The 144179-nt window shown below is 44.2% G+C and overlaps 2 protein-coding genes and 1 pseudogene across 2 annotated transcripts; 1 reads left to right on the forward strand and 2 right to left on the reverse strand.

The window, feature by feature from the left end:
* Positions 1-738: 738 nt before the first annotated feature.
* Positions 739-102162, forward strand: LOC147898619 (uncharacterized). Its single transcript, XM_087378749.1, has 6 exons — positions 739-1188; positions 1380-1490; positions 85917-86051; positions 86242-86314; positions 86578-86675; positions 101887-102162. Exons 1-6 carry the CDS (start codon positions 1082-1084, stop codon positions 101933-101935), a joined length of 573 nt encoding a protein of 190 aa, XP_087234875.1. The 5' UTR covers positions 739-1081; the 3' UTR covers positions 101936-102162.
* On the reverse strand, positions 87013-98775 carry LOC147898620 (uncharacterized). The gene is made up of 3 exons (XM_087378824.1): positions 98643-98775; positions 91882-92471; positions 87013-87141 (listed from the first exon to the last, which is right to left on the reverse strand). Exons 1-3 carry the CDS (start codon positions 98773-98775, stop codon positions 87013-87015), a joined length of 852 nt encoding a protein of 283 aa, XP_087234950.1.
* Positions 102163-131014: 28852 nt separating the features above from the next.
* On the reverse strand, positions 131015-133336 carry LOC147898621 (aldehyde oxidase GLOX pseudogene; annotated as a pseudogene).
* Positions 133337-144179: the final 10843 nt, after the last annotated feature.

Raw genomic sequence — 144179 nt, forward strand, 5'->3', positions numbered from 1 at the left:
AATTTTTATTATCCTTGTGGCAATATTGGGCCTCAGAGCTTTCTGTACTTCTTTGAAAAGCTTGGCCCTATATGCCTCTGTAACACTAAAATGTGGGTGAGGCCAATCCACTGAATTCCATGCCGGAAGGTCTTGTTTCCTTAACACACCATGTGTGTTAGCATTGTCCAGCAACTGATAAAAATGATTAGTAAAAAATATACCCAATTGAGCTAGCTCTGTTGCACATCGACCTTGGTATTGTTGTTCTCCTATCGATCCATGCAAAACATCTATAAATCCTAGAATACAATCGATGTTTTGCCATGTCTCATACGATGAAGGGTATAAATCTGAAATAAAACAACACAAGAATGTCAATAAGCAAAGAAAGAAAGCTTCATCTTAAAAATCCATACACCTCGTAAAGAAAAAAACCACAATAGAAAAATATACAATTAGGCCTGTGTTGCAGAAGATCATTTGGATAGTCTTGCAAGACAAGTTCTTTATGCATGTACACATGCTGAATCAAAACTTCTTTCACCGATATCTTCCCTCTGGTGATTTTAAAATCTCGTACTCTTCTCTTCCATGACGCCAAGAAAATGTTTTTTGTCTGGGGTCTTTTTCTTTTGCTAGGTTGCATGAGCACCCATGCTCCTTTCGAAACACTAAACCTTTCCCAAGTTCCTTCCGTTTTGACTGTACTTGAATTCTCTAGTTCCTCTCTCTGCGTACCCTGAGGAACATCACCCAAGATTGTAAAATCATAAACGCAGAGGGAATCCCGTGCGCGCATGTAGGAAATGCTGTACATGACTATCCCGTTGTCGTAGATGAAGAAACGCAACCATCTCCCAAGGCTGCCTACCGTAATTACACAATATCATAATTTTCCCCTCTGCAAAACCAAACCACGTTACTATAGCCTAGCTCCCGCATTTCAGATTCCAGAAACTGATTATAAGGCGATTCAGAAACTGATTAGAATGCATGTCTCTTCACATTTTTGAAATTTGAGGGATCCTGTGCAGCACGATAGCGATCAGGCATTAAGTGAGCTTCATCGCCTCTGCAAACGCCTCACAATACGCTTGGGATGTTCGCCTCCCTTCCTTCTACCGTGGAGGTCCTCTCCTGCTGGCTGCCAGCAGCTAGCGAGGATGTGAATAGGGCCTTTCACCCTTATTGCTCTGACTCTCTCAGGTATGGTGAAGTCGAATCGTGACAAACAACACATCACCTCATCTGCTTGGATCGATTTGTGTTCACAAATTTCATAAAGCTTCTCACTCTCCGGGATATTCATGCACCTGTTTTTTTCAAAGATTATTGGCCCCTTGAGGCTTGGCATGACTCTTTAAGACTAGAACGATCTACTCTTTTTATGTGCTCAGGTGGACGGACAACATTTTGCGCTTCCAAAAAAGCCCGAGAGAAAGGAGAGGGTACGGAAGACGGTGTGGTCTTCCGGATCATACAAACGGGTTCAATTCTATCAGAATGGAGTAATGCCCTTTATTAATATCTCAATCATTCAGATGAAGATCGAGTGCTTTTTTTCCTCGTCATGTTTAAAAAAGCAAGTAGGTGACGTGCTATTAAGGTATCGAATCTCCGCCGTCAAGTTTGGAATTGCCCCAAGTGAGCGACTGCTTTCGGAAAGCAAAGACGTTAAGTGCTGACTGGATGGAGTAATGTCCTTTTTGCTGAGGTTTTATTTCCTCTTGCCATTTTCAAGAAAGCAAGCAGGCATTAATAGGTCTGTATTAGTACAGTTTTTTAATATAGAAATAATAATTAAATTCATATATTTATTACGGGGTGGTCATTCCTCAATACGATCAGTAATTATAAAAGGGGCCCAATCTAAATTTGTCCAGCAACCAGACTCTTGACCCCTTCCTAAGGTTCCTTCCTTTAGCCATTGATTCATCCTCCAGCTTGCTCAAGGAACAGTATTTGTAGGCCACTTTGGTACCATTAGCTTCCGAATCAATTCGTCATCTTCCTCATGCGACCTATGCTTCTGCTTGAGCTCTGCTGACACCATCCAATCAGCAAGGTAAGCCACTGGACAACCGTTACACCGATTTAGCTCTGCCCCAACAAAGGTTCTTTAAGGCCTCTCAGCCCTCTCCAAACTAGAACATCACCCATGGCACTCACCAAGCTGGAGGTTAGATGGGAATTGTTAATCTTGAGAGGGAATTCTTAATCTTAGTGACATAATTTTGTTGTAGCATGTCAGTCCTCTTCATTACTCTATTGCTTTACCCCTTCACAATTAACCAATTTAAGCATTCTCACCTTGCACTCAAAGTACCTCGATGCAGCCATTTACCAGTGAGTGCAAAAGATGTTAACCTTAGGTCCAGAAGCCCCAACCCTCCATCCTTTTTTTGGAGCCAGCAGCACTTTACAGAAGCTCTGCATCTCTTTCAAAAGCCCTTCTTCTTGGTTCTCCTGCTGAGAGATAGTACTTATGTCATCTGCAAATAGCTGCAGATTGAAATGCATACCAGATGGAAAAACAAGACTTGACATTTCACCTCGATGAGTGGCAGCTTTCACTATAGACATTAGTGGCACAGGGGCTATTGTGAACAGTAGGGGGGACTACTGGACAGCCTTGCCTTACAGACCTTTTCAGGCTCTTTTCAGGTCAAACCTTCCCACTACTCCATTCAATTAAAGTATGGCTAATGGATTCGCCACTATCATGTTTAGAAAAGCATTTCCAAGGTCCATATGCTTCAGAGTTTTCAGCATATGAGCATAGTTGCCAGGAGTTTCTGAAACGGGAGGTTTCAAACGGGTTTCATATGTTTGAAACGGGTTTCGAAAAATGAATGAAACGGGTTTCATTCAGAATGTGAAAATATGTGCATTTATACCTAGGGTATGCATCATGCCATATACAAAAATGTGCAAATAAAGATTGTAAGTGACTCCATAGTGCAGATATGATACAAAAAACATACATATCAAGTATAAGCACCATACACACTGATCAGGGTATAAGCACCATACACACTGAATCCTGATCATACAAAAAGCTAGTCATCAATGATCATACATTATACATACTAGAGTACTCAATGATCATCTTCACACATACATACTGAATGATCAACCATGCTGAATCCTGATCATACTGATCATACATACTGAATACTGATAATATTCATCAATGAACCTCCCAAGACCTCCATGGTGATGGACCATGAAGGTAAAAAGGTCAAACTACAAATGGAATCCAAAGTACTGTCTACCAATAATAAGTGAAAGTCACAAATCAAAAGTCAAGCCTCATCATCAATGTCGGCATCTTCCTCCTCAACCGAATCCATGTCCTCATCATTCTCCTCCTCGCTGCTACTGGAACTCCCAGTAAAAAGCATCCTCATGAGATGCAGGTGCAATCGAAGTACTGGCACCAGCTTCCTGGGAGGATCGGGTGCGGTGACATGAAGCCGTGATCTCCTCGTACAACATGGCATAGATATCCCTTTCCTCAGGTGGAATCATCTGCATCTCCTTGCACTTTGTGATGTCAATTTTGTAGGGATTCACCTGCCGAGGCTCAATGGGGCAGTCTGTTTGCTCGAACAATTGTAGATTGCAGTGGCAAAAGACCAACCTCTCCAATTGCACAGTGGACAATCTGTTCCTCTTCTTCGTATGGAGTAAGGCCCATGTACTCCAGTTTCTCTCACAAGGTCCAGAGCTACAGTCTTGTGAGAGAACTCGCATCGCTATGCGTCTCTGAAACAAAACAAGAGACATCTCAAACTTTATAGTTTAGTGGCAGCTTCCAATTGCTGAGCTATACCCACATGTTTTCAAGTAATAAGAAAGTATTGCCTCTAGGGTTAAGTATTACCAAGTGGGGTGCCTCAATGCCATATTTTTCCCACCAAGAAACTGCTGCTAGCTGAGTCTCCTCTCTCTGTGCATTGCGTGATCCAAAAACACCGCTTAGGTTGCGGAAAAGAAGACGCTCATCCTCCAGCTTCAAAAGCAGATCATCATCATCTCCCACGATTAGCCTTCTCCTTTAGTGCTAGCCTTCGTCATGGTTGAGTTTGCCCTTCACCTCTGGAGTGCCGACAGAAACTCAGTACGAAGACTTTGTATAAATGGATGCTCAAGTATGTGTGGGTGTGTGGATTTGTATGTGTGAGAGCATACTTTTATACTATGGTCTACACCCACTGTTGGGCGCTGATGACGTCAGTGGGGATGTAATAGTAGCTAGTCCTTGCTATGCGTGATGGAGTTTATGGTTTTCAATCTGATGAGTGACTCTCGTGAGATTGAAACTGCACTATGTTGTGTTTTAGAGGATGAGTTCGGGAATGTTCATGGATTCATCTAGGTATATGCTTCTGCCGTATTAGCGGACATGCGAATTTCACCTTGTGAAGTTTTCGTCCAAGTTGCGGCTTGCTGGTATTGCGATAATTCTTTCTATCTTAAATGGTGCGTTGCCCTATCAGCTAGATTTAGATTTAGATGCTCATTTGGAAGAGACTAAAATGAAATCGTTTAGACTTCACAAGCAGTTGTAGCTTGAATGAAGAGACTTGGACTACTTTTTGATCAGCCTTCTCCTTTAGTGCTAGCCTTCGTCATGGCTGAGTTTGCCCTTCACCTCCGCAGTGCCGACAGAAACTTAGTACGAAGACTTTGTATTGTAGAGTATTCTCAAAATTTGGGGCTTTTGAGGGCTTTTGCTCTCCTTATCTTCCTTCTACTGTTTGAAATCTTCTCAAGCCATTTCAACAGCTTGGAAAACCTACATTTTGAGGTCCATACTTTGGGACAGTGCACTTTTGCAAACAATTTGTGGACAGCAAGTCCTAATTTTGCAGTTGCAAGCCTTGAGGCTATTTTTGGGATTTCATCTGCAATTTCGCTTTTGATTGCAATATATTGGGACATATTCGAGAACATTGACTCACATTTGCAGGACATTTGAGTTAGATTTTCAGACATTGAGTATTTTCTGCAGGACATTGGTCAGATTTGCATACATTGGGTCACATTTGCAAAAATTTCAGCAAAATTTGCGCTTTTCTGCATTTGCCCTCTTTTTGGCGTATTTGCCCTCAATAAATTTGGGACTTTTGCCAGATTTGCTGTTTTTGCCATAAACATTGCCTGCCACAGTCACATTTGGATCAGATCTGCATTTGCCCTTTGATTTGGGTCGGAAATTTGCAGATATTTGCTGTCATTTTTTGGACAGCCAGCTTTTTTGCAGTGATAGCCTTGAGGCTTTTGGGTTTTCAGGTCTCTTTCAGGTTATCACATTTGCTATGGCTGGGAACACAATCAAGGCCTATTTGGCATTCTTCGTGAAGATGATAAGTTGGATGGCACCAACTATCCGATGTGGTCTTATCTCATGAAACATATTCTTGTTGCAGCATTTGTGGAATATTTTTTCTAGGGGTTGATCTGAGGCTAGCCAATGCTACAGTGGTTGCCTCTACTGCTGGTCCCTCTGCAGGGGGTACTACTCCTGATGCCTCATCTTCTAGCACTCCTGCTACTACTCTTCCAACTCAGGAACAGACAAGATGGGATGCAAGAGATGCAAATGCACATTCATGTATTGCTTTATCATGCAAGAGAATCATTATTTCACACATCCGGTCTTGCAGAACAGCAAAGGATACTTGGGATAAATTGGCTTCTCTCTATCAGATTCGCAATGAGGCACGTGTTGCATATTTGAGAAGGCAATTACAGGAAGTCAGCATGAATGAAGGTGACTCTATGGATGCATACCTGACAAAGGTCAAGGACCTCATGGAACAACTTGCCAACATTGATGAGGTGGTGCCAAATTCACAGCTTGTTAGTACCACATTGAATGGACTGCCAGATACATATCAAGGGTTTGCTACAACCCTTCGATTAGTGGCCATGGGTAATCCAGACCACTATTCTTTTGATCAGCTAGTTGCAGGAAGAGCAAAGTAGAGCTAATAGACAAGCCATTATTCCTGATCATGCATTTGCTTCACAGTAGACAGGAAGCTACCACTGTTCATAGGCACACACTAGGCACACTGACACGTCCCAGCACTCCTGAAACCCCTGATCTGCAAAACAACCACACACCACGAGAGATCTGAGCAGGCTGCTCACCACCCAACCATGACATCTACGGGATGTGATCCCAAATCAGGAGATGTCCCCTCCGAGCCACGAGCTGAGCTACTGGCACGAACTCCCAATCAGATCCAAACCAGCCTGGTGTCCCATACCACCAGGTGGCGCTGTGAAGCCCTGGATCTGCCACTGGGCCTTGGGCTACGCTAAGATGCAAGCGCGCGTCCGCGATTCAATCCAGGAACAGACGTGGCACCCGGGAACGAAACTTGCTCCCAACTGCATACTGAGAACTGAACCCCCTGGGCCCCTTTTATAGACTCGGGCCCCGAGCGCCAAAAATAGCGAAGACCTATAAATAGTTCGTACCCTTGCCATTCAACCCGAGAATCAAGCCTGCCTAGCTCTAAGCCTCCCCAGGCTAACCTGAGCTAGTCCTGTGTACCTAGTACACGTGAGATACCAATCCGTGCACATGACATACTCCCCCTCCTCTAAGAACTCACTCCTGAGTTCGCTAAAAAACCCGGAAATGTTCTTTGGAGGTTTTGTAATGTCTCCCATGTTGCATCCTCCTCAACACGATCCTTCCACTTGATCTTGTATTCCGTGATAGATCGATTGCGAATCTGTCTATCACGAAATTCAAGAATACACTCAGGTTCGTGTGGAATAAAAGTCAAATCTGTAACTTCTATTATCTCGTGAGGAGAAACAAGTTGATCATCTGCACCCAAGACTTCTTTCAGTCTACTGACATGAAAGACTGGATGTACTTTAACATCAGGAGGCAATTCTAGTCGATATGCAACTGGTCCGATTCTTTTAATGACCTTGAATGGGCCACAGTATCTGGGGGATAATTTCGGAACCAAACCAGTACTTAGGCTCTTGGATTCCTTCGGAATTCGCAAATATACCATCGTTCCTTCAGAGAACTCTCTAGGTGAACGATGTCTATTAGCATAAAATTTGTCCCGATCTTGGGCACTTCTAATAGACTCCTTGGCAAACTGCAACATTTCCTGCATGTCTTGCAAGAAGTTCTTAGCAGCATCATTTTGAATTCCTTTTAATCCAACCATAACTGGTGACTTAGGTTGAAACCCGTACATAAGCATAAAAGGACTGTAACCAGTACTAGAATGCTTTGCACTGTTGTAAGCAAATTCTATCATAGGTAGATAATCTTCCCATGAAGACTGTCTCTTAGATACATATGCCCGAAGCATGTCTTCAACCAACTGGTTGACCTTCTTTGTACTGCCATCGGATTGTGCATGATCCGAGGAACTCATACTTAGAGTAGTTTCTAACTTCTCAAAAACAAGTGTCCAAAAGTTACTTGTAAACTTTGAGTCCCTGTCACTAACTATTTTAGATGGCAAACCATACAGCTTAAACAAGTGGTCCACAAACTCGTGAGCCAGCTGAACAGCTGAAATAGTTGTTCTAGTAGGTAAGAACCTAGCCATTTTTGTCAAACGGTCGACTATGACCCAAATGGAGTCATGACCCTTGCGCGTTCGAGGCAAACCAGTAATAAAATCCATGGAAATACTTTCCCATTTATTACCTGGAATCTGTAATGGCTGTAATAAACCCACGCTTCTAAGGCGTTCTGCCTTAGTAACCTGACAAACTCGGCAACCTACTACATAGTTCTCAATAAATGCACGCATCTTAGGCCAATAAAAGGTATGCTTCACAAGAGATAGAGTCCTATGTATACCCGGATGTCCAGCACTAGGAGCATCATGACACTCCCAGAGAATCTTGGATTTAAGGTCCGAAACATCTGGCACACAAATCTTTTCATTCCGGAACAGCAAGCCGTTCCTAATCATCCACTGACCTACCGCCGCCTGTACCATAGGTGGCACAATCCCTGAGTCCTGGTCAACCATGGAGCTCCCATCCTGGATTCTCTGCCAATAAGAACTGAAATGACTATCAGTTGCGTATAGCCCTCTCAAGGATTGAAATAGGTCTGAGGATATTTCCGTAAATGAGAAAGCATTTACAAACTTAACTCGACTTAAGGCATCCGCCACACTATTCAACGAACCCTTACGATAACGTATTTCAAAATCAAAATCTTGCATTAATTCTGCCCATCTAGCTTTCCTTCCCCTCAATTCTGATCCATCACACACATACTTAATTGACTGATGATCAGTCAATACAAGGAACTTTGAACCATACAAGTAGTGTCTCCAAACCTTAAGAGCATACACCACAGCATAAAGTTCCTTCTCGAGTGTGGGCCAACGATATTGAGTGTCATCTAGCTTCTTACTCTCGAAAGCTACAGGTCTGCCCTCTTGGAATAGAGCTGCCCCAATCGCATAATCACTCGCATCGGCCTCTAAAACATAAGGCCGGGTAGGATCGGGTAATGCAAGAACGGGTGCTTCCTTGATAGAAAACTTCAAGGTTTCAAAAGCCTTGTTCATTGCATCATTCCAAGAGATCGGCTGGGTAGACCTGCGTCCACGACCTTTCAATATGTTTGTCAGGGGTGCCGTGATATGTGAATAATCACGCAGAGACTTCCGAAGAAATACCGTAAATCCTAGGAAAGAACGAAGTTGTTTCACAGTCTGAGGGATAGGCCATTCTAAAACCTTCTGGATACGATCCAGATCAATGCTAATACCTTCAGAAGAAATCTTGTGTCCTAAGTAAATGATCTCCTTCATAAAGAAGTCACATTTACTCATCTTGGCATAGAGCTTATGCTGTCTTAGAATAACTAAGACAATCCGGAGGTGTCCTATGTGATCCTCAAGCGTTCTGCTATATACCAAGATGTCATCTAAGAACACTACAACAAATTTGCCCAGAAAATATCTGAACAAATCGTTCATCATCTGCTGAAAAGTAGCAAGAGCATTGGTCAAACCAAAAGGTAATACGAGGAACTCGTAATGACCATACCTAGTTCGGAATGCGGTCCTATCTATGTGTTTAGCATAGATACGGATTTGGTGATAACCCGTACGCAAATCAATCTTAGTGAAATACTTCGCTTCGGCCAAACGGTCTATCAAATCATTGGAACGAGGGAGAGGGTATCGATTCTTAATTGTCACTTTATTTAATCATTTATAATCTATACACATTCTCCATGTAGAATCTTTCTTCTTTCTTAGGAGGACAGGTGCACCCCAAGGTGATTTACTTGGGCGTATATAGCCCATATTCAGGTAATCCTGAAGCTGTAAAGCTAACTCATCCTCCTCTACCCGGCTCATCCTATAAGGTGGTACACTGATAGGTTGAGCCCCTGGGACTAAGTCTATGCGATGATCTACTGCCCGTTCTGGAGGTAAACCTTCCGGCAGTTGAGCTGGGAATACATCCTTAAAACTATCTAACAATATTCTCAATTCACGGTGTTCAAACACACTTAATTCATTCTTGTTAATTACAAAGACAACAAATGAAGAAAGCGGAATCAAAACACACTGATAAACATCATAATGAGAATTGTTTAATATATTCTGAAGTTGCATCGCAGATACAATAGGCCCCTGAGAAGAGGGAATTTTATCACACTGAATACAAAATTGGGTGTCCTTATCTACAAAAGAAAGCGTATGCTCCGTCCATCCAATCTGAATATTGTGGGTTTTAAACCACTCTATTCCGATCAACAAGTCTACATGCTCCAGATGCATAACATAACATGTAAGAGCCCCTGTGTAGGCTTGAATCCGGATAGGAAGCGCTTCAACCTTGCGATCCCAAAACTGCTTCCCAGCTGGAAGCTGCACCTCATAGGTGTGGTTGCTAGGTACTGTGGACAGCCCCATCTTCTGCACAAATTTGTAATTAACAAAATTGTGAGAGCTGCCCGGATCAAAGAGAATGTGAACCTGTTGGTCCATAACTTCTCCATAAACTCGGAAAAGATCATGGGAACCAAACAACGAAGTATTGAAAGTACAATTACAAGAGAGTGGGCAGGTAATGACATTTACAGAAATACCTGTCATCAAGACTTGGTTCGCTCCCTTGGCTGCGGTACGTGGACCCGCCTGGAGCTTCGGTCCAAGCACCAACTTTTGGTTCTTGCGCTTTGGACACTCATTCTTGGTGTGGCCCCGCTCCTCGCAATAGAAGCATCGTCCTTCTTTCTTGAGCCTCAAAGTACGAAGGAAACGGGTTTTACCATTCTTAGCTGGAGTCAAGTTTTTCTTGGAGGCGTTGTCCGTAGACTTCGTCTCCCCAGTACCAGTCATATGCTGAAAGAACTTGCGTTTGTTCTTTCCACTCGTGTCGGAAACTGTAGTTGCTTTGGCACCGGCCATGGTATCATCATATATGCGCGCATAATTCATGGCCTCCTGCAACGATGTGCATTTGTTGTTCTTTATCTGCAACTTGTATGAATCTGGCAAACCATCCACGAAGAAACCTAACAAGGTCACTGGATCCATCTTAGTGGCCCTGGTTTGCAGATCCCGAAATCTTTGAAGATAAACTTCAAAGGTCAAGTTTAACTTTGACATATCGAGGGCTTTAAGCTTGCCAATGATATCGTAATCATCCTCCTTCTTCAGGAACTCCTTCTTGAAGACCCCTTCAAAATCTGTCCATGTATCGGGCTTAGGTTGGAGTTCCTTCCACCATAGCAACGCTTTACCTGACATGAAACCCGCTGCAAGCTGGATCTTCTTCTCATCTGGGTATGGGTGGAACTGAAAGTGTACCTGCCACTTGTGTAACCAAGTGTCAACTACCTCCTTCGTTCTAGACTTTTGATCTCCTGGGAAAGGGTCTGGAGTTATATTCGGGCCTAGCACTGAAGCCATGGCATCCACATGCGTGAGTGCCTGCACAGTGCTAGCCAGAAGAGTGAGAGTTGCCTGAATCCCTTGGAGTTGCTGTGTCAACCCCGTTTGATTCGCATTACCCTGCTCGAATTTTCCATCCAGAGCAGTGGTAAATTCACTGAAGGCCTTTTTCGTAATCAAGTCATCATAAAGACCCTGATCCTCCTCTCCCACAGGAGTGTAATCCAAATCCTGCTCTCCCATGGTGAACTCGGGATTTGCAGAATCAGACATAACTGAAATCTGATTTGAACAGAAACTGAGAGAAATAACTGACTGAACCGAAGCGAAAAGGAGAATGGAGCAGAGGAAAACCGTCCCAAGAGATGCTGTCGGACGGAGATGCTGGAAACTGGCGAACCGGAAGCCCACGAATCCCGAAATCCCGCTACCGGATGCAACGTACGGAATCCCGCAGCGTACGGACTGTTGACGTGGCTGTACGGTTGCTGATGCAGGCCGTACGGTCTGCTGACGTGGCTGTACGGTTGCTGACGCAGGCCGTACAGTAGCTGGCGGAGACCGTACAACAGTTGACGTGGTTGTACGGCGTCTGTACGGATGGCTGGCGATGCAGGTACAACTGATGCAGGCACCGTACGGAAGGCTGGCGCAGCTGTATGGATGTACGAACAAATGGCGATGTAGGTACGGCTGACGCAGGCATAGTACGGTGGCTGGCGCAGGTGCGAAATAGGCTGATGCAGGGCTGGCACGCGACTCGATGGCACATCTAAGCTCTTTGCGAAGCTATGGGTGGGCTGGTACCCTGCCCCATCTATATAGGGAGCAGGGCAGCCTAATTAGGAAGCCCTGCTTCCAAAAAAGGCCCACCCTCCCAGCTTTGGAGGGTGGTGCTTTTTTCGAAAAAAGCACACACCTCCCAGGGTGGCCGCACCCTGCTCGCTGCACCATGCGCCTCTCCCTGCCTTAACCGAATTCCGTACCAACCCTGACGTACAATCACCGCCTTCCCCGCAGCCCTTGTCGGTCACATCGCCTCTCTGCTTTCCCCGTTCTACGTTTCCCTTTCTTTCCTTCTTCTCTGCTCTCTCTCCTGCTTCCTACAGCCTTCTCTCTCAGGCCCCTTCAGGAATTTCGAAAACTCTCCCTCCTTACTTCTACCTTTTTCCTACATCTGTCCACCCCTGTTAACCCAGGAACCCAGCATAAATCGCAGCAACAAATTTCGAATTTTAGGGCATACCTGGAGGAAAAATTCGTCAAAAGTTCTCGCATCAGAAGTTCCTACCTCAGGAGTTGGCTCTGATACCAATTGACACGTCCCAACACTCCTGAAACCCCTGATCTGCAAAACAACCACACACCACGAGAGATCTGAGCAGGCTGCTCACCACCTAACCATGACATCTACGGGATGTGATCCCGAATCAGGAGATGTCGCCTCCGAGCCACGAGCTGAGCTACCGGCACGAACTCCCAATCAGATCCAAACCAGCGTGGTGTCCCATACCACCAGGTGGCGCTGTGAAGCCCTGGATCTGCCATTGGGCCTTGGGCTACGCTAAGATGCAGGCGCGCGTCCGCAACTCAATCCAGGAACAGACCTGGCACCTGGGAACGAAACTTGCTCCCAACTGCACACTGAGAACTGAACCCCCTGGGCCCCTTTTATAGACTCGGGCCCCGAGCGCCAAAAATAGCGAAGACCTATAAATAGTTCGTACCCTTGCCACTCAACCCGAGAATCAAGCCTGCCTAGCTCTAAGCCTCCCCAGGCTAACCTGAGCTAGTCCTGTGTACCTAGTACACGTCAGATACCAATCCGTGCACATGACACACACATTGTATCAAATTGGCAAACTGTGAATCCCAACTGCTAGAGCAAGGCATAGGCATCATCTAACCTCAACAACCTGGTCTCAACTTGGGTTCAACATTTGTAACTGGGTGATTGCAACAAACCTAGGGAATCCCGTAGAGAATCTCAAAACATAGAACTAGAAATCAATCCCACAGTGACAACAAAGAGAAACTAGGCTGAAAATCCAGGATTGCGTGCCCACAGCACTGGTTGCAACCAAAAACGCCTGCTCCTCACATGAACAGGTCCCCATGGTATCCAGAACCCCGTCAAAGACTTCAAAACAGAGTTTCATAGCCAAAAACCCTAATTCGCAGCAAGAAAAACCAGCCTCGGGCTGCGTGCAAGCACATGACGCCTGAAACAGGGTCTGTACAATCTGTACGGCCTGCACGTACAGCCCGTACACAATCCCACAGCTTGAAAAGGGGTCCGTACAGCAGCAGATAGCGCCAGGAGGAGCTCCAGCAGATCACAGTAGAGGCTCCTTGACTCGGGCTGCGTTCAACAGGGCTGGGTGCAAGGGAACAGAGAAAAACAGCAGCAAAACAGCGACCAGCAACCTTTGGAAGGTCTGGCGCAGAAAGAAGGAGCAGGAGAAGATGCAGAAGTGGGCGAAGCAGGCCCTTGATTTGGACGCCATCTTCCCTAAAGGAGGGGAAAAGATGCTAAAAGTGGGGAAAATATGCTAAAAGTGGGGGAAAGATGCTAAAAGTGGAGCTGGTAGGTTGCATGCTTGACACGTGGAACATTAATGCCCCTAACCCCCTGTACCAAGGAAACGTTGGTTTCCTAGGGGCAACTTTTGACATGTGGCACATTAATGCCCCTAACCCCCTGTACCAAGGAAACGTTGGTCTCCTAGGGGTAAGTTTTAAAGGCTCTAACCCCAGTAACCAATGACAAACATTGGTGCTGTCTAGGGGCAACCTTTTAATCCTTTTTAACCCCTCTTCCCATGTGAAACTTGGGAATCTATCTGGGGCAAACTTCGTAGCTCTGTCACACCCCTCCGTGAGGTCAAAGTGATGCCATGTCTTGATTCTAACAGTTAGGTCTAGCCAGTGTGTCTAGTTAGATGTTAACACTAGGGGCTTTCAAGAACTCACCGCTCCTCTAGGCCAGTCCCGCATGGCCAAACTGGTTACAAACTTAGCCATAGATTATCTGCTTACAAAATTCACGTCCCTGTGACGAGCATCAGGCACATGAGGAAAATGGCAAAGAGTCATGTTCCTTTTCTTTCCTTGGTTCCACTTTCAAATTCATAATCCATTTGGCACGTACCTGAGACTGAGAAGTCGTCCAGTTCTAGCATACTTTGCTGCCACCCTAGCTCAGCGTTATGGAGCAGATCTAGTGTCCAACTTTACTACTATTCTCACATAGTTTTGGCACTGTTCAGTTCAGGTTTTGGGGCAGATCTGAGGTACCTCTCTCTTTGCTGTATTTCAGAGAGTAAAACAGTAATTATTTCCAGCTTCATATTCAGTCTTTTTCTGCTGCTTTTCATCCAGAATTGTTTGCCTTCAAGTTGTGCTCGAGATCCTGGGGGTTGTAGCCTGTTTGCTTCTGCCTTTGTGCAGTCCATAGTTTGTTTTCTTTCACATTGCTTCTCTTGTTGTCAGGTGGAGTGAGGATATTGAATCTCGGTCAATTTTAGATTTGCTCAAAGAGAGGGACTGCTTTAAAAGGGCAATGACATTGAGTACTATGGAGTTTGAGGCCTTGCGAAGAAAGTGTGGTTTGCCTGACTGGACTGAGTAATACTTTTTTTCTTTATCCCGAGTGTTCGGTTTCTACTTCACCTTGTCTGTTTCAAAAAGTGGGCAAGCATTTTGCAACTTGTTGCTTTTCCTGAGAAAAGTGCTACACTAGACCTTAGCATGTCTTGTTCATTTTTGGCTGTTAGGTTAAGTGATCATGTCCAAGAAGCCAGCTGTTTGGAGTTCCCGGATCATTCGAAGCTCATCGATGCTGCTTTTGTATGTATAAATGCATTGTCTGCAAGTTCTCTTTTATTCTTATGATTGTATTTTCTGCAATCTGATGTGGGAAACTCGGTTTTTATTGAGTTTGATAGTGCTGAGCAAGTTTCCATCAGCTAATCTGGTTTTGGTTGGACATCTTTTGCTCCGATGCTCTTCTACTATGAATCATATTCTTAACTAGTATATGTTCAATAGCTGAAATGGTGTGTAATAATGATTATGGGCTGTTGTAACTTTGTGTGAACATGTAGGACAAAGAAATGTTAACCTCCACAAATCGCGTAAATGTTGAGGCGAGCAAGTCTTTTGAAGAGAAGATTGGAGTTGTGGGAGAAGGCTCAGTGTTACAAACAAATCTGTTAGTTTTGTTCTTAACTTTAATCTCATAAAGTTTTGATTGAATTTGTAACTGATTTCTGTTGTCACACACCCATGTGCACATGCACATGCACATCCCAGAAGATTGGTACAAAGAGGAGGACACATATAGTGAAATATTGACAAAGATCAAATCAAGCTTGCCCAACATTGAATGGGTGAATGATGATGAGCAGGATGATGGAGACTCCAGGCCAGCTTCTATTTTGCACTATAGAGGTCATGCAATCCTTACATTGAAGTCAAAAGATATGCGGATCAAGCTTCTTTGACAATCTTACATGCTGAAGGGCACCAAAGTATGGATAGCAGAGGAGCTTACACAAACTCAACTCAAGTTTAAGGCAACTGAATTAGCTAAGGTCAGGGCTGCCAGAAAGGATGGAAAATGGGCAGTTTACCGTGAAGGCGTAGCACTAATCAGAGAGTTTAAATCAAAACCAAAAGACTCTCATTCTTAAACTGATGTATGGCTGTTTACTCTTCCAGAATATCATGTAGGTACTCTAAATAATTGGGGTTGCTTTTTGCACTCCTTGGGAGCTGGCATGTGCCCTCCCTAAAGCAGATGTACTAGAGGGTTTCTTGTTGTCCCATAGACCTTTTGGTCTCCAATGGACCTTAATAGACTTTCTTTCTTTCTTTCTTTCTCTTTCCTTCCATGCCTTGCACTGTTTGTCCTTGCCGCCACATCCTACCTGAGCTTCAGCACTTTGAGACCCACCTCCGAGCTGCCCTTCAGATGCTTCACAGGAAGGACGAGACCATTGCTCTACTTACAGCTCAGGTTGCATCTCTTGCTGATCGAGTGACACAGCAGGATCGGGAGATCTTGTCTATTGAGACAGATCTTCAGGTCTTACAGGCGACTCATAGGACTCTTGCTGGAGAGATTCATGGACACACAGAGCGAGTGCAGCAGATCGAGACTCGCGTTCAGCACATAGACACATCTCCCACTACAGCAGTAGCAGCGGTTGAGGAGCATTTGACCTCCCTTCAGACAGAGGTCCAGAGAGCCACAGAGTGGGTGGATGTCGTCCGCCGTCAGCCATCACAGCCTCAGAGATCGACTGTATCAGCTACATTGGCCGAGTCACAGTAGAGGGCCACAAAGGCCCTCAACATTTGCATTCGTGGTATCTTGCCCTCAGCGACAGAGTCCACGATGACACAGGCTGTGACCTTTGTCTCTCAGACACTGGGAGTACAGGATCATGGCATAGTAGGATCATATAGAGTCGGGAGGGATCGTACTAGAGAGCAGCTCCTCATTATCAGATTCAGAGATGCCCAAGCACGTCTAGCTTCCCTCAGGAGGAGAGGGACACTCAGAGACCACCCACAGATTTCCATGGACGAGGATCTGACTCAGATACAGGTTGAGGAGCGCAAGGCGCTCATGCCTCAGAGAGATGCAGCCCGAGCTCAGGGCAAGTGGGCAGTGATCAGGGATGGCAGACTCATCACAAGCACCTTGAGGCGTGCTCCCACAGTGCTTAGAGATGACAGACCAGCAGATATAGCCCCACCTCCACCTCCTGCTGCGACCGCTTGACGGGACAGGGCCCATGGGACACACCACCCGTCAGATAGTCTACGCATCGCTGTATGGAACTGCAATGGTTCTTTTACAGCACAGCCAGGCAATCTACGGGGGGCATTCTTTGGGAGAGATATCATCTTTTTCACGGAGACACACGAGAGTCCAGAGAGACCTTTGCCACGAGTGACAGGGTATACATGGAGATCTGCCTTCAGGCAGCACACTCGAACATTTGGAGTGAGAGGATCTGGAGGAGTGGCCATTTTGTACAGAGAGCATCTCGATCGGATCATCACAGTGGAGAGAGCGGATTCACATGCCCGATTCTTGTGGGTACGCATCCGCCGCAGAGCCCCTCAGCGAGATCTTTTTATTGCAGTTTGCTACTTCCCCCCGGCGCAGTCGATCTATTCTTCCACTGGACCAGGCCAGTCCATATTTGAGGATCTCTCAGCGGACATTGCAGATTTTTCACATCGCGGAGAAGTCATCCTTTTAGGAGACTTCAACGCGAGGACCTCAGACAGACAGGCCCTCACTTATGACTTCATGGAGGATCCGGTCATACTCCCAGCATTTCACGATGATAGCCTCTGTCGGACTTCATCAGACTGCACAATACAGCCCACAGATCAGGGACGTCAGTTACTGGAGCTCCTCACCTCACACAGTATGGTCATTTATAACGGCTTGTCCAGGTGGCCACAATCTTCCATGCCTACATTCTCTTCTGCTTCTGGGCGTGGTACTAGCGTGATCGACTACATCATAGGTCCCCCAACTCTAGTCCCTTCCATCCATAGCCTTACTGTTAGCCCCTTCATGCCCTCTGCCGACCATGCACTCATCCACTTTACTTTGACTCATGTCTCCTATGACCCACCCCCCCCTCGTTATCATGACCGCCAACCCTATTACGAGGTTCATTTCGACCACCAGTTCGATGATGTATATAGCCAGAACCTCAGCCGCCTACTCCGTCCTCATCTATTAGATGCTCTACCATCCATGCAGGACCGGTGGGAACTTGTACATACTTCACTCGTTTCTGCCGCTCACATGTCGTTCCCTGCCACATGTCATTCGTCTAGTCCCCCACCGGTTGGTCTTGTTCCTTGCAACGGTTGGTATGACGAGGAGTGTAAGGAACTCCGCAGGAAACTTCACCTTGAGACCAAGGAGAAGTCTCCCCTCCTTGCCGAAACCAAGAGAGACTACAAGTGGTTGGTTAGGCGCAAGAAACACCAATTTCTAGCCTGGAATGAGGAGGAGTTGAGAAGCTTGCTTTTCAGTTGTGACTCCAAGGAATTCTGGAGAAAATTCCTCCGCTCGAAGTCTCAGAGCCCCCTCACAGATCCACGTGTCTGGTCTGCATACACTTCAGCTCTATACGATGTTCCAGATCAGCCAGCCATCGATTTATCCCATTCCCCTAGGCCAGCTTCATCTAGTCTCTTCACACCAGAGAGTGTCCGTGCAGCAGTCCACCGATTGAAGAACGGGAGAGCTAAGGATCATGATGGATTGCAAGCGGAGTATGTAATCCATGGGATTGATGCCTTAGATTTTGTTCTTTCCCGTCTCTTCAATGAGTCTGTTTGTACAGGCCTACCACAGTCCTGGTTAGGCAATACCATAGTACCTATCCACAAGTCGGGGGACCCTATGGAGCCGTCGAATTACAGGACCATCATGATCGGCCACGTTATGGCCAAGATCTATGCATCAGTTTTGGAAAGCCGTATAAATGACCATGCCGAGACGACAGGACTCAGAGCCAGAGGGCAGGCTGGATTTCGCAGGGATCATTCGACACTTGACCACATCCTCACACTCAGGGCACTGGTAGAGGAGGCAAAGTCACGAAGGCAACGGCTTTATTGTTGCTTCGTGGACTTCAGGAAGACATTTGACACAGTTCCGCGATTCAGATTGTTTCAGAGGATTCGCCAGATGGGCTTCAGTGGAGAGATACAGTGGGCTATCATGGCTTTGTATGAGAGGGTCACTGGTCGGGTTCGGACACGTGAGGGGCTCTCAGAGGAGGTATGCAGCACGATTGGGGTGAAGCAGGGTTGCCCGCTTTCTCCTACTCTCTTTGGATTATATATTGATGAGCTAGAGATGTTTGTACAGATGACAGGCGGTGTGGGCTCTACTCTCTCAGGATCCTCCATTCCTATCCTCCTGTATGCGGACGATGTGGTTCTCATTTCCTCTACTGCTCAGGGCCTCCAGGCACATATTGAGACACTCCACAGGTTTTGCCAGGACAGGGGTTTGACTGTAAACCTTGGCAAGACCAAGGTTATGGTTTTCAACACCTCTGATCGTATTTACAGCACGGATGAGTTTTGCTTCACTTATGACGGACAGCCCATTGAGCTTGTTAGAGAGTACACTTATTTGGGGGCAGTTTTCAGGGGACCGGTTTTCACCATGACATATGCAGCACGAGATAGGATTAGTAAAGGGTATGCTTCGTTGGCTCATCTTGAGCGTCAGTGTTTTCAGTCCCACTTTCAGCATCCCGATACGAAATCCTTGCTTTTTGATACATTGGTGAGACCAGCTGCGATGTATGCAGCTCCTTTCTGGGCAGGAGACCTCGGCGCTGCAGATTGGAGACGAGTAGAGAGGTTACAGGTCATCATGTTCTCTCGGCTCATTCGGGCCAAGGCTACAGTTCCGCACGAGATCATGCTAGCAGAGTTTGGAGCTACTCCCCTTGCATTGGATGCAGCGTTTCAGTCGGTCATGTATTTGCACAGGGTTAGGGAGTTTGGAGACTCAGCAGCAGGCAGAGCTCGGTTGCCATGGTTAGCACTTGCATCTTCTATGGAGTTGGCACGATCTGGGGCCCGATACTGCTGGTACTTCAGACTCACTAGGTGGCTCACATCTCTTGGACTAGACATGGATAGACTGCCTCCCTTCCGATACAGCATAGATACCCCTCATCTCGAGTTGACTCGCGACTATAATTAAGGTGCCTCGATCCTTGGTCAAAGCCCCTTAATTATGATCAAGAGCGTTGACTTTAGTCAACTAGAGAATAACTATATATTTTTATATTTGTTATGTGTGCACATGTGTTCAATGGGGACGCCCACCGTGACTAGAATTAGTACACAGTGTGTTATTTGCATGCAAAGTGCTAACAATTAATGGGTGCCATGGTGGTGCGCTTTAATTAATTGTTGCAGGTACTAGGAAGAGTTATTTTTCCTTAGCGCTACGGGAGCCTAACAAGAGTCTAGGAGGCGGTTCGCGTGACTAAGTGCTTCGAAGACTCCAGAGTTGCCCTTAGTGGCATGTAATTAGGAAAGTAATGTAGAAATTGACAAGTGGCTTGTTGCCAAGAAGGGGAGCCTTAGAGCTCATGTAATGATTCATTCACGTTTGGATTTTGTATGAACAGCTCTACGCTGAACTGTGTACTGGATTTCTCTGTAATGAATAAAAACCTTCGGGGGGGTCCAGCCTGACGATTGTCCTGGGCCCTAGCTCTCTGTTGAGAGAGGGGGGGAGGGAGAGAAAATGAGAGTAACTTTGCTGTCTTTTACGAAGAGGAATTACATTGGTATCAGAGCTCAGGATCATGCCCTTTCTTAAGAGGCTGACGATCCAAGACAAAGTCTACTAATTGGAAGGCTTGAGTTGTCTTCAATTGTCTGTGAAGCGGGCTGACAGGCAAGACGGAGAACCAACGGGGGTATGCTCGTATTGTAGCCTAGCATAGGACTTGTAAGATTGGGAAGGCTTTCTCGTGCAATGGGCGTGAGCAGGCGTGATGGCGATCTGTTGGCCCGGTGACGTGGATGGAGCATTGGAGGATAGCTCGACTGAACCATGCGTCAAATAAGGGGTTCTCAAGCGGCGTAAGAGCAAACGGGGCACCCTTTTTCTGGATCGTGTCGGTGGTCCCGTCATACATTTGTGCAACGATTGGCGAGGCTTTCATGCGGGCATACATGATGCAGGTCCGTGGCTCGACGGAAGGTTCATCACAGAGATTAGTTGGGCCGATTACGTTGAGCGTTGACGGGGGGTTTCTTTTTTTTTCCTCGTCGGACGTGAAGGCGCGATGTGCAAAGCTCTAGAGAATTCCATCGCCTACGCATATTTTCCCAGCCAAGGTTTGAACCTTAGGCTGATGTGGCAGATCTGACACGTGGCAGGGGTAGTCTTCACAGGTCAGCAGACACGTGGCACACAGGTGACGTGGCGGTCACACGTGCGAGCTGACGTGGCAGCCAGGTGGCATGCATGTGCAGGTGCTGACGTGGCACATGTGTGGATGACATGGCAATACGTGTGGCAAACAGCTCATCAGATGATGTGGCTAACCCGTGGTTAGTGTAACTCTGGTTAGCTAGACTCTGGTCAGAGGTTCAGTTAGTTGACCCAACCAGACTAGTCTGGTCACTGTAACCAGACTGTGACCAGTCCAGTTAGTCCAGTTGCAGGCTAACCAAACCAGAACCAGTCAGTCTGGTTAGAGTAACCAGTAGTTACCCATCTGGTTACTGTCTCAAAAAAAAAAAAAGGACTGTTGCAGAGACTGTTTCTGCTAGCAGTTTTCACCTATCTGAGAGAGTATTTACTCTTAGAAAAAGCAGAAATCAGAGATTTGCACAAGCAAAGGGATGCACGCCTTGTGCTCAGAAAAAGGGCATTAGATGCATACTCAGTGCTTTTTGCAGCAGCCAGAATAGGGGCAATATAGTTGTTGATGCCTTGACAACTTTGTGGGTATATGCCTTGAGTTGACAGCCCGGTACTGGCATAGATTGTGAATGCAAGACACCTCTTGTTGAGGTAATTTTTCTCTTTGAAAAGCAAAGGTTGCGTGCATCAGTTGCATACACCGTGTGTGTGAAAAACTTGCAGATCCCAGACGAGTTGTAAGAAAATGGCTCAATCACCTATCCAGTGGGATTCACAAGATAGGGATGCACATCCAAGACAGAGAAGTGTGCAGCAAAATCAGCAAGAATTTGAGCAGATGGTACGTACTCGTATGCAAGAGATGGAAAATCTCAGAAGGGATCCAAGAGCTCAGCATTTGTTTCAAGTAGAAAATATGCCTAATGCAGCTTATGATGTGCCAATGCCAGAGGCACACTCTCGTGTACAGTGAGAGAGAGAGAGATCTCATAGGGGACGGTCTCATAGCAGGAAGAGATCGAGGCATCATCACTGATCTCCCTGTCCTTCACCGTCTACCTCGAACTTGACTTCTGTATCTTCTTCTTTATCAGATAAACCATCCAGGAAAAGAAGGAAACACAAGAAGTCTAGGAAGAGTAAGTCTTCCAGAGTGACCAAGGAATTCAAAAAGGGAGGTAAATCTGTCAAGTTATGACCGATAATGGACAATATGGTCATACAGACAAAGCATTGCAGTTCATCAAGCAGTTTGATGTTGCATTCGGTACAGAAAAGTTTTCAGAATTCTCCAAGTTAAGAATGGTAAGTTTGCACTTGACAGCGACAGCGACAGCTAGTGCATGGTGGAGTGCACAGACCACAGATGGGTCAGCCCCAAAGAGGTGGAAGGACTTCAAGAAAGCCTTCTACCAGCAGTTCATGCCTAAACAGTTTAGAGATCATGTTCTTCAAGATTGGGACAATTTGCATATGGATGCAGGAGATACAGTGGATGTGTACAACCAAAAGTTTTGGGATGCTTATTTGCAGGTTGCACCCTCTCCAAAGGAACCCAAATGAGAAAGTATAGAGCAGGTCTCAGTCCAAGAATTCAGGCAGTAGTGAATGCTTTGGGGGCAAAGAACATTTAAGACCTTATGCATTCAGCTTCAGTAGCTAGTCTTGTGCTCTTACAAGATCCATCCACGGTACTATCCTTGCATGTAGGACGTGTTGAAAGAAAGAAGAGTGATTTTTCAAAATCAGAAAAGAAAGAGTATCCCAAAGTTGAAAAGAAAGGGTTTCAACCTCAGAAGCCGAGGGGTACTCAGTTTTCAAAGTTATATAAAGGCAAATCCCCATTCACTCCTGAACAGGTAGCTGAATTCCGCAGAGATGGGAAATGCTTTAAGTGTGGGAAAGAGATGCAGACTCATCAATAGACAATGAACCAGCCAGATAGAGAAACCACCAAAATAAAAAGAGATAGATCCAGAGTCCCACCAATGGTGTGGTCCTCAGATCTTACCACAAGGTCCTTCTCCAATCAGCCAGTTATCTCTAGACTCGAGCCCGCGTGCTCCACCTCGAGCGTAAGTAGACTTTCCGTCCAAAGATCTCAGCACCTTGCTGTCCAAGATGACGTGCAATATAATTAAGGGAGTCATAGGGTTGAGACACGTAAGACACCCTATGCCTATATAAGTGAGAGCCATTACTCACTTAGGGCTCCTCTCGAGAGTTGGGGCTTCTCGAGTAGCCCAGCTTGATTGTTGGCCTGTCCAGGCCTGTGTCTCTCTAAGGACATCTATGGGCTGCGTGGTATGGGACGCGTAGTCTTACTTGGAATGGACTATGGTTGGAGGTTGCATGATCTCTTGCTCGGTGGTCTTGAAAGACCTCTGGTTGGGTGGTGACGTACTAGCCTAGTTCTATCTAGTCTCAGAGTCTTGGTTGTGATTGCAGGTTATGCTGAAGATAGAGGCAATGTAACCTGAGTCGTAAAATACAGCAAAGAAACTCTCATTTACTCTCCCTCTCTCCCTCTCTCAAAACAGACTCTAGGGCCCAGGACAACAGTCGGGCTGGGACCCCCCTGAAGGATTTTATTACTTGAGAGAAGATGAAGTACATAGTTCAGCGTAGAGCTGTTTATACATTAAAAAAAAAAAAAAAAACAAAACGTGAATGAATGAATCATTACATGAGCTCTCAGGCTTCCTTTCTTGGCAACAAGCCACTTGTCAATTTCTACATTACTTTCCTAATTACATGCCACTAAGGGAAACTCTGGAGTCTTCGAAGCACTTGGTCTCGCGAACCGCCTCCCAGACTCTGATTAGGCTCCCGTAGCGCTTAGGAAAAATAACTCTTCCTAGTACCTGCAACAATTAATTAAAGCGCACCACCATGGCACCCATTAATTGTTAGCGCTTTGCATGCAAACAACACATTGTGGACTAGTTCTAGTCACGGTGGGCGTCCCCACTGAATACATGTGCACACATAACCAAAAAAAAAAAAAAAACTCTCGTTGACCGAAGTCAACACTCTTGATCATAATTAAGGGGCTTTGACCAAGGGTCGAGGCGCCTTAATTATAGCCAAGTCTCTCCAAGTGAAGTTGGCACAACACCGTGGTTAACCCTCTTGGCGCATGCCAAGTCTCGTTGACCGAAGTCAACACTCTCTGACCGTAGTCAGCTCTGTAGTTCTCTGGTTAACTGTAGCTAACCCTCTTGGTAATAAACCAAGTCTCTCTGACCGAAGTCAGGTTTACTTGACCAGAGTTAAGTATCTTTGACTGTAGTCAATTCTTTGACCATTAAAAGAACTCTTTGACCATAATTAACACATATAAAACTCTTTAATTATGATCAAATAAATGGTCAACTATACTTTGACTTAGGATATTTACATTGTGGTGACATCCCCTCGGCTTCTATTCAGTTGACCTCAACTGAAAACACTATAGCAAGATGTTCCTTGTGCTCTTCTTCGGACTTAGAAAAGACAATTATGTCATCGAAGAAGGTACCAGTGAACTGTCTGTAGGGTCGGAAGATACGATCCATCATCCTATTGAAGGTAGCTGGGGTATTGGTCAATCCAAAAGGCATCACCAGATATTCATACAACCCAAAAGTAGTGCGGAACGTTGTCTTGTGCACATCCTGAGGCTGTATCCTCACTTGGTGATAGCCACTCTTTAAGTCTATCCTGCTGAAATTTGAAGCTCCATTTAACTGATCCAGCACATCATCAATGCGCGGAATAGGGAATCTATTCTTGATGGTCATTTTGTTCAGTGCGCGGTAATCGACGCACATACGGAATGAGCCATCTTTCTTCTGTACTAGCAGTATAGGGGAACAAAAAGAAGAAGAACTGGGCTGAATCAACCCCTTGGACAACAAGTCTTGCACCTGAGTCATAATCTCTTCTCGCTGAGTTGCACTAACTCTGTATGGGGGCCTATTGGGTGGCTCGCTTCTAGGAATGAGTTCTATGCCATGATCCTCAGGTCTCTCAAGGGGTAGCTCCCTTGGCAAAGCGTCAGAAAAACAATCTTTAAAATTTTCAATAAACTCAAATTTATTCTGATCTGCCTCACTTGTTTCAGCATACATTTCCACATCTCTCTCTTTTACAAAAATCATGTAAGCTGAAACTGCAGACTTTATTTCTTTTCCAACAGAACTATTTGATACAATGGGAATAGTTTCCCCTCTATTCCTAGCAACCACACGATATTCTTTGCCCCTATGTACAAACTCCAGCACTCTTTCAGGAAGAGTCAACTTCATTGCCTTGCGATGAAACCAAGGCATACCCAAGACTACATCATGATGTTTCAGTGGAGAAATGAAGAAGTCTTCTTGATCCACATAACTTTGTATATGAAGACGGAGCTTTCCTATCAAGGGAGTGACTGGCACAGGGTTTCCATAGAACATCTGATCGGCATCCAAAGCCCTGCCCAACTCCTCCGACTTTATTCCCAGGCTCAGGGCTAAGTCCTCTGATATGAAATTATCAGTAGCCCCTGGATCAAATAAAATTAGCGCTTGTTGGTCTCTGACTTTGCCCCATGATAGCAGCGATTCTTGTTCTTTTGGGTTTGAAACATGACCCAGTATGTCAGGAATTCCTCCTGCCATTGGCTTTTGCGGTCCCCGTGGCTTCTCTGCCTCTTTTCCCTTCAAAGTTGAAGGCTTTTCTGGGCACTGGGCAGCCACATGCCCCTCTTTTCCACACTTAAAGCATTTCCCATCTCTGCGGAATTCAGCTATTTGTTCAGGAGTGAATGGGGATTTGCCTTTATATGACTTTGAAAACTGAGTACCCCTCGGCTTCTGAGGCTGAAACCCTTTCTTTTCAACCTTGGGATACTCTTTCTTTTCTGATTTTGAAAAATCAGCTTTCTTTCTTTCAGCACGTCCTGCATGCAAGGATAGTACTGTGGATGGATCTTGTAACGGCACCAGACTAGCTACTGAAGCTGAATGCATAAGGTCTTGAATGTTATTTGCCCCCAACGCCAATGTCAGCAAATGTTGCAACTTCCACACACTACTGCTTGAATTCTTGGACTGAGACCTGCTCTGTACTTTCTCATTTGGGTTCTTTTGGAGATCTTTTTGAAAGGTGCAACTTGCAAATAAGCATCCCAAAACTTTTGGTTGTACACATCCACTGTATCTCCTGCATCCATATGCTAACTGTCCCAATCTTGAAGAACATGATCTCTAAATTGTTTAGGCATAAACTGTTGGTAGAAGGCTTTCTTGAAGTCCTTCCACTTCTTTGGGGCTGACCCATCTGTGGTTTGTGCGCTCCACCATGCACTAGCTGTCGTTGTCAAGTGCAAACTGACCATTCTTAACTTGGAGGATTCTGAAAACTTTTCTGTACTGAATGCAGCATCAAACTGCTTGATGAACTGCAATGCTTTGTTTGTATGACCATACTGTCCATTGTAGGTCATAAACTTGACAGATTTACCTCCCTCTTTGAATTCCTTGGTCTCTCTGGAAGACTTACTCTTCCTAGACTTCTTGTGTTTCCTTCTTTTCCTGGATGGTTTATCTGATAAAGAAGAAATCGAGGTAGACGGTGATGGACTAGGAGATCGGTGATGATGCCTCGATCTCTTCCTGCTATGAAACCGTCCCCTATGAGATCTCTCTCTCTGGTTGTACACGAGAGTGTGCCTCTGGCATTGGCACATCATAAGCTGCGTTAGGCATAGTTTCTGCTTGAAACAAATGTTGAGCTCTTGGATCCCTTTTGAGATTTTCCATCTCCTGTATACGAGTGCGTACCATCTGCTCAAATTCTTGCTGAGTTTGTTGCACACTTCTCTGTCTTGGATGTGTATCCCTATCTTGTGAATCCCATTGGATAGGTGATTGAGCCATTTTCTTACAACTCGTCTGAGATCTGCAAGTTTCTCACACACACTGTGTATGCAACTGATGCACACTGCCTTTGCTTTTCAAAGAGAGAAATTACCTCAACAAGAGGTGTCTTGCATTCACAATCTATGCCAGTACCGGGCTGTCAACTTAAGGCATATACCCACAAGCTTGCCAAGGCATCAACAACTATATTGCCCTTTTTCTGGCTGCTGCAAAAAGCACTCAGAATGCATCTGACTCCCTTTTCCTGAGCACAAAGGCATGCATTCCTTTACTTGTGCAAATCTCTGATTTTCTCTGATTTCTGCTTTTCTTCTGACAGTAAATACTCTCTCAGATAGGTGAAAACTGCTAGCAGATTTATTTATTTTTTTGGGTGACAGTAACCAGATGGGTAACTGGCTGGTTACTCTAACCAGACTAACTGGCTCTGGTCTGGTTGGTCTGTCACTAGACCTCTAACCAGATTAACTAGATTCTGAAGTAGCTGAACCAGACTGGAATCGGGCTAACTGAACCAGACTGAGATTCTGGTTAGCTGAACCAGTCTAGTCAACTGGACTAGACTCTAACCAGAGTTTAAGTCAGTGAGATTGAGTTCCCTTAACCAGATTGGTCTGGTTAGATCAAATTGACTGGACCTTTAACTAAGGTCAACAAAACCATGGTTGACTAACTGTAGTTAATCTTGACAGGGGTTGCTCTGATCCAGGTCTGCCACCTGGCTCCCACGTGTCCTGCCAAATCAGTCCCGAGGAAAGGCTCTCTGGCATCTGACCGCTGCTGAAAATCCCCTGCAGAGCTGCAAGGAGGGGCTGATGGATCTGGTCCCAGAAGGAGGTGAAGAATGCCCGGGATAGCCCATCCTCACCTGGGCATTTCTGCCCATCAATAGCCATCAAGGCCTCCAACATCTCATCCGAGGTGAACGGCGCCAACAACGTCGCCTGCATGCTAGGCTGGACCAGGGATGGAATGTGCCTCCACACCTCCTCGCGGGCACGACTAGCACGAGGGGCAAGTGGCTCCTGTTGGAAGAGGGTCCTGTAGAAGTCAGTGGCCAACCCCAGGACCTCCCCCGGGTCCGTAACAATGTGACCATCCGCTGTCCTGAGACTCCGAAGCTGATCACCTGCAGCACTCTGGCCGTGTGTCTTGAAGAACTCCCTGCACATCCGGTCACCCTTCCGGGCCCAGAAGGAGAGAGAGGCGTGATAGGAGAACTCGGAGCGACGCTGGAGGGTCTCCTCCAAGAGGGCTCTGGCTCGAAGGGCCTGGATCCGAAGCTCCTCCGAGCCCGGGGAAGACTGCTGAAGTCGCTGAATGGAGGCGAGGTCCCTCCGAAGAGCTCTCTCTCTGCCCCACCAATCCTGTCGAACCTGTAGGGCTGCGAGCTGGCAGATCTGGCTGGACTCCTGCAGAGCCTGCGCGACCGAGTCTACCAGATCCACGCCCTCCCCCCAGTCTCTGTCCCAAAGGCTGCAAATGCTGCTACGGACGTCCACCCTCGAGAAGATGGAATCGGGAATCCTGCATGATCGGGGGGGGAGAGTTTGGGCTGCCGAATCTAATGATAGGAGCACAGGCGCATGGTCGGAGAGTGTCGTCCCTGGAACAATGCCCGCCTGGCCACCTCTGCTGATGGCCCAATCACTGACATAAAACCTATCAAGCCGCTCCAGGAGTCTGCCTCCTTCCCTGCGGAAGCCCCAAGAGAAGTCCAGGCTCCCGTGCCAACGCCGGAAGGACGGGTCTCTCCAACTGTCCCTCCCTCCTGTCGCGAAGATGAAAGAGTCCCAAGCTGACTGCTCTGCCTGAGCCATACCTATGAACTCCGGATCTCTACCCTGCTGGTCCTCCAAGGTCTCCAGGTTGTTGAAGTCTCCTCCAACAATCCAGGAATCCATGTCTGGAAGAATCCCTGTAAGTGTCCTCCAGAAGGTGGCTCTGCATCGGAGGTCTGTGGGAGCATAAATGTTGAGGATTCCTACTTTGGATCCCTCCAAATTCAGGCCTACCCAAAGGGCTCGGCCTGGGATCAACGTGCCGTGACCGAAAACTAACTGAGCTAACTGCTCGCACACGGAGGTACAGACCCCCCCGCTCCTCCCCTGTGCACCGATCGAAGGCTCCCAATAAGTGTAGGAGCGTCCAGGGAGAACCTTCCCGCAGCTACGGGAATGAGCCGCAGAAAGCTTGTGCTCCTGGAGCAGCAGTACATCCAATCGACCAATCACTGCAGGCTGCAGTTCCTGACGCAAAATGAGCTTCCTGGGACCACGGGTGCCCGAAGAGTGAAACCCGTTCACATTCCAGGATACGAGGTGTAGGCTCATGGATAGGGATGGGGGGCTGCGAACAGCTGTCTGCTCGCAGTCGAAGTCGAAGAAGAATCAGACATATCGGAGTGGAGGCGCTGCCGCTTATGAGAAGGTTTGGAGGGGGAGACGGGGTCGTCCTGCCCGTTCTTCAACACCTTCAGCAATGGCGAGAGGCCTCTAGTGCCATGAGCAAATGCTTTCTCGAGCCAGCTCGAGATCTCTGAAGTGGTCATCCCGTAGAAGGTTCGGAGTTTCTGTTGGGACCAAGCTCTGACATCCTGGGGAAGAGGCCATGACAGGGGGGGTCTGAGGATCACGATCAATCGGAAACGTTTGGCAGCGCAACGCCACCGCAAGCGCACATCGCCCTCGGACCACTGAGTCTCGAGGAGCTGCCCACCGGACGGGCCTATCCAGGAGCAAATCTGGGCGTGTGTCTGCTCTCTGAGAGCCTCCCACACCGAGTCGTCTGTCCAGGTCTCGGTGCCATCGCTGAGGAACGTGAAGGCGAAGCTAGGACCATCCCTGGGAGCCAAGGCAGCAATCTTCCCATCCGCCCCTTTGCGGAGCATGAAGATACTAATGTCGAGACAGGCCGGGAAGGTCCCAAGGTCGGCCACATCCAGGTAGTCCCAGGGGCCAGATCTGTAAAAGTCTCGAGGAAGCTCTCTCTCCTGGAGCTGAGACCCAGCTGAGTCTGCCACTGAGGGGCTAGCGGGAAGGGAAACCTGCTCCACTGGTGGTACAGACTCCGGATGTCCTGCAATCGGGGGGGGAGGGGGAGGAGGCTGCTGGATAGGCGACTCGGCCTCCACGAAGGCGACTGGCGGAGAAGGTGGAGGAGGTGGAGCGGAGGCTGCACTCGGCTGGAAAGGCGACGGTGCAGCTAACTCTGTAGGAGAGGCGAGGGGAGCAGGGGGGGGAGGGGGATGGGGATGCATCTGGAACTGGGGCTGAGGGGGAGGGGGAGGGGGAGGAGACTAAGGAAAAGGAGGCGGGGGCTGAAACTGCGGGGCGGGCGAAGGGGGGGGAAACTGGGAAGAAGGCGGGGGGGTGGGAGAGAGGAGGATCTGAGGCGGTGGAGGGCGGGCTGCCGTCGAAGAAGAAGCTCTCCCAGGTCCCTGGGGCATCTGCCTGTCAGGTCTCTGGAGTGCTGCTGCAGGAAGGGTGACCTCTGCCTCCTTGCCTTTATCCGAAATCTTCTTATTCTTTCCTCTTTTCCTTCGAACCTCGGTCCAACCGCCCACTACCTCTGGCCCAGGCTCCGACTGCCTCGGCTCCTCCTGACGTGGCTGTCCGGGGTGGGGGCGGAGGGGGCGGGGGCGGGGAGGGTCGAGACGAGCTGGCGAAGCGTGGACAAGCAGCCGCCAAGTGCCCAAAGCCGTGGCACCGCAGGCACTGACCTGGCTGTCCGGTGACTATCATGCTCTGGGTGATACTGCCGGCACCTGTCACAATCTCGATCACTGCAGGGAGAGTCGCAGGATCCGCCACAGCCACACGGACTCGGGGAGCTCCTGCCGTGGTCACCGCGTCGGCAAAGGTGTCGTGCATAACCTAGCCAAAATGGGAGCCCAAGTCCCTGACAATCGGCCGCAGCTCAGTAGCAAGCCCTGGAAAAACTAGTGTCACTGGGTGGCGAGGTATACGGAACCGAGTATCGAAATCCGCTGCGCTGAAACCACGGTACCACGGGACTATCATGATGATCTTCCCATCCACCGATGTGGGGGAACCGGCAATCAGATTGCTCGCAGCTTTCTCACTGGAGAGTTTGAGCCAGAAGATGCCCCTTCCCATAAGGGCCACCTCCTCAATATGGCCATCCTCTAGCAGGAGAGTGGACTGGAGCCAGTCCCTGATGGTAGACCTGGAGGGGGAGTGTCCAATGACTCTACCGTAAACAGAGGTACGAGCAAAGTCACTGGCTACCTCCTGAACACGGGATGATTGTTGCTCTGTCAGGATAACGCGGTAGGCATCTGGAGAGGGAGGGTCCGACTGGGCCTCCGGATCCGGGCTGGGGGCCGCCATACCGCCAAGACTAACTGCAAGCTTCCGATGAAGAAAAACAGGCTGCCACCCAAGAAGGGGATGAAGCGGCGGTGGAGCCTGAGGGTGAGGCGGGCGAGGCGAAATGAAGGGACGGAGGGGTCGAAGCGGAGGGCGGGGCGAAGGCTGCGGGGTGCGGGGAGTACGGAAGGGCGCGGGAGGGTGGGGGGGGGCGAGGTTGGAATGGCGGGGGTGGAGGGGTGAAGCGGGGGGCGGGGGGAGCGGAATGAGGCGGAGGCGGGTGAAGCGAGGGGGCGGGTTGGAGCGGGGTGGAAGGCGAGGGAGCAGCGAGGGGCGGAGTGGAGCGGAGGCGGAGCGAGGGCGAGGCGGGCTGGAGAGAAGGGGGGGGGGCGAGGCGAGGCGAGGCGGGTTGGAGCGGAGGGGGCGGTTGGAGCGGCGGCGAGGGGCGGGTTGGAGCGGGGGGCGAGGGGCGGGTTGGAGCGAGGGGCGGGATGGAGCGGAGGCAAGGGGGCGGGATGGAGCGAGGGGGCGGGATGGAGCGAGGGGCGGCTGGAGCGGAGGTGAGGCGAGGGGTAGCGGGGTGCCGGCGGGGGGGGGAGGAGATGGGGCGGGGGTCGAGGGCGGAAGGGAGGGGTGGAGGTGGTCGCGGCGAGGGAGGGGAGCGAGGGGGGAGGTAGGGGCTAACGGCGAGGGGGGGAGGGGAAGCTCGCAGGAGCACTTACACAAAGCCTTTTAAAGACTTCTTGTGTTTCCTTCTTTTCCTGGATGGTTTATCTGATAAAGAAGAAATCGAGGTAGACGGTGATGGACTAGGAGATCGGTGATGATGCCTCGATCTCTTCCTGCTATGAAACCGTCCCCTATGAGATCTCTCTCTCTGGTTGTACACGAGAGTGTGCCTCTGGCATTGGCACATCATAAGCTGCGTTAGGCATAGTTTCTGCTTGAAACAAATGTTGAGCTCTTGGATCCCTTTTGAGATTTTCCATCTCCTGTATACGAGTGCGTACCATCTGCTCAAATTCTTGCTGAGTTTGTTGCACACTTCTCTGTCTTGGATGTGTATCCCTATCTTGTGAATCCCATTGGATAGGTGATTGAGCCATTTTCTTACAACTCGTCTGAGATCTGCAAGTTTCTCACACACACTGTGTATGCAACTGATGCACACTGCCTTTGCTTTTCAAAGAGAGAAATTACCTCAACAAGAGGTGTCTTGCATTCACAATCTATGCCAGTACCGGGCTGTCAACTTAAGGCATATACCCACAAGCTTGCCAAGGCATCAACAACTATATTGCCCTTTTTCTGGCTGCTGCAAAAAGCACTCAGAATGCATCTGACTCCCTTTTCCTGAGCACAAAGGCATGCATTCCTTTACTTGTGCAAATCTCTGATTTTCTCTGATTTCTGCTTTTCTTCTGACAGTAAATACTCTCTCAGATAGGTGAAAACTGCTAGCAGATTTATTTATTTTTTTGGGTGACAGTAACCAGATGGGTAACTGGCTGGTTACTCTAACCAGACTAACTGGCTCTGGTCTGGTTGGTCTGTCACTAGACCTCTAACCAGATTAACTAGATTCTGAAGTAGCTGAACCAGACTGGAATCGGGCTAACTGAACCAGACTGAGATTCTGGTTAGCTGAACCAGTCTAGTCAACTGGACTAGACTCTAACCAGAGTTTAAGTCAGTGAGATTGAGTTCCCTTAACCAGATTGGTCTGGTTAGATCAAATTGACTGGACCTTTAACTAAGGTCAACAAAACCATGGTTGACTAACTGTAGTTAATCTTGACAGGGGTTGCTCTGATCCAGGTCTGCCACCTGGCTCCCACGTGTCCTGCCAATTTTTATTTTTTTTTTGGGGAGGTGTTCGAGGCATGGTAGCACTGGAACATCGAATTTTGCTGTTCTTGCTTCTAACTCTGTGTCCTGCATTCTACAGCTAGGGAACCTTCCGGGAAAATACTATATCACGTTCCCGTTCCAAGAGGATCGCTGTTCTCGAAGCGTTTCCATTCCTTGGCAACTATGGTTTAATTTTGTGGACCATACAAAGAAGAGTTGTACGAAGTGGCTGGCAACCAAATCTTCAAAGGGTCCTGTGGCTACAGCCCTGCATGTGCTGCCAAGTCAGCATTAGCTCCCACTGCCACGTCAGCATCCACACTTGTCTGTCACGTCAGTTGGACCTACGTGGTTGTGTGCCACGTCACAAAAGCCACATCAGCTTTCTGCATGCCACGTGTACGCCTGTGCCACGTCATCATCTACATGTCATTGCCACATCATCTGCTGCCTGGCTAGGCGCCACGTCAGCGCAGTACAAGTGCCTGCCATGTCACGAAAGCCACGTCACCAAGCCTAAGGTTGAGAAAAATTCTGGCAAAGTTTCAAGATCGTCACGGACTTCCATCAGGGTTGCAAAACAGCCATGGAACAACTTTGCTCGCATCTATTTCATGACGGACACCTCAGAAGCTCTTCTCTTGTGGTTCACTAGTCGACACCCCGTGCTTGGCAACCGTCAATGCTCACGTGAGGATATTCCTTTGGAGTCGTCAGCGCAGAATTTACATTCGCAAAACCTCCACGCTACTAGAAACTCCAAACAACGTTGAAAGGTCTCTGCAGGTTCTTTTGGTCATTCAGTGTCGTGAGACTACTTGGAGATGCACGCCAAGGTAAGTGTCACGTGAAGAATTTACTTCACGGAGAGTCGTGTTGCTGCATGGAGATCTCCGTTGTCCAGCTCTTCATCAGATGCACAAGTCTCTAGTGAAGGCGTGTCTACACCTTCACGACGCTTGACCAGATATTCGCACCCCCAAATCTCTACTTGCGTCACAATTTCGTGTGGAAGTAGCCAACGAGAAGTAGAAGTTCAGCATCTCTGCCTCCTTTGCTTCAGCTATCATTAGTCTTCAGTGTTGTTTTATTTGTCTCCAAGAACTTTCTTTATATGGTATCAGAGCAAGGTGTGCCTATCGACACCTGAGCCTTGACCTGGAAAGCTTGGAAGATAGATCATCAACTGAAGATGTCAGCTCCTTCTTCCCCGAAGCGATCTCAGCCTGAATCGACCTCTATTCAACCACCACCCTCGTCATATGTCGAGAGAGAGTCTGCAAGGATCGAAGGTGATGAATATCTTTCTCAGATATTTCTTATCTTGTATTGAGTTCCTTCGGTGATATATATTTCTTCTTCAGCTATCATTAGTCTTCAGTGTTGTTTTATTTGTCTCCAAGAACTTTCTTTATATGGTATTAGAGCAAGGTGTGCCTATCGACATCTGAGCCTTGACCTGGAAAGCTTGGAAGATAGATCATCAACTGAAGATGTTTTCTCCTTCTTCCCGGAAGAGTATGAAATGCTGATACAGATATGGATGGGGAGGAGTCAAGCTCTGTGATATGGAATCAAGGCTTGATAAGTGAAGTCTAGAGAATCTCTAGTGGACCAGTCTGACAGGCCTTCGGGAGTGATGAAAGGAGGGGATGGGGTGAAATTATTAGTGACATGGCCCTGTGGTCTCCAAAGACCAGCGTTAGATGGAGGAGGACCACTCCTAGGGCGCCAACGAGGTGGCAGAGGAGTCGTGGGGGGCTATGGGAGAATGCCTTTGGCTTTGGAGCGACATTCGTCATCAACATGCCCAACTTTCTGGCAATGCTGACAAAACCGGTTCTTTTGGGGAAGGTTGTGCCAGGCGGGTTTAATACCAGAGGAGTTATTGGAGTTAAGAGTGGGAGAGGGCTTCCCGGAGCTGAGTTGATCTTTTTGAATCCCGGAGAGAAGAGCCCCCTCTGAAGCAGGAACACTATGTTTTTGGTGGATCTGAGAGTAGAGACGAGCATAACGCAAGAGTTGACATTCGAACTCATAAAAAGTAGGAAGGGAGGGTTGAGAAATGATTTGCTGCATAAAACTAAAATACTTGGGTGGGAGTTTGTTCAAAAAGAAAGTAACTTGGTCATCCTCTGATTTGGGAGGACCAGTTGTGGCAAATTCAGCAATTAACTGCCGGTAATCTGCCAGTTTGACCTTGAGATCATTGTCAGCAGTGATCTGGAATTGCTAGAGATCGTGGTCAAGATTGATGCGACGAGTACGATCTCGGGCTGCATAGCGGTCGGTGAGATGTGCCCATCGCTCAGAGGCAAGGTCAAAATGCTGTAATTGAGAGTGAAATTCAGGCAAAAGACCTTGCACGATTTCGACAAAGGCCCCAATCTTGCTCAGTTGGATCAAGTGTTTTATGTCCCCCAATTAGGGGTCAATCTTCTTTCTGTCCATCAACTTTGCCTTCTTGGCCGCACATTGCTATTTACAAAGATGCATGTCGAAATCATAGATGAGACATCGGGACTCCTTTTAGCTTGGGGCGAAGCCCAACCACATGGTCTTGCTACCCTGAAAGATCCAACTGACACAGAACGATTGTGGCATTATCGTCTGGGACATTTGTCCTATGACTCTTTATATGAAATGTCTCGGGATCATCTGGTTGATGGCCTACCTAAATTATCGCGAGCCAAAGATATTTGCCATCCTTGCCAATTAGGCAAACAAAGCCGAACTCCTTTTCCTTCTCATTCCACTTCTCGAGCCAGTGAGATATTGCGTCTAATCCACCTTGATATTAGTGACAAATCTCCCGTTCCTTCATTGAATGGCTCACAATATTTCTTCTTAATTGTGGATGATTACTCTCGATATCAATGGGTGTTCTTCATGAAAGACAAATCTGACACTTTTTTCCTTCTTTGCTACTTGGGCTCGATTGGTCATGAATCAAACGGGGAAGCCTATTGGGATTGCTCGTAGTGATAATGGTGGTGAATTCATTTCCCATGAATTCACTCACTTCCTTCACGAGCATGGTATCCAACGCCATCTTACATCTCCCAATTCGCCCTCCCAAAATGCTCGTGTCAAACGGAGACAGCGCGCAGTCATGAACATGGCACGTTCCATGCTTTTTGCAGCCGAGTTGCTTGGATGGTTTATCTGATAAAGAAGAAGATACAGAAGTCAAGTTCGAGGTAGACGGTGAAGGACTGGGAGATCAGTGATGATGCCTCGATCTCTTCCTGCTATGAGACCGTCCCCTATGAGATCTCTCTCTCTCTCACTGTACACGAGAGTGTGCCTCTGGCATTGGCACATCATAAGCTGCATTAGGCATATTTTCTACTTGAAATAAATGCTGAGCTCTTGGATTCCTTCTGAGATTTTCCATCTCTTGCATACGAGTACGTACCATCTGCTCAAATTCTTGCTGATTTTGCTGCACACTTCTCTGTCTTGGATGTGCATCCCTATCTTGTGAATCCCACTGGATAGGTGATTGAGCCATTTTCTTACAACTCGTCTGGGATCTGCAAGTTTCTCACACACACGGTGTATGCAACTGATGCACGCAACCTTTGCTTTTCAAAGAGGAAAATTACCTCAACAAGAGGTGTCTTGCATTCACAATCTATGCCAGTACCGGGCTGTCAACTCAAGGCATATACCCACAAAGTTGTCAAGGCATCAACAACTATATTGCCCCTTTTCTGGCTGCTGCAAAAAGCACTGAGTATGCATCTAATTCCCTTTTTCTGAGCACAAGGCGTGCATCCCTTTGCTTGTGCAAATCTCTGATTTCTGCTTTTTCTAATAGTAAATACTCTCTCAGATAGGTCAAAACTGCTAGCAGAAACAGTCTCTGCAACTGTCCTTTTTTTTTTTTGAGACAGTAACCAGATGGGTAACTACTGGTTACTCTAACCAGACTGACTGGTTCTGGTTTGGTTAGTCTGCAACTGGACTAATTGGACTGGTCACAGTTTGGTTACAGTGACCAGACTAGTCTGGTTGGGTCAACTAACTGAACCTCTGACCGGAGTCTAGCTAACCAGAGTTACACTAACCACGGGTTAGCCACATCATCTGATGAGCTGTTTGCCACATGTATTGCCATGTCATCCACACATGTGCCACGTCAGCACCTGCACATGCATGCCACCTGGCTGCCACGTCAGCTCGCACGTGTGACCGCCACGTCACCTGTGTGCCACGTGTCTGCTGACCTGTGAAGACTACCCTTGCCACGTGTCAGATCTGCCACATCAGCCTAAGGTTCAAACCTTGGCTGGGAAAATATGCGTAGGCGATGGAATTCTCTAGAGCTTTGCGCATCGCGCCTTCACGTCCGACGAGAAAAAAAAAAGAAACCCCCCGTCAACGCTCAACGTAATCGGCCCAACTAATCTCTGTGATGAACCTTCCGTCGAGCCACGGACCTGCATCATGTATGCCCGCATGAAAGCCTCGCTAATCGTTGCACAAATGTATGACGGGACCACCGACACGATCCAGAAAAAGGGTGCCCCGTTTGCTCTTACGCCGCTTGAGAACCCCCTATTTGACGCATGGTTCAGTCGAGCTATCCTCCAACACTCCGTCCACGTCACCGGGCCAACAGATCGCCATTACGCCTGCTCACGCCCATTGCACGAGAAAGCCTTCCCAATCTTACAAGTCCTATGCTACCCTAAAATACGAGCATACCCCCGTTGGTTCTCCGTCTTGCTTGTCAGCCCGCTTCACAGACAATTGAAGACAACTCAAGCCTTCCAATTAGTAGACTTTGTCTTGGATCGTCAGCCTCTTAAGAAAGGGCATGATCCTGAGCTTTGATACCAATGTAATTCCTCTTCGTAAAAGACAACAAAGTTATTCTCATCTCTCCCTCCCCCCCTCTCTCAACAGAGAGCTAGGGCCCAGGACAATCGTCAGGCTGGACCCCCCGAAGGTTTTTATTCATTACAGAGAAATCCAATACACAGTTCAGCATAGAGTTGTTCATACAAAATCCAAACGTGAATGAATCATTACATGAGCTCTAAGGCTCCCCTTCTTGGCAACAAGCCACTTGTCAATTTCTACATTACTTTCCTAATTACATGCCACTAAGGGCAACTCTGGAGTCTTCGAAGCACTTGGTCATGCGAACCGCCTCCTAGACTCTTGTTAGGCTCCCGTAGCGCTTAGGAAAAATAACTCTTCCTAGTACTTGCAACAATTAATTAAAGCGCACTACCATGGCACCCATTAATTGTTAGCACTTTGCATGCAAATAACACACTGTGTACTAATTCTAGTCACGGTGGGCGTCCCCATTGAACATATGTGCACACATAACAAATATAAAAATATATATTTATTCTCTGGTTGACTGAAGTCAACACTCTTGATCATAATTAAGGGGCTTTGACCAAGGGTCGAGGCATCTTAATTATAGTCAAGTCTCTCCAACTGAAGTGGCACAACTCTCTAACCGAAGTTGGCACATTTTGGTTAACCGTAGTTAACCTTCTTGGCAATAAACCAAGTCTCGTTGACCGAAGTCAACACTCTCTGACCGTAGTCAGCTCTGTGGTTCTCTGGTTAACCACAGTTAACCCTCTTGGTAATAAACCAAGTCTCCTCAACCGAAGTCAGGTTTACTTGACCAGAGTCAAGTATCTTTGACCGTAGTCAAATCTTTGACCATTTAAAAAAAAAAACTCTTTTGACCATAATTAACCCAGATGGAAAATAAATGATCAACTGTACTTTGACTTAGGATATTTACATTATGGTGACACATGCATAGGATCTGGATTATTCTGCCTTCTTGTCATATAATGAGATCTTTTGATGTTGTAATTTTCATGTCCCTTTTTTTTACGAGGGTTTCGTGTAATATAAATCAAGTGTGTGTGTGTGTGTGTGAGAGAGAGAGAGAGAGAGAGAGAGAGAGAGAGAGAAAGAAAGAAAGAAAGAAAGAAAGTCTATTAAGGTCCACTGGAGACCAAAAGGTCTATGGGACAACAAGAAACCCTCTAGTACATCTGCTTTAGGGAGGGCACATGCCAGCTCCCAAGGAGTGCAAAAAGCAACCCCAATTATTTAGAGTACGTACATGATATTCTGGAAGAGTAAACAGCCATACATCAGTTTAAGAATGAGAGTCTTTTGGTTTTGATTTAAACTCTCTGATTAGTGCTACGCCTTCACGGTAAACGGCCTATTTTCCATCCTTTCTGGCAGCCCTGACCTTAGCTAATTCAGTTGCCTTAAACTTGAGTTGAGTTTGTGTAAGCTCCTCTGCTATCCATACTTTGGTGCCCTTCAGCTTGTAAGATTGTCAAAGAAGCTTGATCCGCATATCTATTGACTTCAATGTAAGGATTGCATGACCTCTATAGTGCAAAATAGAAGCTGGCCTGGAGTCGTCATCATCCTGCTCATCATCATTCACCCATTCAATGTTGGGCAAGCTTGATTTGATCTTTGTCAATATTTCACTATATGTGTCCTCCTCTTTGTACCAATCTTCTGGGATGTGCATGTGCATGTGCACATGGGTGTGTGACAACAGAAATCAGTTACAAATTCAATCAAAACTTTATGAGAGAAAAGTTAAGAACAAAACTAACAGATTTGTTTGTAACACTAAGCCTTCTCCCACAACTCCAATCTTCTCTTCAAAAGACTTGCTCGCCTCAACATTTACGCGATCTGTGGAGGTTAACGTTTCTTTGTCCTACATGTTCACACAAAGTTACAACAGCCCATAATCATTATTACACACCATTTCAGCTATTGAACATATACTAGTTAAGAATATGATTCATAGTAGAAGAGCATCGGAGCAAAAGATGTCCAACCAAAACCAGATTAGCTGATGGAAACTTGCTCAGCACTATCAAACTCAATAAAAACCGAGTTTCCCACTTCAGATTGCAGAAAATACAATCATAAGAATAAAAGATAACTTGCAGACAATGCATTTATACATACAAAAGCAGCATCGATGAGCTTCGAATGATCCGGGAACTCCAAACAGTTGGCTTCTTGGACATGATCACTTAACCTAACAGTCAAAAATGAACAAGACATGCTAAGGTCTAGTGTAGCACTTTTCTCAGGAAAAGCAACAAGTTGCAACTATAAGAATACGACACCTAAAAACGTATTAATGCTTGCCCACTTTTTGAAACAGACAAGGTGAAGTAGAAACCGAACACTCGGGATAAAGAAAAAAAGTATTACTCAGTCCAGTCAGGCAAACCATACTTTCTTCGCAAGGCCTCAAACTCCATAGTACTCAATGTCATTGCCCTTTTAAAGCAGTCCCTCTCTTTGAACAAATCTAAAATTGACCAAGATTCAATATCCTCACTCCACCTGACAACAAGAGAAGCAATGTGAAAGAAAACAAACTGTGGACTGCACAAAGGCAGAAGCAAACAGGCTACAACCCCCAGGATCTCGAGCACAACTTGAAGGCAAACAATTCTGGATGAAAAGCAGCAGAAGAAGACTGAATATGAAGCTGGAAATAATTACTGTTTTACTCTCTGAAATACAGCAAAGAGAGAGGTACCTCAGATCTGCCCCAAATCCTGAACTGAACAGTGCCAAATTTATGTGAGAACAGTAGCAGAGTTGGACACTAGATCTGCTCCAGAACGCTGAGCTAGGGTGGCAGCAAAGTATGCTAGAACTGGATGACTTCTCAGTCTCAGGTACGTGCCCAATGGATTATGAATTTGAAAGTGGAACCATGAAAAGAAAAGGAACATGACTCTTTGCCATTTTCCTCATGTGCCTGATGCTCGTCACGGGGACGTGAATTTTGTAAGCAAATAATCTATGACTAAGTTTGTAACCAGTTTGGCCATGCGGGACTGGCCTAGAGGAGCGGTGAGTTCTTGAAAGCCCCTAGTGTTAACATCTAACTAGACACACTGGCTAGACCTAACTGTTAGAATCAAGACATGGCATCACTTTGACCTCACGCAGGGGTGTGACGGAGCGACGAAGTTTGCCCCAGATAGATTCCCAAGTTTCACATGGGAAGAGGGGTTAAAAAGGATTAAAAGGTTGCCCCTAGACAGCACCAATGTTTGTCATTGGTTACTGGGGTTAGAGCCTTTAAAACTTACCCCTAGGAGACCAACGTTTCCTTGGTATAGGGGGTTAGGGGCATTAATGTGCCACATGTCAAAAGTTGCCCCTAGGAAACCAACGTTTCCTTGGTACAGGGGGTTAGGGGCATTAATGTTCCACGTGTCAAGCATGCAACTTACCAGCTCCACTTTTAGCATCTTTCCCCCACTTTTAGCATATTTTCCCCACTTTTAGCATCTTTTCCCCTCCTTTAGGGAAGATGGCATCCAAATCAAGGGCCTGCTTCGCCCACTTCTGCATCTTCTCTTGCTCCTTCTTTCTGCGCCAGACCTTCCAAAGGTTGCTGGTCGCTGTTTTGCTGCTGTTTTTCTCTGTTTCCTTGCACCCAGCCCTGTTGAACGCAGCCCGAGGCAAGGAGCCTCTACTGTGATCTGCTGGAGCTCCTCCTGGCGCTATTTGCTGCTGTACGGACCCCTTTTCAAGCTGCGGGATTGTGTACGGGATGTACGTGCAGGCCATACAGATTGTACAGACCCTGTTTCAGGCATCATGTGCTTGCACGCAGCCCGAGGCTGGTTTTTCTTGCTGCGAATTAGGGTTTTTGGCTATGAAACTCTGTTTTGAAGTCTTTGACGGGGTTCTGGATACCACGGGGACCTGTTCTTGTGAGGAGCAGGTGTTTTTGGTTGCAACCAGTGCTGTGGGCACGCAATCCTGGATTTTCAGCCTAGTTTCTCTTTGTTGTCACTGTGGGATTGATTTCTAGTTCTATGTTTTGAGATTCTCTACGGGATTCCCTAGGTCTGTTGCAATCACCCAGTTACAAATGTTGAACCCAAGTTGAGACCAAGTTGTTGAGGTTAGATGATGCCTATGCCTTGCTCTAGCAGTTGGGATTCACAGTTTGCCAATTTGATACAATGTGTGCCTAGTGTGTGCCTATGAACAGTGGTAGCTTCCTGTCTGCTGTGAAGCAAATGCATGATCAGGAATAATGGCTTGTCTATTAGCTCTACTTTGCTCTTCCTGCAACTAGCTGATAAAAAGAATAGTGGTCTGGATTACCCATGGCCACTAATCGAAGGGTTGTAGCAAACCCTTGATATGTATCTGGCAGTCCATTCAATGTGGTACTAACAAGCTGTGAATTTGGCACCACCTCATCAATGTTGGCAAGTTGTTCCATGAGGTCCTTGACCTTTGTCAGGTATGCATCCATAGAGTCACCTTCATTCATGCTGACTTCCTGTAATTGCCTTCTCAAATATGCAACACGTGCCTCATTGCGAATCTGATAGAGAGAAGCCAATTTATCCCAAGTATCCTTTGCTGTTCTGCAAGACCGGATGTGTGAAATAATGATTCTCTTGCATGATAAAGCAATACATGAATGTGCATTTGCATCTCGTGCATCCCATCTTGTCTGTTCCTGAGTTCTGTTCCTGAGTTGGAAGAGTAGTAGCAGGAGTGCTAGAAGATGAGGCATCAGGAGTAGTACCCCCTGCAGAGGGACCAGCAGTAGAGGCAACCACTGTAGCATTGGCTAGCCTCAGATCAACCCCAGAAACAATATTCCACAAATGCTGCAACAAGAATATGTTTCATGAGATAAGACCACATCGGATAGCTGGTGCCATCCAACTTATCATCTTCACGAAGAATGCCAAATAGGCCTTGATTGTTCCCAGCCATGGCAAATGTGATAACCTGAAAGAGACCTGAAAACCTAAAAGCCTCAAGGCTATCACTGCAAAAAAGCTGGCTGTCCAAAAAATGACAGCAAATATCTGCAAATTTCCGACCCAAATCAAAGGGCAAATGCAGATCTGATCCAAATGTGACTGTGGCAGGCAATGTTTACGGCAAAAACAGCAAATCTGGCAAAAGTCCCAAATTTATTGAGGGCAAATATGCCAAAAAGAGGGCAAATGCAGAAAAGCCGCAAATTTTGCTGAAATTTTTGCAAATGTGACCCAATGTATGCAAATCTGACTCAATGTCCTGCAGAAAAGACTCAATGTTTGAAAATCTGACTCAATGTCCTGCAAATGTGAGTCAATGTTCTCCTTAATCGTTGCCCTACTCAGCCCATCCCGAGCATGACGCCATTTGAGGCCTTTTATGGCTACTGACCCTCTATTTCTCATATCCGCATCTTTGGATGCCACGCGTACACTCATACTCCGAATGATACTCGCGGTAAACTAGAACCTCGTGTTGAACTTCTACTTCTCGTTGGCTACTCAGCGGAAGCCAAAGCTTATCGCTTATTTGATCCTCGCACAAACAAAGTTTTGGTTCGCCGTGATGTGGTCTTCGATGAAAGAGATGTTCTAAAAAATTCCTCTATTCTCCCAGCTGATGATGCACCTACTCCCGTTCCCTCTGAAACTTCTTTCTCTCGCCCCGAAACTTCTTTCTCTCCACCCATTGCTTCTCCCGTTCCTCGATCCTCTTCTCACGACCCGCTGCCACGCTGGTATCGACAAACTATGAAGGATTCCGGGATTGTTCCCTTAGAACTTCCTCCTCCCGGTCCTCGACACTCTACCCGGACAGCTTCTTCCACTACGACTCCCTCCATTTTTACCACAGCCTATATCATACATTCTAAACCTGCCACTTGGCAGGAGGCAGTTCAACATCTTGAGTGGCATCGTGCCATGGAACAGGAGCTTGAGAGCATTGATCGCAATGAGACCTGGATTTTGGTCGATAGACCCAGTCACAAAAAGGTCATAGGAACCAAGTGGATCTTCCGAACAAAACTCAAAGCAGATGGAACACTAGACAAGTACAAAGCTCGCTTAGTAGTGCAAGGATTTCGCCAAAAACATGGTATCGATTATGAGGAAACCTTTGCACCTACTGCTCGATTAACATCCTTTCGCCTTCTCCTCGCCCTAGCCGCTCATCACAGCTGGTCTATCTATCAGATGGATGTCAAGAGTGCCTTTCTCAATGGCTACCTCGATGAGGAAGTCTATGTGGCTCCCCCACCAGGTTTTTCTCCTCCTGGCCATGAAAATAAGATATTCCGTCTCCGCAAAGCTCTTTATGGGCTTAAACAAGCCCCTCGGTCCTGGTTCCACCGAATAGACACCTTCCTCAAAACTAATGGATTTCATTCCACTCCTTTTGATCTGAATTTATATATACATAAATCTTCAGAGGGGGTCTGTTTTATCTTACTTTACGTGGATGATCTTTTGCTTTTGGGCTCTACCACCACCACACTTCAATTCATCAAAACACAACTCAGCACCACATTCGAGATGACCAATCTCGGTCTTCTCTCCTATTTCTTGGGCATGGAAGTTGTTTAGCATTCTGGTGGTATCTTTGTTTCTCAACAGAAATATGCTCTTCAACTCCTTGATCAGATCATTCCCCATGAGCCTAAGCTAGCTGCCACTCCCTTGGATCCCACAGTCAAGCTCTCAAAAGACTTGGAGTGTCCTCCCTTTGATGAACATCTCTATCGTCAGGTTGTTGGTAAGCTGCTCTGGCTCATTCACACTCGTCCAGATCTTTCTTACTCAGTTTCTATTCTCAGTCAGTACTTTAATGAACCCAAGCACACTCATTGGCATGCATGTATTCGTATCTTGCGGTTCATACGTGGTACTTACTCTTATGGTTTACATTTCAGACTAGGACTAACACTACAGGGATACACTGATTCCGACTGGGCTGGCGACTCGGACAATCGCCGTTCTCATGGCGGCTACATTTTCTCGTTCGGCTCGGCACCTGTTTCTTGGTCCAGCCGTAAACAAGAAACTGTTGCTGGATCTTCTACTGAGGCTGAATACCGGGCCTTGTATGATTGTACCACAGAGGCCATATATCTGCGGCAGTTTCTAGTAGAGCTACACTTTCCTTGTACTGACCCAACGATCCTCTACGTCGACAACAAAAGTGCCATCGCTCTCGTCGGCAATCCCATTTTCTCCAACCGCACCAAACATGTTGGCTTACACTTTCATTTTACTCGCGAGCAAGTGGAATTGGGTACTATTCGATTGGTATATGTTCCAGCTGCCGATAATCATGCTGACATTCTTACCAAACCGGTTAACCGACCTATTCTTGAGCATCTTAGCCCACGGCTTGGGATTGGTGTACCGCCTCCTTGTCCTTAGTAGTATTTGTGTACTTGTGCTTAAGGAAGTGAACAAATCCCTTGTGAGGGCACTCCTTAAGTACCTCTTTTTTTGTACTTTTTGATTGTACCATCACTACTGGGCATTTAGCGAAGATGAAAACCTACTTTGCAGGCATCTCCATCTAAATGAAAACCCTCTTGTTTAAAAAAAAAAAAAAAAGGGGCTGATGAAGAAGATAGATCACCCCTGGAACTATCTTTGATTACCCTTGGAACCATTCTACCTTGGACATTGAGAGGGGGTGTTAAGACATGCAATCTCCAAATGCAGAGGCCAGGTCCAAACAACTGGCCAAAAAGGCCAACAATGGCAAAAACTCCAAACACCAAGGTCAGGGCCAAATAAATGGCCAAACAGGCCATAACAGGCCGACCAGGTCAGGGCCAAATAAATGGCCAAAAAGGCCATAACTGGCTGACCAAACCTGTCGACCAGATCTGGCCGACCAGAACTGGCCGACCAGATCTGGCCGACCAGAACTGGCCCATCTAACCGACCAGATCTGGTAACCGACCCGATCTGGCCGACCAGATAGGTCAGGCCTATAAAAGGCTGTAGCCCCCTGGCTACTCATTCACCTTTTCTGGAACAGGCTGCTGAACACCTGCGCTCCAGTATTGCTGCTGTCTCTGCTTCCTCTGCCTCCACTCTTGCATCCTCTCCAGCTTCCTCTGCCTCCACTCCTGCATCCTCTCCAGCATCCTCTGCCTCCACTCATGCATCCTCTCCAGCATCCTCTGCCTCCATTCCTGCTTCCACTTCAGCATCTCTGCCTCCTCTGCCTCAGCTTCAGCATCTCTGCCTCCTTTGCTTCAGCTCCATCATCCTCTCCTGCTGCTGCTCCAGATCAGCATCGTCTTATATCTCTACTGTTGCTGTATTATTTTCTCCAGATCTGCAGCAAACCTTTGCTCTTCTGGCAATAGGTTACTGACCCAGATCTGGTTCAATTCCAGCTAGTGGAGCTAGTGCAGAGCCCACATCAGTTGGCTGTTCTGGAGGACTGTTGTTTGCTCCCTCCACAGTTTCTTTCTCAGATATTTCTTATCTTGTATTGAGTTCCTTCGGTGATATATATTTCTTCTTCAGCTATCATTAGTCTTCAGTGTTGCTTTATTTGTCTCCGGGATTCAGTGTAGGTACATAGTTCAGCGTAGAGCTGTTCATACATCCCAAAAAAAAAAAACAAAACGTGAATGAATGAATCATTACATGAGCTCTTAGGCTCCCTTTCTTGGCAACAAGCCACTTGTCAATTTCTACATTACTTTCCTAATTACATGCCACTAAGGGCAACTCTGGAGTCTTCGAAGCACTTGGTCACGCGAACCGCCTCCCAGACTCTGATTAGGCTCCCGTAGCGCTTAGGAAAAATAACTCTTCCTAGTACCTGCAACAATTAATTAAAGCGCACCACCATGGCTCCCATTAATTGTTAGCGCTTTGCATGCAAACAACACATTGTGGACTAGTTCTAGTCACGGTGGGCGTCCCCACTGAATACACGTGCACACATAACAAATATAAAAAATATATATTTTTATTCTCTCGTTGACCGAAGTCAACACTCTTGATCATAATTAAGGGGCTTTGACCAAGGGTCGAGGCACCTTAATTATAGCCAAGTCTCTCCAACTGAAGTTGGCACAACTCTCCAACCGAAGTTGGCACATCTTGGTTAACCGTGTTAACCCTCTTGATGCATGCCAAGTCTCGTTGACCGAAGTCAACACTCTCTGACCGTAATCAGCTCTGTAGTTCTCTGGTTAACCGTAGTTAACCCTCTTGGTAATAAACCAAGTCTCCCCGATCGAAGTCAGGTTTACTTGACCAGAGTCAAGTATCTTTGACCGTAGTTAATTCCTTGACCATTAAAAGAACTCTTTGACCATAATTAACACATATAAAACTCTTTAATTATGATCAAATAAATGGTCAACTGTACTTTGACTTAGGATATTTACATTCTGGTGACAGGCAATCCTTATCCCTAGAGGAGCTGGGGTGTATCAGTGCAAGAGAGCTCGGTAGCGTACCAGCTTCTTGTTGATGAATTCACCTAGCAGGAAGGAGAGGAGAACTCGCAGGTTTGGGGCAATTGAGCAGCTATCCAGTTGTGGGAGTTGATTGCCCTGCTAGCGTGTGTAGCTCAAATTGCCTATTTCCTGAAGGTAGGTAGATGCTGGGGATGGACAGTGGATTTGCTGCAGGTCTTTTACAGGACAAGCTGGGATTGCTATTAGGAGCTTGGTGCCGAGAAAAGCCAGGCCAGATTGGGAGGTGGATGGCTGGGATAGCCCTGTTGCTATTATGGGGCTTGCCTTCTCTAGAAAGCTTGCTCTTCCAAAAATAGCGTAGATCAGTGACTTGCAAGTCACCATGTCTCTATTTGGAGCAACTTTGATATTTTTAGAGAATCTAAAAAGGGGACTATCAGAACGAGATTCGCAGGAACAAGATCCAGACATTGGAAGAGGCTATCCACTTTGCAAAGATCTATGACAGCACATACAGACACAAAGAAGTCGGATCTTCTACGGCCGTAGAAGATGGGAAGCCTCAGTGAAAGAACAAGCGAAAGAACCACCGAGTTGGTGACCCCAAGCTTGAAAATGCTAATAACAATAAGTAGAACGGGGGACCTTTTATAAAGAAGTCCCGTACTGATTCACCGTCACCTGTTGAAGCCTGTGCAAAAGGCCTTTGCTTCAAGTGTGGCAAGCCATGTCACATCAACATGTCAAGTTTGTCCTAATGTTAAAAGTAAAGGTAAGGGTAAAGCGGCTGTCCACTTCAGTGAAGTATCAGGTAATCCCTATCACATTATTGGTATCAAAGTCTTTACTTCTGATTTGAGTTGTGAGAAGTATCATTTTAATTTGAATGTATTTGGCCCCCATGATTTGATCCGTCTGACTGGTTGTGTCAACGGGTAACCAGTACATGTGCTATTTGATAACTATAGTACTCATAATTTTATTGACGCTTCTCTTGTGCAGAGACTGGGCATGCAAACAGTTTGCTGTCCCAGAAAACAGCAAACAGGGGGAGATGGCAGCATCCTGTTTATCTCGAGATAGTACTTCAGCCATGGACTTGGCTATATTGAGGAGTCAATATTGGGTGAGCAATGTATGGGTGGAATCCCAGCTGTTCAGTGCACTTATGGTGCAAAACAGACAGCTGGATCTTATGCCCTAGCTATTGACGTAGTAGATGTCGTGAGCAAGAGCACTTGGAGTGTGGATTCACCCGAGGCTCAGCTGATTCGTGACATCTTGTCTGAGTATTCATACGTGTTTCCAAAGGAACTTCCCAAAGGTCTACCTCCGTAGAGGGACGTTGACCATCGGATCGATCTGGTACATGGTGCTCAGGCTGTGTTCAAGCAGCCGTATAGATCAAGTCTGAAAGAGGAGGATGAAATTGTGCGGCAACTTCAAGAATACTCCAGCTGGGTCAAATAAGACCTAGCAACTCACCCTGGGGTGCGCCAAAGGTGCTGGTTAAGAAGAAAGACTCTGAGATGCGTGTGTGCGTAGACTATAAGGGTCTAAATCGCTCACCATCAAGAACAATATCCGTTACCTCGGATGGATGATCTCATTGATCGGCTCTGCAGAGCTGTGTATTTCACTAAGATCGAACTGAGAACATGCTATTATCAGATACGGATATATGAGAATAGGCTAGTATCAGATACGGATATTAGATAATGCACCTGCAACTTTCCAGCAAATGATAAATGATCCATTTCGTCCTCATCTGGGAAAGTTTGTATTAGTCTTTCTTGATGACATCCTGATCTATAGCACGACTCTCTTGGAACATGCTCGGCATCTGCAGGGATAGTTCTGGGCATACTCAGAAAAAAGCTGCTCTTTGCTAAAGAAAGTAAATGTGAGTTTTTGAAACGGGAACTTACATACCTTGGACACAATATCTCTCCGCAAGGTGTCCGTATTGACTACGAAAAGGTAAGAAAGGTATGTGAGTGGCCTATTTTGAGAACGATTATCGATATCAGATCCTTCCTGGGATTTGTTAACTTCTTCTAGACTCATATGCTAAGATAGCATTACCCCTTTCGGACTTGCTCAAGGGGGTGGAGAAGGGCAAATACAATAAGTATAAGCCCATTTTGTGGATAGAGGAACTGGATGCGTGCTTTTTGAGTTTAAAGCATGCTGTCAAAACAGCTCCTATGCTGCAAATAGTCAATCCCAGTAAACCATTTGTGGTTGAAATGGATGCTAGTGACTATGCCATTGGAGCAGCCTTATTCCAAGATGGTAGCATAGTCACAATGAAACGCGTTTCATTGAATTTCAAACGTTTCGAAATGTGCAGCACGTTTCGAAACGTTTCATGTTCAATGAAATGTGGCCTAGGGTACTGTAGGTTTAGATAAAAAATGTACTTTTTGACTCTAGACTGTAGAGGTGAAATCTCCCGTACGGCAGCGTGCATGTGCAGGTGACAGCCCTGCTCTTCGATTACCTGCAAATCCAAGCCCACTAGCCTCGACTGGGCCGTCCCTTGCGCACAACAACTAGCCATGCAAGGTCTTCATGCTTTTTGACGAATCCTGCGCCGCTAGCTATCTCCAATCGTCGATTGATTGCAAGGCTCAAGCGCCCTACGCAATACGTGCAAGCTAGCAAGAAGTACAGCCTAGGACCACAAGCAGCAATTGATAGCATGCAGTATAACTCCAGTGCCAATTGAACGACGAACAGGAGCGCAAGTGCATCGTGGATGCATGAACAAATGGTTCGTTAGCGCATGATGACACAAGGGGCTTCTTTTTCTATTGGTAGTGCTTCCACTAGACGGGCATCAGTGCGAGTTGTGAAGCCTCCAAGGTTTCCAAATTCAACCAGGTTACTGCCTAGGCCAGGGACTTTATGAGTCAGTTGGGTCACAACTTTGCTTGCATTTGCTCGTTGGGCAACTCGCAAGCTCTTTTATGAGTGTGACCTTTCCTTTAACCTTACTCGTACTATAGCTTTTCAGGAGTTTGTTCAGGCAGTGGCCGAGGCTGGCCCTTCATTTAGGGCTCCATCTTCAGAGACTTTACGCACTCGGGAGCTGAAAGCAGAGGACTTGCAAGTTGAGAAGGAGCTGCAGCCTATTAAGGCATCGTGGGGTAGATACGGGTGCTTGATTTTGTGTGATGGGTGGTCAGATACCAGGAGGCGCCTGCTCATTAACATTCTTGTATCATCTTGCGTGGATACTATGTTTTTGAGATCCATAGATGCATCAAATGAATCTCATACAGGTTAGTACATTTACAGCCACATTAAGAAGGCAATAGAGGATGTGGGGCCTCAGAATGTAGTATAGGTGGTTATAGATAATGCAAGTAATTGTCAGCGCATGGGTGGGCTACTTGAGAGTGACTATCCGCATATCTTTTGGACTCCTTGTGCGAACATGGCATGTTCTACCAGTGAGCTCAGAGACTTGGTGAAACCAGCCTTCAAGAAAGCTAAAGGGTGGTGGATGAAAATTAACCTGCAAGTATATTATTTCAGCCACTTAGAAAGAAAGAAAGAAGGAAAGTTATATTATTGTCTTCAGGAGGCCTTGCGGGCCTATGAGACAAAGTACAATCACAAGGTGACTCATCCAAGCCACTAAAGGCTGAAGAAAGGGGTTCGCTTAGACCCTTACAGAGTGCTAAGAAAAACTCAAGGAAAATCATAACGCAGAAACAATACATATATAGGAGACCCAGATACTCAAAAGGCATATCTAGGAGCCATGGTGCCTCTCCTGTGAGATGCAAGGATATCTTGGAGCTGCGTTTGTCGTGTTGTGTCATTTCGGGCAATGGCGGGTCTGGAAAATTTTTCGATGGGGATGCCATATTTTGCAATACCAATAGACACGATTATGGGCAGGAACATCAATTGAATAGTGGAAGAAAGTATTGCCAAAAACACATAACAACCAGCTCTCTTTCAGTGTCTTATCTTGCCCTTCGTCATTGAATTGAACATTCAAAAAGTTAAGAAGAGATTCCATGGACAGGCTCCAGCAAAGTGTGAGTAATCCTAGCTGAGCACGTCTACTGATTGACCCATATCTGCAAGTAGCTTCTGTAACCAAGCTACCTCACATACAGCCATAGCTATGCTCTTGTACTTTGCCTTTGTACTTGACAACGCAGTGTCGGTTTCTTCTTGTTGCTTCAACTAACTGCAACACTTCTAGGGCTGTTATGTCTTTGGAATATTTTCTCTTGGTATGTTTAGGATTATTGATCGTAAGATTCAAAGTCAAAGTGGGGAGCTTGAGGCCCACTCTTTTTAAAAGTTTCTTAAAATTGCACAGCTCATGTATACACACACAGATCGATGCATGCACATATGAACATGCATATTGTTTAAAGATAAAATAAAATAAACTAATGTCTAAATACTTTCTATATGTTTCTTTAGTGCTTATTTTTGTTTTTGTCTTGCTCATATTTCTTTCTTTTCTTTTTCTTTTTCTTCTTCTCTTTCAACTTTTTTGTGTTTGTCCAAGCGAGTCTGGACTCGTTCGCAACCCGAAAAGCAGCATGTTCAGCTTGGACACTGATGAGAACATAAATTTTGCTATGCTTACAATTGTTGAGGTTCTTCTTTCAAAAATTTATTTCTGCATGTTTTAAAAAGGGTAAAATAAATAAATAAACACATTATGTGGTTTTTCTACCTTACCTACATACATATACATATACATATGTGTGTGTGTGTGTGTGTATGTATACACACACACACACACACACACACACACACACACAAACATATACCTACATATATATACACATATACCTCCATACACACATGTGCGCGCGCGCACACACACACACACACACATATATGTATATGCATATGCATATGTATACACACTCGCGCGCGCACACACACACACATGTATATGCATATGTATACATATACATATACATATACCTACACACACACACACACATATGCATATGTATACATATACATATGCATATGCATATACCTACACACATATGTATATAGATGTATATGCATATGTATACATATACATATACCTACACACACACACACTTTTTTTTTTTGAAACCACTGACTATAAAATTAACATGAAATCAATGTACATGACATTAGACTCCAAAAGAGAGCCTAATGGAAGAACTCAAAAACAGTCAGAAAACACTTCAAGGCTAGTAGCATCCAAGTCCCTCGCAGCATAACTATCATATAAAGATTGCTTGAGGGACATTCTGAAGAAAGCATATGCCTGAGGAAATTGTTGTCCCATCCTAAAATGCAATCTTTGTGTCCAAATAGTCCATAGTACCCAAAAACGAGCCCAGTGAAAGAAAAGGAGGAATGGAGATATGTGAGATGAGAAGCATCCAAACATCCAGAAGAGTTTCCTGAATCTGATAGAAGGAAACCGAAGCCGCAGCAAATGAGAGACATGAGCGATCAATATCCGAGAGTGCGGGCAAGACCATAACAAATGGGGAACTGTCTCACGGTGATGAGAACAACGGGGGCAGGAAGAGGAAGCAATACGACGTGCTTCCAATTTCACCCCAATGAAAAAAGCTCCTACTATACATCTCCAAAAGAAAAGCCTCTGTTTCAATGGCAATTTAGCTTTCCAAATTTTCTTGAGTTGTGATTGCCACCAAGATAAAGGCCTATCCAAATTCCAAAGAGTGTTGGCATGCTTATCAATCCATGGCGGTGGAAGAAGAAATATGTAGACCATTGAGGATGCCAAATTATGCATTGAAAGTGAACAGGTAGCAGGAGATAAGGAAGTCAGATTCCAGTCCAGTAATCTGTCCTGTACAAACAGTGGAGGAACAGGAACAAATGGCTGCAACATAGTTGTAAGTATTCTCCAAATGGGCCTATGATGCAGACCCAAGGGGAATGTCTTGCAAGCTTGTGGAAATGAAAGCACATAACCATGTTGATCCACCACATCTCCGACAAATCTTATGCCCAATTTCATAAGATTATATGCTTTAATAGGTGCCTGTAAAGCAAGAGGCGATTCAAACACCTTGCTCCAATGGATGCTTTCCAAGCGAAGAGAATTACCATGATGGAAGGAAACACCTGACCATTTAGCATAAGAGAGAATTCTCTTCCAATCATGAATAAAAGCAGTAGAAACAGGACAGTCAGGAATTTTCCCTTGAAATGTGGTCATGACTGCTTCCGAGTGATCTGTAATCCAATGCCCATATGCATGGGATTTCATGTTTCCACACATAGCTGCTAACATAACAGCCCATGGCTGTTTTTGCTGAAAAAAATCAGCAATCATAGTGCTCTTTCTTGCCAACATATGAAACTGAAGATTGAGAATATTCAGTCCCCCATGAGTCTTAGGAGAACAAACAGGCTGCATGGGAAGTAGTTGCAAAGCCTTTTTGTGAGATTTGCTTTTCCAAAATATATCCATAGCCTGGGACATATAGGAAGCCAAATGCTTAAAAGACCAGTGAAGAAGAGGCAAATAAAATTGCACATATGCCATAATGATAGACTGTACTATCCGATGACAAGTGCCAGTATTCCAGCTTCTTGTTAATCTTTTGAAGCACCCATTTGAGCTGTTGTTGAGGGGTAATATTCCAGCCAATGGGATACCCTAAATGCCTCACAATAGTATGGGAAGAAATAATGTGGCTTGGCCAGAGAAGTGCATGCCAATCAGCTTCTTTCAATGCTAGAAGATTCGATTTCTGAAAGTTGATATGCAGTCCAGCAGCTATGCCAAAATCATTCAGAGTATGCATCAAATGAGAGAGGTCACTTTGAGAATTCCTGGGCATGAAATATGAATCATCAGCATATGCCTGTGCAAGAAACGGCTGCGCCCCTGGAATTTGCAAGCCATGAAGCTGCCTTGTATCTGCAAGATGGTCCATATGCAACAATAACGGATGAGTAGCAATGGCATACAATAGCGAACTAAGAGGGCAACCCTGTCTCATTGAACGGGTCATAGTCCATGTCCTTGACAACCCACTACCAAGAAGACACTGCGCGGTGGCATGAGAATAGAACCAATAAATAATATGGACCAGTCGAGGGCTAAATCCCAATTTATGCATAGTCTGAGAAATAAAATCCCAATGGACAGTATCAAATGCTTTTGCAATGTCCACTTGCAGAATGAGAACATCTTGTTTAGAATATTTGGCATACTTAATTGCAAGCAAAACATTGGAGATATTGTCAGTAATCTGCCTTCTGGGAACAAACCCATACTGCCTGGGATGAAGTCTTGCTTGCAAGATAAATCGAACCCTAAGGACAATCATCTTGGCAATGAGTTTGTAAATGACTGGCATCAGAGATATGGGCTGCCAATCAGCCATTGTCTCACACAACCTTTTTTTGGGGATCAATTTGACAAGGCCATGTTTCCAAGAAGGAGGAAGAGATTGTTCTGCCCAAGCATGATTGATCATAAGAAGAAGAGTGTTCTTGAGATCACCCCAAAATGCATGGAAAAATTCAACAGTCAATCCATCCCATCCAAGAGAGCTGCCTTTACGTAAATGACTCAAAGCATCATCCAGTTCATTAAGCATAAATGGCTGCTCCAATGCATGAGCTTGTTCCCGAGACAATATAGGCTGAATATGCATAAGAAATTGAGACCTAGCCGCATTCACTTGCATCGAATAATCAGGCTGAGGAGAAAAGAGATGCTGGAAATGACTAGAGCATTGCGATTCCAATTCTGATTTAGAGGTGGTCCAGGTGCCATCATCCTGCCTGATCCTGCAAATATCCTCCTTTCACCTATCCGCATGCAGGCTTTTAAAGAAGGCCTTGGAGGAGCAGCCCTTATCCAAAAGGGGTTTCATGCGAGATCGGATTTGCCACTTCTTTAATTTGCGAAGATCATTTTGATGAATGATATGAACCGCATAAGCGCAAGAATCCTGTTCAGAGGAGGTGAGCTGCCTATAAGAGCTGATTACATCCATTTGTTGCTTGTGAGATTGAGCCATTTCAGCTTAAGCCTGAGGTTTTCCATGTGACTCCGTCCATAATCTTGAATAACAGCCTGCAAGCGATGGGCAAGACTGATCCAAGCGAAATCCATGTCCTCCTGAGCATGTAAGAGAAGGGGGCGGACAGCCACTCTCACCATGTTCTGAAATTGTTGATGAAGCAAATAAGCACTATTAACATGGAGTAGGCGACGACCAAAAAAAGGCATATCATCTGTCAAACGTGCTATAGATAATGTCAAGCATACTGGAAAGTGATCAGATAGCAAGAGGGAATGGTCAACCCATAATGCACATGTGAAACTAGCATACTGCTGAGCATGCAACAAATACCATTTGTCAAGTCGAGCCCAATAATGAGTAAAGGCATTGTGACGGTATGTATAACCCATATCTCTATCCCTTATTGAGAGCCATAAATCTTTTGCATGCAAGAAAGAAAGCATATCCTCCCAATGTCGAAGCTCAGTGGGGATCATGTGAGAACGATGAGTGGTGTTGTCTTGGATGGTAGGCGAGTTATTAAAGTCTCCACACAAAAAGGCATTAGACAGCCATGGATATTGTTTGAGGGAGGCCCACATTTGAGCTCTTGTCGCAGAAGTTTGAGAGGCATAAACCGATGCTATTTCATAAAGATCAGCATGACAGATGCATGTGATCACCATCCATCGACCCTGGGGGTCATTGTGAGCAACCGTGGGCTGCATATCATGTTTCACCAGCATGCATACCCCCGAAAAGTGCATTGTACCAGCATAAAAGATGTCATAACCAGCAAAGTGGCCTTGCTGGCCAGCCAAGAAGTGTTGGTTGTGTTCCTGTAAGGAAATTACATCGGGGTGCATTCTATGTACATAGTGCCAAAAAAGTCTCCACTTATTGACATTGCAAAGACCTTGAACATTGTATGTAATGCAAGTAATTGAAGCAGACATAGAAGACATTGTTGGGATATCTCAAGGTGTATGCCTCAGGCACACCTTATGTTTCTATGTGTGAGTGCTAGAGGCACAGTTAGGTGCCCACAAGCACAGTTAGGTGGTGGAAAAGCCACATAGGATGATTGAGTGAATCTAGGAGCAGATTGAGGAGATGATTGAGGAGCTTTGAGGTCATCAGTGATGTCAGTGACCTTGTATGAGGTGCCTACTTAAGGACCTCTTTCTTCTTCATTCTATAAGCAAGTATTCTGAGTTTGTGTCCACTCTACTCTTTCTTTTCAGTATTCCAACATGGTATCAGAGCCCTTTGATCCCCCTTGAGCCCATTTCTGCCACATCATCATCTTCTTCTTCATCTTCTTCTTCTCCATTTTCCTCTTTCTTCCCAATCCAAACCTTGAAGGCATTATCTCAGCTCTCCAAGAAGAAGAAAGACATATGGAGTTAAGGAAAGGCAATGACACTGCTTATGTTATGAAATTCCAGAAGGGCAAGTACTCTCCTTGCAATCACTGTGGAAAGACAAATCACCTTTCAAAGGACTGCTTCAAAGTTAATCCATGTAAGCACTGTGGCAAAAACAACCATAGTGAGAAGTTCTGCAGAGCCAAAGCAAAGACAGAAAATGCAAATCTACTTACAGTTAATGAGCCTCCACAAGATGAGGCATCCTTTGAAGATTATGCATTTTAAATTATCTCTATGTATGCTCCAGATCACTCTTTTTATGTCAAGGTACTCAGCCTGGATAGTCCTCCAAAATGAATGAAAATAAATTATTGTGTGTTGTGTTTTGTGTGTTTTGTAAACACCTCTGGTCACCTTATGATGTAGGCCATGTGTATGGTTTGTTCCATGGTACCTCCTACAGACATTGTGTGCATGTACATGTAGGAGAGATAACCATTGGAAGGTCTGTTTGTATCCCTTTCTGTTTACCTTACACCCAAGGGAACCCTTGCTAGCATGAGAACCTAGCCATAGATTTATCCTTGACCACCATGAGATGGCATGAGAAACTATGAGACTAGATGTATCCTTGACATAGCCTGAGGCATCTCCTTGAGGGGGGGTTTGTTGGGATATCTCAAGGTGTATGCCTCAGGCACACCTTATGTTTCTATGTGTGAGTGCTAGAGGCACAGTTAGGTGCCCACAAGCACAGTTAGGTGGTGGAAAAGCCACATAGGATGATTGAGTGAATCTAGGAGCAGATTGAGGAGATGATTGAGGAGCTTTGAGGTCATCAGTGATGTCAGTGACCTTGTATGAGGTGCCTACTTAAGGACCTCTTTCTTCTTCATTCTATAAGCAAGTATTCTGAGTTTGTGTCCACTCTACTCTTTCTTTTCAGTATTCCAACAGACATGTACAGCCGAACCAAGAAACATAGTAAAGGTATAAACTGTCAGGCCTCAGCCATGACATCGACGTCCACCTGGCCTCTTGGATCATTGGCTCTATAGTCCTCATCATTGTCACATACAGGAATGCCCTTCTTGAGCACATCAACCCACAGTCAAGAAGTCAGGCTATCAGCAGGGGTAGAGGCCTGACCAGGGGTGCAAGTAGAGGCATCCCAATGCCGAGATTGTAACGGTCATGGCTTAAGCGCAAATACCTTTTTGGGTTGCTACCAGGCACCCTGGGGAGAGGCATTAGATTCTGAAATTTTGCCCTTTCCCTTATCTTTTTGCTTGGCTGAAACCTGGACCACACTTTCTTTGGGAGGAACAGATTTAGATGCCACATCACCCAACTTGCTAGGCATAGCCTTAGGCCCCGGACCATAAGCTGGAGGGGTAGTATTTTTTGGAGCGATAGCTGTAGGTGGGAGCTGATGCAGGACTGCTGGACACTGTGAAGCTAGATGGCCAAACTTATGACATGTGAAACAAGCACCTGCAAATACTCCCCATTTCAAGTCAAAATATTTTTCGCCCAAGGGAACATCCTCCATCTCTACCGCAATGGAAGGAGGGGTTGGGTGATCTGTATCCCAAAGAACACAAAACCGATTTCGATTACCCGAAGGACGGGGTGGGCATACAACTTGCCCCAAAGTAGCTGCCAAACTTGGTAACTCAGCCCTCATATAATCCGGAAAATCCACTACCTCAACCCATACAGGGCAGTGATGTCGAATGAGACCGTGATAATCCTTATTTGGCGACCATGGCATGACATGCACCATTTATCTGCCATAGAATAGAGGGGACATCTCCAATATTTGCTGACGATATGAGGCATCCAAAAAGTGCACTTCATAAAAACCTCGAGAAGCAAAGTATACTCCTTCAACAAAGCAACCTCCCAACAAAGCTTGAACCCACTGAGCCACATCATTTGCAGAAGGTAACTTCCCAGGGAAGAAAATGATAACTGCTTGCTGAGAGAACTTCCGGAGAGGAGTGACTAATGAGGGCAGCTTCAGCTTATACTTAAGGGCCGGGGGAGGTTTGGCCCACTCCTTCCGGCTGTGGTGAAATTCATCCTTGAGCATGTCGAAAACATGGTGAGCATCTACAGAGGCTAAGGTAGAGAATTCGACTTGCTGTCTTTTGGGGTCCCGGGACAAGTCCTTCCGGGAATAACTTTTAAGATGGTCCTCCATGGAGGTAAGCAGGGCAGGATTGGTGAAGCCGCAAAAAACCAGAACTGTACGGCAGGGTTTGTACGGGGTAAACTGTATGGGAGAGACTCTGCAGGATGGACTGTACGGAACACACACGGGGTTGCACGGAAAAGTCTGTACGGACAATGATAGATTGCACGGAAGTACCAAACGAAATTTGTACGAAAGAGGCTGGGCACACACACACACACACACACACACATATGTATATATATGTATGTATTATACATACATATATATACATATATGTGTGTGTGTGTGTGTGTATTATGTATACATATATATATTTATATGTGTGTGTGTGTGTGTGGAGGTATATGTGTATATATATGTAGGTATATGTATACATATGCATATACATCTATATACATATATATATGTGTGTGTGTGTGTGTGTGCATGGAGGTATATGTGTATGTATATGTATACATATGCATATACATATATATACATATATGTGTGTGTGTGTGTGTGTGTGTGTGTAATATGTATGTATGGCCCCCCCCCCTCTCTCTATCTTTCTTTGGTTAGGGTATTTTGTTTCAATTCAATTTTTGGTGTCTTTAGAAAACACTCAATTTGTAAGATTAGATTTGTTCTAGTCTGATGAAGGTATATATATCAAGATCTAGGTAGATGTCTGGCATGTGCTTCTCCCAAGTGTAAACCCCTAGGAGGGGACAAGGAAAATGGCACGTGTCATGTTGCTTTTCCTTTCGTTGGTTCCACTTTCAACTTCATAATCCATTTGGCATGTACCTGAGAGTGAGAAGTCATCCAGTTCTAGCATAGTTTGCTGCCATCCTAGCTCAGCATTCTGTCACCCATCTCTGCTACTGTTCTCACATAATTTTGGCACTGTTCAGTTCAGGTTTTGGGCCAGAACTGAGGCACCTGTCTTTGCTGTAATTCAGAGACTAAAACAGTAATTATTTCCAGCTTCATATTCAGTCTTTTACTGCTGCTTTTCATCCAGAATGTGTGGAATTGTTTGCCTTCAAGTTGTGCTTGAGATCTTGCGGGTTGTAGGCTGTTTGCTTCTGCCTTTGTGCAGTTCACTCTTTGTTTTCTTTATCTTGCGGGTTGTAGGCTGTTTGCTTCTGCCTTTATGCAGTTCACTCTTTGTTTTCTTTCACATTAATGTGGCATGCTTCTTGCTAAAACTTGACGATTTCTCCCACGAAGAGCTAGATGGCGACTAACAGCCTTCAGATATTACGTTGCACACAGCAAAGAAATTTCTCTCTCTCTCTGCACAACACTAGGACAACAGTCGGGCTGGACCCCCCCGATTTAGAAATCTCAGTACAAGATTGCAGCACTAAACATGAATACAGTTCAGATTACATGGGAGCTCTACTCCCCACTCTTGGCAAGTGCCAGTGTTAAATTCCTTACAACTAACTAAACTGGTACTATGGGTTGGGTCTCCAGGGTCTTCCCATACCCATGGTCAATCTTCCTTGAGTTAGATTCTTCCATAGCTCTTAAATGTAGGATATTTTTACCCCTCTTGATACCTGCAACACATTAATGAATTATACCACCATGGCGCCCATTAATTGTTAGCGCTTTTGCATGCAAATCAAATCTTTGATGGTTGACCGAAGGCAATCCTCTTTTGACCGTGGTTTTGATCCTTGACCGAAGTCAAAAGCGCTTAACCAAGGTCAAGGCTCTCTGACCGTAGCCAGCACAAATACTCTGGTTGACCGACATCAACCTCTTTGACTATAATTGTCACAAGGGCATAAGTTTTAATACTCGCATGTAGCCTCGACCCTGGGAATCAAGTGGCGAGGTCACATGCGAAACTCACGCCTCTTCACAGTTGATTATTAGTTTTGTGCCTAGGCTCAATTGGAAGCTACAGCCGAAGGGTGCATCCATCCCTCTTTGTATTTGCTTGTGAATAATGGGCCGTGTTTTTTAAGAGACTTGGTTGGTCAGGTGACCACAAAGGATGCTTAGAGATATTGTTTGTGTTTCCGAGCAGCGGGGGCAGCTCAGTTATGTTTTCACCCATTGTTTGGGTGTCCTAGTGGATCAGTGAACACTTGTGATTGATTGGGGAGAGTGTGGCCTTGCTTGGGCTGTAAATAATGGCTCCCATGTTAAAATGTAGGTGTTTGCACTGAGTATGGATGCTTATGGTCACATGGGTGTGAGAGCAGAGCCCTGGAGGGATAATGTGTTATGATACTTATGCCTCTGTGTGAGGGAAGAGCATTGAATGCGTGTGAGTTGGTACTCATCATTGTGTAATCTTTTTGTGTCGCTCTTCATTAAAAAGAGAAATACCGAAAGGGGTGCCAAAGCTTTGGGGCCAGTCTGTGTCTTTGTGTTTGAGCAGGAGCGCTCTAGCTCCCCCTATTTGTCTATGGAGTCTTTGTTGAGTATTCTTTTGTGAAGGTTTTTGTTTTGGTTAGTGTTCTACCACCCTCTTGTTGGCCTTGAGGCTGGTTTCGATAATTAAGGGCTTTGACCAAGAGTTAGGGTGCCTTAATTATAAGCAAGTCTTTCCAACTGAAGTTGAAACATCTTGGTTGACTAAAGTCAACCCTTTTGGCCCAAATCTCCCTGACTAGAGTCATGCTTACTTGATCGGAGTCAAGTATCTTTGATGGAAGTCAATTCTTTGATCAATTAAAATAACTCCTTGACCATAATTAAAATAAATAAAACAACTCTTTAATTATGATCAAATAAGAGGTCAACTTTGTACTTTGACTTAGGATACTTACATCTTGGTGACATCCCCTCGGCTTCTATTCAGTTGACCTCAATTGAAAAGCTTCCTTGTAAATATCCAAGAGCTGTAAATAATCAGACATGTCTTCATCCATCCACTTGGCATTTAATGCCGAATAGTTCTTGAATTTTACAAGATATCTGTAAAATTCCTTGCCATGAGGCCCTTTACGTACAGTATGGTACACAATTTGTTCTGGTTGAAGGATCTCATCCAGCTCATTCACTTCCGGTGGATCTTTTATTACAGGTTCTGTAGGCTCCGGCCCTTGGTATTTCTTTAGGAGACTCACATGGAATGCATTGTCGATTCTCCAATGCTCTGACAACTCTAGTCTGTATGCCACTTCATTAATCTCATCTGATACCTTGAATACCTGGGATATATGTTAGAATTATTGGCATATTCTAGGCAGTGACCAATGTAATCCATAAGGGAGTTAGGGGCACTTTTCCCTCACTAGAGGTTTTCCCCCCTAACCACAGCTAGTGGGTTAGTGTGGTTTTGTTACTTAGACAAAACCACCTCCACACTTGTAGTTTCTCTATCTTATCTATTCTTAACATCAGAGTACGTGGGATCCCATGCACTGAGGCTACACCGATGGTAGATGTGACTGCGTTCATGGCTGCTACCCTAGATGTGGCTGAGCACAGGATAGAGAGGGCGTGGCGGGTGGGGAGAGATCCCAACCGAGAGCAACCCCTGATCATACGGTTCCATGACACTCAGGCACGACTTTTAGCTCTACGACGCAGGTCAGTCCTTCGAGATCAGCCAGCGATCTCTATGGATGAGGACCTCACACCTCTACAGGTTGAGGAGAGGCGGTCTTTGCTGCAGCAGTGGGATTAGGCTCGAAAGGAGGGGAAGTGGGCAGTGGTACGAGAGGGACGACTTCTTACAGGCCCCTGTAGGACACCTGCCCCCTCCCCTACATAGGGAAGAGGGGTCTATGAGACTCAGATATCCGAGACCCTGTCCTGCACCATTTGGAACTGTAATGGTACCTTATGGTCAGAACCAGGGAACTCCTCGGAATCCTATACAGGTCACGACATAGTCTTTTATACAGAGACACATCATAGTCCAGAGCGCCCTCTTCCAAAAGTCAGCGGATATACATGGGAGTCTGCCTACAGAGATGAGACGAGGGGTACATGAGGAGTTCGAGGTTCAGGTGGAGTTGCAGTCCTTTTCAGATCCACACTTCGGGGGACCATTTCAGTAGAGCAGAGAGATACACATTCCATATTTCTTTGGATCCGGATTCGACACATGGACAGTCGGGATTTGTTTGTTGCAGTTTGCTACTTCCCTCCTGAGACCTCTCACTTTGCCAGAGATATCTGAGGTGATGATGGGACATCCCCATTTGCTGCCCTTTATTAGTGCATTGTTGACTTTTCTAGGCGTGGAGGAGTCCTTCTAGTGGGGGACTTCAACGCGAGGACAAGGGCCCGTCAGGTACCACTTCTTGACTTCAGAGATGATTCCACTCTACTGCCAGATATTGACCTTGAGGAGGTAGGTATGCTACGGGCTTCGGCTGACAGGCGAGGTCCATTCTCATCTTATGGGTAGGCTCTCTTAGAACTCGGCAGGACACATGATCTCATTATCTATAATGATCTTGACAGATGGCCCGCTTCAGGTAGCTTCACATGCTTTTCACATGGGGGGGGCTCCAGTGTTGTTGATTACATCATGGGATCCCCTGTCTTCACATCTCGCATTACTGACTTCACTGTAGCACCTCTTCCCCAAGGGGCTGATCATACATATCTTTTCTTTAGCATCTCCACCTCCCTTCGCAGAGCACCTTCCACCCCACTCAGTGCTTACTCCACCTACCATGATATACGCTTTGATCAGGATCACTCACCCTCTTACTCTGGCCGTCTGTACATACTCCTCGCTTATATTGACTTCATACCCCTTTTAGAGGATCGTGCTGTGCTTGTCACCCGCTCACTACACGAGGCTGCCATTCACGCTTTCCCTCACACCACCCGCTCCACCCGCCCACCACTCCCTGGAACCGTACCTTGTAATAGTTGGTACGATGATGAGTGTAAGGCTTTACGCCGTGAACTCAGATTCGAAACCAAAAACAGTCTTCCGAGCGCACCAGATATGCTATGTGAATACCGTAGATTGGTACGGAGGAAGAAACTAGACCTCGTTCGTCTAAACGACGAGGAGCTATTGAACATTTTGTTCAATAATAACTCTAAGGACTTTTGGCGGAGATTTCTAGAAGGACGGTCCCCTCTGCCACTCACTGACACTTAGATCTGGTTTGATTATGCACGCATGCTTTATGACATCCCAAATCAGCCAGTCCCTAACCTCTCACACATGCCTCGTCCCACATCCTGCACCCTCTTCACTAGAGGAGGGGTAAAGGATGCCGTAATGAAACTTCATAATGGCCGAGCGAAGGATCATGAGGGACTATGCACTGAGTTCATTGCGTATGGGATTAACCTCCTAGCCCCGATCTTAGCAAAGCTTTTTAATGAAGCGGTTTGTTTGGGATTTCCACACACTTGGACCCTTAACACTATCTCACCCATCCACAAGGCAGGGGATCCCATGAGCCCGGAGAATTACATGACCATTATGATTGGACATGTCATGTCCAAGATTTATGCATCAGTACTTGACTCCGAGGTTAGCAGACTTGCAGAGTGTCGAGGACTTAGAGCCGCAGGACAGGCCGGATTCCGACGTGATCATGGAACCATGGACCACATTCTCACGCTCAGATGTATCATCGAGGAGGCGAGGTCATGAAAGCAGAGGGTTTATTGTTGCTTTGTGGATTTCCGCAAGGCATTTGACACGGTTCCCAGAGCCCGCCTCATACACCGCTACAAGACTTGGGCTATGACTAGGAGATCATTTGGGTTGTCATGGCACTTTACGAGAGAGTTTCTAGAAAAGTTCGGGCAGGATCTGGGTGGACAGACGAGATCATGAGCACCATCGGGGTCAAACAAGGGTGTCCTTTGTCGCCTACCTTGTTTGGCCTCTACATTGACGAGCTTGAGACAGTGATGCAGACACAGGGGGGTGTAGGTTGCTCTCTTATAGACACACTACAGTCCTTTTGTGAGTCTTATGATTTGAAGGTCAACCTGGGTAAAACCAAGGTCATGATCTTCAATACGTCTCGAGCCATCATGCATCAGGAGCAGTTCACATTTGCGGGGTCATCTGTTGAGATAGTTTCATCGTACACTTATCTTGGGGTTATCTTCTCCGGACCCAACTTCACTATGAGACCCACGATGCAGGCACGCTTGAGTAGAGGTTTGCTTCATTGGCCAGACTAGAGAGGCAGTGCTTCCGCTCGCACTTTCAAGATCCACGCACCAAGGGGATGCTTTTTGACTCCTTGGCTCGCCCAGCGGGGATGTACGGCAGCCCTTGTTGGGGGCCAGATTTGTCGGATACAGAGTGAGCCCGTGTGGAGCGGCTACAGGTTCTCATGTTATTATGGATGATTCGTGGTAAGTCATCCGTTCCTCACCAGATTATTCAGGCTGAGTTTGGGTCACTCCCTTTACAGCTAGATGCTGCATTTTAGGTCATCACATATATGTACCGAGTTAGGGAATATGGGGATTATACCTCGGGGCGTAGCAAGCTACCATGGATAGCTCTATGCTCTTCTATGGCACTTGCAGCAGGAGGAGACCAGAGGTGCTGGTATGCACGTACAGAGAGATGGTTTGGGCGATTGGGGCTCCACATGGATAGACTACCTCCCTTCCAGTACAGCATGGATGCTCCGTTTTCTCCCCTCTCATCACACGAGGTCAACCAGGTTATCCGTGAGGATCTACTACAGCTACACACATTTCGAACCTGGTTGGGACCGAGTGAACTCCTAGTGAAGCTTAGCTTCTACAGAGATCACTTCTTACATATCATAGCGGAGGCTTTCATTGACCCACCAGGATACACACAGATTCACCTACCTCACTCGCTGAGGATCTCTCTTGGGCAGTTCTAGGTCTCTTCACACGGACTTCGCATCGAGAGCGGCAGAGCAGAGCGACTACCCAGGGAGAGGCGCATATGCTCATTGTGTGACATGCATGAGGTTTAGACAGAGGAGCATTTCATTTTCAGGTGTCTTGTGTACTATGAGATCCGAGGACGTTTCCACTGCCTCTTCAGGGATAGTTATGGGATTTTGGCATGTTTCCTCTCCTACCCAGACCAACGGTGTTTGGCAAGTTTCATTCATGAGGCACTTAGACACCGTGAGAGGATACTTTGAGCACGGAGACCGGAGCAGATTTCTTCGTTGGCTGATTCCTCTCAGAGCTCTATCACGGAGTTCTTTCAGCTAGATCACATGGATCCCCACGAGACGAGGCCTCGACATGACCGTGACTTGGAGCCTACGACCCGACAGCGCAGACAGAGGGTCGACACACAGATCACACTCGGGGACATTTCCACCTTCTTTAGAGTCGGAGCCCCCGACCGACAGGGGTCACAGTAGCCCTGGTCAGACGCAAAGCTACGACCAAGAGACGTGCCAGGACCGCACCTCAGAGTGGCCGGCAGCACTCTATTACCGACTTCATGCCTCCACTTGTCCATCCATGCTAATATCTTGCTGCTGCCGATGATGATGATGATATTGATGACGATGCTGAGACTGATATATAGTTGACCATCGACATGACTATGTTGTAATTAGGAGTTAGTACTGCTATTCTGCATTTTTACATTTTGCATTGGTATGAACGCTCGTTTAGTAGCTCCACTACCACAGCTTGTTGTATCAGGATTTTCACAGTCTCATAGACCCATCGGTCTTCCGAAGACTTTAATAAACTTTCTTTCTTTCTTTTCTTTCTTTGCTCCCTTGCATCTCTCCTTGCTCTCTTTTTCTACATTTGGTAGAAGAGCCTTGTCAAGCTCTTGCCTCCAGTCCAAGCTCTTGCCGTTTGTGCTTGCTGCTCGTGCTCGTGCTGCTGCTGTTCGTCCGTACAACGCACGGAATTCTGTCCGTATGCTTCCTTGTTTGCTGACAGTCTGTACACTATGGTCCGTACGCTCGTCGGCCGTACAACCCTGCGCACAACTGCTGGACAGCCCGTATGCTGACAGCGTTGCACATCTGTACGCTGTCAGCAGCTCTGTACTCGGCATTCTGCATTCTGCCATACAAGCGTTGTACATCTCTGCACGTGGCAGCGTCCATACAATGCAATTCATCGCACCGTACTACCGTACCTGTGTACGGATTATTCAGTTTACCGTACAGCCACCGTACAGTTGTACGACCAAATTTGCAGCGCATTTTGCAAATAGCCATTGTTTGGCAAATATTTTGGAAGAACATTTGGGGCAGTTTGTTTGTTGCAGACATTGCAATCAGGTTGCAAAATCTGCTCCAAAAATTTGGGGCTTTTTTTTGGTTTTGCTTGCAATCTTACAGACAAAATTTGGGGCTTTTGTAGATAATTGCAAAATTTGGGGGTTTTGGATAATTTGCCCTCTTTCAGTTGCAATTTCTCCCAAGAATTTGGGGCTTTTGCATTTTGGGTGCAATTTGGCAGTGGACAGATAATTTGGGAGTTTTGCAGGCAATTTTGGACTCAGTTTGAGTCGCATTGCATACATTTGTCATTTTTTGCAGACAGATTTTGCAGATTTTGGGCATTTGCAGAGCATTTTGGTGCATTTTAAGCCGTTGATAGGCTGTGACAGTAAATTGTCATTTAGGGCAGATTTTTGCAAACTTCGGTTGTGCATCTTACATCCCAGGATGGGATTTCACTTGTCAGGTTTGCTACTTTTTTTTTTTTGGAGTTGTCTGGTAGATATGGCTCAGAACAATTCCAATGAGGTCTTTGGTGTCCTCACACAGGAGGATAAGTTGGATGGCACCAACTACTCCTTATGGAGTTTTATGGTTTGCAACATCTTAGTTGGCAAACATCTATGAGATTATGTCAGCGGAGATGAGACAAGGCTAGAAACTGCTGTTGCACCTCAAACTCCTCCTCAACAAGGTGGCAGAAGGGATAGAGGTCAAGGTACAGGACAAGTGATAGGAGCAGCAGCTGCTGCCTTGGTGGCTCCCACACAAGAACAGAAAAGGTGGGATTCACGTATGCACAAGCTCTTTCAGTCATTTCCCTTTCTGTGAAAAGGTTTATCATTCCTCACATTCGGTCATGCAAAACCTCGAAGGCAGCTTGGGATATTTTAGAGAGCATGTTTGCAGCCAGAAATGATGCCTGGGTCTCATTCCTGAAGAGAGAGCTATCTCACACACATATGGATGAGGGTGATTCCATGAATACTCACCTCACAAAGCTTCAGGATTTGAGGGAACAATTGCTGAATATAGATGAGATCATTCCTGATTCAGAGATGATTACCACCACTCTGAATTCTCTTCCTGAGTCGTATCTCAGTTTTCATACCTCGCTGAATTTGTCATTGAGGGGGGGTGCCAATCCTCTCTCCTTTCACGAGTTGTAGGACTCTTGTTGCAGGAAGAGCAAACAAGAAAGAACATGGCCACACGGGCTGGCGAGCATGCCATGCTTTCCAAATTCAGGCCCAAAGGGAAAGGGCAACAAAAGCAACATGGAAATCAGCCACACATAAGCATAAAGCTGATTCCGGACAGCCCTCTCATAAGGCTAAAGGTGATGTAGAGAAGCCAAAGAAGAAGGGTATTTGTCACTACTGCAAGAAGCCGGGTCACTACATTGGTGAATGCAAGAAGAGAATAGCAAAGGAGAAGAAAAAGGATTCGGGTTTGCTGTCTCAGATGCTGTCTCAGATGCATCAGCTCATGCACATGAAGGAGGAGATGTTGTAACCAACTTTGTGGAAGAGGATTATGCCTTTTTGTCTTGCATTTCAGATTTTCCAGTGCTTGGTCCATATACTACAGCCACTCTTGAGGATGACTCATATGCTTTCCCGACTTGCAGCTATGACCCTTCGAAGGATGCATGCTCTTTCAGTGTCAATGAGACACTGAACACATGGTATTTTGATAGCGGTGCATCCAAGCACATCACTTCACGAAAGAGTCTTTTTGCATCTCTACATGCACCACCCGCTAAAAAGTAGGTGACATGTGCAAACAATTCTTCTTATTCAGTGTGTGGAGTGGGTGATATTATACTTACCTCCACGAATGGTACATATTTCAGAATTGTTGATGTTCTTTATGTGCCTGGTTTTAAAGAAGAATTTACCTTTAGTGTCCTCTCTCAATCGAGGAGGATTTTAGGTTATCTTTGATGATGCTAAGTGTGCAGTCCGAGACAAAGAGAAAGATGTTGTCTGGCACTTTGTATCGGGGTCTTTTTCAGCTTGATATTTATGAGAAAAGATCCGATCTTGCACTTGGAGTAAACACTCTCACTGCTGCCACGCAGAATGCGGAGTTATGGCATGCCAGATATGGGCACATGAGCTATGGCAGCTTGATGACACTTCAGAAGCATGCCATGGTTGATGCATTGGCTCCTTTGGAGTCACCTCCTCCTCATGCCTGTGAGGGATGCATCCTTGGTAAGATGCATAGAAAAAGGATGGTACAGTACGAGCTACTCGAAAATTACAGCTCATACATAGTGATGTCTGTGGTCCCATGAGGACACCTGCTTTTGGTGGTTATGTGTATTATGTTACATTTATAGATGACTACACAAATTATACTTGGGTCTATGGCTTGAAGGAAAAATCAGATATGTTTATGCATTTCAAATACTTTGTGGCCATGGTTGAAAATGAGACAGGACTCAACATGCAGACACTTCGCACTGATAGAGGGGGAGAGTATATGTCTCATGAATTTGAGGCGTTTTTGAAGGAGAAAGGCATCACACATCAGCTTACAGTGAGGCTTACTCCTCAGCAAAATGGCAAAGCTGAGCAGAAAAATATGCATGCTCACTAGCAAGAAGTTGCCTCACAGATTTTGGCTCGAAGGCCTCATGTGTGCCAATTATGATTTGAATCAGGCTCCTACTAAGGCTTTGAAGACAATCACTCCTATGAGACTTAGCATGGGAGGCTCTTGCCAAATACTAGGACTATTAGGCAATTGATGCTAAGAAAGAAGGTATCTTCAAGTTTTACAGTTATATTAATAATCTTTGTAGTTGAGGACAACTGATTAGAAGCCGAGAGGATGTCACTAAATTCGTACTTCTCCCAAACATGAAGAAGAATCTTTATTACATTGACATGGTCAAGAAAGTTGACTTTGATTTACTAAAATAAGATTTGTTTTACTTTTGCTTTGCACTGGTAAAAGAGAACCGTGGGAATGCCCAGAAGGGACTAGAATTAGTCCAAGATTAGAATGCATGCATTTGGCTAACCTCTAATGGGTTAAAGTGTTGGATGGTGTTTATCTTTGTGTGTAGGACCTTGAAGGGTGCAAAAAGGCCCTAAATTCAACGGGCAAGTGTCAAAAAGAAACTCCCACAGCAAAAAATAGTTCCGAATGGGTTGCTACAGACTCTTTGGGAGAGTAGACTTGAGGTACCTTTGCCTGGCAGGACTCGTAGTGCAGCAAGGCACGTAGGGGGGGCTCTTTCTGTTGAGTCAGCTTATGTAGGTACTCTTCTTGATGAAGAAGAACCTGGAACTTTTGAAGAAGCCAAGGATAATGTGTACTGGATGAATGCCATGCACAATGAATTGCAGTCCATTAAGAAAAATCAGACTTGGGATGTTGTGGATTTACCACCAGGGAAACATGTCATTGTGTCATGTGCACGGATTGGTATCTGACGTGTACTGAGTACACGAGACTAGCTCAGGTAGCCTGGGGAGGCTTAGAGCTAGGCAGGCTTGATTCTCGAGTTGAGTGGCAAGCGTCCGCGACTCAATCCAGGATCAGACCTAGCACCTGGGAACGAAACTTGCTCCCATCGGCTCTCTGAGAACTGAACCCCTGGGCCCCTTATATAGACTCGGGCCCCAAGCGCCAAAAATAGCGAAGACCTCTAACTGGTTCGTACCCTTGCCACTCAACCCGAGAATCAAGCCTGCCTAGCTCTAAGCCTCCCCAGGCTACCTGAGCTAGTCTCGTGTACTCAGTACACGTCAGATACCAATCCATGCACATGACATACTTCCCCTCCTCTAAGAACTCACTCCTGAGTTCGGTAAAAAACCGGAAAATGTTCTCTGGAGGTTCTGTAATGTCTCCCATGCTGCATCCTCCTCAACACGATCCTTCCACTTGATCTTGTATTCCGTGATAGTTCTATTTCGAATCTGTCTTTCAAGAAATTCAAGAATACACTCAGGTCCGTGTGGAATAAAAGTCAAATCTGTAACTTCTATTCTCTCTTGAGGAGAAACAAGTTGATCATCCGCACCCAAGACTTCTTTCAGTCTATTGACATGTAAGACTGGATGTACTTTAACATCAGGAGGCAATTCTAGTCGATATGCAACTGGTCCTATTCTTTTAATGACCTTGAACGGACCACAGTATCTGGGCGATAACTTCGGAACCAAACCAGTACTTAGGCTCTTGGATTCCTTGGGAATTCGCAAATATACCATCGTTCCTTCAGAGAACTCTCTAGGTGAACGATGTCTATTAGCATAAAATCTGTCCCGATCTTGGGCACTTCTAATAGACTCCTTGGCAAACTGCAACATTTCGTGCATGTCTTGCAAGAAGTTCTTTGCAGCATCATTTTGAATCCCTTTTAATCCAACCATAACTGGTGACTTAGGTTGAAACCCGTACATAAGCATAAAAGGACTGTAACCAGTACTGGAATGCTTTGCACTGTTATAAGCAAATTCTATCATAGGTAGATAATCTTCCCATGAAGACTGTCTCTTAGATACATATGCCTGAAGCATATCTTCAACTAATTGGTTAACCTTCTCTGTACTGCCATCGGATTGTGCATGATCTGAGGAACTCATACTTAGAGTAGTTTCTAACTTCTCAAAAACAAGTGTCCAAAAGTTACTTGTAAACTTTGAGTCCCTGTCACTGACTATGTCAGAGGGTAAACCATACAGCTTAAACAAGTGGTCCACAAACTCGTGAGCCAGCTGAACAGCTGAAATAGTTGTTCTAGTAGGTAAGAATCTAGCCATTTTTGTCAGACGGTCGACTATGACCTAAATGGAGTCATGACCCTTGCGCGTTCGAGGCAAACCAGTAATAAAATCCATGGAAATACTTTCCCATTTATTACTTGGAATCTGTAATGGCTGTAATAAACCCGCGCTTCTAAGGCGTTTTGCCTTAGTAACTTGACAAACCCGGCAACCTACTACATAGTTCTCAATAAATGCACGCATCTTAGGCCAATAAAAGGTATGCTTCACAAGAGACAGAGTCTGATGTATACCCGGATGTCCAGCACTAGGAGCATCATGACACTCCCAGAGAATCTTGGATCTAAGTTCCATAACATTTGGCACACAAATCTTTTTATTCCGGAACAGCAAGCCGTTCCTAATCATCCACTGACCTCCCGCCGCCTGTACCGTAGGTGGCACAATCCCTGAGTCCTGGTCAACCATGGAGCTCCCATCCTGGACTTTTTGCCAATATGAACTGAAATGACTATCAGTTGCGTAAAGTCCTCTCAAGGATTGAAATAGGTATGAGGATATTTCTGTAAATGACATAGCATTTACAAACTTGACTCGACTTAAGGCATCCGCTACACTGTTCAACGAACCCGTTCAATAACGTATTTCAAAATCAAAATCTTGCATCAATTCTGCCCATCTAGCTTTCCGTTCCCTCAATTCAGACCCATCACACACATACTTAATTGACTGATGATCAGTCAATACAAGAAACTTCGAACCATACAAGTAGTGTCTCCAAACCTTAAGGGCATACGCTACAGCATAAAGTTCCTTTTCTAGTGTGGGCCAACGATATTGGGTGTCGTCTAGCTTCTTACTCTCGAAAGCTACAGGTCTGCCCTCTTGAAATAGAGCTGCCCCAATCGCAAAATCACTCGTATCGGCCTCTAAAACATAAGGCCGGGTAGGATCGAGTAATGCAAGAACGGGTGCTTCCTTGATAGAAAACTTCAAGGTTTCAAAAGCCTTGTTCAATGCATCATTCCAAGAGATCGGCTGGGTAGACCTGCGTCCACGACCTTTCAATATGTTTGTCAGGGGTGCCGTGATATGTGAATAATCACGCACAGACTTCCGTAGAAATACCGTAAATCCTAGGAAAGAACGAAGTTGTTTCACAGTCTGAGGGATAGGCCATTCTAAAACCTTCTGGATACGATCCAGATCAATGCTAATACCTTCAGAAGAAATCTTGTGTCCTAAGTAAATGATCTCCTTCATAAAGAAGTCACATTTACTCATCTTGGCATAGAGCTTATGCTGTCTTAGAATAACTAAGACAATCCGAAGGTGTCCTATGTGATCCTCAAGCGTTCGGCTATATACCAAGATGTCATCTAAGAACACTACAACGAATTTGCCCAGAAAATATCGGAACAAATCGTTCATCATCTGCTAGAAGGTGGCAGGAGCATTGGTCAAACCAAAAGGTAATACAAGAAACTCGTAGTGACCATACCTAGTTCGGAATGCGGTTCTATCTATGTGTTTAGCATAGATACGGATTTGGTGATAACCCGTACGCAAATCAATCTTAGTGAAATACTTCGCTCTGGCCAAACGGTCTATCAGATCATCGGAACGAGGTAGAGGGTATCGATTCTTAATTGTCACTTTATTCAATCGTTTATAATCTATACACATTCTCCATGTAGAATCTTTCTTCTTTCTTAAGAGGATAGGTGCTCCCCAAGGTGATTTACTTGGGCGAATATAGCCCATATTCAGGTAATCCTGTAGCTGTGTAGCTAGCTCATCCTCCTCAAGGTGGTACACTAATAGGTTGAGCGCCAGGTACTAAATCTATGCGATGATCTACTGCCCGTTCTGGAGGTAAACCTTCCGGCAGCAGTTGAGCAGGGAATACATCCTTGAAACCATCTAACAACATTCTCAATTCACGGTGTTTAAACACACTTAAATCATTCTTGTTATTTACAGAGATAACAAACGAAGAAAGTGGAATCAAAACACACTGATAGACATCATAATGAGAAGTGTTTAATATATTCTGAAGCTGCATCGCAGATACAATAGGTCCTTGAGAAGAGGGAATATTATCACACTGAATAGAAAATTGGGTGTCATCATCTACAAAAGAAAGGGTATGCTCCGTCCATCCAATCCGAATATTGTGGGTTTTAAACCACTCTATTCCGATTAACAAGTCCACATGCTCCAAGTGCATAACATAGCACGTAAGAGCCCCTGTGTATTCTTGAATTCGGATAGGAAGTGCTTCAATCTTGCGATCCCAAAACTGCTTCCCAGCTGGAAAATGCACCTCATAGGTGTGATCGCTAGGTATCGTGGACAGCCCCATCTTCTGCACAAATTTGTTATTAACAAAGTTGTGAGAGCTGCCCGGGTCAAAGAGAATGTGAACTCTTTGGTCCCTAACTTCTCCATAAACTCGGAAAAGATCATGGGAACCAAATAACGAAGTATTAAAAGTGCAATTACAAGAAAGTGGGCAGGTAATGACATTTACAGAAATACCTGTCATCGAAACTTGGTTTGCTCCCTTGGCTTTGGTACTCGGACCCGCCTGGAGCTTCGGTCCCAACGCTTGCTTTTGATTCTTGCGCGTTGGACACTCATTCTTAGTGTGGTCCCACTCCTCGCAGAAGAAGCAACGTCCTTCCTTCTTAAGCTTCAAGGTACGAAGGAAACGGGCTCGACCATTCTTTGCCTGAGTCAAGTGTTTCTTGGAGGCGTTGTCTATAGACTTCGTCTCCCCGGTACCAGTGGTAGACTGGAAGATTTTCCGTTTGTTCTTCCCACTGGTGTCGGAAACTGTGGTTCCCTTTGCACTGGCCATGGTATCATCATAAATACGCGCGTAATTCATGGCCTCTTGCAACGTGGTACACTTGTTGTTCTTGATCTGCAACTTGTACGAGTCTGGCAAACCATCCACAAAGAAACCTAACAAGGTCACTGGATCCATCTTTGTAGCTCTGGTCTGCAGATCCCGAAACTTTTGAAGATAAACCTCAAAAGTCAAGTTTAGCTTGGACATATCGAGGGCTTTAAGCTTGCCTACGATATCATAATCGTCCTCCTTCTTCAGAAACTCCTTCCTGAAGACCCCTTCGAAATCTATCCATGTTAGAGGCTTGGGTTGGAGTTCCTTCCACCATAACAAAGCCTTTCCTGACATGAAGCCGGCTGCAAGCTGTATTTTCTTATCATCTGGGTACAGGTGGAACTGGAAGTGTACTTGCCACTTGTGCAACTAAGTGTCAACAACCTCCTTGGTATGAGACTTTTGATCTCCGGGAAAAGGTTCTGGAGTTATGTATGGACCTAACACTGAAGCCATGGCATCCACATGCGTGAGCGCCTGAATAGTGCTAGTCAGAAGTGTGAGGGTAGTCTGAATCCCTTGGAGTTGCTGCGTCAACCCCGTTTGATTTGCATTAACCTGCTCAAACTTTCCATCAAGAGCAGTGGTGAATTCACTGAAGGCTTTCTTCGTAATCAGATCGTCGTAGAGACCCTGGTCTTCCTCCGCAGGGTAGTCCAAATCCTGGTCACCCATGGCAAACTCAGGATTTACAGAATCAGCCATGTCTGAAATCTGATCTGAAAAGAGTAGCGAACTGAGAGAAGTGACTGGGGGAATCGAAGCTGGAAGGAGAGTGGAGGAGAGAAAAAAACCGTCCCAAGAGGAGGTGACGAAAGAAGAGAAGCTGGCCGAGAAGAAGGGGTACTAAGCTGTCAATCAGCTTGCGTAGGTGAACCCGGAGACTCCCCCTGCTGGTTCCGCTGCAGGCTGCACTGTACGGAAATCTGCTGCAGGCTGTACTGTACGGAAATCTGCTGCAGCTGTAGCTGTACCTAGGTGACGAAAATCTGGTAGAGGTGTGGTGAGGTCTTCTTGCGCACTCTAGCATAGGCTGTGGCTGAGCTTGGGATCTCGCCAGGCTATAAAGGAGACGGTGCAGCTAATCTAGGAGGCTATGCTTTCTAGAAAAGCCCACCCTCCCAAACTTGGAGGGTTGATGCTTTTTGTAGCATGCACACCCTCCTAACCTTGGAGGGTTGATGCTTTTCTCGCCCCACCCTCCCAACTTGGAGGGTGGTGCTTTTTTCGCACATCAGCCTCCCCGAACAGCCTAGCCGCACCCTGCTCCAGCCTATGGTGCACCCCCCTGCCTGGCCGAATCACTCCAGCCCATGGCGCACCTACCTGCCTGGCCGATCGCTCCAGCCTCTTCCTGCGTCACCTAACCTACTGTGCAGCCTTGATCAGATACGGAATCCCCTAGGGTTCCCCTCAACCCTTCATCTACCCAACAGCCCCTCTCACGCCTCTCCTCCAATCCTCTCCACTCTCTCCTAGCTACACCTCACACCCTCTCTTACCTAAACCTTCAGCAATCTCGAATTCCTCCTCACTCTCTTCTTCCTACCTTTTCCCTAAAGTCGGACCACTTCCCATAACTGATGAACCTACAAAAACTTTGCAGCACAAATTTTGAAATTAGGGCATACCCGGAGGAACAAATCGTCCAAAATTCTTGGAACAGAAGTTTCTATCTCAGGAGTTGGCTCTGATACCAACTGACACGTCCCAGCACTCCTGAAACCTCTGATCTGCAAGCAAACACAAGAACACACACACAACGTGAGAAACTGAGCAGGCTGCTCACCACCCAACCATGACATCTACGGGATGTGATCGCGAATCAGGAGATGTCCCCTCCGAGCCACGAGCTGAGCTACTGGCACGAACTCCCAACCAGATCCAAACCAGCCTGGTGTCCCATACCACCAGGTGGTGCTGTGAAGCCTGGGATCTACTACTGGGCCTTGGGCTACGCTATGATGCAGGCGCGTGTACGCGACTCAATCCAGGATCAGACCTAGCACCTGGGAACGAAACTTGCTCCCATCGGCTCTCTGAGAACTGAACCCCTGGGCCCCTTATATAGACTCGGGCCCTAAGTGCAAAAAATAGCGAAGATCTCTAACTGGTTCATACCCTTGCCACTCAACCCGAGAATCAAGCCTGCCTAGCTCTAAGCCTCCCCAGGCTACTTGAGCTAGTCTCACGTACTCAGTACACGTCAGATACCAATCCGTGCACATGACACATTGGTACCAAATGGGTTTTCAAAGTGAAAAGAAAACCAGATGGGTCTATTGAAAGGTGCAAGACACAGCTGGTTGCCAAAGGCTATGCTCAGAAAAAGGGCATAGATTATGAGGAGACTTTTGCTTCTACATCCCAGATGACCACCATTAGATCGGTTTTTGCCATGGCTGCAAATTTTGTTTGGAATGTCTATCAGTTGGACATAAAAACAGCTTTCCTTAAAGGGAACTCACAAGAAGAGGTTTATGTCAAACAACCTCCTGGATTTGAACTTTTGGGCAATTCACTTCAAGTTTACAAGCTGAATAAAGCTTTATATGGGCTGAGGTAAGCCCCACATGCATGGTATGCCAAGATTGATGCATTCCTGGCAAGTAAGGGGTTACACAATAGTCCCACTGAAAGCACCCTCTACATCAAGAAGGATGGGGGGGATATTTTGGTCATCATTCTTTATGTAGATGACATGCTGCTCACAGGATCAAATGAGGAAATAATTGCAGATTTCAAGGTTGAATTGAAAGCTGAATTTGACATGACAGATTTGGGCATGTTAAATTTCTAGTGCAAAAGCTCTTGGATAGGTTCAACATGCAAGATTGTAAGCCTACAGTCACTCCTATGGAGCCAGGGCTGAAGCTTACTATGTATAATGCAGGTGAATCAATGGATGCACTTTACAGCCAGGTTGTTGGATGCCTCATTTATTTGTGCAATACACGGCCCGATATTCAGTCTGCAATATCTCAGGTGAGCAGGTATTATATGCACAGCCCGAAGACAACATATTGGTAGGCTGTAAAATGCATCTTCCGTTACTTGCAAGGCACAAAGTCAGAGTGCTATAGCAGTGGCAAAGAATCCTGTTTTCATGCTCGCACGAAGCACATTGAGGTTCATTATCATTATGTTAGAGAGAAGTTGCATGCAGGGGAGATCAGTATGATCTATGTGTCAACACATGACAATGTTGCAGATATCTTCACCAAAGCACTTCCACGTGAGAAGTTTGAGGCATTTCGCAGTGCCTTGATCTTATCTCCTTTTGGTGATTGATCACTTCCTTGTAATTCATCACATTGGCAGTGCAGGGGGGTGTTAGAATTATTGGCACATTCTAGGTAGTGACCAATGTAATCCATAAGTAAGTTAGGGGCACTTTTTTCTCACTAGAGGTTTTTTTCCCTAACCATAGTTAGTGGGTTAGTGTGGTTTTATTACTTAGATAAAACCACCTCCACACTTGTAGTTTCTCTATCTTATCTACTCTAGCTTTGACGTTTTGCTCTCTGTTCCCTTGCATCTCTCCTTGCTCTCTTTTTCTACATTATAATTTAGCATATACTTTCTCTTTGCCCTTAAGCTTGCAATGCTCGTGTCTTACGTAGTGAGGATGCTCAGTTGCTCTATGGGGCATCCATCTTATGGCGAGAAGTACAAGTAGTCTCTCCAAAACTTCAGAGCATACACAACTGCATAAAGTTCTTTTTCGAGTGTGGGCCAACGAAATTGGGTGTCGTCTAGCTTTTTACTCTCAAAAGCTACAGGTCTGCCGTCTTGGAATAGAGTTGCCCCAATCGCAAAATCACTCACATCGGCCTCTAAAACAGAAGGCCGGGTAGGATCGGGTAATGCAAGAACGGGTGCTTCCTTGATAGTTAACTTCAAGGTTTCAAAAGCCTTGTTCAATGCATCATTCCAAGAGATCGGTTGGGTAGACTTGCGTCCACGACCTTTCAATATGTTGGTCAGGGGTGCTGTGATGTGTGAATAATCACGCACATACTTTCGTAGAAAAACCGTGAATCCTAGGAAAGAACGAAGTTGTTTCACAGTTTGAGGGATAGGCCATTCCAAGACCTTCTGGATATGATCCAGATCAATGCTAATACCTTCAGAAGAAATCTTGTGTCCTAAGTAAATGATCTCCTTCATAAAGAAGTCACATTTACTCATCTTGGCATAGAGCTTATGCTGTCTTAGAATAACTACTTGTGTTTATCTGTAGCTTTCTTGTGCTTTTACTGAGATCTTTCTATGGCTGTCTAGACGTGACTGAATGTTGTTTGGAGATCTCTGACATACTCATCAACTGCAAATATCCCGTCTTTAGTTCTCAGGATGAGTGGCAGAACCACCTTTCTATAAATGACCTCAAAGGGGGCTTTCCTGCAATGCTACTATGGCTAGTGATCAAGCATTTGCTGCCCATCATAAACACAAATGTAAAGGCAAGGTTTCAGCTAGAAAGCCCTCTCATTCCCATGCTGATCATTCACATGGTGCCTCTTCTTCAGGGAATAACAAAAAGAAGAAGAGATGTAACTATTGTAGGAAACCTGGGCATGATATTTCTGAATGCAGGAAGCACATAGCATTTGAAAAGAAAAAAAAAGAGTCTGGTCTTGTAGTATCTGGTTCTTCTAGTGCAGAAGATCGACATGAGTCCCCTAATTTTGCTTATAAGCAAGTTCCACAAGCGGAAGATACTTTTCCTTGTTTGATTTTTGATGAGCCACATAGCATTTCAAAAGATCTAGCACCGTTGAATTTGCTGCTTCACTTTGACCATCTGATTTGGAAGAAGAAAAATTTAAAATTCTTGAAAATCGCAATTTAGGGTTTTGGGCTCAGAAATGGGCTGGAACAAGCCGCTCTTCAGGTCGTCATGGAGCAGAAATGCTGGGCTTCAAGGTCGGTGTGAATCCCCTCCAAATGTGGTGGCGATTTTGACACGGGCAGCTGAAAGACGACTCCCGGGCAGCAAGATAGTGCAGCATACCTCCGAGTTTACAGCACGGAAATGGACCGGACAGTCAAGCTGAGCAAAGGTGGAACTCTTTGCTGAGGCGTGGGCAACACAGATCAGCATGGAAGCAACATAGGATGGTCTTCGATGTAGATTGAGGAAGCGTGAACTGCAAACCAGAAGAGCTGCGTTGACCAGCGTGTTGACAAGCAGTAGTAATCACCCCCCGAGCAGAAAATCACGTCCCGAACAGCATCCAGTGAGGCTAAGGAAGGGTTGCTCTACAAGATCTTCAACGGTGAGGCTGTGACGTGCGAGTCGATGGCCATGGCCCTCACAAGGTTGTCAGTCGCCGGTACATGCGAGACGCCGCCAAATCATCGCAACGACACCTTCGTAGGAGCTGTCGTAGGTCATTGGGGCAGAGTGCTGCTGCTGGAGATTGCGCAGATCAGGGGCGGAAGGAGGAGAGCGGAGAGGCGGCAGCAGCAACAGGCAGAATTGGAACGGCTTGCTGGACAGCAACGTGGAGATGGCGGGCAGATTGCGAGGGAGGCGTGAGCAGATTGCGAGGGAGGCGGACTGCTTCAATCTGTTGCTGGTCGGCAGCTTCTCCAGATCTGGTGGGCGTGGAAGATAGCTGTAGAAGCAAGTCGGCATCAAGATGGAAATGTGTCGATTATCTCCAGGCGATTCGTGCTCATGGCTCTGATACCAACTGTTGAAAATGGGGAGAGGGTGAGAGACACTCAATCACAGGTTAGAGACAAGAGCTGAGGCACGAACTGATGTTGATAGATTGTGTTATCATAGCAAGTACATGGCCTCATTTATAGGCTGGGCAAGCCTTATCTTCCCACACTGACACCTCATAGATGAGGTCACACACAAGAGAATCTAGATCCTATAATCTAGGGGAGGAATCACACCTACCACATGAGGTGGCACAAGTGGCCTCAAGACTCTTCACACTCACACAACTGTAGGACACTCCTAGGACTCTAGGACCACACACACTAGGACTCCGATAGTTCCAACATCAGTCACTGACAATGGACTTGGCATACCATAATGCTTAAAGATTTGTGCACTGGTATGTTTACTGAATCTATCAATGATAGTACGTATCACATCATTCCCTGACTTAGGTCGTGGCAAATCAACGATGAAGTCCATTGCTGTACTTTCCCATGGCGCTTGAGGCACAGGAAGAGGCCAGGTGCCTTCTGTTTATCATACTTGACTTTCTGACAAGTAAGGGATTTTGTGACAAACTTGTGTATGTCTTTGCGCATAGTTGGCCATCAAAAATACCTCTCTAAAGCTTGAGTGGTAGCTGCAATTCCTCTATGCCCTGCATGTGGAGGTGTATGACATTCTTCCAAAATCTTTTGCCTCATATCTCGGGTGATGCACATGCAATCATCCTTCATTAAAAATCCATCTTTCAGCGAATATTGACTTGAGGACTGTCCCTCTTGCATTGCTGTAATATTTCACCAAACTCTGGGTCTATTGTTCTCTCATATCTTCAAGATCCCTATGATAGGCGATAGTCACATTTATGACTTGGGGTCTTCGAGATAGGGCATTAGCCACTCTTTTCTGAGCTCACGGAGTGTGAACAATCTGAAAATGATACATAGACAGCATGTTTGCCCACCTCATATGCTTCTCTGAGAACTTAGTATGTGTCAAAAAGTATATGAGACTCTGGTGATCAGTTTTGATCGTGAAGTCTGCATCCAATATATAATGTTTCCATGTACTAATGGCATGAATCACAGCTACCAATTCTTTTTCATAGATTCCCATATGTCTCTCAGCATCTCGGAGTCTCCAGCTCTCATAGGCCACACATGACCTTTCTGATGCAATGCAGCCCCAATGCATTCCCTACAAGCATCACAATCCACATCAAAGGGTTTCTGGGACTACCAAAATTGGCTCTGTACTCAATTTTTATTCGAGTGTATTGAATGCTTTCTTCTATGGAATACCCCTTCTGAAAGCTGCATTTTTATTGGTCAAGTCATGAAGTCGAGCAGCAATATCAGCAAAGTGTTTGATAAATCTTCTATAATAAGAACAAAGCCCCAAAAAGTTGCGTACTTCATGAACACTTTTCAGTTCTTGCCATTCTTGGATGGCTTGGATCTTAGTAGGATCCATCTGAATTCCATTCTTGAAAATGATATGCCCCAGATAGTGGATTTCTTCCAAGCAAAAATCACTTTTTTTGCTGTTGGCATAGAGCTGGTGATTATGCAACTCTTGAAAAATAGCAACAAGATGCTCCCTATGCTCTTCTTTGGGCTTTGAGAAGACACTTATGTCATCGAAGAAGGTACTTGAAGTGTCTGTAAGGGCGGAACCTACGATCCATCATTCTATTGAAGGTAGCAGGGGCATTTGTTAACCCAAAAGGCATCACCAGATACTCATACAACCCAAATGTAGTGCGAAATGTTGTCTTGTGCACATCCTGTGTCTGTATTCTGACTTGGTGATAACCACTCTTCAAATTTATCTTGCTGAAAACTGAAGCTCCATTGTGTTGGTCCATGGGCGGAATTGGGAATCTATTCTTGATGGTCATGTTGTTTAGTGCGCGATAGAAAACTGAAGCTCCATTGTGTTGGTCCATGCGCGGAATTGGGAATCTATTCTTGATGGTCATGTTGTTTAGTGCGCGATAATCAACATACATACGAAATGAACCATCTTTCTTCTATACAAATAGTACATGGGAACAAAATGCAGAGAAATTGGGTTGATGTTGGAGATATCATAGTCAAAGAGTGTGTTGATGTGAAGTGTTGGTGTGTAGTACTAGGTGAGTCATGTGTGAGTGCCACGTGTCATCATGGGACTTATCCCATATGCACTAGGTGCTAGTGTGTGAGTGTGTAGTACTAGGTGATCTAGTACTAGTTTATGTGTGTGTCATGTGTAAGTATCATGGGACTTATCCCATATGCACTAGGTGCTAGTGTGTGAGTAAGTAGCCTATATAAGGCTTGTACTTCAGTTGTCTTGACTTTTGACACACTTGATGAATGAATGAAAGCCTTCTTCATGTCTTCATTTGAGCATTATTTCCTCATAACTCTCTCTCTCTCTCTCTCTCTCTCTCTCTCTCTTCACCATGTTTCTAACATGGTGTCAGAGCCACCTTCCATAGTTGCCATGTCACCCTTGTCCTAACCCTAATTCATCACTCTTGCCCTAACCCTAATTGTGCTTCATCCCTTCTTCTTGTAGCTGCCTCAGCCCTGCTCCATTTCATACCATTCTACCTCCTTTCTTGTAGTCATTTGCATTCGTCTTTGCCAGCCCATAGCTCGCCTCCATTGCCCCCTTATTCGAGAGCTTTTGGAGCTTTGGGTGCTGCTTCACGGCCTTTATTGCTTGCTGATCGGCAGTTTCTGCAAGGCGCGTCTGCTCATAAGGTTCCCTTAGGCTGTTTTGCAGTTCTCCATCACCGAATCTAGGGTTCTAGGCTGTTGTAGCATAGCCGACCAGCTATTCGAGGTTTTGAAGGGATTTTCGAGCATTTCTAAGATGCTCTTGCATAGCCGCCTTCAACAAAGATATCTCGGGGCTGCTTCTTGGTTTCTAGATCACGTATAGCAGCCGTTTCTCTTTGTGGTGGCTTGCTACAGCATTCGGAGCTGTTCTTGAGAGCCGCCGGATACATTTCAGACTTGTTGTTGTGCTTTGGTACACCTCCACATCTGCTTTGCAGCAGCTTGGTTTACTTTGGAGCTATTCTGCTAAGCTGCTTTACAAATTTCGAGGCATATCTTTGTTGCTCTCAGATCCGGGTTCATATTTGGAGCATCTCTAGGCATTTATATTTGTTCTTTTGCACACAAGGAGATTGCTGGTCCTTCATCTTAGCTTGCTGCCTGCCTTCACGACGTTCTCTTCAATCATGACTTCTTTGTCTTCAAGTTCTATCCTCGTGGAGAAGTTTAAGGGGGAAGGTTTTTCCACGTGGCAAACCAAGATGCAAGTGCTGCTTATGCGTGAAGGAGTTTGGGATGTTGTTGAGGATGACCAGGTTGAGTTACTTGATCAACAACACCAAAAGATTTGGAAGCAGTAGAATACTAAGGCCATTGCTCTCATTGGTCTTTGCTTAGCTGAGTCTGTCATCCATCATGTGGATTTCAAGTCAACAGCTAAGCAGATTTGGAGTTGCCTCGAGACCTTCTTTGGTAATAAAATCACCAACTCTAAAGTCTTTTGAAGCTCAAATTTTATGATCTGAAAATGGAAGAGAGTGATGAGTTGAGTGATCATCTAGCCCGGTATCAATCTCTTGTTCAATAACTTTCAAGTTTGAAGAGTCCCTGATGATAAGATAAGATGGCCGTCCTTATGAAGAGTATGCATGGCATTTCTCGCTTTGAGCACACTCTTGAGATCCTTCGTCTTGCCACTACCACGTTTGATGATATGGTGGCCCTCCTCATCGAGAAGGATCGTCACAATAATGAAGCCGCTCTTGTCTCTCCTATTGATCATGCATTTTCTTCCACAAGCAAATGGAAGACCAACAATAACATTATTTGCAGGTTTTGCAAGCGGAAAGGACACATTGAAGCCCATTGCTTCAAGAAGAAAGCACAGGAACAAGAGAAGCTTCATGCCAATCTTCTGGCTGAAGACGAAGCTGAACTTGAAGAGCCTTCGGAGGAGATACATGTAGCTACAGCAGAGGTTCATGGCCTCTCTCTTGACGACAAGGATCCATTTGACCAGGGTTGGGGTTTCTAGGCCCCTATGCTATGTGTGTTTGTGTTGAGTCAAATAAAGGTTGTCAGCCTTGAGTTGTCCCTCTAAATTGAATGTATTTGGAGTCAATAAGAGTACTTTGCCTTGGGCTGTCTCCCAAAAATGAATGTATTGTCTTTTACTTTGGTTGATGGTATTGACCACCCAGTTTAGAGTAAGGGGGGATGACGAGTGATTATTTGCCCTTGCCGGTCACAAGCTGACTGAGAAGTCACTATGACACGGGAGGTGTTGGATAGTTGGACTTGCTCTTTGTAGTATTGCTCTGAAGGGGGGTGTTGGAGATATCATATTCAAAGAGTGTATTGGTGTGTAGTACTAGGTGATCTAGTACTAGTCTATGTGTGTGAGTCATGCGTGAGTGCCACGTGTCATCATGGGCTTATAGTGTGTGAGTGAGTAGGCTATATAAGGCTTGTACTCAATTGTCTTGACACACTTGATGAATGAATGAAAGTAAGGTTGAAGGCGTGATTTCGGAGAAGTTTCCAGGACGTCGATCTCAAGGAAGGTTCCAGAAGGTGCGCGTGGGAGTGCTGCGCTCTAGAAGTTTCTTGCTGAGTGTATATAGGGAAGGAAGGGCAGGGTGAGGGAGTCGAGGGGACATGCAGAGTGAGGGGCCGAGCGCAGGAAGAGGCAGAGGCGGCAGAGGTAATAGGGAGGGTGAGCACTTAGGGCAAGGAGGTAGGAGGGAGGGTGAAAGAGTGGATTGGAGAGACGGAGAGGGTAGACGGGAGGCAAGGCAAGTGGCGAAGGAGTTTGCACGGTACTGGAGAGCAAGATGGAGGGGAGAAGGTGAAGCTATGGCAACGGAGGATGGAAGTTGAGAAGCTATGGCGAGGAGGAAGGAGGTTGCGAGCACTGGCGATGGGGAAGAAACTTGCAATTACAACTATGGCAATAGGAGAAGAAGGTTGCAAGCTATGGCGATGGGAAGATGGTCTGAAAATCAAAGCAAAACTACAAGAAAAAGCTTAGTGCATTTGTCCCTTAGGAGGTGAGACCTAGAGCGGCCGAGTAAGCTGATGAAGTTAATTCACTTAGCTTATATTAATTGAGTTTGTGGGGCAAGTGAGAGAATTAGAGAGGTGAAATGAGACTCGGGAGAGATGAAGCGCAGGGAGGGGACAAAGGTTTAGTGATAGGAATTTTGTGCAAAAAATTAGGAAGGGATTGCAATTGATTTGGGTTGTAGATCGTTAACATAATAGATGTTAGGAATTTCAGAAGTTAGAGGAGCTATTAGGATTAGGTGGCTCACTACCAGGTATAAGTTCTATTTGATGGTCTTCAGGTCTCTGAGGAGGTAACTCCCTTGGCAAAGTATCTAAAAAGTATCTAAAAAGCAATCTTTAAAGTTTGCAAGAAACTAAAATTTTTCTTTTGCTGCATCATCTATTTCAGCATGCAGATCAATCCTTGACCACAATTAAAATAAAATAAAACAAGTCTTTAATTATTGATCAAATAAGAGGTCAACTTTGTACTTTGATTTAGGATGTTTACATCTTGGTGACACTTCTCTCGTTGTCAGGTGGAAGGAGGATATTGAATCTCAGTCAATTTTAGAACTGCTCAAAGAGAGGGACTGCTTTAAAAGGGCAATGAAATTGAGTACTATGGAGTTTGAGGCCTTGCGAAGAAAGTGTGGTTTGCCTGACTGGACCGAGTAATTCCTTTTCCCTTTATCCCAAGTGATTAGGAGTGTTTGGTTTCTACTTCACCTTGTCTATTTCAAAAAGTGGGCAAGCATTAATAAGTTTTTAAGTGTCTTGTATTCTTATACTTGCAACTTGTTACTTTTCTTGAGAAAATTGCTGCACTAGACCTTAGCATGTCTTGTTCATTTTCACTGTTAGGTCCAGCAATCATGTCCAAGAAGCCAGCTGTTTGGAGTTGCCAGAACATGCGAAGCTCATCGATGCTGCTTTTGTATGTATAGTTGCAATGTCTACAAGTTGTCTTTTATTCTTGTGATTGTATTTTCTGCAAACTTATATCTCTGTTTTGCGAAACTAGTTTTTTACTGAATTTGATAGTGCTGGTCTTTTTTGCAAGTTCCTTGGTTTTGGTGGACATCTTTTGATTTGATGCTCTTCTACTATTGTGAATAGTATTTATAACTATATATATATTCAATAGCTGAAATAGTGTGTAAGTAATGATTATGGGCTGTTGTAACTTTGTGTGAACAGGTAGGACAAAGAAACATTAACCTAAATGTTGAGGCAGGCAAGTCTTTTGAAGAGGAGATTGGAGTTGTGGGTGAAGACTCAGTGTTACAAAAGAATCTGTTAGTTTTGTTATTCTCTCATAAACTTTGATTGATTTTGTAATCTGATTTTTGTTCTCACACACCCATGCACAATTACACATGAACAAGTTTTCTCTGTCTCTCTCTCACCACACCCCCCCCCTCCCCACCCACACACACACACACTCACACTCACACACTTTTTTTTTGGGGGTGAAATCCTACACGCACACACACATTATCTTTTTATATGACAAGAAGGTAGGATAATCCAGAGATCCTGTGCATGCGGGCAATCAAAGAAGGATTGCCGTAGAGATGCCCGTAAAAAAAGATACTTAGACAGGTCACCAAAGACTCTATGATTACGATCTTTTCATAGAGTCCATAATGCCCAATAATGAACCCAATAGAAGAAAAGATCAAATCCCTGTCTGACAGGATGGACACCAAAGATCGAGAATAGCTTGCCAAAGTTAGCTATAGGAAAATGAGCCTGAAGCTGCTGTTAAAGCATGAACAGAAAATCATGAAACTTAGGACAATGCCCATACAAAAGAGCCATAGATTCCCGCAAGGATAGACATTGGCGAGAAATAGCAGGAGCAATGTGGCAGCGAGCCAAAATCTATCTAACTGGAAGAACCCCAAGGAGCTCTCTCCAAAAGAGAAATTGTTGATGAAGCGGAAGTTTGCAATCCCAAATGTGACTCAACCTTTTCCTCCACCAGCGAGGAGAACATGTCATACACCATATGCGATTTGCATGAGTAGCAGTGCACACACTTTTTTTTTTTTGTAAAACCAAGATACTTATATTATAAAACATTCATTTACATCCAGGCCATGCTCAAAATAGAGCTACAGCCCTATCCATCAGAAGCAGTGCACACACTTTTTTTTTTTTTTTTTTTTTGGTAAAATCCATTGTATTTATATGCTCATAAATTTACAATATGGGAGGTCTCCCACACACTAGCAAAGAACTCCGAAAGAGAGCCCAATAGAAGAACTCAAAAACAAGTAGAGAACACTTCAAGGCAAGTAGCATCCAAATCCCTTGCAGCAATACTGTCATGTAAAGACTGCTTAAGGGACATTCTGAAGAAAATATATGCCTGAGGAAACTGTTGACCCATCCTAGAGTGCAGTCTCTGTGTCCAGATGGTCCATAATACCCAAAAGCGAGTCCAATGAAAGAAAAGGAGTAATGGAGACATCTGAGATGAGCAGCATCCAAACATCCAGAAAAGTTTCCCAAATCTGATAGAAGGGAACCGAAGCCGCAGTAAATGAGAAACCTGAGTGATCAATGTGCGAGAGTGCGGGCAAAACCATAATAAGTGAGGAACTGTCTCGCGAGGATGAGAGCAACGGGGGCAGAAAGGAGAAGCAATGCGGCGAGCTGCCAATTTCACCCCAATGGAAAAGGCTCCCACTATACATCTCCAAAAGAAAAGCCTCTGTTTCAATGGCAATTTGGTTTTCCAGATTTTCATGAGACGGGATTGCCACCAAGATAAAGGCCTATCCAAATTCCAAAGAGTGTTGGCATGCTTGTCAATCCATGGCTGTGGAAGAAGAAATCTGTAAACCTTCGAGGCAGTCAGATTGTGTATCGAAAGTGTATATGCAGCAGGAGGTATGGAAGTCAAATTCCAGTCCATTAATCTGTCCTGTGCAAACAGTGGAGGAACCGGAACAAATGGCTGCATCATAATTGAAAGTGTTCTCCAAATGGATCTATGATGCAGACCCAAGGAAAATGTCCTGCAAGCTTGTGGAAATGAAAGTGTATAGCCTTGTTGATCCACAACATCACCAACAAATCTTATGCCCAATTTCATGAGATTATATGCTTTGATAGGTGCCTGTAAAGCGAGAGGCGATGCAAACACCTTGCTCCAATGGATGCTTTCCAATCGAAAGGAGTTGCCATGACGAGAGGAAACACCTGTCCATTTTGCATATGAAAGAATTCTCTTCCAATCATGAATAAAAGTAGTAGAAACAGGGCAACCAGGAATTTTTCCCTGAAAATTAGACAAAACTGCTTCCCAGTGATCTGTAATCCAATGCCCATATGCATGGGAAGCCATGTTTCCACACATAGCTGCTAACATAATAGCCCATGGTTGGTTTTGCTGAAAAAAATCAGCAATCATAGTGCTCTTTCTTGCCAACATATGAACCTGGAGATTGAGAATATTCAGCCCCCCATGAGTCTTGGGTGAACAAATAGACAGCATAGGTAGTAGTCTCAAAGCTTTTTTAAGAGATTTACTTTTCCAAAATATCTCCATAGCTTGGGACATATAAGAAGCCAAATGCTTGAAAGACCAAGGAAGAAGAGGCAGATAAAATTGCACATATGCCATAATGATGGACTGTACTATCCGGAGTCGAACATGTAGAGGCCAAGTGGACAAATGCCAGTATTCCAGCTTCTTATTGATCTTTTGAAGCACCCATTTGAGCTGTTGTTGCGGAGTAATATTCCAACCAATGGGGTATCCGAGATGTCTGACAATAGTAAAGGAAGAGATAATGTGGCCTGGCCAAAACAGTGCATGCCAATCAGCTTCTTTCAAAGCTAGAAGTTTTGATTTCTGAAAATTGATATGCAGTCCAGCAGCTATACCAAAGTCATTCAGTGTATGCATCAAACAAGAAAGATCACTTTGAGAATTCCTTGGCATGAAGAATGAATCATCAGCATAGGCCTGTGCAAGAAAAGACTTTGCCCCTGGAATTTGCAAACCATGAAGCTGTCCTGTATCTGCCAGATAGTCCATATGCAAGAGTAACGGATGGGTAGCAATGGCATACAGTAAGGAGCTGAAAGGGCAACCCTGTCTCACTGAGCGAGTCATAGTCCAGGTTCTTGACAACCCACCACCAAGCAAGCACTGTGCAGTGGCATGAGAATAAAGCCAGTAAATGATGTGGACAAGTCGAGAGCCAAATCCCAATTTTTGCATAGTTTGAGAGATGAAATCCCAATGGACAGTATCAAAAGCTTTCGCAATGTCTACTTGCAGAATGAGAACATCTTGTTTAGAATATTTAGCATACTCAATCGCAAGCAAGGCATTGGAGATATTGTCAGTGATCTGCCTCCTGGGGACAAACCCATACTGCCTAGGATGAAGTCCTGCTTGCAATAGGAAGCGAACCCTGAGGACAATCATTTTAGCAATGAGTTTGTAAATGACAGGCATGAGGGAAATAGGCCGCCAATCAGCCATCGTCTCACACAACCTTTTTTTGGGAATCAATTTTACAAGGCCATGTTTCCAGGATGGAGGTAGAGATTGTTCTGCCCAAGCATGATTGATCATTAGAAGGAGAGTAATCTTGAGATCACCCCAAAATGCACGGAAGAATTCAACAGTCAGTCCATCCCAACCAGGGGAGCTGCTTTTGCGTAGATGACTCAAAGCATCTTCCAGTTCACTAAGCATAAAAGGCTGCTCCAATGTAAGGGCCTGTTCCCGAGATACTATGGGCTGAACATGCATAAGAAATTGAGACCTGGCTGCATTTACTTGCATCAAATGATCAGGTGGAGAAGAAAGGAGCTGCTGAAAGTGACTAAAACATTGCAATTCCAGATCTGATTTGGAAGTGGTCCAGGTGCCATCAGCTTTCTTGATCCTGCAAATATCCTCCTTTCGCCTATCCGCATGGAGACTTTTAAAAAAGGCTTTGGAGGAGCAGCCCTTATCCAAAAGGGGTTTCATACGAGCTCGGATTTGCCACTTCTTTAATTTGCGAAGATCATTTTGATGGATGATATGAGCCGCATAAGCACAAGAATCCTGTTCAGAAGAAGTAAGCTGCCTATGAGAACTGATTGCATCCATTTGCTGCTTGTGGGATTGAGCCCATTTTATCTTGAGCCGAAGGTTTTCCATGTAACTCCGTCCATAGTCTTGAATAACAGCCTGTAAACGATGAGCAAGGCTGATCCAAGCAAAATCCATATCCTCCTGAGCATGTGAGAGGAGGGGACGGACAGCCACTCTCACCATGTTCTGAAATTGTTGATGAAGCAAGTAGGCACTATTAACATGGAACAAGCGATGACCAAAAAAAGGCATATCATCTGTCAGACGTGCTATTGATAATGTCAAGCATACCGGGAAATGATCAGATAGCAGGAGGGAGTGATCAATCCGCAATGTGCATGTAAAATCAGCATACTGCTGAGCATGCAGCAAATACCATCTGTCAAGTCGAGCCCAGTAATGATTAAAAGCATTGTGATGATATGTATAACCCATATCTGTGTCCCTTGTTGAGAGCCATAGATCTTCAGCATGGAGAGATGAGAGCATATCTTCCCAATGTCGGAACTCAGTGGGGATCATGTGAGAGCGATGAGTAGTATTATCTTGGGGGGCAGGCGAATTGTTAAAGTCTCCACACAAAAAAGCATTGGAAAGCCATGGGTATTGTTTGAGGGAATCCCACATTTGAGCTCTAGTCGCAGAAGTTTGCGAGGCATAAACAGATGCTATTTCATAGAGAGTATCCTGCCAGGTGCACCTGATCACCATCCATCGACCTTGAGGATCATTGTGTGCCACCGTGGGCTGTATATCATGTTTTACAAGCATGCAAACCCCCGAAAAGTGCATTGTACCAGCATAAAAAATATCATAACCAGCAAAGTGGCCTTGCTGACCAGCCAAGAAATGTTGATTGTGTTCTTGTAAGGAGATCACATCGGGATGCATTCTATGTACATAATGCCAGAAGAGTCTCCACTTATTTGCATTGCAAAGACCCTGAACATTATATGTAATGCAAGTAATTGAAGTAAACATAAAAGATATGTACAGTCAAACCAAAAGGCAGAATAGAGTGTAAACTGTCAGGCCTCAGCCATGACATCAACATCCACCTGTGCTCCTGGATCATTAGCTCTATGATCCTCATCATTATCACATACAGGGATGCCTCTTTTTAGCACATCAACCCACAGTTGAGAAGCAAGGCTGTCAGCAGGGGAAGAGGTCTGACCAGGGGTAGAAATTGAAGCATCCCAATGGCGAGATTGTAGTGGACGTGGTTTGAGAGCGAAAACCTTTTTAGGTTGCTGCCAGGCACCTTGGGGAGAGACATGAGATTCTGAAATTTTGCCCTTACCCTTATCCTTTTGCTTAGCTGAAACCTGAAGTACAGTTTCTTTGGAAGGGACAGATTTGAGAGCCACATCACCCAATTTAGTAGGCATAGCCTTAGACCCCGAAGCATAAGTCGGAGGGGGAGTATTTTCTGGAGCAATAGCTGTGGGAGGAAGCTGATGCAAAACTGCAGGACACTGTGAGGCTAAATGGCCAAACTTATGGCATGTGAAACAAGCACCTGCAAAAACTCCCCATTTCAAGTCAAAATATTTTTCACCAAGGGGAACATCCTCCACTTCTACCGCAATGGAAGGAGGGGTGGGGTGATCTGTATCCCAAAGAATACAAAAGCGATTGCGATTACCCGAAGGGCGGGGTGGGCAAACAACTTGCCCCAAAGAGGCTGCCAAACTTGGTAACTCAGCCCTCATGTAATCTGGAAAATCCACCACCTCAACCCATACGGGGCAATGATGTCGAATGAGGCTGTGGTAATCTTTGTTTGGCGACCATGGCATGACATGCACCATTTGTCTGCCATAGAAAAGAGGCGACATCTCCAAAATCTGCTGTCGATATGAGGCGTCTGAAAAGTGCACCTCATAAAAACCCCTAGAAGCAAAATACACCCCTTCAACAAAGCAGCCTCCCAACAATGCCTGAACCCATTGAGCCACATCATTTGCTGAAGGTAGCTTTCCTGGAAAGAAGATAATAACTGCTTGCTGAGAGAATTTTCGAAGAGGAGCAACCAATGATGGCAGCTTCAACTTATATTTGATGGCCGGGGGAGGTTTGGCCCACTCCTTCCGGCTGTACTGAAATTCATCTTTAAGCATATCAAAGACATAGTGAGCATCGACCGAATCTGTAGTAGAAAAGTCAACCTTTTGTCTTTTGGAGTCCCGGGTCGACTCCTTACGAGAATAGCTTTTGAATTGATCTTCCATGAAGAGAAGAAGGACAGGATTGAAAGAAGGGCAGAGCAGAGAAGGGCTGTGCGGACAAAGAGAAAGCTAGAGATGCGAGCTGAACGAAAAGAGGACGAAGCAGGGACTTGTACGGAAAGTACGGTTGCACGGAAAGGGCTGCAAGGAAGAAGCTGAGCTGTATAGGGGTATCGAGCAGGCACGCAAGAGCTGTTCGAAGAGGTAAAAATGGGCGAGGAATCCAGGCTGTACGGAAGAAGACGGGAATGTACGGACGGAAGAGGTGTAGGAAAAGGTACGGCGAAACGACGAAAGCAGAGGCAGAGTTGCGAAAAGCCACGCAGGGAACGGCGGATCAGACCGTACGGCTGTACGGTGAGCACACGGCTGCCGTACGGATGTACGGACAGGCAGGGCGTCCGTACGGAATGCAGATGAGGCTCGTCTCCACCTCTCTCACCACGCTCAACTTCTCACACACACACGATCTCTCTCTCTCTCACACACACCATCTCTCTCACACACACGAAGCAGTGCACACACACACGTGCACACACACACACACACACACACACACACGCTCGTGCACTCATAGACACACACACAATCACTTTACTGTTATGAGCAACAAACAAAAAGATTGCTTCAAACTGAATTACATGTAGCTTTTAGATAGCAAGCTATGTCAACGTGCTACTTTCATTTGGTCAAAATCTTGACTCCGGTCAAAGATACTTAACCTCGGTTAGGAAGATCTGGCTTTGGCCAAGATGGTTAACCACAGTTAACCAAGCAATTAAAGTGCTGACTTCGGTCAGAGAGTGTTGACTTCGGTCAACAAGACTTGGCTCACGCCAAGAGGGTTGACCTCGTTAACCAAAGTGCGCCAACTTCGGTCGGAGAGACTTGGCCATAATTAAGGCGCTTTGACTGATGGTCATGCCCCTTAATTACGACTTGGTCGACCAGAGAAGGCCTTGGTCGACCAGAGAAACTGTTCTATGTTTATGTGTTATGTTTGCTTGGTAGGGACACCCACAGTGACTAGGATTAGTCGAGAGATTATTATTCGCATGCGGAGCGCTTACAATTAATGGGTGCCATGGTTATGCACTTTACTTAATTGTTACATGTATAAGAAAGGTTCCGGACTTGGGCATTGTGGAGCCTTGTGATCGATTAGGAGTTATTCGTGTGACCAAGTGCTTAGAAGACCCCAGAAGACCTTACCCATGGACCGGTTAGAATTAGGCTAGAAATTAGTCAAGTGGTAGCTTGCCAAAAGAGTGAGTCTTGAGCTCCTTTGTATTTTTGGATTCATGTTCTAAACTTTCTAACATAGCTTCCACACTGAACTCTCTGTACTCCAATCTTTCAAGTAATAAAATTCCTTCGGGGGGTCCAGTCCGACGATTGTCCTTGGCCCTAGTGTGTTTGTAGAGAGAAGGGAGGGTGAGAGAGTAAAAGAGAGTGTGTTTGCTGTTTATGGAAGGTTTCCATGAAGAGATAAAGAGAATTGATCATAGTGATGAGGCAGGGAAGATTACATTGAGAGGTTCCATTCGTATCAAAGCTCAAGATCATGCCCTTTCTTAAGAGGTTGACGATCTAAGACAAAGACTACTAATTGGAAGGCTCGAGTTGTTTTAAATTGTCCGCGAAGCGTTATTCGTGATGTTCACTGGTTGACAGTCAAGACGGAGAATCCCACGACCAATGACGAAATCTTGAATCGCTGGTGTGAAACGCTATTATGAACATACGTGAGTGTAGGCGTCACGAAGGTGTAGACGACGGGTGAATTATCATATAAGCCTAACCCTGCATAGCCGACTGTGAAAGATTCGTTCCAGTTCTTCTTAGGTGGCGTTATTGTTTTTGCTACTCTGTGTCTATCGCATGGTGAAGAAGCCGCTACCGGCTAAAGTAGCTATGAGACTACACTTGGGCGACAGATTTGGAGAAGTTTGCAAAGATGAAGAACGTGAAAATTCCCGCCCACTGAGCGAAGGTTTGGCGAAACAGCGTAGGCATGGCGATGCGCGACGTCAAGAAATTCTGACAGGGGTTTATATGACGCACGTCAGCGAATAACAACTTGTGCAGGGATGCTTGTGCTCAGGCAGAGTTCCGTCGGGAAGTCGTTAGTCATGCGTCGGTTGTTTGCAAGTGCTGACGTGGTAGGAAAGATACCATGCTGATGTGCCATGTAGACACGTGTCAACTGACATGGCATGGCAAGAGCAAATTGCTGATGTGGCTGCTAGCTAGATGTTGACATGGCGACACAAGAGACACATGTTGACGTGGTAGGATTTGCAAGTGCTGACATGGTTGACCCGTGGTTAGTGTAACCCTGGTCAAGTTAACTACAGTTAGTTAACTCTGGTTAGTTGAACCAGTACCCAGTTAGTTCAACCCTGGCCGAGTTAACCTGGCCTAACCAGACCAGTCTGATTGGTGTAACCAGAGTGTGACCAGTCCAGCTGGTCCAACCATAGACTAACCAGACTAGAAACCAACTAGTCTGATTAGTGTAACCAGCCGGTTACTCATCCGGTTATTGTAAGAAAAAAGAAAAAGGACAGTGCAGAGACTGCTTTTGCTATCATATTTCACCTATTTGTCAGTCTTTCCCTATCAGAAAAACAACAAAAATATCAGTAAAATCAGAGATTTGCACAAGTAAAGAAATGCATGCCTTTGTGCACAGAGAAGGGAAAACATATGAATTCTGAGTGCTTTTTGCTGCAGCCAGGAAAGGGGCAACATAGTTGTTGATGCTTTGGCAACCTTGTGGGTTTATGCTTTGAGTTGACAGCCTGTTACTGGCCAAGTTGTGAATGTAATACACCTCTTGTTGAGGTATTTTCTCTTTGAAAGGCAAAGGCTGAGTGCATCAGTTGCGTACACAGTGTGTGTGAAAGTTTACAGATCTCAGACAAGTTGCAGTGATGGCTTCACAGCAGCATGCCCAATCAATCCATGAGGGAATGGTAGAGTCTGATGAGGTACAGCAGGCAGAGGCTATGCAGATAAATAAAGAGAATGCCTATAGAGAGCCGATTACTCAGTTGGGAGAGGCAACAAGCGACCCTTTGTTTCGCAGGATGGTACAACCTCTCTTTGAGGAGAAGCCTCCCTCTGGAGCAAATCAAGAAGTGATGGGCAAAAAGAGATCTTTGAGTCCTACTCCTCTTTCCACACATGATACATTGGGAAAGAGTAAGAAGTCTTGCCATAAGGACAACAAAAAGAGGAAAAGAGCAAGTCCTCTTCCCAAGAAGAAAAAGGCGAAGCATCATTAGAGACTAAAGAGTTCAAAGATGGTGGGACATCAGTGAGATTTGCCACTTACAATGGCCAGTATGGCCAAGCTGAAAAGGCAATGCACTTCATAAGGATGCTACCTTTAGCCTGACAATTTTCAATGAGTCCTCGAAACTTCGTATGGTTGGTTTGCACTTGACTGGTACACAACTAGTGCATGGTGGATAGCTAAAACTACTAATTATACAGCTCCCAAGAAATGGAGGCATTTCAAGAAAGCTTTTTACAAGCAGTTTATTCCCAAACAGTTTCGGGATCATGTCCTCCTTGGTTGGGAGAGTATACATATGGAAGCACAAGATACAGTTGAGTCTTATAACCAGAAATTTTGGGACTCATACTGGCAGGTTTCGCCTTTCAAGAAATTTTTGGCAAGACTCAACTCAGGAAGTACCGGGCAAGACTCACTCCAAAGGAACAGGCTCAAGTGAACACTAAGGATCTCAAAGAAATTTCAGAACTTATGCATTCAGCCAATGTGGCTAGTCTTGTGTACATGTAGGATCCTACTAGTGTGCCTTCACTACAGGCAGGGATATCGGGGGATAAAAAGTCAGCGACCCCCAAGTTTGAAACAAGAGAGTTTACCAAGGCTTAGAAGAGGGGATTTCAGCCTTAGAAGCCGAGGGGAAACCGGTTACAAAGGCCCTATAAGGGAAGACCACAGTTTACCCTTGAATAGATTGAAACTTTCAAGAAGGCGATACGACTTTTCATGGACTCCGTAATCTCTACCACTGATTCGGTGGTTTTGTTGGCTTCAAGAGATGGAGACACCATCCGGGTGAGGAGTGAGGTAAATCGCCATCCAAATGCCGCTTCATAAGATGTGCGACCGATACTTGAAGACTAGGTATTGTTCAGAATGGCCTGCACAAGCGGAAGAAACTGCTCCCACTTTTGCTGAGCATCATGACAATATAATTTCAAAATATCAAATGCCATACCATTATACTTTTTGGTCTCGCCGTTCGATTGCGGATGGAAAGCGCTGGACATTTGCAGCTTAGTACCAAAATTAGCAAACAAGGCTTGCGAAAAGTTAGACGTAAACTTGGAGTCCTTGTCGGATGTGATGGTCTTTGGCAACCCTCCAATGGGATACCGATACTTGATAAATAAACGAGCTACATCTTCAGTGATGGCCGTTTGTTTGCAGGGAATAAGCATACAATATTTACTAAAGCGATAAACAATAGTAAGACATTGAGTATTACGCATACTTGCGGATGCTGGAAGTGGCCCCACGAAATCCATACCTATGTCTTGAAAAGGACCGTCGGGGATCGGCAATGGCATAAGTAAGCCTGCCGCTTTCTTATGGGAAGCCTTGACCTTTTGGCATATTTGACAATTCTGCACATAGCCGTATACGTCCTTCCGCATCTTTGGCCAATAGAACTAGCGCTCTAACTTCTCCAAAGTCCCGTTGATACCTCTATGGCCACCAGTAAGGGCGTCATAGGCATCATGAAGAAGCAAGTGCCGTTTGTCTTTGAGTACACATAATCTTTTCTTATAGAAAAGCCAACCGTCCTCTAATGAGTAATGGCCTGGAGCAAGCGTCGTGGCTAACTGGAACTAAGTTCTAAACTTTGCTGAGTCTACGTAGTGTGCCTTCATGCTATCAAGATTCTTTCCTTCGATTTCGAGCACACTGGCCGTTAAGCTTTCTGCTGTAGTATGCCACGGGCCTATCCTCTTGCTGTAAAACTGCCCCTATGGCGACATTGCTAGCGTTTGTGATTACCAGAAATGGATCATCCCAAGAGGCGATCTTCATAATTGGTGCTGCCGTGGCCAATCGTTGCAAGACGTGGAAGGCTTGCAAAGCTTTGCCGGTGACTTGAACTTTTTGTCTGCGTGTCTTTACACCCTTGAGTAAATCTGTAAGAGGGGCTGCGTATGTTTGACACAAACCCACAAAGGATCGGATCTTTTGGGCCGTTGTGGGGACTTGTGATAGCTTGGATCTTCTCAGGGTCCAATCGAATCCCTTGAGTACTAATGATGTAGCTCAAATACTGAATTTCCAGCAATCCGAATTCACTTTTCTTTGTGTTGAGATATAGTTGGTTATCACGTAATAACTGTAGGACACATCGCACATCCTTAATATGTTGCTCGGCTGTAGCGGAAAAGATAAGGATATCATCGAGAAAGATGAACAAGCACTTCCCAATATACTCTGCAAATGCCCGTGACATCATCGTGTTGAATGTTGGTGGTGCATTCTTCAGACCAAAGGGCATGACGACCAACTCGTAATGAGCTCACTCTGTTCGGAAAGCTGTCTTTGGGATGTCAGCTTCAAAAATCCGGACTTGATGGTAGCCACTCTTGAGGTCAATCTTTGAGAAAAATCTTGCACCATTGAGTCTTTCCAAGATGTACTTCTATGCAGGGCATAGGAAACTTGTTGCTTACCGTAAGCTTGCTGAGTACTCTATAGTCGACACATAGTCGTGCGGACTTATCCTTCTTTGCCACAAATAGAATGGGTTAAGCAAAAGGCGAAGAAGAAGGTCTAATAAACCCTGCGCGCAGTAAGTGAGACAATTGCTACTCTAACTCCCCCTCCATAGACTTTGAAAGTCGATAAGGGAACTTACTTGGAGGTGTTGAGTTCGAAAGTAGATCAATGCGATGGTCTTCCAGTCGGTTGGGAGGCAGCTGGGGTGGCAGATCATCCCGGAGCATGATGTCTTGGAACTCTTGGAGTGGATCTACCATTGCTTGCCCCATCGGAGGAGTAGCTTGAATTGCAGTGATTTGGCACTGGACATAGACAAGTGCACACATGGCACCCTTGCGGGCGGTGCAACTTGCTTGAATATGAGAGATTAACGGAATCCTTGGTGTGCTCCGATCACCGCGTATCACGTCGGGCTCAGGTAAACCTTTCACAATCGAAGGAGTCAAAATAAAATCCCGCGTAAACATGATCTTTTGAACTGAAAAAGTGAAATGGATGGCCTTATGCGTGATGTGTGTGCACAAGCCGGGCGTGAACCCGTCCACTGCAAGCTCGTGAGGCACCAAGGTGCACCCCACTATCTTGGCAAGCTGAGGGGAGATGGCATCTTCTGAACTCCCCATATCGAACATGACAATAAACTGATGCCCGTTAGCATTGCACTTCAGGGGGGTGTTAGAATTATTATCATATTCTAGGGAGTGGCCAATGTATTGTAATAAGCAGGTTAGGGGCACTTTTCCCTCTATGAGGTTTTTCCCCCTAACCACAATCTAATCCCTAACTACGTTTAGTGGAAAGATAGGGGGTTGTCACTTAGACAAAACCCCTCACTTCTCTTTTGTACTCACTTCATTTCAGTCCTCTATTCAGTACACTTACGTTCTGCTCACTCTCTCTCTTGCTCATCACTCTTGCTCTCTATTGTGCTCACAAGTCTTCCATTTGAAACTACTTGAGTAACTCCTTGCAATACTTCTCATGTGAGATGAACATGCTGCTCTTCTCCTGCTTCACTTCGATCCTAAGAAAATAATGAAGAATTCCCAAGTCCGTCATCTCAAATTCTTCCTTGAGTAACTTCTTGACCTGAGCAATCTTCTTTGAGTGATTGCTGTAATGATAAAGGTCATCCACATATAGGATCAATACTAGCAACAACCCCCGTCAGAAAAGAGAGAGAGAGGTCTGCTTCAGATGGACTCTGTTGTAGTCCAACCTTCAAGAAGACATCAATCCACTGGTACCATGCTCTTGGGACCTGTTTCAGCCTGTACAAAGACTTGTTTTACTTGCATACTTTGGATGTGGACCTTGGAACCGTGCTTTCGCGTGATACTGTTTTTTTGGGTAGAAAGCATTGAATTCTCCCCCTCTGTTTGTGGAGAAAGCTTTGACTTCCTCCTTGGTCTCTTTCTCTACCTTGGCCTTCCAATCCTTAAACTTCTCGAAAGCTTGTGATTTTTTGGCTAGGCAATATTTCCAGGTCATCCGATTGAAATCATCCACAAAGAGTAGAGAATATCTCGAACCTGCGAATGAATTTGTTAACATAGGACCGCAGAAGTTGGAATGGACCACCTCCAGTGGCCATTTGGCCAGTGATGAGGCCTCTTGTGGGAACTTGTCCTTGTGTTGCTTGCCCTCCAAGCAAGCTTTGCAAGCACGATCATTGCCTGGGATTGGCGCAAGTCCATCCGCCATCTTCGACTTTTGCATTTCGGCCAAAGTGCCATAGTTGACGTGCCCGAACCTCTTATGCTATAGTTTGGATCTTCCCTAGTCCCCATGTACTAGCAAGGCGCTGAGCCGGCCTAGCCCATTTTCTTCGATGCCTTGTGCCACCACCTATCCGTTCTCCTTGTACGTGATTGTGAGTTTTCCGCCTTCGAAGTGCACCAACATATTGTGCTTGTCAATCTGGCTGACAGACAATAAATTTTTACACAAATTCGGTACGTAGAGCATATCAGATATTACCTTTTCATCTCCAAAAGTCGTGATGAAAGGAATGCTACCGATACCCTTCACAGGACATGTCCGCTGTCCCCCACCATGAAGGTGTCAATTAGCCAGATAGATCCTTTATCAAAGCAGTGAGAGATGTAATAGTGCAAATTTATTAGGCTTGAAGTTACAGCTGATCTTGGCATCAGGTCCCTTTGTAGCAGCGTGAACAGAGCTAAGAGAGTACAATATTCACATTCTATTATGTTTCTAGCATAGATGAAGGGCTGTCTGATTTCAACGGAAGGGGGAAGGGAGAAAGAAGATAAGGACCATTGTGTAGATTACTAAGGTATCATATAGAGTAGCCATGTAGGGATGTAGAAAGGGGCAGCAGTGGATCATTGTATGCACAGAAGTTGGGCAACAAGCTGTTTCTATCCTGGATCATTTTCTGCCCTTGACCTGCCCCTTGCTGGTAGGTCTTGGAGCTTACCTTGACAGGCTGTATGCCTGTCTGTCTTTACAGCAGCAGATTCTGATGAAAGGGGCTTGTCTATCAGACAGATTTAAAGGTGATCTTTGGCGACCATCTCCATCAATTGAATCTCTGCATTCCTACTGACATTTTGAGGGAGAAATGCTTGGAGGGGAGGCATGAAAGAGTTCTTCAAACTGAATTGAATGCAGCTATACGATTCCGAATTGGCCGGGTATAAATGGTAAAGGGAGTTTTCAATCTAAATATTCACTTATCATCGTAAAACTGGGTCATTCTTGGGTAAATAAACTTCCCTAAGTGGGGCTGAGCAGGGATCTAGAAGGTTATCAGGACACCCTTGCTCAAGTTTATATAGAAGTGCTTTGGGATTCCCGACAAACATTCTTGGGTATTCAAATGATTGTTCATGTGTCAGCTTGGAACTTCCTCCAACTCATGGCTAGATTATCTGCCACTTGTGCTCATCGTTCATGAGAGTTTAGAGCCTAGTGTAGCTTTAGGGCCCTAGCATTGAGGGCTGGTTGATTTTGTCTCCTTTGGGTGGTTTTTCCAACACTGTTTTGATCTCTCTCTACCTTACAATTCTCTTTGTTGTTAACTTCTGGAGGTCTATTGTTTTATAATGCTGCTGCTATTGGTTATTGACCTTAAAGCTCCTCGCTCCCTCCCCCCCCAAAACACACACACAACCCAAAAAAAAATAAAATCCTCTCTGAACTTGTATGAACTGGTGTGGACTGTGTGTGTGTGTTGAGTCTCTTGGTGTGCTGAGTAAAAGAAAGTAAAGTTTCTCTATTTATGTGAGTGCAGAATTTTGTGTGTGTAGGTATGTTGGGATAAAGAAGGAAGTAATTTGTAGGGTATGTGTTATACAAAGAAAGTAGTACAGTTCATGTTTTAAGCTGATTTTTGGGCTTTTGTCTATCCCTAGGACCGCTTCTTCAGATCAAAAGTGGGAGTCGAAGGATGGTAATGCGTGAGACCAAGATTCGGCTTCTCTTTTGGCATCATTACTGATGCTTTTGTTTAGTCATATGTACTAAGTGTAAAGACATTCGTAGTTGTATCTCTCACGACTTGGACAGAATTGGCAGACATGTAATATAAACATTTATTTTATAACTTGACAGTTGTACTTATAACAAGTATCATTTTGTATTTATTTAACCGTGAAATTCAAAATGATGGTTACACCATTAACGGTTCTTGAATTTTTGTTGGCTCTCGGTCTCCTTGGTAATTCATGGTGCTCTTTTCTGTTTAATCTTTCTTGTATCTTTTATCAGAGCTCTTAAATTTGATGAGCCTTGCAATGGTCTCTTTCATCATGATGTTATAATGTTTAATTGGTTTACTCGTGAGAGTTTGAAATTATTGTCTTAGCATGGATATGTTTTGTCTTTCTTTTGAACCAGGTTCTGTTTGGTACGTGAAGTCCGCAACAAAGTCCATCTTGCTAATAGCAAAGCTGCAAACTTTAATCCAAGACTTGTAACCTATTTGTTGGAGGAGCTGACTTCCAGGGCTGTTGCAAGCAGTAAATCTGCAAATGCAGGACAAGGAAGAATGTCTTGGATTTTGGACTCAAGATTTGTAATTAATGTCTTAATGAAGCCCCTAAACAAGTCTGAAGAAGCATTGTGTCGCTCTTATACAGCGGCCCTTGAATGTATGCAAGCTGATGGGGCAGCATTATTACTCCCACAACCATGTCTGGCTGAGATAGCTCACATGTTGAGGAAGAGAGGCTTGGAAAGATTATTACTCATGTGCATCTTGAACAAGAATTTTGATTTAGTGGGTCTTGTAGATGATGATTTATGTAGAATCAAGGAGCTTTTTGATTTGTATTCTCCCAGACACAAAATGAGCATTGTGGATTGCTGTATAGTAGCAATTGCTGAGCAACTCCAGATTGTCAATCTAGGAACCACAGACTACAGGCATTTGCAAAGGTTGGTAGAGCCAAAGCATTGCACTATGTTCGACATATTGCCATGATTGTAGGGTGAGACTTTGCTTGCATAATTGCGCTTTTAAATTTAAAAAAGAGGACGATGATATATTGACCGATATGTTGCATTTGTAAATGTTACAGGGTCCCTTCTTCACATTTGCAGAGAAAAGAAAACGGGAAACATTCTGCAATATTGATTTTCACCACAAGTGGGTGAGCAGCTTGTTAGCCAATGGAGTTTCAGGAGGCGATGTGGAAAGATAGAGTTTTTTTAGCTACAACAGATAACAATATGATTTATGTAAAGCAGGCAGAATAGAACAGCAGATCTACAATGACATTGAAGAAGAACAAAGAAGAGACTTTACTTCTTATTTGGGTGATTGTCTGGAAATACTTCAAAATTTTAAGAAGTAACTTACCATTGATATTTTTGGTCAGAGTCAGTAGTTGCAGTTTTTAAATCAAGGATATACTTGCAAATACGTTATAGGAATAAGTTAGGGACCGTTCTTGGTGCTATTGACTATTGCGAGATTAGACTTGAGCTACTTTATCTTCTGCCACTATATTTGAATGGAGTTGAAGAATTTGTTTTGGCAGTCACTGGTATGCAGCTCAAAGGGATTCCACTTCAATTCTAAGTTTGATTACTGTCCTCACAAACCCTTCTAAAACTTTCATAAAGCACCCCAAGGGGAACATTCATTGACTGTGCATGGTTCCTTTATATGTTAGTTGAACCACCAGATTTATTTTCAATATTCAAAATGCTTGTTGGAAATTGTATATATGTATCAATGCCCTGAACTCTCATTGGATCCATTGATGACTCTGCAATTTCCTTTGAAGATGTCCATAGCTTTTTAATGGCATTTCCAACCTCGTCCATTATGAAACCTCAAAATGCCATTGTTGTAGTGGCAATGTGAGATGGATGTTACTATACATACTATACATACATATGTGCAATGGATGTTTTTTATAAGTACATGTGATATGAAAATATGAGATGGCCCAAATAAATGGTTTACCTACATCTTGTGCCAATCATGTGGCTTAGACCACTTAGCTTTTTGTCAAAGCATACCTCAAAGAATGTGTACATATACTTGTTGGGGTTTTCATGCTCACAGTCACACTTTTGACATCATCGCAGTAACATTCACCTCCATTTGCTAGATGTTCTCAATTTCAATGACCCTCATGTCCCTCTTGTGCCTTCCAATTGTCTCGATCCCATATCATATGCTTCCATGGGCATTTAGAATGTGCATTAGACCTTGAAGATGTGTCTTTTAAATACTTCAAATAAGGAAGGGTGTGGAAAATAGAAAGCCAGGACATGCTAAGTGGGCCAATCTCCTTTTTTCACGAATGAAGGTGCTAGCAAATGAAGGATGGATGTAGTAGGGATCTCCATGTAGATATTTTTGTTGGTTTTCAGACACCACCTTCCTAAGATGCATGAAATAGAGTCTCTTCAAACACTTTTCACAATATGGGCAAACATGATATCCTTGCACTTCAAGACTTGCATGATTATGCATAATAGTCTAGGATAGGCATGCATGGTCCACAATAAAATCCCCTGTAATATCAAGTCTCTTTTGTCGATGGATCATGAGATATCATACACTTGAGTGCGATGCCACAAAGCTTGAAGCTCATCCAACAATGGCGCGAGATACATGTCCACCTTATTCTTGGCTAGCACTATTAGGGCCAACATGAGATTCATAGTAGGCCCCACAAAGGAATATTGTAGTCACAACTACCATTGGCCATGCATAATAAGATGTGGATTTGTGTCCAAAGGGAATACCATCCATAGCCAATTCGAGATGTAAATGGTTAGGCTCAGTTGGCCACTTGCTCCCTCATACATAGGGTGCCTATAGGGCGCTAACATTGCTTCCAAAAGGAATCACAGTCCAAAGTCCAAGAAAGAGGAAAAGTAGGTACGTGCAACATTCGATATGAACTACAAGCTCATTCGTGCTTGCACAAATGATTGTATTCTTTACAAGGATGCATGTCAAGATGCCAAAGCTTGTCTAAATGTGAAGCACTATGATATAGTCAAGATACATAAGAAGTTAAGATTCCTAAGAAAGTCTGCCTATTATATTGATATTAATTGGTTCAATTTATGGATTGGCATGCTCAAAATTAATCAACTGATAACAAGGCATTCATTATCTTTCCTCCCCCCTTGCACAGTCCGAGAACTCCTGACATAATCTTTCCTCCCTCTTTGCCCAATCCAGGAGCTCCCCTTGTGCAGCACAGCGTGAGCCTCTCCTCCCCTGATCTTGAAATCGGGACATATGGGATCTCTTCACTCGCTCTTTAAAAGTCCAATTTGGATGCTCTCAACAACTTCACCAGGTTGGTATAGGAAGTGAACGTGAAGGAGGGACAAATAGTCTATCAAGATCAGAAGATTTTCATCACTGACAACATGATTGAAAATGTGCTAGGCATTCTTGGAGGGAATTTTCAACCACACTTCTTGGAGAAGCAGTGGAAGAGGTAGGATATTCTAAATGTACACCCCAATGCTCAGATTAGTAAAGAACACGAAGGTTCGAGAACACTTATCAATAAGGTGTATTCACACCATGAGATGTGGACGGGTGTGCACCTATGCAGGTATCAATAAACTTAACTACCCTTTCTTGTCATTCATCATCTTGGATCTTGTATCACATGTATGGAATGAGCAAGAATGTGGCTCTTAGCATTATGGTTTATCTTGTACATGTTCGTCATGAATGAATATTATCTTAACACATGGTGATCCTTTGCTGGGTTATGGTTTTCATGGCCGCTTAGGAGCGAGTGTGGAGCATGGTGGGAGACAAAGTGACCTACTTGTGCAAGGAAGCGAGTTGCCCAAGGTGAAGCTATTGTGGACAAAGAATCAACCCACATTTGAAGAAGCAACCCTAAACCCTACACCTATGGATGAAGAAAACAATCATGAATGAAGAAATCAAAGAATGGCTGCTTGTTTTTGAGCAAGAGCAGTCCACATAAGCAAAATGCCTGACTGAGAGTGACATGGCTGAGAAAAAGAGCAACCTAGTAGCAACGAAGCAAAGCGCCACGTGAAGATGCAACCCATGAAGATAAAGAAAGTGTTAGAATTAATGTATTAATTAAGGTGGTGCCCAATATGTAGTTAGTAATAAGGGTAGGGGCACTTTTTATCCTTATATAAGGTTTTTGACCCCTAACCCCAATTAGTAGACTGAGTTATGCGTGTGTGGATTAACCCTAGTTGGGTGGCCATCGTGGGTTTTTTTCATGTTGACAACCCTTGTACTCTTCATTCTTCATCTTGAAATCTTGCTTTCTCCTCCTCCACCGCCTCCAAGCTTCCATTTTGTTCGCATTTTAGTATCAGAGAAGGCTGCGCCTTGCTCCCACACCACCCTCACCTCTCCCACCCTTAGGGATGGCTTTTGTTGCAAAAAACTTCAATTTTGTCAAAAAGAACCTTGTTGTCTAGCTTCATTGCATTCAACCGCCATTCTATAGGTCAAGGTGCCTCTTTCTAAGCACTTTGGGAGCTTCTTCTGGGCTAGGTGACCTCATTTTGGATCTTATTTTGACAAAACGGCTAGCTGCTATCAAGTGACATCTTTTATGGCCTAAACTTTGCAGCAACAGTACATCATGAGCTGGTCGCCTAAATTGGGAGGCAATTTGAAGCTGGTTGAAAGTTGGATGGTACCAACTCCTCCTTGTGTTTTGTTGTCTCTGGACATAGCTCCATGCACTCCGTGCTGGTCATGGTGGGCAACAAGTCCATGTACAAGCACACTAGTAGGCCCAACTTAGGAGCAGCCAAGATGGGAGGCCAAAGATGCATAGGCACTGTCATTGATTTCCCTTTCTGTGAAGAGGTCAGTTATACCTCATATATGGTCATATAAGTCCTTAAAGGTAGCAAGGGACGTATCGAAAGCTATGTATCAATCATGTAATGAGGCTAGCGTCTCATTTTTGAAGCATGAGCTTGCACATGCACAAAGGAGGAAGGTGATTCGATGACAAATCATATCACACATATTCAGGACTTTAGGGAGAAGCTCCTAAATATTGATGAAGTTATCACTGATGCAGAATTGGTTACTCTTTTCTAGAGTCTTATTTGAGCTTTCACATGTTAAACTCTCTACCACGTTGAAGTGTCTTCTAGATTCTTATTTGGGCTTTCATTGTCTCTTAATTTTTCTATGAGGGGAAATCATGTTCCTCTCACTTTTCAGGAGCTTGTGGGACTTTAGTTATAGGATGAGCAAACTAGGAAGAACCTAGCGCAGCATGGTGGGGAACATGCTTTTATTGCCAAATAGAAGTAAAAAGGAAAAGACAAGTTCAATGGCTATTAGCCTAGGGCTAATTCAGGACAGCCATCAAATAAAGTTAAGGATAGTGCAAAGAAGCCCAAGTACAAGGGAAAATGCCACTGCTACAAGAAGCCAGGGCACGACGTAGATGAGTACAAGAAGAGGATAGCCAAGGAAAAGAAGAGAGAGTCAGCATATTTGTGGAAGACTATTTTGGGTCAAATGCTCCAAAGGAAGATGCAACAGCTAGGATGATTGGACCTTTTGTACTTGCTCCCTCTCAGGATACACATGCAATCAGTGTGATAATGCAAATGCATGGTGCTTTGAAAGTGGTACCGCTAGGCACATCAACTCTAGGAGTGATATGTTTGGCAGACTGGCACCTGCACTGGTTGGCAAGAGAGTTACTTGTGCCAACAATTCTTCTTATCCAATTCAAGGTGTTGGAGAGATTATGCTCACAGTCATTTATGGCTCCAATCTTCTCCTTTAGAACATCCGTTATGTGCCGGGTGTTGAGATGTCAAGCTCAACTAGTGTTCACCATGATGTAACCCTCGGGTGATTGTTTCACATTTATGTCACTGCCGTGGTCAGTTGTTGCAGGTATGGTTGATATGTCTCACCGAATAACATCAGTTGTATGGCGACTACTATAGTTTACTATAATCATGGCATAATTAGATTGCCACATATGTATGGTTTGGGTTCAGACTATGGACCATGTGCACTAGGGTTAGAGAACACTCATAGATATATAGGATATACATCTCTTTCTTGTTACATTGTTGTGTGGTTTTTGCAAGTAAGAAGAAGAAGATACTTTCAACCTCCACCTCCTGTGTCTTCCCCCTTTGTGTTTGGCTACAAGCAAGACTCCTCCCCTATTCTCCCACATTATTTACATGGTATCAGAGCCTAGTCCGTGGTGGTGAAAGCTCAAGTAGCAAGTATAGGTTGTGATCCATTGGTAAGAGGATTTACGACTCCTTTCATTTGGACTCTAGGGAGCATATATCTTTCTAGGTACACTCTCTCTTAGTGAGATGCCCTTTGTGTGAAGCACAAGAGCACCACTTTGATGAAACGGACTACATAACAGTTTTTGTCACAAAAAATCATGATTCTGAGACATTTCAAAGTTTGTTTTTGCATCGCAAAGCTTTGATAGGCACTTAGAGAGTGAAAGTTTTATACTATGCATGCAAGATTCGTTGTGTTGGGATCTAGATAGTTGCATGTATGTCTTGGTCTCATGGAGGGGGGAAGTACTTCTTAGTGATTATTTCAAGGAACAAGGAATTCAGAGAAGTGAAAGATTGATACTCTGCATGCAAGATTCGTCATGCTAGGATCTAGATGTTGCGTGCATGCCCTTGGTATGAGGAGAGGGGAAGAACTTCTCAGATGGATTCAATGGTTATTTCAAGGAACAAGGAATTCAAACAAGGATTCATGTACGTCTACCCCTCAACAGAATGGGGTTGCAGAAAGGAAAAACAGGCACATTGCAAAGGTAGCATGTGCCATCATGAAAGAAAAGAGGGTGCCATAGATAGCTCGTGCCATGAAAAGAGGATGCCTGATTATCTTTGAATTGAAGCAGTAGCAACTGTTGTTTACATTATGAACAGAACCCCCACTACAATTGTTCATGGCATGATACCTAATGAAAAATTTACAGATAGAAAACAAGATATCTCTCACCTTAAAATATTTGATTGTATTTCCTTTGTTCATGTCCCTGATGAGAGGAGAATGACACTAGATCCTAAGGCTAAAAAATACATCTTCATTGCAGCAGAAAGGGTATAGATGTTATAACCCTTCCACTTGCAAAATGCAAATGAACATAGATGCAGATGGAAGAAATGGTGATGCTATACCAAATGCAGAGTAGCATCCAAAGTGCTTAGTGGATCAAGATGATTCCTCTAATGGTGGATCCAACACATGGACATGAAGATTGAGATCAGAGTGATCTTCTCATGGCAGTCCAAATCGTGGTAAGTAGATGTCACACAAAGGAAAAGAAAAGGGGATCAGGGATTCCAATGGGTCAGAAATGAGTCTTGATGAGGAACTTGGGGTTCCCTCAATTGTTACCCCTGGTTTAAGAAAAATCAAGAATGCTTTGAAGACTCCTGGTAGTGATCTAGGTGTGCACAGGTTCACATGTGTTAAATATCCAGTTGACGGGTTTTGTATAAACATTTTCCACCTTGTTTAGGGAGATAAATGCCGACCTAAAGACTTTAAAAAAAACTTCCCACATGGCAGGTTTGTTAGGGAGATCCTTCTACCAAGCGAAAGTTGTGTGTTGCCACATGATTTGTATCTAACTAAGGCTTTGCATCTCAATGTGTTTATACAAATCAAAATATGTTGTCCTTGTTTGTTGTCCCTCAATGTGTCAAGAAGCCATCTGGGAACTTGCCTTTGCTGTCTATTGATAGCTCTTCTTTCAATCGCGGCATCATGAATAGTGGGATCATTTTGTGCTGGAAGAGGAATCTGCAAATCAGCATGGGGTGGTAGCTGATCATTGCTTGTTGGAGGGCTTGCAGGAGGCTCATGTTGTTGGTCAAAGTCCCCCTTTGAGGGAAGCAGAGGTAACCAAGAGTCAAAGGCATCAAACATGTCAACTTCTGGCTTAGCTTTGTAGTCCACAAGAGGAGAAGCCGAATGTTCCGCAAAGATTACATCTCTACTGACAATAATCTTCATAGTATTTGGTTGGTATAAGTGATACCCTCTGCTCTCGTAGTTGTAACCAATAAATATGCATTTAATTGCCTTATCATCAAGCTTATGTCTCAGCTGAGATGGTACATGAACATATGCAAGAGACCCCAAAACTCTCATGTGTGAAAGTGAAGGCTTCCTGCCTTTCCATGCTTCATAAGGTGTAACGGTCCTCAATGCCCTTGTAGGTGATCTATTCAGCACATAGTTGGCACACATCACTGCATCAAGCCAAAATTTATTGGGCAAGGACTTGGCCTTAAGCATGCATCTGGCCATCTCCATGGTGGACCTGTTATTTCTTTCAGGAATAGGATTATGCTGAGGAGTGTAAGGAGTAGTGCATGAGTGAACAATGCCCCGTGAAGCCAAAAATGCATCAAACTCCTTTGACATATACTCTCCCCCCTATTTGTGTTGAGGGTGACAAGCTTGCATCCTGATTCATTCTCAACCATATTTAGCCACCTTTGAAAGCATGAGAGCACTTCAGATTTGGCTTTTAAAGCATATACCTAGCAATATCTTGTGAATTCATCAATTAGAGTCATGAAATATTTGTACCCTCCAATGGCATTTGTCCTCATTGGGCCATAGACATGACTATGCACTAGCTACAATTTCCTTTGTGAGAATTTTGGACAAATCTTTTGAAAAGGAAACCGATGCATCTTACCCAAAAAACAACCCTCACACACATGTTTGGAAATTGTGTGAGTTTGAGGTACATCATTTGCCATGCCCTATGTAACTTTCCAAGAGCTCTATAATTGAGATGACCCATTCTCTCATGCCAAAGATGAGTTTCAGCAAGCTGTGAATCTGAAATAGCAAATGCTTCAATAGAAAGTGCAGCTGAGTGATGATCAAGGTGATAAAGCCCCTTTTGCAAAGTGCCAGTGAGAACTATGGCATTGTCATCACGAAGATCATATACTAGGCATCTATATCCATCAAAAATCACTCTGAAACGTGAAGTGGCAATTGCTAAAATTAAAATCAAGTTTTCCAGGCACAAAAAGAACATTTGTCAAAGTGACAGGATGGCTTGAAATGGATGTGAGCTGCACATCTCCAATTCCTTTTACAGCATAGGAAGCATTATTAGCACATGATAGTCCCCCCTCGAGGTGCATTAGCTAAGGAATGAAACAACTGTCTACAAGATGTGACAGGCTTGGAAGCACCACTATCAAAATACCAAGACTGAGCATAATTAGTAGTAAAGAATGCATCAACTTTGGGGGGATCAAAGGAGCAATGGACAGCCCATGCCCAATCATCTTAGAGAGCATGTGCATGTGAGGCATCTGCTAGCTCATGGGATTCAATTGCATGTGAGGCACTGTCAATCTGGCTTTCTTTTTCTCTGAAGCAATGCGCTTCTTGCATTCTGAAATTTCATACCCTGGAGGAATTGCCAGCGTTATCTTGGTCCTACATACCCCCCCTCAATGGTATGGATGCAATACTCTAGAAATATCTCAAAAGTACCTAGGGTACCTAAAGTACCATGGTTGCACAAATTCATCCATGAAAGGATATAGCAACCTATGGGTAGTGTACACACAATGTCATTTGACTACCCTTCTTGACATTGTGGAAATGTCCCTCATCCTGAGCTTCTCTTGAAATTATATGAATGGATCCACTGCTGTGAGAGATTTGGTGAAGAGATCCACCAAAGTATACTTGGTGGAATAATACTGAAGAGAAATGTAGCATCATCGATACAACCTCGAATAAAATGATAGTGGTTTTCAATATGCTTCATGCGAGCATGAAACACTGTGTTGTGAGCAATGGCAATGCATGAGTGACTGACTATCCCAACATAGAGATGTGGGAACATCCTCTTGTGAACGATGAAGTCATACATGAGTTTCCTCTACCACATGCATTCTATTGTGGCTGTCACTGCTGCCTTGTAGTCCGCCTCACTGGATGAGAGTGAGTTCCTAGAATGTTTCTTACTTTTCCATGAAATAGAAGTATTGTCCATAAAGAAACTATACTTATATGTTGAGCTGAACAGGAGCTGAGCATCATCCCCTGCATCATAATGCAAACCAAAATGAACAATCCCATATATGTATTGAAGAACCCTCTTGTGGCTGCATTCCAATGCATGATAGTAGGAGATTGCATTTTATTACCAACCATTGTGCAAGCTAGGAAAAAAGCTTTAATGAATATAAAGTGCAAATGGAACTTGCTTGAGAACAAACCATTATGAAAGATAAGAAAACTCTAGTTTATTGACTATGTGGTACCTGTAGTATCCTAACAATTTTCAAGTTTCTATTATGATCGAATGCAGGAGACAAGCACGTGTGGAAAAGACCATGAGACCTTTGAGTATATTAAAGGCCTCATGGATGTCCTTTTGTAAAGAAATAAGAACAAAAAGGTAACCTATAGTTCATTAATATTATATTTTATATATCACATATGCATCTTGAAATTCATTGTTTACACACAGTGCAAATGCCGTTCTTTTCAACATTTGATTTACCTTTATGTCACACAAAATGCAGACATGGACACACCAAAAGGATGTAGCATGAAAAAGAGTAGAAAAGGGAATAGTGAAATGCTTGGGCAAAGGAGGAAAGCGAACCTTTCTTGCTCAATTTGTGAGTATAAGTATATTTTAAAAAAATTCTTTAACTCAATAATCCATATTTATACAATAATAATAATATCAATTTAATGCAGGCGGATGGGATCCTACAAAGGAGGAGATGGGAGAGGCTACCTTACTTGGATGTCCTACTCTTTGCAAGAAGCTATGTGAGATGGGTGTGATGCATGCTTTTTTTAAAAGTTGTTCAACTGGGTAGGGATCTCATGGAAGCTCTTAGGCTCATGAAAAATAAACTAATAGACTAGTATGAAAAATTTATCATGATATTTTTGTTTGATTTGGTTGAATGATTATGTCCAAATAAGAATAACTAAACAAGGTGTGGGAGGACATGATCAAAGATTTGTGTAAAAGGTGATATAAAAGTACATTAGCATGATTTTTAAATGTTGTTGGAATTAAAAACACTTGATAAATACTTTATATCCAATTGGCCGATTTCCCACTCCCTTAGTCAAATCATAAGGAGCAATTCAAAGCTAAAAGGAACCCTATTATGCTTAATGGAATTAATGGCTCTCAGGTAATTCCTCCATTAGCTTACTCATCCATGCTTCCCCTTTACCTATTTTGAAGGCACTTAATCTCAAAAAAGTATTCCAAACATATAACTTCTAACTTAAGGAGACATGTGATTTGAAAAGGCCTTTATTCTTTGATTGATTTCTTGGGCCCTTAATCTTATTCCATGTAACTCAACCTAAGGAGAAAGGCAATTGAAAGACCTTTGTTTTCCAATTAAGATATTCAATTGATTTTTTACATGTAATGGTGGAGTAACCCAAGTAAGCTACGGCCAAAGGGATAGCTTTAAACTTTCATGCAAAGGGGGGACTTGAACACAAGATATCCATTACCCACTAACAAGGTCTTGCCACTTGTCTACATGAAGAAGTTGTGAAAGAGTAAAAGAGTTTTGAATTTGTACCCTCATAAATAAGAGGCTAGAGGGACCCTTGCCCCCATAAATAAGGGGATTACTCACCATTAATCAATCTCCTGTTATCCCTCCCCTTGCCTTTCCATCCTTCCACTCCTACCTTTTCCACTAATCAATCAATTTTTGAATTCTTTTCAATTAGGACCTCTTCACACATGTAAACAGTTATAATATTTGGGTGGGAAATTCATTGTGGAATGCTCCAAGGTTGGTGCAGTGTTGTTATGATACCTTATATTCTACTCTAGAAGAGGCATGATTTAAAATTTTGGCATGATTCTTTCAATTCAATTGGTGGACCAATTTTACCTTTAGATAGGTGTATTTCTTAATATTTCATTAATATTACGTAAAAACTCATTAATATTTCCCTACTTACAACATGCAACATAAATGTCTCAAGGTGTTAATACATTTGATAAGAAACACATAGTTCAAAATGCTGATGCTTCCCTCAACACTGGACTCTACAAAATGTTTTGATTGTATGTGTTTATAGAAAATTATAAGCTAGTTTCATTGTACATATTAGTTACTAACATGAATATTTACGTTTATTATAGTTCCATAATATTTTGTGTATGTTAATTGACATAGGCTTGACTTTATAAAGTTTTTAAGGTCCTCTCTAATTCCTCTTAGTAGCACATGTGACTTGCCTACATATAAAAGCATGCTAGAAGAGCTTGAAACATTCTAACATGCCCATTCACATACATTGTACACCTAGGCATGCACATATGCATCACACACTACTCTTTCTTTCTCATGCCATAAAGGAATATTCTAGTGAATGGTCTCTTAGGCATTGAAGAGAAATGTACTATAAATAAATAGTAAAGGAGGACTTGGAAGATCTAGTCACTTTGTCCCTACTTTGGCCTCTAAGGTCTAAAAATACAAAGGGACCAAAAAAGGATTAAAATGTCCCTATTGTAGTGCATGAAAAGGACAAATTATGTGGGGTGAGTGTGAGTAGGCGCATGTCAAAATATCGGACAGTGATACTTGCGACAAGACTTGAAGCCACCTTTCTTTCTCTTTGTCCACATCAGGTATTGGATTGATATGACATCATTATTGGTAGAGAGGTGGTAATTTTGGCATGAGCCCTAGATGATTGAAATTGTGGTCCTGGAAGGTATACATGTTTCAATATATCATAAGGAGGTAGGTTATGGGGGCCTTGTCATTGTAAAGACAAGGAGTTTTGACAATGTTGTTTTGCAAGGGGACACGAAGAGGGTAAGTGATTAACGAAGAGGGAAGGTGACTGTGCACGAGTAAGGGGATGAAGTATGCTTGGTCTCGAACCTTCCAGAGGAGAATGAAGGAGAGAGGTTGGGTCGACATAATAGTTAGGGGGTTTTTTGAATAAAGGGAGAAATGAATATAGCCATTGACTATGTCAATGTAATCCAGTGGCATTTTCTATGGCCATGATGGATCAATAACACAGACATAAGGACCGTAAAAGTGACCAATAAAGGACTGGCACAAAGAGAATTCATCTCTCTCTCTCTTTCTCTCAAAGTGGGGAGGATGGAATGACATGATATTTGCATTTGGAAAAGGTTGACATTGATTGAGGGTGAGTCCTCCAGGTGCCAAGGTGCCTGGGTGTGGCTTCCTATTGAAATATTTCCTAAAGCATTTTGTGATGGGCCAACAACACAAAATCAAAGGTTGCAATCTCATGGATATATGGTTGTGACATGGGGTACGTTGGCTTCCTCTCTCTCTCTCTCTCTCAAATCCTCTCCCCAAGTATGTTCCACAACCCACAAACTATTTTTGAGTATTAAAAGTGACTAGTCTTTTTCATTTCAAAACAAGTTGAATGACTTTTGTCATTCAAATGGCTTGCCTTTTGGGTGAAATAGTAAGTTGTGAGTGGACCAATACTTGAGCACAAGAAAAAGTAGGGAGTGAAATAGTAAGTTGGGACATGAACCAAGGAATGTGTGGACATGGACCAATACTCGTGGGACAAAAATAAGATAATAAACAAGGTGAATTTCATTCAAGTGGCCTATTCTTACAAAGTTGGGGTTGGGGCTCCGTTATGTGCATACAAGAGTGTATGTTGAAGAGTGGTCGGACCAATAAACATAGTTTGTGCTAGAGATTTGATTTTCACTTGTTTTGTTTGTCCAAATGTGGTTAATGCATGTCCCATTGATCGTCACCAGGTCTTGTATTAGCTATGCCATGTGTTGCCCTTCGAGAATTCCTACAATTTTTCTTGGCTATTCGATCGTCCAAAGAAGTTTATGTTGAAATCCCCCAAAATGTAAGTTTCCACTATTGGATGTGGAGCTTGTAGTGCTTCTTGCAGCAGCAGGGCTATGAGCATGGATGTCTTTGTTGTTGGGTGTTTGTAGACGTTAATCACGTTGAGCTCCTTTTTTGCATTTTCTTTGAATGTCATGAGCAAAAGCTTAGTTCCATGCTTGTAGTAGTATTGCTCTTGTAGCAATCAGAAGCTTTCTTGTAGTATGTGCTGATGTCAACACCCTCGCTTGTGCGAGTTCCTATGAGCCTTGGTATGTTGTTCAAGTCACCAATACACACGTCTGTTATGTATGGCCACAATAGTTATGTGGTTTTTCGATCCGGGTGCATTGAATTTCTAAGGATCTTGCTACAAAAATTTAATGTAGGTATTTGGTCAACATCAATGGAGCATAATGTCATTGAAATGGTAGAAAATATTCAAATATATGCAAAGGAAACCTCCCTTTCTTCGTGATATGAGCAAAAATATCGAAGGCATTTTGATGTGATGCTAGGAGGACAATACTTATTGATGACTCTCCATACAAGGCTTGTATCAATCCTCCATCAAACTGCTAAGGATTGCTCCACCCATTAATAGAATGAGTACTATGCAAGCTTTTCATATGGCTGTAGAACTAGGGTACAAAGGTCGCTATATCAAGAAGCACATTGCTAAGGCCTTTCTAAAGAGACTTCAAAATGCATATTTTCCATGAAGGTACATATGCCAATTTTTCATTTGATTTTATCTCAAGTTACTGTAATGTTTTTTGGTCTAATTGGGTTTTCATTTGCCATGCAGACATATGTACTTTAAAATCTTGTCTAAGTATGTACGTACCAAGATGTGATATACTTGGAACACCAAAGTTTCCTATCCCCATTAAGGAAGTCTTTTGGATTAAAAATGTGGATTTTGAGGTGCATGAGTCAACTATTACAGGCGCTCTGATCAGACACAAGCTCGATTGGACATCCGAACCAAGTAATAATGTTTTGATAAATGAAATTGGCTGTACTTGCTACTATATTATCCCTCAAAGCAATCGCTTCGACCCACTTTGTACAATAATCTATTGCAGCCAATATGTATTGTTACTAGTATATTTGGCAGATGGTTTGATTGGCCCCATAAAGTCAAGGCCCCATTTTGGGAAGGGTCCCAAATGTAGTACAGGCTGATGTGGCATTCTGTCTGAATCGGTTGGTCTTCCATCCCTCTGACATGACAAAGAACTCTTTCCATAGTCGTGAGCATCTTTCAACACAGCAAGCCACCATAACCCCGCTTGAAGAATCTTCTTATTTGTGATTTCTTCTTAAAAATGTCCTCCAAAAATGCCAGCATGTGCTTCCTAGAGTACAACCTTTCTCTCTTGATCCTGGACACACCTTCTTATCATCTTGTCTATCCCTCTTCTATATAGAACTCCAACAATTACAAGGAATGGTTTGCTCTGTAAAATAAATTTCTTTCTTTGATCCTTTGTTAGGGATTCAGGTACCACACCATCCATGAGAAAGAAAAGGATTTTATCATACTAGTTTTGAACTATATCTAGCTAAACTTGCATCGAGTAAATCATCTTTGATTCCAATTGCTTCCTCTTTATTTAGCAATCTACTAAGATAATCGGCTCTACTGCATGCTGCCAACCCAGTGTATGAACAATTTCATGATCATATTACCAATAAAATCCATCTCACCAATCGGCCAGACAATCGGCCAGACAATTGTGGCTTATTCACCTAATGAGCCAAAGCCTGATGGTCCACATATAGAACAACTTTGCTAGCCAAAAAATAATGCCAAAATTTTTGCAATGAGTAAACCATACCCGGTGCTTCTCTCTTTGTTACACTATAGTTTTGCTCAGCTCTTGCCAATCTTCAGCTAGCATAATAGATTGGTTGGTACCAACCCTTCACAAACTATTGCATCAAAACAGCCCCAACCGCAAATATATCTAAGATGGAATCCACAAATATATGAAAAGGCAACGTCCAATCAGGTGATTTCAATATGGGTGCAACCACTAGCATTTTTTTCAGTATCTCAAAAGCTCTTTGTTCTTGACCTACCCACTTATACACTTCTCCTTTCCTCTGTTAACTTTGTTAATGGTGCACACACATCAGATAAATACATGAGAAATTGGCTAAGCCATTTTATTTGTCCCACAAACCTTGACAACTGCTTCAATATCTTTGGTGTAGGAGCTTTTTGAATCATCTCAACCTTCCGAGGATCAATAGAGATATGACATCTTCAAAAATGATATGACCTAACAGCACACCCCGTTTGATAGCAAATGCACATTTCTCGAGATTCAAACTCAGTGTTATAATTCTACACCTTTCAAAACAAATTCTCAAATATGGCAAATGGTCATCTTTCTTTCCAAAAACAAAAAAATCATCTAAGAAAACTTGAATCAATGTAGTTAAATAAGGAGCAAACACTTCTAAGGTCCACTTCTGGAATGTGGGAGGAGTGTTCTTTAGCCCGAATGTCATGACATTGCTTGCAAATACTGTTGAGAGACCACGCTCAACATCATGTGATTACATGTGCATAGCACTAACACATATAGAGTGCTATAAAGGAAAGGGTTAGATGCCCTGACCCTAACCCTAAATGGGTTTGTATATATTCTACATCTTCAACTAAATCTAGTGTCATTTGTGGTGTACTCTCTAGTTGTGCCCTCTCTCCTCATCTCCACTCTTCTCCTCTCCCCTCTTCATATTTTGTCAAGTATTAGAGCATGGTTCTGCCTTCCGCTGAGGCACCATCCTTGAGAGTGTGAAAGTGTGAGAAAGTTTGAGAATTCTTGGAGTGTGAGAGTGTGAGAAAGTTTGAGAACTCTTGAGTGTTCTCTTCCATGAGAGAAAAATTCTATTCAGTTAGATTCATGTGAGAGATTTGCCCCTCCACTAGATCAAGCAGTAAGATTTGAGGGTGCTCCAAAAAGGAAAATCGCTCGATTTTTTGTGCTCTAAGCACTCGTCACATCATGTGCACATTTCGGTGCAAGTATCACTCACATTTGAGCCTCGCCGATTCTGTAAATGATTGAATAATTGGTGTGTCTATCTCCTATGTATTCGAGGTTTTCCATTTTGATTCCTCATTAAAGATTGGACATAATGGCCTTGCAGTTAATGGGATCATACAACTTTTATGCTTTGTTGTCTTCACTGCAGCCAACCATGATGCATTTAAGTGACTTTGCATCCAATTTTCTGTGATGATCGTCATATATGTGGGCATATGCTATGCAACCAAATATGCAGAGATGCCCAATGCATGGCTTGTGTCTAGTGAATGCTTCATAAGGTGTCATATCCTAAATTGGTTTGGTTGAAAGCCAATTAAGCAAGTAGTTTGTAGTGGCTATTGCTTCTGCCCAATACTGATTTGGAAGATGCTTCTCACTAAGAATTACTATAGCACTGTCTGCTAAAGTACCATTCTTCCTTTTAGCTCTTGCATTCTATTGAGGAGTACCTACACAAGTGAATTTCCTTCGAATGTCGTGACTTTTGCAAAAGTTCATGAATAAAGACATGTATTCACCTCCTCTGTCTGATCTCATGACTTTGATCTTTCTGCATGTCTGGTTTTCTACCATGCTTTGAATTCTTGAAATCTCGAAAAGACCTTTTCTCTTTCAGAAAGTAGACCCAACAATATCTGTTGTAGTCGTCGATGAAAGTCAAGTAGTAAAGTGAACCATTGATGCTATGGGTTTGGGCATAACCCCATACATTTGTATGCATCAAATTAAGAATACCTCGTGCTCGAGAGGTACTTCTGCCAAAGTTGGTTCTCTTTTGTTTGACGAAGTAGCATGCTTCACAAACTTTTCCAAGAAACTGTAGCTTAGGAATCCCAATTGCCATATTCTGATTCCTGAGCTCTATCAAGCTTTTGAAATTGACATGTCTATTTCTCTTGTGCCATTTTGTGGATAGTGGTATTGATATGATATGGCATACAAATCTGGTATTGTGGCTAGCATTCTGGACAAGCATCCTTCCTTGACTGCTTTTCCTACTGGCTGAAATCCTTTAGATTTATCTCTAATAGTGCATTTGAATCTCCATCGAAGATGACTCAATAGTTGTGTTTCGTTATTTGACCAGGTAACGAGAGGTTCTTGTTGAGCTTCGGAACATAGAGTACATCTTTCACCAATCCTTTCATACCAGTGAAATTGTTCACAGGGACAAAGCCTTTCCCTTGAACTAGATTTGGTGTATTATCTGCCGTGTAGATGACATTCTTCTGACCTTCTAATGGTTTCATCTCTATGAACCATTCTTGATGCTTTGTCATATGAGATGATGGACCGCTGTCGACATACCAAGGAACCTGATCTACTTGGTTGAATTGATAGTAGCTAAAATCCTCTTTTGAATTGCCATCTATGTCAAGATACTTTGTATCAATCTTCTACATTTCCTTGCTTGCAAGAAACATGTTCTTAGGTTCATTTGCATAATGACTGTAACTAGAATGTCCACCACGATGATTTCCTCTTCCTCAAAAATTCCCTCGATTGTTGTTGCATTGACCACCTTGGTCGTACTGCTTCTTGTGGCAATCTCTTTCATAGTGTCCAAACTCATGACAATAGTTGCACTGGATGTTTGACATGTTGGTGGATGCATTCCCTCCCCCTTGGAATCTTTCTTGATTAGAATGATTTTCTCTTTGTTGATGCTGATGTTGCTGAGGATGATGCTCATGCTAATTTTGACTTTGATGCTGATTTTGTTGTTGATGATGACCACTTTGCTTGAATGATTACCTCTTCCTCTACTTCTATCTGAAGCTGTGAATGCTTGATCATTGGAATGACCTTTGCATGCATGAATGGCTTGCGTCCTGAGTCCTGAAGGCACAGGAATGGAATGAAATGGAAATGAAATGACAATACAAGTGCAAAGCAATGATAACCAAGAGTACTCACATGTAGGCCAAGAGAGCTTGATGTTGATTGATGTGACAAAACTAGAAAGTACAATGCCTTTATAGAATAGACACACACACTCTAGGTGTCACATGTATATGGGATAAGTCCCATAGTGACACATGGCACTCTAGGATATAAAGTAGTCTAGTACTACTCTAGAACACTAGAAAACACTCACTTTGGCTTCATGTTCCAACACCCCCCCATGAAGGCAAGGTGAGAGATTACTAGAATGGAGCCAAGAACAAGACATGACATGATGAATCTACTAATCTGTACATCCCAAATAGCTCAGAGGCTCAAAAGAGAAGCATGGCTACCTGACCCAACAAAATGGTCTAGGGAGTGCACCAACATCCTGGAACTCGGCCTGATAACGAAATCCATCAATGCCAATAATAGGACTCCCATAGTACATCCCCCCCTGGCTTCATAACATGAAGTGGTAGGAAGCCACACACAAATAAAGTAAAAGAAAATAACATCATTTTAGGAGGACTATCCAAGGCTGAGAACCTTTATTGACTCAACACACATGATTTATTTGCATTCATTTTAGGGGGACTCCCAAGGCAGAGTACCTTTGACACACTCAAAAAACAAAGTCAAGATCATCTGGTGCATAGACCTCTTCATCTAGAGAGAGATCTTGGATGTGAGCAGTGAGAGCATGTATTGGAGTAGAGATGTCTGCATCATCTTCGTCTTCCTTGGATATAGTCCCAACCAAGTGGGCATGGTCTTTAGATTGTTGTTTGGCCAGCTTCTTGAAGCAACGATCTTCGGTGTGACCAAGCTTCCCACAGTAAGTGCACTTGATAGGTTTGAAGTTACCTTTTCCTTTAGGAAACCTCCCTTTAGAAAATAGTGCATTGGCGTCAGGAGTATCAATATGCCTTCTTTCATGATCAAGAAGCATAGCAACCATGTCATGGTAGCTCATGCTTGCCACTCTTAATGCTGGTATAATCTCCCGATACTTAGGAATGTCTTCAATGCTTGTGAGGAGCACTGTGACCTGGTCATCATCCCCAACTGGGGCCTTCAACGCAGCAAGTTGAGTGATGAGAGACTCCATATGATTCAAATGGGCGAGAAGAGAGTCCTCATGCTTCATCTGGAGTTTGAAGAATTCTTGGCGGAGAAAGACCTTAGAATTGATTACCTTATTGCCGAAAAGACCTTCAAACTTCTCCCATAATTCTTGAGCAGTGGAATCAAAGTCAAGATGATGAATAACTTCATCACCCAAACCCAAACCAATGAGAGAAAGGGCTTTGTCGTTTAAATTCTCCCAGTGTAGAATTTTCTTCTCATCCGATTGTGGCTTTTTATCCTTGCCACAAACCACGTTCCACACCCCGTCTTTCATAAGGATAAGACGCAGCTTTGTTTGCCATGTCGGAAAGTTCTTACCCGTGAACTTTTCAATAAAGGCACTTGACTTCGAGGACTCCATGGCAATCAACTTGCAAGTAGCAAATTCAGAGGTGGAACCTTGTGATCGTCAATATCTCAAGTAGGAAATGAAGCAGGGAGCCACGAGCTAGAAAGAAACGAATAGGAGCAGGGCAGAATTCAACAACTCTTCTTTATAGAAATCAGAGATCTCCCCACGCAGGTAGTAATCAGCACTCCTCCACGATAGCATTCAGCAGCTTCTCCACGAACTAGGTGGCCAACCAAAGCTTCACGCAGGCAAAAGCTACGTAGGAGAGGCAGCAACTTCAGAAATTCGTGGGCAGCTCCTTCAGCATCAATGCAGGACAGCAACGTGCGGGCAGAAGAGAAGAGCTCAACCAGTAATGTACAGCACCAAACGAGCAGAAATATGGAGGCGATTTTCAGATACGTGTCGACCAAGTAGAAGCAAAAAAATGGCACTCCAATGTGACAATTCCCAAGGTGTAGTCACAAGTTGAAGGGCAGGCGGAATTAGCAGTGTCTCACGTTGATGTCGAGCAGAAAGGCTGTGTGGACTGAAGCAGCAGCAAGCGAAACTTTCGAGTCATGAAATGAGGCGTGGATAGCAGCAGTCGTTGGTGGGAATCCTAAGGGCAAGAGCAGCAGCTTGGAAGCGGTCCCGAGGGCAGCGTGAGCAGCAGACCCGAGGCCAATGGCGAGGGTAGAGGCAATGGCAATCCCGAGGGCTGGATCTAGAACTACATAGGGAGCAGAAGCAGCTTTGGACAGCAGGAGGAAGAGCTGCGTGGATAATCAAGAGCTGACGAATTTGCAGCAGCTCGAAAAAGCGAAATTGCAGCAGGTCCAAAAACGACTTTGTAGCAGCTCCAAAAAATGAAATTGTAGCAGGTCCAAAAATGAATTTGCAGCAGCTCCAACAACTTCGATGTAGATCAGCTCCTCACGAGAAGACGGACTAGAGGTGCTGGCAGCTAGCAGCAAGTTGATAATGAGCAGTTCCTCCAAGTTGGCATTTCGATCTCCATGATGAGACTGGGGAGGAGCTTTGAGGGAAGAAAGGCAAGGGAACTAGAAAATGGCGGGCTGCCTTCAAGGAGTTGGAGGAGAGCATACTCTCTTGCACTTAGAGAAAGAGAGAGAGGGCATGGCTTCTCTTTTTGGCCTCCCTCTCCTCAATCTCTAGGAGCAAAAGAGCAGTGGCTCTGATACCACATGAAGGCACAGGAACGGAATGAAATGGAAATGAAATGACAATACAAGTGCAAAGCAATGATAACCAAGAGTACTCACATGTAGGCCAAGAGAGCTTGATGTTGATTGATGTGACAAAACTAGAAAGTACAATGCCTTTATAGAATAGACACACGCACTCTAGGTGTCACATGTATATGGGATAAGTCCCATAGTGACACATGGCACTCTAGGATATAAAGTAGTCTAGTACTACTCTAGAACACTAGAAAACACTCACTTTGGCTTCATGTTCCAACAAGTTCTTCACTAAGTAAAACTCACTAAAGTTCTTCCAGTGTTAGAATTTTCCATTGGATGGCAATACTCTAGACTAGATTCTCATATCCCTCTCCTAGTCCTTTTAGGATGTCTTGAACCACTTCTACTGGACTCGTGGTCTCTCCTGCTGCTGTGAGTTGATTGTTGTAATCTTTGATCTTGAGTACATAAGCATGACTGACTTCGTTGATGTTGCAGAAACTCTGGTTGATCTGTTTTCTCAATGTGAGAATCTTGGAAGTTTTCTTGGACTCATAGAGAGCTGCAAAGATATCCCATGAGCACTTCTTTCGATGTCTTGACGATGTTAAGCTATCCTAGCATGACATCTTGCACATTCTACTTGATCAAATTATATGCATACTTGTCTTTCTTGTCCCAATCTGCCTATTCTCGGGCAATGGCAGGATCTACTCTACAGGTGCGCAAACTGTTGGTGTAGCTAGAGATCTTGCTATAGATGCTATGACAATAGGTGGAGTAGAGCTACTGTTGGCTGGATCGTCTAATGGCCTAGGTGTAGATCCATCAACATACTCCCATTTTTCCTCTGAAGTACAAGAATGGTCTCCATTTGATATTTCCATGTGCCGTAATTGGAGTTGTATAACTCAAGAGATGCCTCCAGATTGAGGTTTCTAGTCGTAGACATGGTGCAAGAAATGTACTCAAAGTGTCTATGAAATCACTGTTTGAATCAACTGTAAAACACTGACTGTGTCAAGTGAAATATGAACTGTCGTTCGATGAAGATAGAACTGCAATATATATAATCCAATCTATTACAAGGCTTGTGGCAAATGATGCCAAGAATAGCCAAGAGGCTTTACAAGGCTTGAAACAATGTGCACAATGCCAAAAAATAGCCTAATAGGCTTTACAACAATGGCATGTGTGTGTAAAATCAAATTATGTGCTATCTGCCCATTGATCAGTCAATCAATACTTTTGAACACTCTAAAGCCTGCTCACTAAACTGATGAACGTTAGGTTTAAGGTAATGTAATGATGTGAAATTGCATGTGAGCACTGGGACTCACTTTGAGTAGGAATTATTTAGGAATTTTTTGGCATGGCTTCGATTGGCTACTTTGGAGTTTTCTATGCTATGGATGATCTAATCTACTCTAAACTAGATCTAGACCAACTGTCAAGCAATGAAAGAGCATCAAATAATTCCTTTTCTTTGTTCATTTTAGGTGTTGGCTCAGATGCATCGATGTAGAGGCTGATGTGTGTGTAAGAAGTGATTTTCATATGGAAGATTGCAAGATTGCAGCCACTCCCATGGAACAGAGTTTGAAACTTACAAAAGATTGAGAAAAGCCTACAATCAATTACAGGTACTATAGGCACCTCATTGGATCTCTTACATATCTGACTATCACACGGCTTGATATTTGTTATGCAGTAAGTTCACTTGCATAGTTTATGGAAAATCCAAAATAGTCTCACTGGAATGCAGCCAAAAGATTCTTGACATACGTCAAAGGTATAAGAAAGTTTGGAATAGAATACAGAGGAAGTCATCCAAGGTTGCATGGATACTGTGACAGTGACTATGCGGAGATTATGAGACTAGGAGATTTAGAACAGGATGTGTAGTTTTCCTTGGTCAAGGTGCTGTATCATGGTTGTCAAACAAGAAACCAACTGTTTCTTTGTCTTTAATTGAAGTAGAATATAGGGCACTCACTATAGATGCATGTGAGGCTATATGGCTCAGAAGACTATTGTCAAAAACAGATTACTTTGATGAATCAAAGCCAACAACAATATACTATGATAATCAATCGGCTCAAGCATTGGCCAAGTATCTAGTAAATCACTCCAAGACAAAGCACATTGATGTCAGAGAGCACTTCATCAGAGAAAGAGTGTTACTTGGTGACATCACACTACAACATTGTGATAGCAAAGAGAATGTTATAGACATCTTTACCAAACCACTCGGTAAAGAGCTTTTCAAGAAACACCAACAAGCTCTTGGTTTGACTTAGAGAAAGGACATTCCCATTAAAGGGGTGTCATGGTATGTAATGCTTAGCCCTTCTTCGAATCCCCAGAATCATCATCTTGAGGGAAGGCCTACTTCATGATGTTGATCTTGAGGGAAGGTGTTGAGAGACCACGCTTAACATCATGTGATTACATGTGCATAGCATTGACACTTATATAGTGCTATAAAGGAAAGGGTTAGATGCCCTAACCCTAACCCTAAATGGGTTTGTATATATTCTACATCTTCAACCAAATCTAGTGTACAGTTAGTCATTTGTCCTCTCTCCTCATCTCCACTCTTCTCCTCGCCCCTCTTCATATTTTGCCAAATACCCCCACTCCATGATGAATGTTCTTTTATCTCTATCCTCTAGAGCCATTCTAATTTGATTGCATCCATTGAAGCCATCAAGAAAGCTATACATTTCATGGTTGGTGGGCACATCGTCTAGCATTGTATCACAAAAGGGTAATGGAAAGGGATACGTTATTGTGGCTACACTTAGCTTGTAGTAATCAATGCAAACTCAAAGCTTATCATTCTTTTTTAGAACGATGACTATCAGTGATAGCCATGTTACCTTGTCCATAGGGTACATAAAGCCTACTCTTAGCAGTCTATCAATTTCCTCCTTTACTTTTTCCGCATAATTCGAGTTCATTTGGTATCTTTGTTGGACTACTGGGATTGCATCTTTCTTCAAATTTATTTGATGTTGATAATAGGATGGATCAACTCCTTTCATATCTGTATGTTGCCAAGCAAAGACATCTAAAAATTCAAGTAGTAAGTCCTTTAATGATTCCTTAAAAGGATTTTCCAACAAAGAACTCACTCATACCATTTTTGGACTACTTTCTATTCCAAGGTTCATTTCTTGAAGTTCATCCTCTTGAACTCTCACACACTTTCTGAGGTGGTCTTCAAAAGCTATTTTTGCTCGAACAACTGCTTGAATATATGGTGTAACATATTATTCTTCTTTCTCCTCATCAACATCCCATTCTTTAGATTGCTTTTCATCTGACTTCTATTTTTTGTTGTGTTTCTATTCCTGCTTCGGAATATCAGTCACTGAATTCGGATCTTTTGGAACTACAGCCACCCGACTTGAACAAGGATCAACTGCTTGCTTTTTAGCATAGTTGTGTATAATTCTTTGCACATCAATCTCAAATATAGAGATTAATGATGGATTTCTTTGAAGGAAACTTTTTTCCTTTCTAAATAGTGACCTTATCTGCTCCCCAATCCTGCTTTATCTTGATTGTTCTAAACCAAGGTCTACCCACCAGCAACATTGAATAAGATTTGTCCTTCCCTTCCAAATGAAGTACCACAAAGCTTGCCATGTAGGTCAATCCACAAACACTAATTTGTTGGTTCCTTACTATTCCAAGTGGCTGAATCCGTCTGTGATCCACCATCTTCACTTGAAAAGGGGCTGGTTGTAACGCATTTACACATAGCTTTTTATATAATTCTTCGGATAGTATGTTCACACCAGACCCACCATCCAATAAAACTTCTAGTACCATTTGGGATTTATAGTCCACTACAATCATAGGAACAGTATAATCTACATCCTCTATTTGGGTTGAGTTTACCTCGGGATCCTCTTGTTGGACTCTGAGGTCTTCTTCCTCCATTACTTCTGTTAACTGCTCCAGTTTCCTTATCCATTGGTTGTGGCTCCCAACATAGACAAAAGTTGGGTTTTGAAAGCTGGGACCAAATTCAAGATTTAATCCAAAGTCACATCAATTTTTGCCTTTAACAAATTCTAAAGCAGCTCCTTCTAGTTAGCTCCTTCTGTATTAGTATGATGTGCCATTGCATCTACCACCGAGTAATCACCTTCGTGCTTTTGCTTAGAAACAATACCCTTAATTGGCTGTGCTGCACTCCTTTGAACAACACCCACTTGCTCCTCCTTCTCTGGAACTAGCTCTGCCTCTTCAGGTTATCTTTTTTCCTCATCACTTCTTGCTACATGCATTTTTGAAACTATCTTCTGGTCTTCGAAGGTAACCTTTTCTTCTTCTTACCTTCTTCAACAACATTAACTTCCTCAATAAACTTCACTAGATTTTGCCAAACATGATCTTCTTTTTATTCCCATGGATCTTCCCCTTAGATCTCATGACCACGAGTGCCTCAGGACAACCTTGTTCTTTGGACATCTCGGTCTCCTTTTCACAACCTACACAATCAATCATAGGTCACTTGCAAAACAGTACTTAGATCTACCGCCCCACTTCGGGCAGGTTTAGTACTTTCTTTAGCTTCCTTTCTTAAAACATTTTCATCGATTTGTATAATTACAGCATTCTCCTATGTCGGTGGCTGTTGATTTTGATTTGCTAATTGTTGTTGTTGTTGAGGAAGATTCTAGTATGGTACAAGCAATATCCCATTATCATTTTAATGTTTGCACCAAAGCTCACATCCTGGTCCTTGTCTATGCCCTGGTTGTCCACAATAGGTACAATCTCGAGTGGCATTGTTTCTGTTGTATGGACAAGATTGGTTCCTCCAATTTGGATTGGGTGGACTCCATTGTTGTTGTGGAGAATTCACCCCTACCTAATTTGTTACAAGTGGTGGTGCTGCTATTGTGTTGCTTTGCAAATGAGAAGGGAGACTCCCCCTATAATTAGGATTAACCAACACCCATCATTGTCCTAATTTTTTTGAGAACAGTATTCACAACTGAGTTTTTGGGTTGAGCTTGCTTCCGTCAGTCCCATTGTCTTCAAGTGTTTCTTGATCTTCTTCTCGAGTGTATCCCCCTTAGAAGATGCAGAATTTTGTTTTTTTTTCTTAGGCTCCTTGGACCTCAACTTCTTCTCCTTCTTCTTGTTTTGTGTACAATGATGCGATTGATAAATCTTGAATGGATGGTAGATCTGCAAGTAGAGAATGAAAGTTAGACTTTCACTAAATTTCTTGTAACTATTGTAGGTTAGAATTGTTCTAATAGTACCGTTTAGAATTGGATAGGTTGAAAGTCATCAGGTGTTAATTGACCCAAAATGCAAAGATTTCATCTTGATGTGACTCTAGATAGCATGAGATGTGCCACCCCAAGCGTGAATGCTTCTTGAATGACCACCATTGCTTTGGTTGAGATAGTGCATCCTTGTGCCTTGTGTCCTGTGACAGTGTATGCTAGTGTGATTGGGAAAGTTGTCTTGTGGCACCACTTGCCATTAATTGGTTTTCTTTGATATCTTGTCGTGCGTAAGACAATTGGTTGCGATGCCATGTTGATGATAGCATGGATAGCTATAATAGTTCCATTGGTTGAGGAGCGCTTGATGTTATTGATAGTTACAGTTGCACCGTTGGCTGCTCTAATTGTCAAGTCAATGTTCTCGATGATGATAATTCTATCTCCATTTGCGATTTCAGTGATCTCATGGAATTTTTCATCATCTAGCCATTCTTTTAACAAGGGCTCATCGGTTGCATTTGTGGTTGGCAAGACAAGATATATCTCAGCAAGAGAAAATAGCTTGTGTAATACTTTTAGATCATAGTCTCTAGCATCAAGGCGATGGGAGCATATTATTGAAGTGTTGTTGTCCACAAACTATTCTGCTTGTTCTTCATTGATTATGATGCCGCCGAGGTAGTGATGTATCGATATCTTCTACTATCGGTTTTCTATCTCATAGGATGTTTAAAAACTGGAGGAAGTCACCATCGAGGGCATGATGTACAGATGTTTCATGGTGTAGATTGTGCCATGCTGCCAATGCAAAGATCTATTGATGTGGCATGTTTGGCAAAAGTCTGCCTGGTGTTTGCATATTTCTGGTAGTTGGGCAAGGTCTCCGAATAGCAGCACAAGTTTAATCAAATGGCTTGAGAATTGATTGTGATGTGACTGTGCATAGCTGTTTGCTTATAAGATCAAACATTATACTTGTCATCATGGCTATTTCATCGATGATTATCACATCAGCTTGGCTGATTGCTTGATGTCATTCATCTATTTTTGAAATGAAGGAGGATATAGAATTGCAAGTAGCTTGTGATCTTGAATTGGTGGTGAATAGTTGTAGCTATGCGGCCGAGTCCCATTGTTGCAGCACTTGTGATCATGGTCCATATTATAGATTTGTCACCTTTTACAAGCTGGTATGTGATATATCTGATCAAGAAGGATTTCCTAGTTGGCAGTGTGCCACAAATGATATGGAGTCCTTTCCCTTTAGAAATGATATCATTGTATATGTCACTTTGCTATGAGGTAAGTTTGGCATCCTCCATCTACATGAATTCATAAAAGAGAGGAGAGAAAGAGAGGAACGGAGAGGAGAGAAAGAAAATAAGAGAGAAGAGAAAGAGGGAAAAGAGAGAGTGAGGAAGAGGAAAGAGAGAGTGAGAAAGAGAGGAAAAGAGAGGAGAGAAGAGAGAAAAAAGAGAGAAAGAGAGGAAAAGAGAGGAGAGAAAGAGAGAGAAAAAGAGAGAAAGTGAGAGAGAAAGGAGAAGAGAATAAGATGGGAATAAGTAGAAGAAGATGTTGACGATGGAAGAGAGAGCGAGGAAGAAGAAAGAGAAAGCGAGAAAGAGAGAAAAGAGAGGAGAGAAAGAGAGAGAGAAAGAGAGAAAGAGAGGAGAGAAAGAGAGAGAGAAAGAGAGAAAGAGAGGAATTTGATCCATGAGTAATTTGACCATTCTAGTTCCTTTTGTTTGCCAGATGGTGATACTTTCTTCAAATAGTTGAAGTCTAGCATGTTATTCATAAAGTGGCATGTTGTATTTTTTTTGCCATCCCAAATCAAAATCATTACATTCAGTTGTCTCTACTAAGACTCTCTTCACTATCAGTAATACCATTCTCTTTGGATTGTGAGGGACTAGGATAGTCCTTTCTGTTCTATGATTTAAGATTTCAAGTTGCATACTCATGTTGTGAGGCAAGCAAATGGGAAAGGATGGATTTGTGTAGCAGCATGTTGTTTAGGACATGAACAACCACTCAAAAGAAAGTTAAGTTAATCACAAAAGGGCCCACATGAGGGACTAAAGCTTATGTTAAACTAAGGTTCTGGAAAAGAGAGCCTCACCTTAGCATTTAGCTTGCTGAAATTTAAAATTAGCTCAAATTCGTTGGTTGTATTGTGAGCCAACGGAAAACCAACTTATTAGAATTAGACTTTAATAGTCTGCCACCCTGGTTGTTAGCCCCTGTCACAGAGAATCCCTAGGTAGTGAGCTGGGATCTCTGGCAACACGAGTGTCTTTCTGACAGCCAGCATTTAATTTTCCGTTGATTTTCATGGTTGGCACTTTTATGGTATTTGCCAACTAGTTGTATGATTGTTTTTTACAAGCATCAATAGAAGTTCTTTACTCTCTTTAAAAAAAGAAGAAAAAAGAATCTTACACTTTATAGTTATATTACCGATTAGAATTTCAAATTTGCCAAGATTCAACATGGGCTAATCACCCACGACGAGCTGCACCCACACCCCTTCGCTGGGCACGTTCCCGTTCACCACCCACAAGAGATAGTAGCCCGACGGTGCTGCAATCGTATCCGTCGGTGCTGCCACCCTCACCTTGTACCTCCCTTCCTCCCAAAATTTTAGCCTTAGTAACCTCTGATTCATCGAGTACGAGTGCGTCGTGAATGGTGGACTGTATAGATTGATCTGCACATTTCCCAATATCCAGCTGCTGTTTGCTGCTTCCCCCATGGCGAATTCCATCATCAAATCTTCTGAGCCATACCCTATCGTAGTGCTCGACAACGAGGTGATCGTCGGACGCACTCCATCATATGCAGAGTCGAGGTAATATGGACTGTAAGTTTCGATTCTGAGCTCCGTCTGGTACAAAACGTCTGATCCGAAACTGTAACCCACGTTCGGATTGCTTCCGGCTACAAGAACTCTCCCATCCGGCAAGAGGATTGCAGTAGAGTGATACAATCGTGGAATCGAGGTTGCATTCAGGACCTCAAACCTTCCTCCGGCAGCTGCAGTGGGAGTGTAGAGGAATGGCGCCAGTGCAGGCTTCCTGGCCAAGCCCCATCCCGCGGTGCCCTGCTCAGCTCCGTTGATGATCAAAATTTCTCCTGTGGGTAGCGTTATCATGTCCCCCATCACCCTTCCCGTCGGCATATCCTCCATCTCCCAGCTAGGATCCAAATCTGTGATCACCATCCTCCCACAAGTTTTGTCACCGGCCACAAACACCCCTGCATTGGCTTGCTGGAACGAATCCTCTGGAGCTCCCCCACATATCATCACTTCCACTCTTTGGAAATTGTCCTCCGAGGACAAAGGCAACATTACAGAAGAGCCAGACGATGGATAGTTGCGGCTGCCCCCGGGCATTCTCGGAAAGGTTCTTATAATCCGATTGTTCTTGTAATCCAGCAAAACCGAGTCTTGATTAGCGAAGATGAAGACATTTCCGTCGGACGACAAATGCAAGAATGGATAGAGATTATTTTCCACATTGGGTACGTATGTCTCAGTGAGGAGGGGCAGATCGAATGTAATCGGAGCTTCTCCAACAGTGGGCACGTACTCGTAGCTGAACGCCCTTCGTCCACCTACGACTAACACACGATTGTCAGGTAAAATCTGATCGGAAGCATACCACCTATTTGTCGCAAGGCTATCATTTACCTCCACCCAATCGCAGCTGTCATCAAAGCAGGGACTGAATAGACGGATTGCCCGAATTCCGTCGTTGAAACCTCCGGTCTGAAGCAGTAATCCATCTGCAGTAAAAGCGCCGGACGAGCACCAGGTATCGGTAAGAACTTCCAGTGGACGCACGCTATAATTCGCTATGTTGAGCTCGACGGAATGAGCCCAACAATCCACTTTGAGGGCTCGGTCGTTGCTGTCGTTTCGACAACGACCGTCAGGTAGTCTTATCTGAGATGTCCCATAATCAGTGCGATCGAAGATCAAAACCTTGTTCGTGTGCATGAGCGTCATATGCATGGCAGAAACTCCAGCGTTCGAAACCTCGAGCTTCCATGATCCAGGACGAGCTCCATGAACCGCTATCAGCAGCAGCTCCAGATGGATAAAAAGGTAGAAAAGCAAAACATGGGCTGGTGTAGGCATGTGTAGGACTTGCATCGGAGGCTGAAACAGCTACTAAGCGTGGCTTGTACTGCTGCGTAGTGGAAGAGATGGGAAGATATGTCCGTCAATTTGAATTTTTCAAGGAAGTCCGTCGAATGCTTGCAGACACGTTGCGGTCACGGTGGGTTCCTTCAACTTCCTTGCATCGGTGGAGTGGTTGCCAAAATCAGAAGCCCAGGGAGTACTGACAAATGCATGAAAGCAATATCCCAACTTGCCCACGTTCTCAAGCATGCCGCTCGTGGCGGATACATCAACTAAGCTAATCAGGATGACTGAGATCACGATAATGCAACTTCCGACGAAAGTTTGCAGCCCAAAACTACGTCTCAAGTTTCCCAAATGCTGCCAATTTGTTGCAAAACTCACCTTGAGACGTATAAATTCTGTCATCTACGCTACAAATTCACACTGTGGGCGATGATTTTGCAGCCCTGGCAGCTTGCAGAGGGGTTCAATGAATGTGCGAAGTTGTTGTGGGTGGTACTTCGTCGAAATAGTGCAGTCTACAGCAACCGGATAGCATCTGACAACAGGCCAGTGAGTTCGGCAGAGATACTTACACTGCAAGCTCAGAAAACAATAATACATACCTATGCACCAGCCTTATGATGTCCGTCCACTGTACTGACCACTGCACCCCACCGGATTTTAATGTGAAGTAAAGCTGTTATACTTTCTCGATATTCTGAAGTAAAGTTTCTATTTCACTCTCATAGGATTCAGAAAGATGACATAGTGGACTCCCCACTACCCAGCGTTATCATTTCGGGTAATTCTTTAGCGGACATTGTACACAAAGTTAACCATAGCTTCTTTAAATGACCACCCTTGTTTTAAATATAAAGGACCCTTGTAGCATAAAGAGCAAAGCTTCTATAAAATTTCTCACAATCATGATATATTTGACACCTTTGTGGAACACATACTGATGTTCAAAATACACTAGCCATGTGGTGCTCTTAAGCCTTAGCCTTACCTTCCTTGTGTGTGTAATGCTTGAGAAGAAAAAAAGAAGAAGGTAGAGATGTTGCAAGGGCTGTCATCCCTCTATTAGAAAGCATGATTTGATTTAAGGAAATTAATTAACACCCAAAAATAGTATAGCAAAGAACAAGAGAGACAAATGATTGATTACATTGCCAATATGGTCAAAGCACATGCCATCATGGATTATACAAAATTTCCCTTTCACTATGTATTAGATCGTTACCCCATTGTTACAATGAATACACACTTCTAATAAGAATGCAAATCATGACAATTGACTCACCATGGATCAACACATCATGTTCTCTAATTTTCATAAATATGCTACAACACCTAATTATTAATGCACGAATGCTTTCTTCTAATCGATATGTTATATGTGCAAATTTTTTTGACAATATACCAAACCACAAGATGATTTTGCATATGAAGTGTCAATGTATAGAATGAGCGAATCTTATGGGAGATACTCCAAGGTACAAAGTGTGACTTCACCTATATTCCTATGAAACGATCATAATTTTCAAAGCGTATATTAAAATCAATCGGGAAAGAATTAGTAACAATAATGCTCTCTCTCTCTCTCTCTCTCTCTCTTATTGAGGATCCATCTCAACATCATGTGTTATCATATGTGCATAGCACTAACACATAGTGCTAAAAAGGAAAGGGTTGGAAACCCTAACCCTAACCCTAAGGGGGTTTGTATATATTATTTATTTTTAATAAAATCTAGTGTACAGTAAGTCATTTGTGGTGTGCTCTTTACTTGTGCTCTCTTTCCTCATCTCCACTCTTCTCCTCTCCTCTCTCTATCTCCATATTTCAGAGCATGGTTCTGCCTTCCGTTGAGGCACCATCCTTGAGAGTGTGAGAGCATGAGAAAGATCAAGACGTATTCTTCCATTCCATTCACTTTCGTTGAGTAATAAAGAATTTCTGCCCATTTGAGAGAAGTTTCTATCATTCATTTCCATCCGTTGAGTATTCATTCTTCAAGAGAGAGATCTTTGAGAGATTTTCGTCCATAGAGATTCTTTGTGAAAGAGAGAGGTTTCATCTCTTTGTTGATTGATAGAGAGAGAGAGAGAGAGAGAGAGAGAGAGAGAGAGAGAGATGTCAGTTTGGATCTCAGAAGAGGAGATAGAGAAATTTTCTTCTCCATTTGTTCTCTGTTCATTGGGAGAGAGTGCTTGAGAGGCTGACCTAAACTTCTACCTTGACTCAACCCTCCAACAAACAAGCATAGGCGGCTTAGGTCCCTCGACTATAGCTCATATAGAGCTCTAAATGACCTAGGTGAGCAACATCTGCAAGGGCGACTCCTTCAAGCACACACTTGTAACTTAGTCTAGCTCTGTGACTCAACATGACTCTACAACCGCTATCTACAGCCTATCTACAAGTGCCTTCTACAATTGAGACACTCCAGCGAGGCATCTATCGAGCAAAGCAGCGACTAAGAGCCTACTCTATAGCGGTGACTAAGAGGCTTGCCATACAACCATCTACGCCATCTACTGCTCCTGGCTGTTCACATAAGCAGCTCCAAGCTCTAAAACCCATGCCATGGCTTCTACACGAGATGCCTCCACAGGACTGTAGCGCCTCCAAGCTCACAACTCCTAAATGAGCCCACTTCAACAACAGATCCCTTCACTGACTACGCCTCAGAGGGCCTCACCCCATGCCCTTAGATCAGCTCCATCCATCCGCACAGCAGGCAATGCCATCTACCTCACGGGCAAGGCAACGAGCTCCTGGCTCTCAAATGCCAAGTGCGCCATCAACAAGCCAGCCCACTAGGGTCCAACAAGCACACACCACATGTCTCAAGCGACCTCCCTAGTACATCCACGACTCCATGCTCAACACAACTAAAACTGACGAGACGCGCTCCAACATCTCGAGACTGTCAAACATAGTGCCAGCACATCGGAGCTCCAAACTAGTCTACGCCATCGAGTTCAACAGCCTGCAAATCAGCCTAGCCTCACAACACCCTTATAGCCACAGAGCCGCCTCAACACAACTGAGCAATCAACGAGCTGACGAAAATATCTCGATCGATGGAATCTCACTAGATTTTGATGAATCCAGTAGATTTTGCAACCTTATCACCAACCTACTAAGGGTTGGCCATGCATTAGACATGTGGCATATCCATATCCTTAACACGTGTCCCCTTTTACACAAGAAAACGTCAACCTTATCTACCATGTAAGCAATTCCTGCCACATAGACACCGACACCACATAAGTGCTACCATGCCAGCAGTGATAACTGTTGCATGCCACCTTAGTAACGGGATTCATTGAGCCATGCCATCAAGGCCACATCATGCTACATAATCAATTGCCACATCATCGATGCCATGTCATATGTGCCACATGATCAGATGCATGTCACCTACCACATCATCAAGTGACATCATCACTACCATTTCATCAATGCCACATGGCACAGCCCCTGTCAAGCATAATAACCTCTTGCCAATCACACCACATATGACACCCAGCTGCCACACTACTTCACAGACACACCCCTTGCCAAGCACTGGCCTCTCCATCTAGATTAAGCGATATCTCTTGATCTAGGAAGAATTTGAGGGTGCTCCAAAAAGAAAAATGCTCGTCTTTTTGTGCTCTACTCGCTTGTCACATCACATGCACATTTTGTTGCAAGTACCATACACTTTCTAGCCTCGGCATCAAATCCACTTCTTGCACGCACATAAGCATCTACATCGATGCATCTGACCCAACACCTAAAACGAACACAAGAAAAGGAACTATTTACTGCATTTCATTGCTCCGTAGTTGGTCTAGATCTAGGTTACAGAAGAACTCGCACAATAGCAAGAGAGACTATGAATCTTGTAGAGATCGTTCAAGTCATCCTGAATGGACTACAAGAAGGATACGAGAATCTAGTCCATAGTAGTTCCACTCAACAGCAAATTCCAACACTACAAGATTTACAATCATTGCTTGCGGGAATAGATTCCTCTAGAGTGTTGTACAGATAGGCAACATGGCACAGAGCAGATGACCTTGGAGCAATCGTATTTGTTAGATCAGCAAATGTGGGTGAGCATCGAAGTTTGACAGCAGGCACAGGGGGAGGAGAAGATACAACACCTTTTCCAAAAGCAGGAGACAATAACACCTCGGCATAGGTCCGAGTTCTAGCAGTGATAAGGTCTTCGAACTACGACCAAGGCATAAACTTTATGTCGAGGTTAGCATCATTGAAGATAGAGTTCATGTCCAAAAACCTCGAGGTGTCACTATGTATAAACCCTCTATACCACGTGCATTCAAGGCCTATTTCTAAAATCCCTTATCTGTAAAATTTTCATTAATAAAATGTACCCCTTTTCTATACAAATCTATAAATTTTTCCCAAAACTATTTTAAATAGTCCCTTATGTATATTTATTTCTGTAAATTTTAGAAATAAAATATATCCTTCTGATTAACTCACGTGATAGGGTTACATATGATGAGTGACCCCCTCGAGCCAAAAACTCATGGCGGGCCATGGCACAGATTGAACATCACGCAGAGAGATGCAAATGGATAGCAACAGAAGTAGGGATGCACAAGAAACATGATGTAGCACTAGAGCTCACCACAAGGAACACCAATATATGGAAACCCGCAACTAGATGACAATGAAGAACTACATCCCATCCTTGAATACCATGGGCAGGTCAAAGCGATGGAGCAATACCCATAGGAGCTAGCTTACAAGCGACCATGGATGGCAAAGTTGCATGGAGACAGCGCATGACGAGAGAATGCAACCACAAAGGAGGGAGTGCAGTTGCAATTGCAAGGAGTGGAGGACGAGCAAAGTCGAGGATGCGATAAGCAGCATGCAACAGAGGCAGAGAGCCGGGCGAGAGAGTAGCATGGAGGTGAGGAGGTGCAAAGAGGGAGGAGCAACATGTAGAGGTGTAGAGAGGGGGCGAAGAAGGCAACATGTGGAGGTGTAGAGAGGAGCAACATGGCGAGGTGCACAGAGGAGGGGAGGAGACGGACCTCCATCGAGGTCCAGAGGCAAATGAGCCTCTAGAGGGGATGGAAGGGGGGGGTAGGTGGGGAGCACATGGGCTCCCACCAACCACCACTGCATGGTCACCACATGGCGTGCCATGCAGGACAATTAACCAGCATGTGCTAGTCCATAGTGCCAGTGCACTGGCTGTTCCTGATCACCTGATGGAGGCGCACCGGTGTGGGTTTTGGCACTTGGGACGCACATAGGGCACTTTCATGTGCCCTCAATAATTAAGCGTGTGCACAGGCCTATTGCACTGCCAATGCCGCTATGTGCACATGGCCCAAGATTTTTTGTACAAAGTATGGGACTTTTGAATCAAAAGCACTCAACGGGGATGACACATTGCATAACACTCGAGATTAAAGCCACTTTAGATGGAAATGCCAATTTCATTAGTAAGCCCTCACCTCCTAGGACACCCAAAAATTGTGATTTTACAAAGCCAATATAACAATTCAAAAACTGATTAGAATGTTTGTCTCTTCACATTTTTGAAATTTGAGAGATCCTGTGCAGAATGATAATGATCATGCACGGGATGTTTGCCTCCCTTCCTCCTACTATGGAGGTCTGCTCCAGCTGGCTACCAGCACCTAGTGAGGATGTGAATAGGTCCTTTCACCCTTATGGCTCCGACTCTCTCATATATGGTGAAGTCAAATTGTGGCAAACTATGTTCAAAAATTTCATAAAACTTCTCTCTCCATGATATTCATGCACCTGTTTTTTTCAAAGATTATTGACCCTTTGAGTCTTGGCATGACTCTTTAAGACTAGAACGATGTACTCTTTTTATGTGCTCTGTTTTGTTTAGGGTTAGGTGGACGAACAACATTTTGCGCTTCCAAAGAAAGGAGAGGGTATGAAGACGGTGTGGTCTTTTGGATCATACAAATGGGTTCAATCCTATCAGGATGGAGTAATGCCCTTTATTAACATCTCAAGTCATTCAGATGAAGGTCGAGTGCTTTCTGGCTTCCCCCATGGGGAAGGGTATAGTGACCGGTGTGTGTTCCCTGAAAGCCAAAATTCAAAATTTTCTTTTTGTGGAAGTTTAAATTTTATAATTGGTCCACCTTACCACTTTCTATTTCTTTCCCTTGAAATCCTCCACCTTTTTCTCTACTCTCTCTCCCCCTCTCCTCTCTCTCTCTCTCTCTCTCTCCTTCCTTTATCTCTTGTAGTCTTCCTACACAGTCTTCCTACACACCATCTCCAATGTATTCTTTTTCACTTTTTAAAATCTTGGGTAGGCCTTATGAATGATTTAATATCACATACCTTGTTTCCCTCTTATGTTTAAAAAATCAAGGAGCCTACGTGCTATTAGGGTATTGAATCTTTGCCACGTCAAGTTTGGAACTGCTCCAAGAGAGCGACTACTTTCGGAAGGCAAAGACATTAAGTGTTGACTAGATGGAGTAATGTTTTTATGCTGAGGTTTTGTTTCTTCTTGCCGTTTTCAAGAAAGCAAGCAAGCATTAATAGGTCTGTATTTGTACCATTTTTTGAAATAGAAATAATAATTAAATTCATATATTTATTACGGGATGGTCATCCCTCAAAACGACCAGTAATTACAAAAGGGGCCCAGACTAAATTTTTCTAGTAACTAGACTCTTGAACCCTAGAACAATATTTGTAGGCCACTTTGGTACCATTAGCTTCTGAATCAATTTGTCATCTTCCTCATGTGACCTATGCTTCTACTGGAGCTTTGCCGACACCATCCAATCAGCAAGGTATGCCACTGGACAACCATTACACTAATTTAGCTCTGCCCCAACAAATGTTCTTTAAGGCCTCTCAACCCTCTCCAAACTAGAACATCACTCATGACACTCACCAAGCTGAAGGTCAAAGGGAAATTTGTTAATCTTGAGAGGGAATTGTTAATCTTGGTGACAATTTTGTTGTAGCGTGTCAATCCTCTCCATTACTCTATTGCTTTACCCCTTCACAATTGACTAACCAATTTAGCATTTGTCACCTTGTACTAAAAGTAACTCGGTGCAACCATTTACCAATGAGTGCAAAAGATGTTAACCTTACATTCAGAAGTCCCAACCCGCCATCCTTTTTTTTTGGAGCCACCAAAGAATAAAATTTACGATGTCCCTTCTGCCTTATTAAAATTTTTAAACTACTCCTCAATGTGCTTCAATGCTCTTTTCAAAAGTTCCTAACACTCGCGGCCGCCGTTGACAGAATGTGTTGCATCACAAGACATCTAGCATTCCTCAAGGTTATGTTCACCCCCAAAGGGTCCCCCAAATCTCTTGACAACTTCACCTAGTTTTAACTACTTTATGCCAAACTTATTAGTCCGACAAGGCGTCCCTTCATGCAAAAGCCACAAGGAATAACTTTTGCTCAAATTACAAACCAATCCGGACACTTCACAAAGCTCTGCATCTCTTTCAAAATCCCTTCTACTTGGTTCTCCTACTAAGAGATAGTACTTATGTCATTTGCAAATAGCTTATTGAAATGTGTACCAGATGGAAAAACAAGACTTGACAATTTAACTCGATGAGTGGCAACTTTCACTAAAGACATTAGTGGCACAATGGCTATTGTGAACAGTAGGGGGGGCTAATGGACAACCTTGCCTTACAAACCTTTTCAAGTCAAACATTCCCACTACTCCATTCAATTAAAGTATGGCTAATGGATTGTTTAGAAAAGCATTTCCAAGTCCCATATGCTCCAGAGTTTTTAGCATACGAGCGTGTCATATGCTTTATCCATAGCCAAAACAAAGAGTACACACTGCTACCCACTCTTGAGAACAAAGTCAATGGCCATTGACACATTCAAGAGGTTTTCAAAGATATCCCTCCCTTTGACAAACGTGTTTTGAACTTCATTAATTAGTGAGGTACACACATCCCGAATTCCATTTGCCAAAGCCTTTGCCAAAATTTTATACACACACAACTTGGTAGGCTTTTTTGGAAACAATTTGACCAAACCTTCCTTAACATCCTTTGCATTAACCATTTCTTTTAAATCAACCTTCAGGACATTTGAGAATGGCCTATAAAATGCCATCGCTATTAATCCCGCTGTTAACCCATTGGGACCCGACGACTTCTCCTTCTTCAACTTTGAAAGGGTTTCCAAGCTCATCTTCAATATGAGCTCTAGAAAAAGGGCGAATCCTCTGATTGATAGTCACTATCTGGCTGACAAACTTGAACAACCCCTTCCAAGTAAAGCTCCCATTGACTATTCGGAGTGGGGTCCCCGCAATCTTACCTATCATTCAGGAAGACCTTTGCAAAAAATCTCCAAGATTCAGAGGCCGACTTGGTGTACATGAGATGGAGTTAAGCTTGAGGGAAGTGTTTAGATATCAAGCTCACTTGGGTGAGGAGGCCAGGTGATCATTTCGCACTTATGCTACCAACATGGTTAGTGGCCAATACGTCATCTAGTTTACTCGAATTGTGGGCATAGTCAGGAAGTTGACTCATGTATAGTTTGGGTTCACACTATGGACCATCTATTCTACGGTTAGTGGAACGCTTCTAGACATAGCGTCCTGTTGTGTATTTTATTGAGAAAATCATCCACCTTTTGCATCTTTCCCTTTAGTGTGTAAGAAGAAAGCTGCAAAGAAGTCTTCTCCGCAATCTTTACAATTGTAACATAGTGGATAATGCATTCATGAATTGAGCCTACACAAACACAATAGTGGATAGGAAAAAATACCTAATGAACTCCCATATTGTGGCACATGTTGAGCAGCTAGAATTTACTCATCATAAGAGATGTCTGGACAAGATACCGCAAGATGAATCCTCAATTGAGAAGACATTGCTGTCCTCACCAGGTACCATTGACGCACGAAGAGAAAAGGGATTACAATGCCAACGAAAACAAGGGGGCTCAAAGATCTTTCATTTTTGTTCCACTAAACATGGGCAAGGGGTGGTCCCGTTCGTGGGCATACAGGGCAGCAAATAGGGCTGGCAGAAGCAGCCCATGTGCACAGCAAATGGCCTTTTATAGGGCAGGCCCAGCAACCCTGGGTCGGCCAAACAGGCCAGCAAAATAGCCGACCTGCTGGTCGGGACTGGCGCCACTGCCAGTCAGATCTGCAGGCAGGGGGCCGAGATGTCTGGACAAGATACCGCAAGATGAATCCTCAATTGAGAAGACATTGCTGTCCTCACCAGGTACCATTGACGCACGAAGAGAAAAGGGATTACAATGCCAATGAAAACAAGGGGGCTTGAAGATCTTTCTCATTTTTGTTCCACTAAACATGGGCAAGGGGTGTCCCGTTCATGGGCATACAGGGCAGCAAATAGGGCTGGCAGAAGCAGGGCACATGGGCCCTTTTATAGGGCAGGCCCAGCTACCCTGGGTCGGCCAAACAGGCCAGCAAAATAGCCGACCTGCTGGTCGGGACTGGCGCCACTGCCAGTCAGATCTGCAGGCAGGGGGCCGAGATGTCTGGACAAGATACCGCAAGATGAATCCTCAATTGAGAAGACAATGCTGTCCTCACCAGGTACCATTGACGCACGAAGAGAAGAGGGATTACAATGCCAACGGGCTTGAAAATCTCTCATTTTTGTTCCACTAAACATGGGCAAGGTGTGGTGCATACAGGGCAGCAAATAGGGCTGGCAGAAGCAGCCCATGTGCCCAGCACATGGGCCCTTTTATAGGGCAGGCCCAGCTACCCTGCGTCGGCCAAACAGGCCAGCAAAATACCCAACCTGCTGGTTGGGACTGGCGCCACTGCCAGTCAGATCTGAGGCAGGGGGCCGACCCCCTGCTAGTCGGTTCTATGCCTTGGATCAGGGCCTATATAAAGGGCTCCCTTCCCCTCCTATTCACTATCCAGTGTACCAGAAGAAGCCTACTCCACAGACAGCGCAGCATACACAGAGAGTGACCATTTTTGGCAGAGAGAGGATTCACTGTTTATCCCAGCACCTTTGCTGGATGTTTTGTGAGCTCACCTTGAGCAAGTTTTCCCACCATCTGGTGGACAAATACATCTGAGTTCTCTCTGTTCTGTGTGCTATCTTTTCTGAGTGAGGTTTCCATTACTGTGATCGTCTATTTGTTTGACCAAGAGAGCTGAAGGTTTCCGTCAGTGAGAGGAGGAGGACTCAGTGATTCTATCCTCTACTTTCCAACAAACACATGGTTGTTGAGTGCCTTGGACTACAGACAATGATATGATTTCAGGGTAGTTGTACAGTATACTATGGGGTTTCTAATTTTCCACACCAATTGACGATGACTTTCTTGTGTCGTATGTCTGGCTCATTTTAAGATTCATCCTAATAAAGGTAAGAGTTACGTCAGCCGGGAAGAAAAGTGGCATTGCTGAAGGCCCATGGTCCTTCATGACCATTGCATCATGCCACATCTTGGGCATTTTACATCCATGTGACTCATAATGGTCACAACCAAAAACATTAAACATTACATTCATTTTATTTCAAAACCACGGCAGAGAACCTTTACAAACAAAAAACTTGAAATGTTTTCAACAACTTTCACCCATAAACTACCCTTAGGTTGCCCATTTCGAAAGATAGTAAACTGCCGCTTGAATTATATATATTATGCTTTCACCATGATTTATCTTGGTGGATAGGCTTTTCTCTTGATCACCAAGAGATCTTGAGTTCAAGACTCGAGAGCTTGCAGGAAGCTTGTCTTTCCTACCTCCACCACCACAGAAGGTTCAATGGATACCATGTTATAATACATGCGGAGGTTGGGAGAAGATATCTCAAGGAGGATGGAAAGGATCCATAACAGGGAGATGAAGGAGAATGATGGATTCTCATTGCAAGAGGTAACGCGAGTAGAAAGAAAGAAAGAAAAGAAATTTTGTTAAAAGTCTTCGAAAGACCAAAGGGTCTATGAGACTAAAAGATCCTGATACAATGAGTTGAGTGGGTGGAGCCTCTAGTAGGTCTCCTAACCCAAAAGCAAAAAGAAGAAATAGCAGCATGATCATCGTAAAAGTAAGCACTAATCCAAGTGATACATGACCTATGAACAAAATATATGTAAATGGTGGCTCAATGGCAAACGTCCTGAGGAGTGTGCTCCTCAGTGACCAGGACCTGCTGGCATGAGAGCAACAACTAGGGGAAAGGGCTTGTGGTATGGGACGCAAGTCTGGACTCTGAGGTTGGCAGGTTCTTTCCAGT

This window comes from Dipteris shenzhenensis, chromosome 9, assembly GCF_047967505.1.
Source record: "Dipteris shenzhenensis isolate YYH24624 ecotype China chromosome 9, Dip_SZ_1.0, whole genome shotgun sequence".
Lineage (NCBI taxonomy): Eukaryota > Viridiplantae > Streptophyta > Polypodiopsida > Gleicheniales > Dipteridaceae > Dipteris > Dipteris shenzhenensis.

What these genes read in the sequence shown, in the direction of transcription:
- LOC147898620 (XM_087378824.1), bottom strand. Translation starts at nt 98,775, where the DNA reads ATGGGGCAAGCAATGGTAGATCCACTCCAAGAGTTCCAAGACATCATG. An exon ending in TTCGAACTCAACACCTCCAA is followed by an intron (nt 92,472 to 98,642) that starts GTAAGTTCCCTT and finishes TCTTCTTTCCAG; the next exon opens with GAAAGCTACCTTCAGCAAAT. An exon ending in CTTATGCTTCGGGGTCTAAG is followed by an intron (nt 87,142 to 91,881) that starts GCTATGCCTACT and finishes ATGCTTTAACAG; the next exon opens with CAGCTTCAGGCTCATTTTCC.
- LOC147898619 (XM_087378749.1), top strand. Translation starts at nt 1,082, where the DNA reads ATGTTCGCCTCCCTTCCTTCTACCGTGGAGGTCCTCTCCTGCTGGCTG. An exon ending in TATTGCTCTGACTCTCTCAG is followed by an intron (nt 1,189 to 1,379) that starts GTATGGTGAAGT and finishes TTATGTGCTCAG; the next exon opens with GTGGACGGACAACATTTTGC. An exon ending in TTCAATTCTATCAGAATGGA is followed by an intron (nt 1,491 to 85,916) that starts GTAATGCCCTTT and finishes TCTCGTTGTCAG; the next exon opens with GTGGAAGGAGGATATTGAAT.